This window comes from Mustela erminea, chromosome 1 (assembly GCF_009829155.1).
Source record: "Mustela erminea isolate mMusErm1 chromosome 1, mMusErm1.Pri, whole genome shotgun sequence".
Classification (NCBI taxonomy): Eukaryota; Metazoa; Chordata; class Mammalia; order Carnivora; family Mustelidae; genus Mustela; species Mustela erminea.
Genome location: NC_045614.1, coordinates 210,850,218 through 210,994,396, shown reverse-complemented (window position 1 = coordinate 210,994,396; position 144,179 = coordinate 210,850,218). Strand labels below are relative to the sequence as shown.

The following is a 144,179-nucleotide window of genomic DNA, read 5'->3' as shown; positions in this document are numbered from 1 at the left end:
CCCAGAAAATTCCCCAGACAAGTCTGTTGCCTTCCAGGAGTCTGGGTTGTAGATGGCTTACTGCATTTTGGGGTGGGTACCATCTCTACCTTCAGAAAGGCTGTCCCTTGCCGGGGCCCCTGCAACCCCAATGCAGGCAGAGGACGAGCTGAATCCAGGTAGGCTGTGAGCGTGTCTGTCTGTCAGGCTCTTGTCACTCAACGTTGGTGGTGTCTCTCCCCATTCCTGGCTGTGCAGGTCATAGCTAATTGCTCATGGGCCTGCTTCAGGGGTTCATCCAGCTCTGGTCCCGCCCTGCCATTCCTTTTCTTATTGTTTCTCTCTGAAATGAACTGGGATAGAATTCCTGTCCTAACAGGTACATGGAAGGTTTCTCACTTCTTTTGAAATGAAGCAATCACCAATCAGTTGCTGGCATTCTTTCCCCCCCTGCAAATGTGAGTTATCTTGGTTGCTTCTCATTGGAAACTTGGCTTAGAGGGGTTTAATTTCTAGAAATTGTGTCCTATATTTCTTAGAAATATAATTTATCCCAGAAATAATGAACATTTCCAAAAGTATTTTCCATAATCTTCTCCTCAATAAACAATTGCTTTTTCCCCTGGATTTACATAGTATTGAACTGAAGGATTCATGTCCTGGTGACCATAATTGTTTTATAAGTTCCATTTCATGAGGAAAATGAGGCAATCTCTTTGACGTGGGTCTAACTAATGAAGAATTGGGAAAGTTGTCAGTAAATTTTCACCCGGTGAAGTCGAAACACCATGCCTGCTGTATTTAGCTCCTGAAGAGCAATTAAAAGTTGCACGAAAATCCTGAAATGTTTGGAGTCACAATGTCTTTTTTCCCCTTACTTCGCTGTAACGTCTCTTTTTGTTTGCTTTAGTTATGGTTGTGCCCGAAATAGTGTTACTAGCAACCTTTAATTTAAAACCTGAATGCAAGTCCTTTCCCCCTAGTTATTATAGGGAAAGGTCAAGGTCAAGGTCAAACATGGGACATTTGTCTCCATTTCAAAGATGGAACACTGAGGTCACTTTTGACATAATATATCTCTCACAAAATTACGAAATACATTGCAATTATTTATTTATTAGATTAGGTAGGTCCTGAAACCATTAACAAAGTTCTTTTAAGACGTAAACAGTAGTGAGGTATTGATTAAATCAGCCGTGAATGCATGTTGACTCCACAAAAAGTCCCGAAGCTTCCTATAACTCGGATCAGCACAGTCCAATTCCTTTTCATCCTCACCTCGTTTTAAACTGTTTAAGCCATGTTACCACTTAATTGCTAACTCATCTGTAGCAGGAAACAATTATTCTGAATAAGCCCACGTACTGCTCTGGTTTTGCAGCAGATTATTTAAAAACAATATTTCCTCAAGATAACAATTTTGATAATGATGCAGGAAGGAAATATATTTGCAATTAAGCGAACATGCTTTAGCACAACAAGCAATAAAAAGCTTAACACTGAGCCTTTGTGAATTAAACGCCGGAACAACATTGGACAAAAGTCATGGTTCTGCTGACACATTTATTTCTCAGTAAATGAAGACTGTTTAGGTTTAATGCATTTGTGGTTAGCAATAGTTTAAGAGATCAATGTAAATTCATTCTGAACTAGTAAATAAGACTTTAATGAAACTTCTAACAGCATGCTTTCACACCTTAGATCTCTTTGTCATTCTGAGGTGACACAGCAGGATTCTCCTTGAGTCTGATGACACGCACATAACATTATGAAGTGTTTGACAGATTTCATTTGATGTTTATTTGATTTATGGGCTTGATATTGGGTTTCAGCATCTCTCTATCAGCCCTTTGTTCTGGCTTAGTGCAGAGTGCTTTTAAAGATAGTTTTCTTAAATGTACTTATTAATAGTATATATATATATATACTATTAATGAAATGCAGTTTAAGACTGATCATTAAACATTCCCACTCCACTAAATGAGGTAGTGTATGAGAAAGCACTTTGCAAACTGTAAAGCCATATACAGATGTTAGTTATCATAATTATTGTTGTTACAGGAAACCCGGGTTTTCTATATTATTATTCTGTTTTCCTTTAACACTTAATTCAAAGAGTAAATACAGACAACCAATTTCCTTAAAAACCTGCTGCAGCTCTTTAAACAGTTCTGAGCGTTTCATTAAGGTTCTATTGTAAATCATGCATGATGCTATTAATTTAGTTCAGCCTTAAAAAGAATCTACTGACATCATAAACATGACTTGTTACATTCAACTTTGCCAATGCCGAACTTCACATAGAGGATGTTGGAGAATTTCCACCTGGGTCCAGGGAACCGTTAAGGGGAGCACACCCAAAGGTTATTCTTCTGGATGTAAAGGTGCCTCCTGTTGCTGTTCCCAGCTGACTCGGCCCCTCGGGGATGATGAACTTCATGAATTACTTTTTGTCAGGAGGAGGCAAAGAAAGGGTTTTTTTTTTTTTCCCCTTTCCCTGTCTCTCCCTTTTTTGGTTTGGTTTAGGACAGAGTAGGGGCTGGAAGACATTCACATCCTATGATTCACAGCCAAGATAAAATTATTGAGGTAAAAACAAATGACTTTTGGAGTTAGAATTTGAACCTCATCCTACTGATGTGAGGAAAGTTTGGTGAATTTTATGAACAGGGAAGGAACTTACCATGAGGATAGATGATCAAAGTCTTTCTGCACAACCCACCTCGGTGACAAATTTGAAAGTGTAGGTTCCTCGTTACCATATAGGCTTTACAACGTGATCACACGTTTTTCCCTTTCTTTTTGGTTTAAATACCTAAGGAGCACAAAGGAATTGTTAATGGTTTATTGGGTATTTAAACAAATGAAGCAAAAATGAAGCAAATATTTAAAATAAATAAAGGAACTCATGACCCAGTCCTTGGGCTTGGGATATCCAATCTGTTTTTGCTTGATGTGTAGTTCAGAAGGAAGCATAAACGTTAAGAGGCAAATGAGCAGAAAGTACTTCTTCCATTAGTAAATGGTGCCCCAAAGTTTTCATCATGTAGAGCTTGTGAGTAGACCCTGTGGCGTAGTGTATCCATTTGGGAGGAGGGTATGCTAAACATAGTTACACATGCTTGAAAAGTAAGAAAGCACAAACAATTCAGATGGAAATAATACTACCAAAAACTAGAGAAAGCAGCTATAAAGTATCCAATGTGAGAATTCAAAGACAAAGTTCATTACGACCAGGTTATCTGCTCCCTGAGATTCACAGAGCTAGTCCATCCTGACTGCAGGCCCCCAAATTCTGGCAACTTGCCCCTTAATGCACCCCAGGTGCATTCCTACTAGAATATGAGTGGAAATGATACTCTGGTAGTCCACATTTATCCCAGACCAGTAACGGGCCGCCATTACTGGTCATGCAGGCCACAGTAGTATTTGCTTTTTCAGTACCCATGCCATCTTAGTATTAGGATGAAATGTTTAAAATGCGCACATAAATGAGTGAAAAAAATCAAACTCAGTTCCGTGTTCCATTTAGAAAAGGTTAAAGATTATTAATTATAATAATCAATAATAATTATTAATATTAATTATTAAGATAAGGGAACACAAATCAAAATTATTCAGATGCCGGGTCTTGGCACATTGTCCCATAGAGAATATATGAATGTTCTCTTTGGAATGGTTGAGTATCTAATTTTGTCCTGTTTGCTGGCTGATAATAACTTAAATGTCAATGAAATGTATTTGTAATAAAAAAAAGATGTTCTGCACTCTTGTTTCAGGTTATCAAAATGAGTTTTGATCTAGTCAGAGCCCCCGCATCTTAGAGTAGAATCTAAAATTTGATGTGTCTTTCTTCTAAAATTCTACTCAGTGGTGCTTGCTTTTCTGGATTTACAAATAACAGTATAACAATATAACATGGAACCCCATTACAGTGTTATGAGTTTTTTTGTTGTTACTCAAGTACTAGTGTCAGTGAATTAACTGAATATCTTATAATTCAATATCACATTTTGTTTGTCACCTAATGAATTATGTATATTGGAACTCCATTGTCTTGGGCTCAAAATAATAAGTTTGAACTAAGCTACCCCCTAGATTTGAATTTACTTAATTATTAGAACTATAATTGTATAAATATGATTTTCCTATTAAAAAATCAGAAGATAGAAAGTTTTCTGAAAGAAAAATGAGAAATCCTAATTAGGGTCCAATAATTTGGCCCTTACATTAGTGATGATCAATCCTGATATTGTGACACATGGAAGTGTGTGGAATTTTCTGATGTGAACTTTCAGCTCTGAAAATATGTTTCTGTTCTCTTCAGATACAGGAATATATATGTTAATAGTAGGGTTTTGAAACTAAAATTGTTAGGAATACTGGCAAGTGTGTATAACATACAATGGAAGACAGGGAAGGTAATCCTTAAAAAGTGTATTAAAGGAATACAGCTATTTTATTTTTATTAGGCATCAAAATAATCTTTTAATATTTGAAATATGTTGGGAGGTGAATTTACTTGTCAACTTAAAACATTGATTGTATAAAATCAATTAAAGTTAAAGCTAATAAGATTGTCATTTTGATCTTAATGCCTCATATGGGAGGATTGGGAATAACAGCCCTATTTTGCAAAACATTTTTGTGTCATAAGGTAAAGAAGAAGAAAGGTGAGGTAGATGCAAGCACCTATCATGAGTTCTCTATATCTATTTTTGATCAATAGCAAACATTTCTATACTCTACTGATTTTAAAAATATTCTCAAAAGGTCCACACTGTTTACAGTGTGCCAATTTGAATAATGATTTAAGGAGTTTACCTGTGTTTAGATTTATAATTGAAGCTAAATTATTACATTTCTCAAAGGAGTACTGATTTTTAGATGTTGGCTTTTGAAGTATATATGGTACTACAAAGAATTTCCAAAGTCATCATTTGTATGATTCCAAACTACTGACCTTCAGTCATTAAGTTGCACACTGAGAGTGTCAAGGAATCTAAGTGAAGGAAACAAACAATAAACTTTATTGATACATGTGGAAGTACAGACTTGCTGGCAAACATATCAAGTTAATAAACCCAGGGAAACAACTGGGTTTTCTTCGTGCCATTTTGCAAATCCTAGCCATGTTTTCCCATGGAAGCGCCAAAACTAAGATAAGGAAAGAGAAATGATCAGTTTGGTTCTAATAAGCTTTGAGCGAAGGCAAATAACAATCAGTCTCAAATAGCAGTTAACTGTAGCTGACGGAAAAGTGAGAAGGTAAAGATAAGCAATTGTGTCGAATGTGGGGTTTAATAAGGTGGCGGGTCTTGAAAATGTACTTTGATAACTAAGGTCAGTTATTAATGACATGTTTTTTCAACTCAGATGGCTTATCTGCCTGCCTCAAAGGTCACATATGTTTGCAATAAAAACTTAGAGCATCTTCCTGAATTAAAAAAAAAAAAAAGTCTTTTAGAAAGAAAAAATAAACTAACCTTTTTGGTGTTTTTTTCTGATGCGTACATTCTGGTCCTACCTTGCATGCTCTTTCCCCTTCCCAAGTAAAACCTGAATAATTGCCTTCCTCATGTCTTCCTCAATTCTGGACAGTGGAAAGAAAAAGTGGAACTTGTTGAGGAAGGTGTTCTTTGCTGCATTGCATAGACTCATTTATTCCCCATTGCAACATGCATCCAATGCCCGGAAAGCCATGATCTCTCCTTAAGGATTTATTGAAGCCTGGGAACTTCAACCAGTGTTAAGGGTACCTTATTAACTTGCTATTGCTTGCTGAGAAAACATTGTTTATATGGAATTGGCTTATTGCTAATGAGAGAATATATTAAGGCATAACACTGGCAAGGCATAATATGGACTTTTTTTTTTTTTTCTAAATATTTTCTTTCAGATCTCTCTCATTCCAGTTGATGGTATTAAAGGGTCAGGAATGTCATCACTCAATCCTTTACTTACTGGAAAAGGCAAACAGATTTTATTAGGATTGGAAAATTTCCCCCACCCCATTTGTCTCTTCCCCACTAGCATCTCAGCAATAACCCCTTCCAGCGCAAAGGCTAAGTAGTTCCAATGTTTCTCTCTTCCTGTAATAATCATGCATATATGCCCAGCTTGTGTGCCTTCTTGCCTCATGAATTTGCAGAGTGTCCCCAATGAGGCACCCTCTTGTCTTGGGGACAATTGCCAAGGCTGATCCACAGAGAAGCACATTGTGGAAGAGAAGCCTCACTTATTTAGCTGAGCTCTGACCCCTTTAGGGTCTCTGTGTTTCGGATAGGGTTATGCAACCCTCCACCCTTGCCCGCGTCCTCCAGTTTACCCCACACATCCCCGTCCATTGGCTGCTGGGGATTCTGAGGGAAGATCCTCATTGAGGACTGAAATGTACCTTGCCTTTTGCACAGCTGGGTAATAAGGGAATCTGATTCTCAGGTCTCTCTCCTCCATGTCCTTAGGAACCAAGTGAATTCTAGTGGGCAAAAAGAAGAGAAGAGGAATCAAGACATTGATATCTTAGTGCTACAAGCAGCAGGTTCTGGACCCCTGCCTATGATGTGTCAAATGTACTGTGAGCCCCTTGACCCTCTCCACTTCAGCCTGCGCACCAGGTGAGCTCTTCAGGATTCCTCCAGATGGCGGTCACCGGCCCAGAGTCATTTCTTCAGGAGGGGGACTCTCCCTGGGAAAGCTGATCTACATTTCTGCTGGGATCGATGCTGTGGAGACTGCATAAATTGGTGTGTAGTGTAGCCACTAGTTTTGTCTCAGCTGACAATAATTATGGATTAGAGTGCCCAGAGCAAGAATGAGCAAATAGTCTGGAGGAAAATCAGCAGCGGAAATCTACATTGGGGGTGGGGAAGATAACATCTAAATCAACAAGGAAAAGTGCTGCAGAACGAAGTCCCAGGGGTCTAGGAAAATATGGGGAGGGCTCCAGGCAGTTTAAGGAACAGCTATCCCCAAGTCCCTCTGCTCCACACCCGAACTTCTAGGAGAATTTGTTACTCTCTGTCCTTCTCTTCTCCCTGGCCCTCTTTCCTAGCTCTATTGATGTTTCCAGCCCCGTTTCTGCCTTCATTCCCTGCCCCTCAAGGTCCCTGTTCTGTATTCCAGTAGCTCCTTGTCAGGGCAAAGTCATGGTGGACAGAATCTGTTTTGGTGATTTGCTTGTTTTGCTTTGTTTCAAAATTCATGATCCGCAACTCATTTGTGAAGTTTGGTTTCTCCCATGGGCTAAGTAAAAACACAAAAATTAAGAGCCATGGAAAGTTATGGTAGCTCAAACACAATCTCCTGGAGATTCCACCTGCCTGCCCTTCCTCAGATGGGCTATTTGGCCATTCCCTTCTCTAATTTTGTTTCCGTACCCTCCTAAATGTTCTTCATGCACCAGTCACTACTAAATAAATGGAAACAGAAAACAAGCAAGAATACGGACAAATACTATCTCACCAAACTTGATCAATGCCTTGACTTATGAATGAGTAATAATTGCTTAATAACCCATTGCCATAGTGTGCTACACCGAGCGTTAGTAGCTTCCCAACAAACAGCATTTTCTTTGTGACAGAAAAAAAAAATGAGACGTTTTTCCTCAAATATTTTTCTCAAATATGTCACCTCAATATTTTGCTTCATTTCAGATTTATTTCAGTCGATTTTTGATAGAACACTGTGAAATCCTTCTATGAGTTGTTAAGGGTTTGAATTCAGAATCAGACATGGCTGGGAGAATGGGGTCTTTGATAATCCATGCTTTTTGGTTCTTGGGCAACTTTTTTTTTTTTTTTGGCCTTATCCAGTGAAACCACTCTCCGGGCTATACTTGTGTTACCCCAGGAGAGTAAGTCTGTTCACACAAAAGCCCTCTGTGACATGGCGCTTTCAATGTCCATCAGCTTCTACTTTGAACAAGGAGAGTGTTGTTGAGCTGTAGGGCATGAGTTATCTCAGGAGTGGTCCCATCTCTTTGCCAAATAGCACAATGATGGGCCATTCAAGGGCGCTGGAGTTAGATGAGGTTAGCAGTGTTCCTCCAGTTGGCGTGGCACACAGAAGAAGAGGTAAAATTGTGGGTTTGATGACTTTGGGGGCCGCGGGTTCTGTTTCGTTCACAGATTTGCCACCTGTGGGCATAGAGGCATGTGATGTGAATAGGGCTGGAGTGGAATCAGCACAAATGAATCCTTCTTACTTGAAAAACTGAAACAAAATATAAGACCGCGGGAATCTTTGGTGAACATGTAGGCGAAATCTCAGTCCGTCTCTCCCTGCTTCATTCTCCCTCCTCCTTCCCTGTTCTCTGCATAATCATTATTTTATGAACTGAATGACATTGCCTGCTTCCATCCTGTATGATTCAGGATGTGTGTACCGTGTGACAACTAATTGGAGTTGTAAAGGAAGGCCAGAATCTCCCTCTCTGTGCTCCCACCTAGGCTGACCCTCTGTCGGTGTCTCGAGGACCATGGTACTGACCCCTTGTTTATGTAGCTGAACTCCATGGTTAACAAGATGCTGTTTTCCATCTAATGAATTTGCCCTGCAGGCACAGGAAAGGGGCTCGTTCCACCATTTTCAGAAGCCAGGCAACCGATAAATTTAACAGGATTTTGTTGACATTAATTGGGTTCGTGTTGGTGTGAGGCATTCTCACTGTTGGCTCATTTGCTTCTGGATCATTTGAATCAGGTTCTGGCCAGCCAGTCATTCACCCATGTGATTCCAGGCTTAACAATATCTCCAAGTCACTGGCGACTCAGTCACACTTTAGTTTATTGCTCAATAAAATAATAATAACAATTCATTCAGACATTTGACCAGGCTACATTTCTCCAGGGGCAAAATAAAGCTTTCTAGCTTAAAGAAGTATATGCTTTCACTTCTTTCTCTTTCTCTCTTTCTTTTTCTCCTTCTTTCTTTCCTTCCTTCCTTCCTTCCCTTCCTTCCTTCCTTTCTTTCTTCCTTTCTTCCTTTCTCTCTTTCTTTTCTTTCCAAAGAAATAAGTCAAAATGAACAAAAGACTCTTTCCAAAGGTGTGGCTACTGACACCTGTAGCGGATTGTAACAACTGGATTTAGGATTGAAAAAATAAAAAAGAAAAGTGGAGAAGTTGGTGGCCCTCTGATTATTTCCATGGTGGAGGTATACACACACACACACACACACACACACACACACACACACACACTTTAGCTTATATGATAAATTACTTCATAATTATTATGTTATTATCAAACTGGCTTTGCACATTTGCCCACAGAGAAGTTGTACTGCTTTGTTAAGTGACAAAATATGTGAATGCTAAGTTTTTTGTTTAGTTTTTCTGGGGGATGCTAACTTATGCAGTCAGCCTCTGTTCTTGGGAAGCTTGCAGGTGGGCTGTGTAGGAGCGAAGGTACTCTTGAAGCTGAGGACTAGTTTGCAAACTGGGTCTTTATACCCACAAATTGCTAAGTAGAACCCCTTCCATCTGGGGGGAAAGGTGGTTTTTCTAGAGATTTCAAATCTGTTTAGAGCTGATGCTTCTGTGATTTGCAATAAAAATGGTCAGAAAGTGCATCATGCTTTTGGGTCTCACGGCGATCTCCTGTTACTATAAATGCCTTTAAGTACTTGACTCCTAAACTCCGTGCCTCTGTTAGCACAGACTGATTACAAATAATTACCCACCCACGCCTGCCACGGACCCCACTTCCAGCAGCTACATCTTGAATTTACTCTGGGTTCAAAGCAAATGAGATGTCATTAAATACATACACACGCACACACACACGCATGCGCGCACACACACACACACACACATGCCCACAATGGGGTAAAAAGCAATCAGTTCCAAATTCATAAGATTATTAAATTATCAAGTTAAAGGTCTTCTTAAAATCAGTTTCTTGTAAGAGCTCACCGTACTGGAATGTATGTAAAGTGCTTTTAAATATATTTTCTTGTTTATGCATCCCTAATCTAGCACCTTTTTAATCCTGTTGATGGTCAGCGTGCAAATGGTTGGAACATTGGCAAAGGGGCTGTTTTCTGTGAACTTGTTTCAACATTTAAAAGAAAATAAATTATCGAACTCCTTCAAAACCCCTGAAAAAAAAATCATATGTTCTTTCATGCTATTTTACTACTAAACATTATTTTTTAGCATACATATAATCATATATTATTTTTTTAAAGATTTTATTTATTTATTTGAGAGAGTGCAAAAAAGAGAGAGAGCACAAGCAGAGGAAGGAGCAGAGGGAGAGGGAGAAGCAGATTTCCTGCTGAGCAGAGAGCGCAATGCAGGACTTGATCCCAGGACCCTGAGATCATGACCTGAGCTGAAGGCAGATGCTTAACCAGCTAAGCCATCCAGGCACCCAATTGTATATTGTTTTTTATGACTAGGATATATCTTTGTGCAATGGCTGACAGAGCACAAGGGTGACATTAGTTTGTCCCCACAGGAGAGGAAGATGGTAAATTTCTGACTCTGTCTTTGCTCAACCAATTAGAATTTTGAAAGTTGGACTTTTATATATATATAATTTAAAATTTTATTTTTAAGTTGTATCTACATTCAACATGGGACTTGAACTCACAACCCCAAGATCAGCCAGGTGACCCAGAATTTTGATATATTTTTAGTAATTGTTTATGTACTCAGACATCCATATGTGTAGAGCTGATCGAATGACCAGTCTGGCTCTGAGTCCGTATGTTGATAAGGACATAGGTTTGTCGATTGTGATGAATCTCCTGGGCCAGACAGAAGTGCACAAGTTCAAACTGATACGGCATTTTGCTTAGTGATAGCAATGGGGCTCACACTCCTGTCTTGTGTCTCCATCTCCCTAGCAAGTTGGTCACGTCTGTGTGGTCCCAGGTAGTTCATGGCCCAGCTCCTCGGTAGCCAACTAACAGGAGCATGTGGAGGATTAAGGGAGAATATGCCCCTTTCCTTTCTTCCTCTCACACCCCGTGGGACAGTCTGTACCGAGAGGAGGACAGAAATCAGGGGTCAAGTGCTTAAGAGGTTTTACAGCGTGAAGTCCAGATGCACAGTTTGTTTCCTTGTCCTCAATTTCATTGTAATTTTACAAAAGCATCAGTTCTGGACACATTAAATTTTTCAGAAAAAAAAAAAAAGCCCTTTACCCCAGATAGCGATGGTCTCATTACCAATTTGCAGTGTAAAAGCTCATTTGCAAATTAACCACTTCGCTGCAGGGATGGAAATGTGGTCCAGAGATGATCCGTAGCCTCGGCTATCAGAGGCCCATGCAAATATGGTGATACTGTGGGGAGAGGACACACAGACACATTTCCAAGGCCCAGTATTGGTTGATTTGGGTTCCCAAATAGCGTTTCAGTTACTCACCTCATCATCATTCACTGAGGCACAAGGCTGCGATATGTGATGCAGATTTGCCAGGAGGTTTCACCCACCAGCCTCTGCTCCCTCTCAAAGTCAGCTTACCGCATGACGACAGCACCCAGCCATTTGATCTAAGTGTTGAAGGAAGATGTACTCGAGATCTAAAGCATGAGGATCGGTGATGAAACACAACAGAAAGTTGAAACGCCCTAAACCAAATGCTTCACGGTAGAATGAAGAAGACTTGTCTTTGTGTGACCTGTGGCTCATGGATAGGGATTGCCAAATAGACAGGACAGGGAGCATATGGCCAAATGCAAACGTTCACAGTTTTGTTTCATTGCAGTAAATTACCTAAAGGCTAAAGTATGGGTAAAGCTTCCTTTCCGGAAAGAATTCTATGGGTGCCCTGAATAATAAACTCAAAATCACATCTTCTCATTGAACTACTGATTCTTCACCAATGGAAACACCCAAGAATGGGGAACCAGGCCTTTGTGTGCTCTCTGCAGCCGCTGGGGCTCTGTAAGGGCCAGGAGCCCACCCCCTATCCCAAACCACATCTGACATGACCAATCCAAAACCCACTCTGAAAACCAGTCCTGTTTCTCCTGTCGTTTCTTTCTCTCCTCCTCTCCTTTGGTGGAGAAAGTCAGGGCCATGGTTGTTGGGGCCTAGACCTTCCACCAGAAGTACTGTGCTCCCTTGCTCTGGTGAGTTAGCTGCCAGTGACTGCCTGATAGATAGCATTTTCCTGGCTTTTTGGGGTGGAGGCCAGGCTGATGACAGGAGGGAGTCTGAATCAGTCTCTCTTTCTGGGTCTCACTGAAAGTTGATCTGAGGAACATAGCTAGGTAGAGGGGATGATGGATCAAGGGGGAGCAGGCAGTGAAAAGTACCTCTTGCTGCTTTCAGGTCGGTTGATAATATACAAAGGAAGATCCAAGGCCTTTCCAGAGGTGACCCGATAGAATTCATCACACGGCTTCTATAGAGGAGGTAGACATTGGGCTAATGCTATAAAGTCTTTGTTTATTTATTCATTTTATTTTTAAATTCTGACATCTGAATGTCTCTGGAAGAGATCTGTCTTTATTTATAAAGTCGCTCTGATATGCTGTGGGGGTTGAGAGATGGGATTAAAAGAGATTGGCTGCAGGCAAGAGCACCAACGAGCTACAAAAAAAGAAACTGAGGGATTTGGAGGGGAGGGGGGTGGGGGGGTTGGGTGAGCCTGGTGGTGGGTATTAAGGAGGGCACATATTGCATGGAGCACCGGGTGTGGTGCATAAACAATGAATCTTGGAACACAGAAAAAAATAAAATAAAATTAAACAAAACAAAACAAAATAAAACAAAACCTGAATTCCAGTGTTAGACACAGAGGAGGTGGGGAAGAGGGAAGACCAGTGGGAGACTGGAGCTCAAGCTCTCAGAACTAATGAAGGAAGTTAATAAGAAGCATGTCTTGGCGCTGTCAATCTATTAAAAATGATTCAGCCGTACTTCTAATAGGTGAATTTTATGGTATATAAATTATATCTCAGTAAAATTAAAAGAAAAAAAAAGCATAGGTGTGTCTAGTATTCAGTTTCGAGTTGCCCGTGATTATACAGCTGCAGTAGAATTTCCAAAGCCCTCCCCAGCATTTTGTAAAGCCTACTAGACACAAACAGGACTTGTGAGAAGTCTGTTTAGTTGTGTGGTTTTGGTGAAAATCAAGGAAAGGGGTGGCATTCCATATTTGGTTAACGTGCGGTGGAAGGAGACAGTGTAGACCAGAGCAGACATGATCCATCGATTGAGGCTCAGGGGAACCTGGAGCTCAGGGCCATAGCAGCCAGAATAGGAGGCCCTGATGATTTGCAGAGATCTTGGGAATGGCATTAGATTCTCCTCACAGTATAGGCTGGAGGTTTACCTGGAAATTGTGGAACCTCTAGTGACAATAAGTTTCTCTTAAGTACAATGGATATATATTTTTTAAATTTTATTGTTATGTTAGTCACTCTACAGTACATCATTAGTGTTTGATGTAGTGTTCCAGAGTCATTGTTTCCTTTTTTTGTTTTTTGTTTGTTTTTTTTTTTTTTTGCTTGTTTTTTTGTTTTTTTTTTTTTGCTTTAATCTCTACTTTTATGGAATGCTCACTCTTCTGGCTGCAATTATATTACTCTATTACTTCAGCTTTTTCAAAAGTGCATTCCTGGGATTAATAATTCTGAGGAATAGGCAGTGAGAAAAGACATTAGAAAGAGATTAGAAGGTCAAGTAGATTTTGGGAATCTCTGCAAACTCTTTCCTCCTCTTATAGAGTAAGACATAACATAACATAACAGACCTCTGAGGGGGTCTGTAGTCAGATCCATGTTTCTGTTTAGCCCACTTTTTCCACACTTAGCTGATCACGGAATTCTTTTCAAACAGCACACATCATCAGAGCTGTGGAAGATGTCACTTCACGTGAAGACTGTTTTGCGTTTGAGCAAAACCCTTCCACCCAGAGCCAAGATGGGACGTTGCATGAGTGTGCTTGGTGTTCCTCATTCTTCCACACAGAGCATTCTCCTAAAGTGGTTGAGGCCTTTTTGATTTCGTTTCAGTGATGTCTATGCAATCGGCCTTGTCAAAGCTGGGAAGCCTGCCTCGCTATGTATTTGTCAAAGGCAGCAAACTGTTGAACAATAATCATTCAGCAACCACAAAACGCATCCAGGGAATTGGTGTTGTCAGATTTGGATATTAGTCTTTGGTGGCCTGACTGTAGTAATTAATACACAATGATAATGCAAATGCTAATGAAATTAGCAACACAATTGCTGTTAATATGGTTGAGACATAATCATTACTGGGCTACTGTCCTCAATGAAGAAGTCTTCGCTAAAGCTAGCCTGTCTTCAGGCTACTAGGTAACACCGTGAGTTAACATTTTTTGTCGGATTCCCTGTCTTGCATTTAGTAATCTCTGATTGCCCCTAACTGTTGCATGCTGCTATAGAATTCTGTTTTCTAACTTCTGAGTAATAATCACAATATATCCTATAATCACAAACATAGCCAATGTTCCCAGTAGTTGAGAGGAATCCCAAATATCAGACAGGAGGAAATAAAATGGAAATTTTATTTAGCAGTTTAGAACTCAAATGTAGCAAATACTGTGGGGTAGGAACAGCGGAAAGCCCATGCAATGGTAATATGCTAGTCAGTGTAAGAGATAATTCACTTATATGTCTCCAAAGTATGGATGTGCAGACCTTCCTAACGATGCCCTCATAAATATCTGTCCATTTATTTAATTTCTGCCTTTCCCTAAGACCTGATAGAAATTCATAACACATTAGGAGAATATTGTTTGATGCTGGAACTTTCCTGATTCAGAAGTCAGGTGGAAGGCCAATTTGGGCTGCCCGCAGTGGCTACCGGCATCTCGTCTTGCCTGGTGATACGAAGAGGGCTCTTTGGGCTCACTCTTCATTTTCCGCTTTTGACTCATGCTTTCATTCCCCTGATTTCTCTTCTGGAACATTGTCGCTTCACTTCCCGATTTTCAGTTCTCTCCACTTTGCCTTTGTCTTGTGATCCAATCTACATATGTCTCCTTAAGTGAGAGTACATGCAATTTCAGCACAATTTTGGTTATCTGTTAGTAAATTCCAGCATGAGTAAAATCGTTTGTCAAAGAAGACTTTCTGTGAAAATCCTAGGTAACGTGACACAGCCAATGTTTAAGAATCCTGTCCTCACTGTGGAAGAGAAGAGAAAGCGCAGAGTGGGCTCATTAGGTTAGCAACATAGAGCAGCTAACCCATAATGGGTTATGTAATGGAGCCATTTAATAAAAAGAGGGACAAAATACTGTTGTAATTAGACAAGAAGGTCAGAGGTATCGTCAATTTAGACGGAGATGATGTGAGAAGTAGGACTTAAAATTTCCAGGAAGAATATCTCCTGGAGATTGTTAGAACCACGGAAAGAGGTCTGCATTTCCAGCTTAATAGCCAAAGGCACACTATGCCTTGTGCAGTGTGGCTGGGGGAGCACTCTGCGGGGCATTCCTGATTGGACGTGCTGGGGGCTTGTCCCACACCTTGTCTGATGCTAGGAAAATATCCCTGCCTCAATTCCCCCTCCATGGGAGGGACTCACCTGCTCCTTGACTCGTCTTAGTGAATTGCTTTCCAGGATAATTATGGTTATTTTCTCCAAAGGAAAATTTATGGTCAATTTCTCTAACTTATTTGCTTTTAAAGGGGAAAAATAATTTCATAGGATTTATCAGATTTTACCTCTAAGATGTATGGGTACTGCCTCAGGACTCTGTTTCTTAGCGTGTTTCCAACTGTGACATTCAAACCCCCTTTGTTTGCTCCTCTCTATTAAACCTGTCTGCATGTAAGTTGAACTAAAGCTGCTTCTATCTGAAGTGACCCCTGACCTCCACAGGCACCACCTTTGGGTCTGGTTCTTCCTCTTAGGGGTGTGGCTTGTCTCTGCCGAGAGACTACAGGCAACTGGGTGGTAGGCTCCTCTCTTGCCCATGGATGTAGTGTTTTCTTTATTCCTCCTCACTTCCTCAGTGCCTAGATGAGCACTTGGCTCCTGGTATATGCATGGTCAGTATTTCTGAATAAAATAAGACACAGGAGACAAAAGGGGTTGGCTTATAGAGGGATGGTAAGAACTGTGAGTATGATTGTTCCCTGTGGTGGCCAAAAGAGAACGTGTCTTAAAGAACAGATAGGCTGGGGCGCCTGGGTGGCTCAGTGGGTTAAAGCCTCTGCCTTGTCTTAGGTCATGATCTCAGGGTCCTGGGATGGAGCCCCGCATCAGGCTCTCTGCTCAACGGGGGGCCTGCTTCCTCCTCTCTCTCTGCCTGCCTCTCTGCCTACTTGTAATTTCTGTCTGTTGGGTAAATAAATAAAATCTTAAAGAAATAAAAAAAGAACAGATGGGCAGGGGCGCGTGGGTGGCTCAGTGGGTTGGGTCTCTGCCTTCGGCTCGGGTCATGATCTCAGGGTCCTGGGATCAAGACCCGCATCGGGCTCTCTGCTCAGCGGGGAGCCTGCTTCCCCCTCTCTCTCTGACTGCCTCTCTGCGTACTTGTGATCTCTCTCCTTCTCCCTCTCTCTCTGTGTAAATAAATAAATTAAAAAAAAAAGAAAGAACAGATGGGCACCTCTGTCTTCAGGGATCCAGTGTTTGACACAGGCAAAGGCTGTTAGAACATCCGCTCTAGTGATCAACCCCATTCAGATTCCAGGGAAACCCTCCTCCACATCTCATCTTCTGGGATGCTCCGAACATAAGATAACCAAACCCTATCACATGAAGGAGTATAGGTCTGTTGTGGGCAAATCAAAATACGGGACACAGATAAATTTGAATTTCAGATAAACAGTGGATACTTTCAGTATAAGGATGTCCCAAGTGCATTGTCATTTATTTGTTCACCCTATGTGGGTCTTGCTCGTGTTGCTGGAGATAGACTCAGCTGTGGGGACACCCCTGGGGAAAGAATACATTAATGAACTTGTCCATTTTTCTCTTAAATGTCCTGGTCACGATGTATTCTTGCATAATGAGTGATCACTTTCCAGTAGTTTCAAGCATTCCTATTCTTGCTTCTCTTTATATTCCAATGAGTAGCTTTAGACATGCTCATGAATCAGGGAATTAGCATGGTGTTCTCAACAATTGCTCATAGTAGCTGAGAAATAGTTCGCAACATTGAACACTTGCAATTATTCCCGATTTTTATACATCCAGGTTTGTTGTAACATGCATGAAGAATGACACCGATGCTTCGTATATGCTTAGATATTTACATAATACTTAGTAAAAAGATAGCACTATAAGTGATCTTAGGATGCAATTAAAATATGTTGTAGTATTTTCTATTTGAACACGCTATGCAAAATTCATGTATTGCTTCCAAATTTACGAACTGCTTTAGGGGTGCCTGGGTGGCTCAGTCATTTAAGTGTCTGCTTTCGGGTCAGGTCATGATCTCAGGGTCCTAGGATCAAGCCCAGCATCAGGCTCTCTGTTCAACGGGGCATCTTCTGCTCCTTCTCCCTCTGCCCCTTCCCCCTCCATGTCCTCTCTCTTTCTCTCTCTCTCTCTCTCTCTCAAATAAATTCAATATTAAAAAAAAAAGAAATTAAAAACTGCTTTAAAACTGTTATTGGTAATTTCACTCTGTACTACTTGAACAGAGAAAAGGTTTTCTTTGAAATGTAAATGTTTAAAAACTATATTGTCTCAGTTGGCTTACCATCAATAAAGTGCAAACTAAGTGATCGTTTTGAGTATAATGATATTTGAAATGAAAGTAAAAAAGAAATTTTAAGGAATAAATATTTAAGATTTAATCAATTTTATACATTTAAATTTTAGTACTGTGCTAAAGAGGCTGACCCACGAGAACACTAAAATATTAATTATTGCCTAACAATGTTAATTACTATATTTTGCTGACATTTAGTCATACAAAAACCATAGCTTCACATTCTCTTCTTTAACAGTTTGTTAATCTGGCTTATAACATGTGGATATTTATACATAGGCAAGGGAACTCTCCAGTCTTAGCCTGCTCACAAATTTGGGGACTCACTTGCACGGAAAGGCCAGCAATATTTCTCCTTCTCCCTCAGTATCTGGTAAATACTAGCTTGACCCAGCAGTGACCCCTCCTAGAAATAAGTAGTAGTTACTTTCCTGTTACTTTCTCTCAGCGAGATGTGAAGACACATTAGTTTTCTAGGGCTGGTGTAACTAAAAGTTGGAGGCTTAAACCACAGAAATTTATTGCCTCAGTTCTGGAGGCTAGAAGTTTGAGATCAAGATGGCAGCAGGTTGGTTCCTTCTGCGGGCAGTGAGGGAGAATATGCTCCACCCTCTCCTAGCTTCTAGGGGTCTGGAGGCCATCTTTGGTGTTCCTTGGCTCGCACACGCATCGCTCTGATCTCTGCCTTCACCTTCCCATGGAACTCTCCTTGTGTGTGCACACGTGTGTGTGTGTGTGTGTGTGTGTGTGTGTGTGTATGTGTTCAAGTTTCCCCCTTTTTAATAAGGACACTGGTCCTATTGGATTAAAGATCACCCTAATGGCCCTATCTTAACTAATTATATCTGCAGTGATCTTATTTCCAAATAAGGTCACATTCCAAGGTACTGGAGGTTAGGACTTTGATACATAAATTTGGGAGAAGGACACAGTTCAACACATAACAACATTCTGTCTTGCCTAGTGACAGAAACAGGACTTTAAATTCTCTTAGACTTGAGGTAGGGGTAAGGGATGGGGTTGGGGTGAGAACGTAGGTCAGTCATGGATGGGGGACTTCAATTGACACATACCTGGGAATTGAAAAAAAAAAAAAGCAAACATTTTTGTTGTTTGGTGGAGTGGAGTGATGGGGTGAGGGTCTGCCAATAAGCTCCCACATCCAAATATCCTTCGTATCCAACGGGTGCTCAGCCAGCAATGTCGAATGTTGAGCTTACACTCTATCTGCCATCCTTGGGTAGAATCTTAATTGTTTCTTTCAGAGGACTAGTGAGAGAAGAGGAAGATCTATTTATTTATTTATTTATTTATTTTCAGAAAAACAGTATTCATTATTTTTCACCACACCCAGTGCTCCATGCAATCCGTGCCCTCTCTAATACCCACCACCTGGTATCCCAACCTCCCACCGCCCCCCCGCCACTTCAAACCCCTCAGATTGTTTTTCAGAGTCCATAGTCTCTCATGGTTCACCTCCCCTTCCAATTTCCCCCAACTCCCTTCTCCTCTCTAACACCCCTTGTCCTCCATGATATTTGTTATGCTCCACAAATAAGTGAAGCCATATGATAATTGACTCTCTCTGCTTGACTTATTTCACTCAGCATAATCTCTTCCAGTCCCGTCCATGTTGCTACAGAAGTTGGGTATTCGTCCTTTCTGATAAAGGCATAATACTCCATAGTGTATATGGACCACATCTTCCTTATCTATTTGTCCGTTGAAGGGCATCTTTGTTCTTTCCACAGTTTGGCGACCATGGCCATTGCTGCTATAAACATTGGGGTACAGATGGCCCTTCTTTTCACAACATCTGTATCTTTGGGGTAAATACCCAGGAGTGCAATTGCAGGGTCATAGGGAAGTTCTATTTTTAATTTCTTGAGGAATCTCCACACTGTTCTCCAAAGAGGCTGCACCAACTTGAGAAGAGGAAGATTTAAATGGTTTTTATATACGAGGTTAATTTAAAACTTAATTGCATGTAGCTAAGGTCACATTAACACAAAATATAAAAATAGTACATTCATTAAATCAGCCATTGTTTCCCAGATTAGATGAGTGGGATAAAAATTTCCAGATTTTGGAAGATATCATCATCAGCGCTTTTAATTACTCTTTGTTAAATATCAAAAACATACAAAAGATTTTCTAAAAAGAAGGTGAAAGTTAAAACATTCAGTTATTGGGCATTTAGAAGTTCTGCAAAGAGAAAATGCCCAAGATACAGGCACGGGCAATGCCAACTTCACCCTTGGTGGATGGCAGATAAACATCTCTGGAGTGGAGAAATACAAGCTCAGCATTATAATTGCCTATGTTTGCAATCCATCAATTGGTAAATTTCAAATATTTTTCTACCCTGTCCGGTAAACATCCCAGTTACTCTGTGATCATCTTACCGCTGTGGCTTTAGGACTGTGACCTTCATGGTGGAAATTGGTTGTCCATGAGGCTTAGTTCTCGAAGCCAGTTTGAGATTTATTTAATGATTTCCATCATTACCTGTGGCTGAACATAACAGCTGCCTACACAGTCAGGACTTTCCAAAGCTATTTTTTGGTAGGTGATATTGGGGAAGTGAGTGGTAATCATCACTTTGTCTTGGGCAAAACACCTTGGACAATCAGTTGTCTCCACCCACAGGAAAATGGGCAAGCTCTTTGGGGATGGGGTTTGTTTTTCGTTGTGTTTGTGGTCGCTTATCATTAGCACTTAGGACAGTGTCCAGAGAGGGGTAAGAACTCGGAAGACTGATAGCCAAAACTATCCACTCATCACACTGTCACGACACGGTGGACTATCTTAACAGAAAACAACTTAGTTATTCATGTTGTGCGACAGTAACATCTTCCAGAGTATGCTGGGGCAGCAGTGGACGACAGACCAGCAGCGTATCTTACTGCCCCTTTCCCTCAGTGTTGTGCCTGACTTCCCGCTCTCTGGATCCCCACCCTGGATTTCTGCCTGCTGCCATTTTTCAGTCACGTGCAAGGCCTGAGATTTTCTTTTTCCACCTCTGGTGCTTTTCAACAGTGTTATGTCATCAAAAGGACACAGTGATGGAATCAGATCTGAATCCCGTATTTGGGTTACTTTTTAGTTTTATGTAGTTGAAGCTGAAGCATATGTACATTTTTTAATCTACAGGATGGGAAGGGTAATACCAACCAGTGGCTAAGACAAATGAGATCCTGCACTTAGGACAATCCCTGGAAGGACATCTATACTCTTGGGGACACAATTCACCACCAGTCTCTCATGTCCCTGCATGTCTTATAGTAAGAATATGAACTGTCCTTTTTTCTGGACTATCTTTTTAAGGATATTCCTAGAGCTCTTATCCTTGAATGATAGAGATGGTGTCTCCAAATGGAACAAAGGTTTAAGCAGGTTTTTCTAATGGCTCTCTGGGAAGATCTGGGTTTCCTAAGCTCGAGGGGTGACACCTCACTCTGTCTGTAGTGTCTTTCTGGACTCCTCATCATCATGTCTGTGGAGCTTGAGTGACAAAGTGAGCTTAAAGTCCTTTGTCTCTGACCCAGGGAGTCTTGTGTCATCTGTTGGCATCTGTGAAACTACAGCTGGCTCATTCATTAGCTCTTGCAAGGAAGATCAAATCTCAGACCCTTCACAGTTCTCAGCGATGCTCAGTATATAATCAAATTTATAACCACATTCTTGTTTTGTCTTCCTTGTTCTATGGCAAGTTTTGGAAGGCAGGGACCATGTTGCTGAATTTAGTCTCTTCAATCTTATTGTAGAATAGACTCACGGTCTATTTCCGATTTAACTGAACTCAGCTGCACTGGTTGATCTTCAGCTCCATTTTTGCTACCTCAGTTAACTCAAATTCAGCAACATCTGAGGGTCAGCCAGTAGAAAGGGAGGCTGTAGGAAGTAGACGGATGGGAAGTAAAAGAAAAAGCCCAAACACCTTAATTCTTTTGCCATGTTATACCTCTGTACCTTCTATAACCATTTCTTTTCATGAAAAAAAAAAAAAATCCCTAACCAATGTCCTCTTTGGAAACACATGGAAAAATGGTCAGCAGTCACTACACGTGACACAGAGTAATTGTAGTCCAGTGTGTGGGGGAACAGTGCAGCTCTAGCAAGAAGGGCCCAGTTGAGATCTGAGGAGAGGCATGGCAGGGAGAATTCCACCTTCCTTTCATGAGCAGAAGTGGGGAGGCTGGAGGCAGAATATGGGAGACTCCTCAGTATAAGAGGACAGTTGGTCAACGTGCTGCTTAAGACACTTTAATTTTGGAGAAAGGAGTTTCTGCAACTCTGGGTGCTACCCGTGCATCTTCCGCAATTGCCCAAAGCAGCAAGGGGATTGAGACCACCTGGTGTCTCTGGATAAGACATCAGGCTATGTGGACCAAACAGTGGCTGTGGCCATCTCCCTTGCCCCAGCTCCTGCACTGTGTAGCCTTGATGCTGTTATCTTAGCTACTGGTGCCTCGGCCCTAGAAGTACCCTTTCCCACATTCATCCCTCAAATGAACTTCTATGTACTCCTCAGAACCCAGGGCCCTGCACAAAAACCTGACTGAGTCTGTGGAGCCATGTTCCAGGGCAGGAGGCGGAATGTGCTGCATTTCCTTGATTCATGTGCCCGTCATTCACCAAGTATTGCTTGAGTGTGCTAGGCATTTGTGTTTGCTATGTTTGCTTACTTTCTGGATTTTTTATGTTTTGTTTTCTTCCTCTCCTCCTCCCCCTCCTCCCCTTCTCCCTCCCCCCCTCCCCCTTTCTTCCTCCTCCTCCCCCTCCTTCTCCTCCTCCCCCTCCCCCTTCCTCCCCCTTCCCCTCCCTCCTCCCTCTCCTCCTCCTCCCTGTCCTCCTTGTCCCCTTCCTCTTCCCCCTCCCTCCCTCCATCCCCCTCCTCCTCCTCCTCCTCCTCCCCTTCTTCTTCTTCTTCTTCTTCTTCTTCTTCTTCTTCTTCTTCTCTTTCTGTATTCTTGATGCTTTGCCATATGAGGACTCAGTGGCTGCTCGGGCACTGCCCTTCTTTCCTAGGGCTAAGTAATTCCTAGAGATGACAATCAATTCCCTGGGAGGACAATTTTTTTTTTAAATATTTGCTTATTTATTTTAGAGGGAGAGAGAGCATGAGTGAGACAAGGGCCAGAGGGACAGGGAAAAGCACCCCTTCCCCCCACTGCTGAGTGTGGAGCTGGAGGTGGGCATGAGAGGATCCCAGGAACCCAAGATCATGACCTGAGCTGAAACCAAGAGTTAGAGGCTTAACTAAATGGACCACCCATGGGCCCAGCAGGGCATTTTTCATATGCAAACCAACTGATCCCAAACCCATACCCCTCAGTCTACCTTGGTTTCTGGCCTTTCAAGAGCTCCTACACTGGGGGTTAATATTACTCTTCCCTAATCCCTCCAGGACTAGATACCAGACTACTCTGGACACTCCTACAACCCAGAGCCCACTGAACTTATTCCTAATAGCCAATCCTAAACTGACTTACCTTGCTTACCCTGCCCTGCTTGTTCCTTCCTGTGAAAACAATAAAGGCTCCTGCACAGGTTCCTCTCCCCCCTTCTGAAGGCTGACCAAAGCTGGTGCTTCCCTGTGTGGCCCTGGGGGAACAGCCTGCCCTCTCCTCTTGGGAACCGTGAGTGACAAACTGTCCCTTCAATAGCGGTGGCTTCCAGATCTGTCCCCTGGTGGTACCTGAATACTAACAAGACCTAGGCTTTGACAGAGTACTGCCCTCTGCATTGAATAGAAGACAAGCTTGCGTTGGTTTTCAAGGGGGAGGCTCTCTAGTTCTTTGTTAAAGGAACTATATTTAAGACCAGTAAGTATTCTTTTTTCTGATGTCCAGTGGAAAGTTATGGAAAAAGAGCAGGACTGTGTTTCAGGCAGCTTCGCCCATCCAGAGGGGAGTGGCTGGAAGACGCCGGAACCTCCCACATTCTGGAATAGCGGGTGCTGTCAGAGACAGAGTCAGAATTGCATGGGTTGCCTGGAGGAATTTTCCTAAGGTCTAAAGAGAGAGAGGAGCAAAATGCAGGGAAGAGTCTGTAATAGCATCTCATTGGTAGAAATCAGTGACAGAAGTGATCTGTCTACAGGCATAGATGTCTGTGTGTCTGTATACAGTTATATGAGTGTAAAGAAGACGGAAGGACACAAGCTGTATTATGAATATGAGTTAATGTGGCCAGGTGGGCTGATGTAAGAGAGCTAGAAGAGGGGGCAGAGGAAAGCCAAAGGAGTCGGGGAGATGATTGCTCTTGAAACCCCAAGTTTACATATTTACTTATGTTAAATTTAAATACTTATGTTAAATTTTATAAGTGTGTGCATATATATACAAGTATACTTTTTAAAGTCCTATAGTTTCATGACTCAGCTTTTTAGCAGAACTGTGTTTGTTTTGAAAGCCTTTTTCCATGACTTCAATCTGTGATTTATATTAAGGAGGGGTGTGAAGAGGCTTTTGCTTGCCATCCGCCTGTTGAGCTCAGGCAAGCGGATCCCCAGGTTTCAGTGTCCTACATTGTTGTGGGGGCAGAGGTGGGTGGAGAGGTGGATGGACTTGGACCATCGTGCCCTTATGCACATTTCTGATTTGCAGCACCAGCACCAGGGAGCTGATCTCTGCAGAGAGAACGAAGCGGTTCTGACCCTCTGCTCCCTGCACACTCACCAGCTCATTGCCCTGTGGTCAGCGGGGCCAGACAAAAGCAAGCTCTTTTCTCACAGTGCGGGGCCTCCCACCCTGCCAACGTAGCCCCTTCTGCTGGGTGTTACTCAGCTGTGAGTCTAAATATGGCACAAGGCAGTTTGATGGAAATCATTTCCAGTAAAAGAGGATGTTTCTTCAGCAGTTTTCAAGTTGGCGCTGACTCAAGCGTCCTCGAGGGAGCCCATTTAACTGGTCATTAGGGAGCCGGCAAAGAGGCATTGAGGAATTCTGTAACAAGATGCGCTTCCTGTGTGGGAAATCTCCTGGGACCCCCTGACCATTGGCTCCCTGTGCCTGCTGCTGAGGTTTTATTGATGCCCCTGAAACTACGTTTGTGGCTGCTAATCTGTTATTTGTGCACAGTGTTAAAGATTCAGTTTGTGAGAACAGCTCGGGGGGAGGTGAGACCCGGCACCCAAACAGTAATGAAATGTTCAGTGTTGTTTAACACCCCATCACTTCCTCCTTAGAGGCGGAGAGGTGAATCGAAGAGACCCCCAAAAGGAAAGATGAAAGTTTAGACTGAGTTTGTTCTAGGCAAAATGTTTATGCTACTCTAAAGGCAACAAACACCCTATTTACAAATGCAAAGTTTTGAGAATCAGAACCGAAACAAATGGAGAATTTCTTCACATGGTACCATACAGGGCAAAAAAATAGTTTACTTGAGGGTCTATCTGCTTTATTTTTGTTTGATTTCAGGTCTGTCTGTTACGGAAAAAATGTGATCCCTACAAGAGAAAGTATAAATGTCACAAAGCTTCAAGGATGATGCTTGCAGACTGACAGATGGAGCTGCCGAGCATGGTAAAGAGACCAGTGTTCCAAATTCTAGTGGAACCTTCGAGATCCAGATCTTGACCACCTGTGGTGGGTCTGGAAGAGAAGGGGTTAAATTTTTAAAATGAAGCTTAGGTTCATAGACTCTTGAGAGCCGGAACTCTATTCCATTAAGCTTCATTCCTGTTCCCAATCATTCATTTTTTTCAACACTATTGACGTAGATCTGGAGGGAAGCATTTTAAATGATTTGAATGGCGAGAATGAGAAAACATATTTAAAAAGTGGAAGATATGCTGAAAATGTATTGTTTTTAAAGGACCAGAACAAAACCACAGCTCCTTAACTAAGGGACAATGCCACTAACCACAGCGGCAAAGTTCTCAGTGAATTTATGAATGTGTGTTGTCAAGAAATGTGTCCTGGGCATGCACTGAGGGGTCAGATCCTTGTATTTATTTATTTTTTAAGTCTGGAAATCTCTTCCTAGGAAATACATATTTATAAAGTTTAGTAATGTGCTTTTTTTTTTCTCTCTCTCTAAGAGTCATTTGAAATATTTCTCTTTAAAACAGAACTATTTTTAGGTGCGAGCAATTTCTGTTGGCAGGGAAAGTGCTGCTCTGTTCATCTTTGGGCCAGTTGCTCCTTTCGCACTTTACTCTTTGGACTGTGTTTTGGTTTTAAATGGATGGAGTTTATCCTTAGGATAACTCTTGATGTTTCTCCCATGGGAGGTCAAAGTCAGGACTCCTTGTAATTAGTGCTTTCTGCACATGGTCCTGCAGCCCCTCAAGATGTGGGACCTGTGATAAGATTTTCGTGGAGGAAGGAAATTCTGATGATCCCACCCTATTCCAAGGCAATCTAGCTCTAGAGAGACCCAGGCCCCATGCTAAGATTGTGGCTTCAGTGAGGACCTCCCTTGGATTCCTGGGAATCTGCTCTCCGCGGCCTCGCCAGGGCCATTAGCTGGGTGTCATGGGTTGAGGGGTCTGGCTGCTTCTATGGCCGTGATGATGCTGGGTGTTGCATTCCACGGAAGGATCACTTTATATGGTGATTTCCATGGACAAGGTGGCAAGGTTGGCAGGAGACCGACTTCACCAAGTGAGGCTGGATTTGGCTTTCGTGGGCTAGAGATTTGTCGTAAACAGAGTAGGAATGAGCCAAATGCTTCTCCTGTATGTTGGCACTTCTGTGAAACTGGAATAAAACATTGGAAGCTTGTAAGCAGAAGCTGTCTGGTTAAAATATTTAGTTTCCGTAAGGTGTTAACTATGTGGTGTTAAAATATTGGGGTAGAAAATATGTAAGTTTCGTCTGTCATCTGAATGCATGATTTTCGAACTCTCCATTCAAATGTTGTGGAGTAATGTCAGCACAGGGCACGGTCCAGTGGCCCCTCGCTGTCATTCGCCGCCTCCTCCCCTCTTGTCCTTCCCCTTCTCCCTCTTCGTCTCTCACTCCCCCACTCCTCTTCCCCTCCTCCTCTCTTTCCTCTCTCTCTCTCTCTCTCTCTGGCTCGTTCACTCTCCTTTTAGGAAGACAGATTGGAAAATGGGTCTCTTGGATGACCCTTTAGCCCACTCCAGCAGTGGACCCATGTAATCTCTCGATGTATCTACAGTGGTTGCACACACTGGTCCGGGCACGGAGGGTCCAGCTATGGACACACTAGACGGGTTCTTGCTCTTGTGTGATTGACACTCCAGTGAGGGTCAGGCTTATGGGGTTCGACACATGGAGGATGCTTGGGATATTTGTGATATGAGGCAATGTCAAGGAAATATCACAGACTTTGATTTTTCAAAAAGCCTAAAGATAGTCCACCACTGGCCTTCCAAAAATGTCAAAATCATTGCTTAAGAATTTTATTTTTTGCTTTTGATACAATCAGACTCTGCCTAATTGCTTCTTTGTCCTGTTGCTTCATCACCGCAGGGTGATCTCTCCCTGACTTGGGCGGATATGGTACAGATTGCTGATTTCCTCAGAATTACATAACTACAATGAAGAGATCCAGAGGACAGATGTGTACAGTCCAGACTGTGCTCCTAATAAGACGTGTTAAGACCAAGTGTCCTGAATATTTGGCTTTGACATGAAGGACAAAGATCCCCTCTGGGTTGTGTTGTAAGCACCTCTATTTCTTTTCTTTTTTTTTTTTTTTAATTTAATTAAATTAGATTTTTTTCAGTGTTCCAAAATTCATTGTTTATGCACCACACCCAGCACCTCTATTCCTGTCTCAAAGCTAGAGATAGTTATTCTAGCACCTGATGTGGAAAAACACAAAACCATTGTTTGGAAATGCCAGTATAAATATGATATGATATATGATATGATATGATACGATATGATGTGACATAATATAATGTTACTATGCTCACTTTTAAACTACTACTATTAGCACATCACACAAACCACTGACCTCATACTCTTTGGCTCAGAATGCACCCAAGTCTTGACGGGCACTGGGATGGCACAGTCGGTTGAGCGTTTGACTCTTAGTTTCGGCTCAAGTCACGATCTCGGGTTATGGGATCAAGCCCCAAGTAGGGCTCTGCACTCGGCAGGAAATCTACTTGAGATTCTCTCCCCCTCTCTCAACACCTCCCCCTACTTGCATGTACTCTCTCTTTAAAATAAGATAAATAAATAAAATCTTAAAAAAAAAAGAATGCACTCAAGTCTTTAGTGTTTTTTGAGAAAATGCTCAAAAATCCAAGATCGTTCTTCCTGCTTGCCATTAACAACACTCATGCTTTATAGCTAACGTTGCTCTGTATGACTCAGCACCAGGGGTCTTAGGGATGAGACTGCTCAGTTCTTAGAGAGAGTAGTGGAAGCATCTAAAATAGAAGGACTTCCCAGTCCTATAAAAGCTAGGGTATGAGAGAGATATCAGCACGTTGGGCATGGGACTTGCATGGAAGTTGGAGGATTTGAAACCACCTTTGCTTGCTAGATAAGCATCCTCCTCAACTCTCTCTGCCTCACTTACTGACCTTGTGGGGCCCTAGTAAGCATAGGTAGTATGATACTGAAAACCACCCCATGCATGGAAATAATGCAAGAAATGGGGATGACCATCAGTAAAAGTAAAATTATACATAAAAATAGTATGACTCATTGGTTTGGGGCCATGGTGTTTAAGCTATCTGCATCCACTCACACCTCATGAATTCTCACTCAGACACAAGCAAAAGAGCCAGGACGCTGGAGCACTGATTTATTCCCAAAGCCAAATCTTTCCATAAAACCTATCTGCTGCAGAGATGTGATTTCTTATGATATTTGTCTAAAACACTGGGATTAGCCATAAAAGGAAAATTAGATCTTGAGTCTCACCATGGAAACAGACAAACTCCATGTGTCTCATAAAGGCCCCAGGGGACCCAGGGTGGCTCAGTCAGTTCGGTGTCTGACTCTTGACTTTGGCTCAGGTCATGATATTGGGGTCGTGAGACTGAGCCCTGTGTCAGACTCTGCACTGGGTATGGAGGCGGCTTAAGATTTTCCCTCTCTCCCTCTGCCCCTGCCCTCCATGCTCTCTCTCTTTAAAAAGAACCCCCCCCCCAAAAAAAACCCAATGCACCCAGGGGTCCTGTGATGAGCACAGTACTATTCAATACAAGGGACAGAGAAAAATGCCAAAGCACCATGCTAGTCTTACTGACTAGAAAAATAAATCTGGCCACATATGGTGCTTGAGGATTTCTGCAGTGAGCACCAAATATATTCTCCATATAGAAATTATAGACCCAATTGTATAAGCACACAATTCCTGCCTTCCTCTTCCTTCCCTCCTCCCCCGCTTCCTCCTGTCCATCCTTCCTTCCTTCCTTCCTTCCCTGTTGTTCTTTTTTCTATAGAGTTCTCTAAAAAGCCACTCACAAGCAGAGGAAGGAAAGCTGATGAGTAACTGCCAGTCGCTCGGAGGCATAGCCAGCCTGCCCTGAAAACCCCAGACTTCCAGTGCTCTTTGCACCTGGAGGCCAGCGTGAGGTGGAGACTAGGCTTAGCCCTTCCTACCAGGCAGGAGGAGCCACCAGAGTGGCCAGCATCGCCAGATGACCCAGAGAGAGACACCACCATCATCCGTTAGACCCTCCTGCCCAACTCTCCTTGGTACCCAACTGCGGGACTACCTGATGGTTAAGGGAGTGAGGTCCTGGCTTCTTCAGAAGAGAGTGGAACAGTGGCATGTTGCATACGCAGAGTTTAAACTCTCAGCTGTGTGTGCAGCTGGGTTCACAGGGCTTGCTTACACCCTATGGTAAGAAATCGAGGTGATGGAGACACCAGTACAGGAGTCACTACATAAGATCAGCCTGGTTCCCCTCTCACTGTTTTTATATTGTGCAGGCTCTACGTTTCTTCTAAGTATAAGATTTTATGCTTTCTGCTAAGTCTTTTAAAATCCCAGGAAATGTGCATTCACGGCAAGTTACTAACTCAGTGACTGAAGGGTTAAATGCTCACAGGATATGGCATAAATGAAAAAAAAAAAAAAAAGCTTAAAAGCCTGTATTTTCTCTCCATATCTACACCTGTGATGGGAAATACATTTATTTTGTGGTAAGAAAGGGCGATAGGTCCTTCAAATATTTTCTAATATTCGACTTCCTTTTTTGAACTGTAAGTTTTTTGGCAGTGTGCTAAATTTCCAAATATTTGGAGACTTTCTAGATGTCTGGGTGTGATTGCTTTCTAATTTCATCCCCTCATCAGTAGAGAAATATGGTCTCATAAGTTTTTTTTTAATTTTTTAAAATTAAATTTATTTATTTTCAGCACAACAGTATTCATTATTTTATTGATCTCTCTTGGTGACTATTTCATGTGCAGCTGAAAAAAAAAGTCTATTCTGAAGTTTCATCCTTATTACGGTGGACAGATGTCAGATTGTTTGATGATGTCTTTCAAAACTCCCTGATACTGGTCCTCCCTTTTTTTGGGGGGGGGGGTCTAGTTCTATCACTTACTGAGAGATGGTTATTAAATCTTTACCTAAGACTGGATTTCTCTCTCTTTCTCTCAAATTCTGTCAAATTTTGCTGATGAATCATAGTCTATGTTCACAAAACACTGATCACAAACCAGTGAGGAGAATGACCCTGACCTCAGTGGGTTCAAGGAAGGATGACAAAGGACCTGCTTATGAGTCAGATTAGGGGAGTTCAAAGTGCCAGCCAATGCCAGGTGTAGTCCGATAATAGAATGGGTGCAGTGGCTGAATTAAAAGGCAGAGAGAACCCGTGCGGGGCACACCCACAGAACAGCTGGCAGATGTATCCCCAGCTGGGAACTGGACTGGTAGCAAAGCTGGAGTCTGTGCGAAGATGAAGTTCAGTGTTCAGTCCCCTCCTTCCCATGGGCTCCTGAAAGTGCTGGAGCACGAGGGGCTCTGGAATGTTCCAGCTGCGGTGGAAAGCCAGACTGAGATAGGAGCCGTGTCTCTAAATTGATATTTCATCAGAAAGACCCCGAATCTCCAATCTCTAGTAGTTTGTTATGATTTTTCCCATTCATACCCAAGTTTGTATCTACAATTCTGTATAATTTTTCTGAGAAGTTAATATAAGCCCCTCCCCCACCCTCCACCATCACCCAACAGCTATGCAACCTTAGACAAGTTGTTGGGCTCTGCCTAAGTTCTCTCCACAGTACCAGGCTGGTAATGGTATACCCACTTCCTAGGCTTTGAGCGAGACTTAATTCAATGAGTTCATATGTACAAAGCCATGGACAACAGTGCTAGGTGCACAGTAACACTGAGTCAAGTGTTTGTTAAATAAAAATAAAAGAAACATGGGTTTAAGCTTCGAAGTAGTCATACTAGGGTTCTAGCTTTGACCACTGACCCGGTTCTTGGTGTTCTCATCTGGAAAACAGGGATATGATTTTCAAGCTCTTAAACTTCTGTGCATCTGGTAAATTTCCACAGTTTGATTCACCCCCCGCCCCCAGGCTACTTCTTGCAGATCTTGAGTTAGCGACTTCTCCATTGGCCCTGAGTGGAAAGTTTTGGTGCAAGTAAATACATTGCAAAATCATCACATTTTGCATTTCCAAGCAACATCTAAATTTAAAAAAAAAAAAAGGTATCTGTGTCTTTCTTAACACGAATTTTGGAAGGTTGGCTATATTTTCTTCTTTTTTACTATTAACTTGGTTTGGAGTTAATTTTTAAAAAGATTTGACTTGAGACCCGGGGTTACTCAGTCAGTGGGACATCTGCCTCCAGCCCGGGTCATGGTCTTGGGGTTGTGGGATTGAGCCCCACATCAGGCTCTCTGTTCAGCACAGAGTTTGCTTGTCCCTCTCCCCCTCCCTCTGTGTGCACTTTCTCAAATAAAAATATTTTTTTCTAAGAGTTTATTTATTTATTTGACGCACAGAGATCACAAGTAGGCAGAGAGGCAGGCAAAGAGAGAGGAGGAAGCAGGTTCCCTGCTGAGCAGAGAGCCCAATGTGGGGCTCGATCCCAGGACCCTGAGATCATGGACCTGAGTGGAAGGCAGAGGCTTAACCTACTGAGCCACCGAGGCACCCCAATAAAAATATTTAAAAAATATTTGCCTTGATGGTAGATGAAATATTAATATATATCTATACATAGGTATGTTTAATATACAAATACACCAATATTTCAATTATGAGCAAGCCAAATATATATACACATGATGATTCTCTCTGTGTATGCACACATGTGTATATTTATGGAGTTTTGAATAACTTAGACCTTTCAAAGTGTTGGGACTGGTTGGGTGTCATATTTTATTTTTCATGAGCATGCCATCCAATTTTAAAACAATTTCTAAAGCTGAGGATATTCTAGTTAATAAAGGCATTAATCCTCACGATCACTTGTTCTGTTCCATGTTCCAGTGCCATCTTTACGGTATTCCATTTTTTGAAAATATCCCCGCAGGCCTGAGGTGCCATGTGTATGTGGAGAGATTTCAGGCAGGCAATGACACAAGCCACTTGAATATCAAGTATGTTCTGCATCTCATGCCTGCGCACTTTGACCCTTCAAATGGCAAACGGTGCTTTAATATGTCAGCCAAAGGTGACACTAAACAGACTTGAAGATTGTTTCTGTGCTGTTATAAAGGTGAAGAGCATGAAGGATTTGGCAGGCAGGCTTTTAGGTTATTATTGATGACAAATTAGTTCAGTCACAAAATCTTTTAATAGAGCCCAAACCAAGAACACTATTTATTGAACAACAACAGCATATTTCATATAGGAAATATGTATAGTATAGAAGAACAAAATTCTTAGCTGAGTATTATAAGTGCAGCACTTAAAATGAAAGAATAGGAGTCTGTGAATTAACACACATGACTTGGATTCATGTGGCATTTACATGGGCCTCAGTGCTCTGCTCTGAAAAATCACCTCCTTTAAATAGCCTGGGTGGCTCGGTCGGTTAAGCTTCTGCCTTCAGCTCAGGTCATGATCCCAGGGTCCTGAAATCAAGTCCCACACTGGGCTCCCTGCTCACTGGGGAGCCTGCTTCTCCCTCTCCCACTGCTGATACCTCTGCTTCTGCTCGCTCTCTCTCTCTGACAAAAAAACAAACTAAAAACAACAACAACAACAACAAACTAAAAAAACAAACAAACCAGGGTTGCGGTTTTGGGGATGATGTTTTAGTTTGCACCCTCCAGAGGACAGTTACAGGTAAAAGTCAGGAGTACTCATGGCATTGGAGGTGCAGAAATTGAGAATCCTGGGAAATGATTTAAGTCTACCCCTTACAAGCTAGCAAAGACAGCCTCAGTAACTGAAATAGCTAACACTTCACAGAGTCAACAACCTGTTTGCCCTCTTTGATTCTTGTACAATGACACTAGGAGAGAGTCTTTCCAGTCCCATCTTACAGGTGACACACCTGAGGTTCCAGAACATACCAGTGTTGGAGCTAACACCCATGTCTAGACCTATAGACTCCAAATTTGGAACTCTTTGCACTAAGCTGCTGTGAGGGTCCTGAGATGCCAAAAGGAGTGATTTCCACATATGCCATATGGTTTATCTCTCATCACATCTCATCGGGGAATCCTAGACATTTGCTGCCTTTCAGAGCTTTAAGAACCCGAGTAACAAATGTGCTGCAGTCGCCAACTGATAAGTATCTTCTTGACCTCCAACACATGATGTTATAATCTTGATGTAATGAGATGCACACAGACTGCCTCCTCTATGTCAGAGAGAGAATGGAAAATGGTTATCAACAGACTTTTGACTGCTTGGATTTGTACCAGGAGCTTTCTAGTGATGTGTCTGCTGGGATGCTCAGATGAGTGAAATTCCCTAGGACTTTGCCAGCCATGATCCAAGTAGCCTACGGAGCCAACTAGAGGGGCCCATGGAGAGAAGAGTATGGCGAGACCCCCAAACAATGCCCAGGAGGAGAGAGAGTTTTCCAGAGACAGCATCCAGAGAGACTGGAAAAGTTCAGGGACATTTTGCTTCATGGAGCATTTACACCGACCTCACGGCTCTGACCTGAAAAATCACCTCCTTATACAGAGTTGTGGTATGAGGGATGATGTATTAGTTTGCACCTGCCAGAGGAAGTTTACTGGAGAAAACGTAAAGCATTTAAAGCATTAGCGTGCAAGACATCTGGCTGTGTGCATCAGTGATCTTGTTCTCTGTGCATGTGTGTTAAGGTCAGTGATTGGACATGAAGTGACACCTGTAAATAAGAACTGGACAGTCCAGTCCTATGTACACTTCTGGTGTTACAGAGCTTGCCCATTACACCACACACTAATATAGAGACTGAAGGGCTGCGGTGGAGCTAACATTTATTGAGCAGCTACTATATATAACAGGCACTTTATATACATTATCTCATTTAATCCTCATGACAACTCAGTGAGACAGTTACTTTTATAAACATTTCACAGGTAAGGGAATGGTTCAGAGAGGTTAAGAAATGTGCCAGGGGTTACACAGCCATTAAATGGTGAGGCTAGGGGTGCCTGGGTGACTAGCCATTAAGCATCCACTTTCGGCTCAGGTCGTGGTCCCAGGGTCCTGGAATTGAGCCCCATATCAGGCTCCCTTGCTCAGCAGGGAGCCTGCTTCTCCTTCTGCTTGTACTCTCTCTCTCTCTCTCTCTGTCAAATAAATAAATAAATAAATAAAATACTTCTAAACAATTAAAAAAAATAAATGGCAAGGTTAGTATACCAAAAGCTGACTTTAATGAAAGCCCATGCATCCGAGCTACGGCATGTCTCATTTCCTCCAGAAGATTTATAGGCTGCCTGTCTCTGAAAGGGAGGTTCCTTTCTTTGACAGGAGCTCATCCTGCATCAACAGTTTCAGAAAAAAAAAAAAATAGCGTTTTAGGGAAAGGCACAAGTTTGCACATGGATTTAGATACAGCTATATCTTTAAACAACATGGCTAAATGTGTAAGGTAGTGATTTCTGTACATCAGTGCAAAGTGCTTTTTAGAAAGGGCTTCTGTAGCCCTGAAAGATTCCACAAATAACCCTAACACAAAATAAGAAGCGACTTATTACTCCTCAGAGCAGAATGCTTTTCATGCATGCCTACTTTTAAAAGTAGCATCTTATGAGAAGAGGCACTGTTTTTAGTATAAAATATTAAAGTCAGTTCATTTTGAATTGGATTACATTTTAAGGTTTTCTGATAAAGAATCTGTGGTTTTCATACTAGGATTCTTTCTTAAAGTAGTCATCCTCAATTTTTCTCACTTTAAAAGCTTTTCATGGAAAGTGTTGATCAGGTTGTAGAAAACTGATAAGATTCCAGAGGAGAAGAGGAATCTTTGGGAAAATAAACTGGGTATATGTTATTGATTTTTTTCACTGTGAGAAAATTCTTGTTGGGGGGAAATAAAATAAAGCCCCGATTGATAATTGCATTTTTTTAACACTTTAAGTCTGGGTAGGAAATAAGAGCTTTGAGGGGGGGAGTACGTGAATTTTGTAGCCACACTGTAGCTTTATGAACATCAGTGTAGGCTCATCCCTGGTTTAAAAAAAAAAAAAAAAAAAAAAAAAAAAAGGTACATTTTAGTGAGGGATGTTGATCTTGAGGAAGGTTCTGTGTAGGGTTGGGGTAGATGGGAAATCACTGTATCTTCTTCTCAATTTTGTTGTAATCCTAAGCCTGCTCTAAAAAACAGTTCTTAAAAAGGAGTTTGTGAAATAGGTGTTTATTATTTGCTTCCCCCTAACTGAGGGCCACTCTAGAAAGATGAGTAGTTCCTCCCTGGCTGTCCCTGAACTCATCATGACTCTTTTTTGAGCTCGGGTGAGGGTGTCTACCTTGTGCGCAGGGTGAATGACATTCTCTATTTTCAGAGACATTTACTAAATTGCCATGTGGCTGCAAGGAAAGGGACTTATTTCTTTAAACAATTTTAAAATATGAATAACCATAACCATTAAGCGATAAGAAAACCATTGCCTTTAAACTAGAAAATGAGGAAAGAGTGTTTGGTTCCAGAGTTGTTCGCACAAAGCATAGAAAAAGCAGTGACTTATGGTATATGTTCTGATCAATTCTTTTTTTTTTTTTAATAATGTGTTTTAATTTTTTTTTAAAGATTTATTTATTTATTTGACAGAGACTACAGGTATGCAGAGAGGCAGGCAGAGAGAGAGGAGGAAGCAGGCTCGCTGCTGAGTAGAGAGCCTGATTTGGGGCTCAATCTCAGGACCCTGAGATCATGACCTGAGCTGAAGGCAGAGGCTTTAACCCACTGAGCCACCCAGGCGCCCCTGTTCTGATCAATTCTTCTGTGTTCGCTGGAGGAAATAAAGGTTCCTTCACATTCATAGACAGAGGTCCTTACAGCAGTTAATACACATTCATTTATTCTTCCCACATTGTTATCATATGCCTATCACATGCCTCGTCAAGCACTACTCTAGGCTTTGCGAATAGAGTAGAAAACCTGATGGATGGAAACCTGCCTCCTCAGGTGAGATTTTTGCAAACAACACACAGTTAAATTTGAAAGTCAGATAAACAACAAATAGGTATGTCCCATGAGCTATTTTATGCCATATTTTATCCGGCAATGCTAATCCTGAAGGAACCCATAGGAAACACTCCGTAAAGGTCAAGAGGAAGAACATTTATGCTGCAGGAAGACGGAGAAAGCTGTGCTAAGGCCCCATGGGGCGAGATGAGGACGGAAACTTCTTCTATGGGGCCCCATGGGGCGAGACGGGGACAGGAACTTCTTCTATGGGAAGGCAGTGTGGCTGGTGGTCAGGAACTGGGGGCGCTGGAGACAGATTGCTTAGAACGAAATTCTGTCCCCACTGCTTATTTGCCATGCCACCCCTGGGTCAAATCACACAATCTCTTTTCCACAGTTCACACATTTGAAAAATGGGAATAATAATGGTACGTGGAGGAGCCCCTGGGCGGCTTAGTTGGCTGAGCGTCTGCCTCCTGATTTCTGCTCAAGTCATGATCTCAGGGTCCTGTGAGGGCCAGCCCCATACTGGGCTCTGCTCTCAGCAGGGAATCTGCCAGAGATTGTCTCCCTCTTCCCCTACCCTGCCCCCATGCCTCCCAAAATAAACAAATAACTCTTAATAAGTAGTACCTGTATCATAGAGTCAGTGGGAAGATTAATATGGTTAATACACATAAACAGAATGTGCCATCTAAGTATTTGCTATTATTATATATATTTTTGATTGCTATAGAAAACTCACCATGAAATGTTCCCCTTGCACATCAGGGCCATATTCAGTATAAAATGATTCATGCCTATCAGACATCTTCTTTGCTTCCAAAAGAAATCTCTGACAATATTAAGCCCATTGTTCCCTTCATAAAACAAAACATGTGGATACCTGACTGGCAGCCATGTCCAGGGTGCCAAGCTGAGTATCTGCTTTACGAGAACTATCTGAAGTTTTTCGTAACTATTATTGTCAGAGCTCCTGGCTTCTCTTAGCAGTGCTAGGATGGATCATATCACTTAACGAAGGAAGCTGCTAAAGCTTCTTTCTCTGTAACTGGTCCTAATATTCTGTATTCTGTAGTCTGTAGTCCTTTCCAGTATAGAGGTATCATAATGTTTTTTAAAGTATGGTATGAAGCAACCCTTTGTTGACACACAAATAAAAATGTTACGTGAGGGGTGCCTGAGCGGCTCAGTGGGTTAAGCCTCTGCCTTCGGCTCAGGTCATGATCCCAGGGTTCTGGGATCAAGCCCCTCATTGGGCTCTCTGCTCAGTGGGGAGCCTGCTTCTCCCTCTCTCTCTGCCTGCCTCTCTGCCTACTTGTGATGTCTGCCTGTCAAAAAAATAAATAAATCCTTAAAAAAAAAAATGTTACGCGATGTGACAGTTAACGCAAGGGTTTTTTTTTGTTTTGTTTTGTTTGTTTTTTGTTTTTTGTTTTTTTTTAGATTTTATTTATTCATTTGAGAGAGAGCACAAGTCAGAGGGCAGGGGGAGAGGCAGAGAGACAAGCAGACTCACTGCTGAGTAGAGAGCATGGCATGGGACTAGATCCAGGACCTTGGGATCGTGACAGAGCCAAAGACAGACACCCAACTGACTGAGCCACACAGGAGCTCTGGAATGGTGTCAACCCAAATGTACCAGAATCTCTTTTTTATTGTAACTCAGCACTCCCTTCTGGACTTCAGTATGGCCAAGGCCAGGCAGGCTCCATTCACTATAGTGACATGACTGCCATGCTCAGACAGCTGCGGAGGGAGGACATGGAAGCTGGAGATATCATGTCTTATGGAAGTCATGGTGGGCATTGGCTTCCACCCTTCTGTGCCAAACACGCCAAGTCATAGTGCCGACAGCATCAAGACACAGGAGGATAAGGTGATGAAGAGAGAGTATGGGCTCTGGTAGCTCAGTAGCTAGTTGGACCCATCCTCTTCTCCATTACTCCATACCTCAGTTCCCTCAATGGCAACGTGGGGATAAGTCTCTCACAGAGTTCTTGTGAAGGTCACATGAGTTCATATATGTAAAACGGCTCTTACTACTATGCCAGACACATAGTAAATCCCACATAACATATACATATACCTTGAGCACTCATTGTAAACCATTATTATTTTTATTTCACTGGGGTTCCATTGACCTTGCAACCCAAAGTTCCCAGATGCTGCCCAGACACAATGGGACTTCTGCCCTGTGATGCACTGGGACATGCTTAGTGTCCATGGCTAAGTGAATTTTCATACATCTAAGTACTAGCGTTATTATTATATTTGTTGTTATTATTGTTTTACATAGAAGAGCTAATGACACAGGCTAATTTTTAATCAACAAATCTGATATTAGTTTTCAAGTATTGTAGGCCCCTTCAGAAGGGCTTTCTTTGCTCCATGCAGTTTTGGAAAGTGTTTACTTGCCTATGGACTCAGGGACCCATGTTACGGATTTGTGATTCTTTTGGTGCCAAGACTGGTGGATGAATTGAATGAGCCAACAGGGCATTATTACCCTGAGTCAAAAGCCAAGGTTAATTTCAGAATACTAGAACTAATTTTAGAGTTACAAAATTGTCTCTAAAGCCACTCTAAAAACCAATGTTAAAGACTATTTCTTTTGAGCAATGGTTATAATTTTGGAATACAGTTTCCTTGACCACTTTGAATGGAGAACAATTATTAACATCCTTGAACTCTTCATTAATATTTTTGGTACCAATGGACCAGCTGTATCCTAGCATATCGGCATACCCTGAGAACTTGCTAGAAATGAAGACTTGCAGGTCCCACTCCAGACCTGCTGCATCAGAATTTGCATTTTAACAAGATCCCCAAGTAATTTGCATATTAAGTTTTACAGTCTGTCTACATTAATGTCAGGCCACATTCAGTCCCCAATCGTTACCTGTAAAAGGTTTGAGGTCACTAAGCTCATTACAAGGTGATGTAGTTCTTAACTGCCCACACTGACGACAGTGGGATCCTTTGGCACATGTATCATTGACCCACATAGCTGGAATTTTAACTGGCTCCTCTGGTGTTTATCTTGTAGAACTTGTAACACCAAATAGAGCTGACCACAGAGGTTACCACTTCACCACTAGGAAAAGCCACTATCGGAATGTCCTAGTTAAGGCAAATTGTTGGTATTGATAACAGCCTTTGGGGTTTGGTGATGGCTGCAGGGATCATAAATGTCCTGCTGGCTTGTGCCAAACCTCAACTAAATGAGAACATTGCTGCTTACTATTACCATGTCTGTGGGTACTTTTCAGTTTAGCTCATCACACAAAACAATTCTACCAAGAAGAGGCCTCAGCTCATCCACCCAAAACTCGTTTCAGTGAAAGTATTTCTCCATGGAAGGAGGGTGGAGAATGTGTCATTGTTGGTATTAACTAATCGAGGTACAAACCATTCTTTGCTCAGTGGCACTGCCACAGAATATTTGGAGATCTGCCTCCACCCACAAACTACTTAATGGGAAAAAAGCCGTTTGCTGCCAACCCGCTGTCTGATTCTGAGTTTTTATGACTGCATTTCTCTGCATGGTAATCTGGGTCTAAATGTAGACCTTGTTCCCTGCTCTGCTGTTTTTACTCTTCCCAACCAAAACACCCATGGGGCTAGAGCCCTCAAGATCCTGAAACTGGTGTGTCTCTTTTGATTGAACAGTCTGCATTGTCCCCGCTGCACTCTGTAGATGTTTCTGTTTGGTTCTTAGAAGATGTCTGCGCCCAGTCTCTGAGCACTGGAATGGCTCTTTGCCACCCTGGGAGTGAATTTTTGCCTTTCTTGCTGACATTTTAAGTAGACCACTGGGTGTGGGCTGCTATTCTATTTCCCAACATGCTTGGTGCAATTACACTAAAATATTACAAAGCCTGTTTGTGGAAAGGGTGAGGGCTTTGGCCCCAGAGCCCAAACCTCTCCGGAGGACAGTGTGAGACAGAGCGTGAACAAAGGTGCCGGCCTCTTGGAGGGATTGTGGGAAGGTCCTTGGAGGTTTAATCAGCCCGATCAATTCCTGTCAGTGCCTGGAGAGCTCCCTGAATTTCCAGGACTCGGTCTTCCTGAGGAGATCCATGCCATGTGGACAGAGTTTCCCAGAAAGAGATGGCAGAAGAGGTGGATGTTTTATTTCACTGCAATGCTTTGGCAAAATTCTCATCCATGATGGCTTTTTCTTATTTTGCTACCATGATACTCAGTTGTGGCTGCATTTTACAGCGGCTTGTTGTTAGTATACATATGCTCCCCTCCTCACCTCCAGATCTGAGCCTATGGCTGAAAGCAGAATGTAACTGTGAGATGTCCTTGTGAACATACCTGACACAGACCGATGAGCCTCTTCTCACATCCTTCAAAGAGTGGCCTGGGGCCAAGGCAGAAGTGTTATATTGTTGATTAGGATAATGTGTTCTAGACACTAGTATCCATGCTAGGTGAGTCCATTCTAGAGGCATATTTTGAATGAGGAAGGGAAAATCAAAGATGCACTGTGAAAGTCGTGACATCCACAATGATCAAAAAACACATTTCTGGAAAGAGTTGCCAAGAGCTGTATCTGTGGCCCTTTACAGTTTCCCTCCCAGGGTGCTGTCATTCCAGGATAACAACCTTGGTTGCTGTAGAAGGGAGAGAGAACTTGAGTAGCATAGTGAAATTTCACCAGAGGGAGTGAAGAATTCTGGAGGGGGTGGAAATGACCACCATCAAAGGGAGGTCGGGGTTTCTAGGTAATCAGGAAACGACTGTAGATGTGGGTAGAGACATCAAGGGAAGAAAATGCTTTGGTTCCAAATTAAAAGGACAACTGGCTAAAAGGCAAATTCAAGCTATACCAAGATACCATTTTCCAACTGTGGGAGTGATCAACATCCAAAAGTTTGACAACAAAATCCTGCTGGGGAGGCAGTGAAGGAAAGTCCCACTTTGTACGAGGCTGGAGGGAATGCAACACAACACTCACAGAGGAGCATCTGGCAATATCTAGAAAGAGGACTTGTGGATGTGCCCTTTGAAGCAGCAACACTCTATCAAGAAAGCAACTGCAAACATACTGGCAAGATGGGAGGGGCTGTTTGCACTGGACTCATCACTAAAGCATGGTTTGTAAGCAGCAAAAGAAACAACCCAGATGCTCATCAGTGGGTTGGCTGGTTGTATACACTGTAGTGCATCTACACAACGAGGCAGCTATACAAGGAAACTAGGAAGATAGACTACTTCTGAATATAGTATTAGGATGAGGACGAGCTCAGCTAGTACTTTGTATAAGAAAGGAGGAGAAATGCCAACAGAGGTTCAAACATACTTAAATTTTTTGAAAGAACCAATAGAATAAGATAGAAAAAAGGGGCAAGGATGGACACTAGATCTTTCTGAATAGGTCTTGTTTGATAGATCTGACTTTGGAACCAAGTGAGCATTTTAGGTAACTAAATATTACACAGCACAAATAAAATGGAATTTAGGAACTTGAGGCACAGTGAAACAAAAAATTCTGATTCTATGTCAAGTGGATGAAAAAAGAAAATCACATAGGAAAAAACGGCTTCATATGACAGCACAGAAATTTGAACTGTAAATACTTTCCATGGAGGGGATACACTCTGAGGAGTGAGTATTTAAACAGTTTTTAAACGGCATTTTACAGTTTTATTTTTAGTAATAATATTGGTGTTGTTAATTAAATTATATAGATATACATGTAGATATATTTTAGGATAAAGAAATAATGTTGGTTATTACCAACATTATTGTTGGTAATTACCAACATTACAAATCTGAAATCAGATTTTTCAGAATAGAGATACAAAATAAAAGCAATAAGTCAAGTAAAAATTCTCGAATTTTCATTTGAATTAAAAGTAGGATAAACCCATTATCTATTTTTCCCTCTGTTTAGAAAATATGTATTTCTTAGTCCCTTCAAACTGGAAACATCCCAGTATCTACCCACAGCTGAATGGATAAACAATGTGGTATCTCCATACATTGAAATACTGCTCTGTAACAAAAAGAATGAACGGCCAGCCCACACAATGGCATGCGTGAATTTAAAGAACGTTATATTGAGTGCAGGAAGTCAGATACAAAAGGTTACATTCCATATGACTTCATTCATAGAATGTTCTAGAAGAAGCAAAACTCCATAGCAAAATGGATCAGTGTTTGCCTGGGTTGCAGGGTGGAAGGACTGAATGCAAAGAGGCAGCAGGGAAGTTTCTGGGACTGTAGAAATGTATATTTTAGTAAGAGTGTGGGTTTCATGAAGGTATGCATCAAACTTTATATTTAAAATGTGTATAATGGATGTAAATTCTACCTTAATACATCTAATTTAAACAAAGAGAAGACAAGAAAACCTGACGGATGGGGGGTTGGGCCAGGAGCTGTGTACAGCAATCCTGAGCTCTTGCTACATATCCGAAGGGAACTTGCCCAGTACACAAGTAGGCAAGTAAGCAGGAATGGGGCCAAGAGTAACATGCACACCCTGTCTGCCATCAAAGGTCAGGTCTGGAGAGTTCTCCAATTGCTTAAGAATGAGCAATCAGGAAAAAAGCCACACAAAGCAACAAAAGTCCCATTTAAAACACGCATGAATAAGAGAAATGGCACATCATGTTATAACACATCTCTGCAAACGGTTTCCTGCTGGAATTAAAAGAAGATGTGAGAAAGGCATCTGCTCACTGCACAGGTGATGGGGAGACAGAGCCTCCTAAGATAGGATTGGGGGGATTGGGGTGCCTTGTGGAGAGAATGTGCTTCCATGTCATTTGGCAGGATTTAGACACCTCAGACCTTGTCTGGGTAGGATTGTAAAGAGTTCGATGATGCATTAAGGAGTGTGCATTTTTATTTTGCAGGTTTCGGATTTTTTTTTTCTTTCTTAAAGCTCAGGGGAGTAATGCAATCAGGCTGTTTTAGCTTTGTTTTAATTGATGAAGATTATCCTAGCTGTAGAGGGAAGAATGCCTTGGTTATGGGAAAGACAGAGGCAAGCAGGATTGTTGGGCATCCTCTGGATGAAAGATGATCTCATTCCAAACTGAGGCAGTGGTGGTGGGGATAGAAAAGACCAGATGGAGAGGAACCTGGGTGTCTCAGTCTAATAAACATCTGTCTCTTGGTTTCAGTTCAGGTCATGCTCTCAAGGTCTTGAGATTGAATCCCTGTGTCGGGCTCTATACTCAGCATGGAATCTGCTTCAGATTCTTTCTCCCCCTCCTTCTGACTCACTCTCCCTTTGTCTCAAATAAATAAATAAATAAATAAATAAGTAAATTAAAAAAAAAAAAAAAAAAAGACCAGATGGACTTGAAGGGAGTTCTTGATATGGACATGGAAGCAACTACTGATCAATGTGTTCATTTGTGGGGCCAGATGGAATGGAAGACAAGGGGAAGTAGGAAGCATGAGGAAGGCAACGGGTGAAGAAATGATAGGAATTAAGGTTTCTAGTGTTGGGACTCGGGGTAAATGATGACTCAATCAACAGAGACCAGAGTACAGAGGAGACACAGGCTCGAAAGGAAAATAATGGGAGCTGTTAGAGAAACCGGAGTATGATTTGCCCATGGGATATCCAGGAGTTATAACCCAGTTGTATTATATTAGGCTTTTACAAGTAATTCTGTTTAGGGAGATATTATTAGACTCGTGTAAGTCTAAGTCTTCATGATCATAAGCTATTTCATAACAACACTTCTGCATGTGTGCCAAAAAGTTCATTTTACTTTTTGGCACTTCAAGGATCATCTTGGTGTTAACGCCGCTCCAGAAAGGGCCTTAAATCTTACATTTCTTAAATCTGCAGGTTTAAGCTCTCAGATTCAGCTTCATGATTTAATTACTCCTAAAATGTATCGAATGCTTCCCATATGCAAGACACTGTGCTAAGTGCTATAAATACAGGGACGTGTCCAAACTCTGTTTATGTGTAGAAATTAGTCAAAGGAACCCATGGAGTACCCAGCTTGAAGAGAACAATTTAAGATGTGTGTCGAGCCTCAAGGCTGGTGAGCAGTCCAGGAGCTGAGTTTATGCTTGGCACGGAATCAGAAAGTGCCAGGTGAAGGATGCCTCAGGACTAAATGTTATCTACCGCAAAGAGGATTTGGAACAGTGGGAACGACCCTGTGGTCGTTCCTGTTGAAGGTTGCCTGTTGAAGAGTTTACTTCCTAGACCCATAACCCTGTCTCTGCCTGTTTGCTGAATTCATTCCATTGCATTGCAAACACTTTGTGCTCCGTCTGGTGGAGACTTTGCAGCTATGGTAATGAAGTGACTATTGAGGGAGTATCATGCAGGCTTTATGATACAGGAGTCCTCTCTTAATTGGGAGGTGCTTATTTGGGAAATCTACTCCTTCAGGATGTGATCAGAGAACCGATTTAGCCCTAATGATATTTAATGGCAGTGGCTGGAATTTAATGGGGAAGATAATTTCATGTAATTGGGGGGCCTTCAGGTGAGTTAATGCTCTTGAGGGCACAGCATCTGGGGCGGTGTCTGAGTCAAATGTGTTCTTCCTGTCTGCATTTCTCCTCCTGCAGCTATGATGAACATGAGCAACCCTAGAGAGCTGTGGAGGGTTGGCTGCTGTGTTCTGATCTCCGGGTGGATCTCTTCCTAAGAGAATGGCCCAGGGCAGGTGTTATTTCCTAAGGGAGACACCAGTCTGTTTCAGTGTCAGCCCAAGGTTCAGTGTAAATTTCTCTTTTAGTTCCTTTCCTTTTTTAAAAGCCATAAGTCAGTTTACCTGAGTCATTCTTTAAATGGACCTGGCAGAGACCCTGACACGTAGGTGGGGAATGAACCGATTGTAATTGGGGCTGCTACCTCTAGATTAGAATGTTGTTGGCCCATGGTGCTGCTCTGTAAATATGGAAACATCACAGTGACAACATGGTGTGATGAATCAAAGCTCCTTCTGGGGGCTTAAACACAACCAAACTGTCATTTCAGGATTCACTGGGGGGATCTAACTATCCCTCTGAGTCAAGTAAGCTCAGAAATCATGCCTGTTGACAGGTCGATATTTTTCACTGATGAAACACCCAAGGCTAGGCCATGAAAGCAGTGGCCAACTGGCCGGTATTAATGTCCTTTCATAGGTTAAAGACCTAGATAGGACACTGAATAATGTTAATGTCCCTACAAATAATGAAAAGAATTATTACTCGTCATCAAGTGGTTTTGGAGTTTCTTACTTCATGACATCATAACACCAGAAATAAGCAAGATTAACTTGACAAATTAGGCTTTCTGGGGCACTGTGAAGGCTACAGTACGTTTTCCTGTGTTCCACACAGAAAACATGCTGTGTTTCAACTTAAATGCTTTGAATTTCCATGGGAATCATCTGGCTGTGATAAATGTGGGCACCTTTTGTCTCTGAATGTCATAAGCTGAAAGTTTGTATGTCCCCCCCAAATTCATACACACTGAATCTGCCAGCACCTTGATCTTGAACTTGCCAGCCCCCAGAATTGTGAGAAACAAATGTCGTTTATGTCACCGGACACATGACACTTTTGTTATAGCAGCCCGAACAGAACAAAACACTGAGGTGATGATGATGATGATGACGACGACAATGACAACGACAGTGGTGAATTATTGTATCATCTGCATAAAAGTGACAACATTTGGTTTAGCCAGGCTACCTGCCCTTAAATTTAAAGTCATTTTAGGGAGGCAAGTCAAATGCACTGGTGTCATCAGCACAGATCCTCACAGACACTGGTGACTCACAGGTGGACTTTTACCCCCAAAGAGGCATGGCTTGTGAAGTGCTGCAGAGTACCCGCACTGTCCCTCATCCCTCACCCTGTGTAGTGGGAATGGCTCAGCTATAGTGACAGCAGAGGTGCTCACATGAACCTAATCTGATGGCACCTCAGATCATGATGCTCTCTTCACATTAACAAGTTAACTATACTGTAGGTTCCCCAAGAATGGATCACAAACCAGGCATATTTTAATGGTAAGAGAAGTTTCTGGAAAAGGTTTCTGAGTAAAAGTCAGTATAAATGAATAGTGTGCAAGAGAATGTTCTGGAGCCTGGAAATAGGGGAAAGGGTGAGGAAAGGCAGGGATTCAGGACTTACCTGTGGATGATACCCAATTCTACCTCAGTGATTTCTGCTCACCAGGAGCTGCACTGAGCATTTCATGCAGATTTTGTCATTTAGTTCCCACAACAACCTAATGAGATAAGAACTGATCTTACCCTCATGTTACAGATGAAGTAGTGGAGGCATAGTGATTTACTCAAGGTTATACTGTTATTAAATTATAGAATCAATAACCACTGCACTACCCTGACTCTCCAATGTGAAAATGAGGAGTGTTTGAAAGGAACTCAGGAGAAGGAGTGAAAAGACACAGCAGGGTGACCATGCGAAAGGTGACCTTTACTGAGATGACACTCATCAAGAAGAGAAGTAGAGAAACACCCACTAGAGAGAAGATGTAGGGTTGGAGACATGACATAGTGAGAATGAGATCTGCAGAGTAACGGGCAGGGACCATGCTGGAACACAGCTGGACAAGATGGAAGTGGGATAGAGAAAGGCACACCTGGGCAGGTGCAGCATGGGTGGAGAGAAATGGCCAGGAAAACCTTAATTCTGATGGAATGAAAGATATATGATTCTATTCAAAGTGAGGGAAGAGTGTGTGAAAATGTCCCCAGCAAAGGATTCATGTGGCAAGACTTTTTGCTCATGCAGCTCTGCGCCCCAGGGAAAATTCTGAGATGCGCCTTGACCAGGCTGGAACGTCCCAGGCCATCTCTCCTTTGGTGCTCACCTGGACAGGTGGGAGTGGAGCCACTGGACTCAGATCCTTTCTCTTGTCACCTTCTATTCCTGCTTTCAATTTTGATTCTTTTTATACTTTTTCTGTCATTTACACTTACATTTCTGTCACTTACTTACATTTCCTTCTGAATCCTGTTGACCTCATGAAAACGGAACTAAATACAATGTCATGATAAATTCTCTGTAGAGTTTTGAGTATCTAACATTTCAACTTTTAACACTTGATACATTAGATTATAAGTATTTTTTTAAAAAAGATTTTATTTATTCATTTGAGAGAGAGCACTCTCCTGAGAGAGTGACTGGGGAGGGGGAGGGGAGGAAGGAGAGGGAAAGGCAGATTCCCCGCTGAGCAGGGAGCCCCACATGGGTCTCAATTCTAGGAACTGGGGATCACGCCCTAAGCTGAAAGCAGACGCTTAATTGACTGAGCCACCAAGGCACCCCAGATTAGAAACATTTTTAGAAGATAATGTTAAGTGACACTGAAATAAAATGGTCCTTCCTTCCCATGGACATCCAGGGGCACAGTTCAGTGGTGTCCACCAAGTTTGCTAGGTGGTGAGGTCTCCCACTGGGCTGCTGTAAACTGGAATGACCATGAATGCCTTAAGTTAAGTTAAGTTATGTCTTTGACTCTAGGGTGGGATTTGAGATTTTCCATCTCTGATGTCCAGATGAGAAAGCAGTAAATCTGACTTAGTTAAGAGAACTTGAGATTAGTTAAGCATTGAGCATTGAAGACTGAAGCATTCTGCTGGAATTAATGCCTGGATGGAAATGCAGTGGTGGCTTACAGAACAGCAGAGGGCCATGCAATCCCCATTGGCCACTAACCTTGGGAGAGCAAAAGTTTTGGTTCTCATAAATAGCACACAAATGCATGATAGCATAAAGCAAAGAGGGTATAACTTGGGATCTACATCATACTCAACACACAAAAACAGATAATCTTGTCAAAAAATGGGCAGAAGACATGAACAGACACTTCTCCAAAGAAGACATACAAATGGCTAACAGGCACATGAAAAAAATGTTCATAATCACTAGCCATCAGGGAGATTCAAGTCAAAACCACATTGAGATACCACCTTACATCAGTTACAATGGCCAAAATCAACAAGACAGTAAGCAACATGTGTTGGAGAGGATGTGGAGAAAGAGGAACCCTCTTCCACTGCTGGTGGGAATGCAAGTTGGTGCACCCACTTTGGAAAACAGTGTGGAGATTCCTTAAGAAATTAAAAATAGAGCTACCCTATGACCCTGCAATCACACTACTGGGCATTTACCCCAAAGATACTGATGTAGTGAAAGGAAGGGCCATCTGTACCCCAAGGTTCATAGCAGCAATGGCCACAGTTGCCAAACTGTGGAAAGAAACAAGACACCCTTCAATGGATGAATGGATGAAGAAGATATGATCTATTAAAAAAAAAAAAGAAGAAGAAGAAGAAGAAGAAGATATGATCCATATATACAGGAGTATTATACCTGCATCAGCAAGGATGAATACCCAACTTTTGTATCAACATGGATAGGACTGGAGGAGATTATGCTAAGTGAAATAAGTCAAGCAGAGAGAGTCCATTATCATATGGTTTCATTTACTTGTGGAGCATAAGGAATAACATGGAGGACATGGGGAGATGGAGAGGAGAAAGGAGTTGGGGGAAATTGGAGAGGGGAGACAAACCATGAGAGACTTTGGGCTCTGAGAAACAAACTGAGGGTTTTGGAGGGAAGAGGGGAGGGGGATTGGGTGAGCCTGGTGGTGGGTATTATGGAGGGCATGTATTGCGTGGAGCACTGAGTGTGGTGCATAAACAATGAATTATGGAACACTGAAGAGGAATTAAAAAAATTTTAAAAACTAAAAAATAAAAGAAGAAATATAATTGAGGCTATTTAAAAAAATAAAAATAAACCTCTTTTAGTACTATATTCAGGTAATTATCTGTAGAGGAAGGTAGTTTGATGAAGTCTTCTATAAAAGCAACAATATGCTGTGTGGATTCCTGATGTAGTCATTCTGTATATCGCCAGAGAATCTTGAGCCCTGGGACACCCACCTTTCTAGCCTCTGCTTCCAGGTAGCTCTGGGACAGTGGCTTGTTGGTGGATGCTGGATTGGTTTCGCTTGGAAAGCCCCCCAGTGTGGGTGCTCATTCATGAGCTGGCTGAGAATTGGAACTGACATGGGAGTGCTTCCGAGGTTCCCAAACTGACCTTGAGCCTGTCAACCTGCCACAGAAGGATTGGAAAGGATCTAAACTTTCAGTCTAAATCCAGAATGGTTTGGGTCTTTGGAAGATCTTTCAAACAAGAAGCAATCCCCTACTCTTAGAATTCCTATTACTGTCTCAGAAACCAACATCTCCTTGTCTATCTCAGATAGCAGGTAAAAGGAAGAGTACCCTTCAGACAACACTCCCTGGTTCCTGATATGACTATGTATTATAAGATCAACCTTAGGCAACACAAACATAAAAATGATGACATCAACTCTCGCAAGCCTTTCTTCAGCACATTCACAAATCCTCTTGCCCTTTGAAAACCCTGTTTGGGTGATTAACCATGACCAAGAGATATATGAGGTACTCTGAAAGACACAAAGTGCATCTATAACCCAGAAATTCAACAATGACTGTAAGCAGCCTCATAAATAGTCTCCTCAAGTCATAGAACACCGAGGAATTTCGTCGAGGGAAATAGCAAAATTCTACATGTCCACCTGTGTTTATTGCAATGTTATAATTAGTGTAAAATTGGAAAAGACAAAAGCATTGAGCAATAAGAAGATGAGGATGGTGAAATGATTCCCAGGTAAGCTCCTCGAAATGGGAGTGAAGGGGCTTGGTAAACATTCTCTCTCCAGCCCTGCCTCAGGCCTTGTACTATCTATGTCCCAAATGGGTATGTGCTGTTTGCAAGACTATGTGTTTTCAAAAGTACTGAGCATCCTTATTTCAAACATGGAGGGATTATTAATTATTATGTAATTATAACCAAGTGTGATGCGTTTAGTAAGACAGGATTGACGTTCATGTGGAACAGACCCACAGAAGGTCGAAAGGGTTTGCTGGGCAAAACTCAATTAAACGAAAAACAAAAAGAAATACAAGTGAAGAGTCAGAAGGTTTATAAATTGTACAACCTGATCCTGAGAGCTGGTCCCTCACATCTCGTGTCAGAAATTATAGGAGAGAAGGCCTCATGGCCAGGCCACATGGGGGGAGACTCCTGGGGCCGCTGTCCCCACCCCAGAGTCCCCCAGGCCAGGAGGCCTGGCCTTGCTCTTCTGTGCCCCTTGTGGGGGGCTGGTGATGGTCAGCAGCCAGAGACGGTCCAAGAAGGGCTCAGGCCTTTGCACCGACTGACTGTCTGTTTACCCTTGTAAAAGATCTACAAACACACACATCTGAGAATCTTGCTGTCTTCAGAGTCCTCTCTGCTGTACTTGGAATTTGCTTGACCTCAGGTAGATTCAGGGGAGAAAGCAGAATTACTCCTTGCCTGGATGGAGGGTTCTTATGCAGGAATTCTGGAGACTGTGTTATGACATGAGAATGCTGAGAAGAGAAAGATAAACAAACACATCAGAAAGTAAAAAGATGGGCGCCTGGGTGGCTCAGTGGGTTAAGCCTCTGCCTTCAGCTCAGGTCATGATTCCAGGGTCCTGGGATCAAGCCCCGCATTTGGCTCTCTGCTCAGTGGGCAGTCTGCTCCCCACACCCCGCTACCTTCTGCATGCCTCTCTTCTTAATTCTGATCTCTGTCTGTCAAATAAATAAAAAGTCTTAAAAAAAAAAAGAAAGTAAAAAGACAGGCAGATTGTGCATTCAGTGCTCATAACCATGTAAAATGTGTGCAGATTCTTAAGAATGGAAAGCGATTCTAGAGTGGTTATGTTGAGGGGTGCCCTCTTTTCCTTTCTTTTCAAATTTCAGTTTGTGAAATTACCTCATATATATATTTTTTTAATATGAAAGAAAAGGCAAGCTTCTCTTTCTCAATGAGCTTTTAGTCCAGGCTTATGTCTCACACTTTTTTTTTTTTTTAATTGTACCTCTGAGGAAGCTTTTTACACATTTTCGTTGAACTATCTCAGCCCCAGTCTTAGTCCATCTGGTTGCTGTAACAAACGACCACAGAATGGGTGGTTTATAGACAGCAGACATTTATTTCTTGTAGTTCTGGAGGGGGAAGTCCAAGATCAAGATGCCAGCACGGCCGGTGAGGGACTTATTCCTAGTTCATAGATGGCTGTCTTCTGTTTCTGTTCTCACATGGTGGGAGGGCCAGGGAGCCCTCTGGGGTCTGTTTTATAAGGCACTAATCCCATTCATGAAGCCTCCACCCTCATGACCTCATCACCACCCAAAGTCCCCCCTCCTCATACTACCACCTTTGAGGGGCAGGATTTCAACATATGACTTTTGGGAGGACACAAACATTCAAGACATAGCATGTCTCCATGAGATGTTAATACCACAGATAAATTGTGTATGGGTTTATGTACTATATGTATAACTGTGCTTTAGCCGTAAAAAGAAAACAATGTTCTTGTTCCCACCTCCAACCACTGAAGAACCACTTCTTGCCCTGCTAAGAGTCTGGGAAGCAGAGTCCAGATAGAGGCTGAGATGCAGGCACACCTGATAGAGGTACGGTGATGCCTAGAGGCTAACATCCTGGGCGGGGAAGAACAGCCATAGGAGATCACCAGAGAAGGGCAAGGAACAAACTCACTGGGTCAAGTTCAAAGTTTCAGTCTTCAGTTCAGAATTCAAATTTAGAACTCACCAAGAAGTATCAGTGGCTTCGATCCACATCTTGTGCCAGAAGCAATCCCTCCACTAAAAACGAAAAGAAGTTCATTTGCCATGACGCATTAAAGGATACCAGCAGGAAACAACCAGCTAAGGTACTGATGCATCCTCTCCCCTGCACCCTGAGCCCGTGGAAGTGATGACCAAACCCCAGGCCATGCATGTAGCCTCCATGCTTTGATATCTAACAAGGGACTCTCCTCCGACAATAATTATTGACCTTTAATGTCTTGCTGTAGTGTATCCAGACTAATTGCGCTGCACATTTGTGAGCTCTTTCATCCTTTCCTTTTTAGCCAGTTTGAAAATGAGGCCCCAAGGGTGTGAGCTGATCCACAAAAGAGAAGGAACTATTAATCTTTCTGACTCTTCAAACACCTACTTCTTTTTCTAAGGAGGAGGGTTTTTGTCTTCTCCTTTCCGCCGACGTCCTCTTTTCTGCTTGAGAACGGACGAGGTGTAATGGGAGTTCTCAGCGAGATTTTGCAAGTCTTGTCTTGTGAGTGTTGACAGAATTTAACAAATTCATTACATAGAACCAACTGCTGTCAGGAGGGAAATCTAATTGGATGGCGTTGGAATAGAATAGATGTGGATCTGAATAATGAAGCCACTGTTATCTACATTTTTTAAACAAGAAGAATCCTAAGATAGTTCTGTGGCATGGTTTTTGGTTTGGTTTTCCTTATACATTCTAGTGTTATCAGAGAGTTTTAGAGAGTTTTAGAGACACTGTCTTCCACTCCTAAACCATTTGCCAAACATAATCTCCCTCTTGCCAATCTAATGGCACAACCTCGAATTTTATCGAGGAAGACCATGTATTGAAAACTGGAACAAATTTTTAATGCTTTAAATAAACTGATTAAAGAATTTCCTATTCTGATTCTATTTCTGGTATCAGTTTTTCTCAATGTTGCATTTACCTGTTTTATCCAAATTGTGGCACACAGGAAAGGAAATTAGCCATGTCCAAGCCCGTGAGGAATTTCTTTTAACAGGAAAAGAACGTGAACAAAATTCCTTCACCCTGGAGCCTGATCAGGATGAAATATGCAAGATCCTTCATAAAGGGGCTTCATTTTATTATTTATTTATTTATTTATTTTGTGGGGAAGTGGGTTCCCCAAATTGAAGCCACAGTGACTTTCATGACATCATTCAAAGCACACCTTTGGAAACTCCTCCTGTCCACTCTAGACGATATTCATTAAATCAAACAAAGATGGCATTTTTAGGCAGGTGTTATATTATTGCTTATATTAGAGATTAAAGGTCCATAATGTGTTTTGAAGTTTGTCATTTTTTGGTTTTATATTTTCATAAATCAAGATGACAGTTGGTTACAATTATTGGTGGCTGACAGTGATATGGACGAAGATGTGTCTAAATGGGTAATTGGCATCAATTTTGGAGAAGTCTGCCAGGAAGTGAGTAGATGACATGTTAGTGACTGTCTAGTGGGAGGGCTGGCCAGGCCCTTTAGGGTAGGTAAAGACTCCCAAGACTTGTACAGGTAGTTGTGGGAGGAAAATGTGTTCACTAAGGTGTTTGTTAGATGCTTTGAATGCATATATATGGTGCTATTCTTTGTGAAGTCATCATCTACAGAGAAAAAAGCCCAGATAATCTTCTGAATCTTCTGGTATGATATAGTCTTTCAACAAATCATATTTAAAAGTTCCTAAAAAACCCATAACCATGAAAAATATTTTGGTCCATGGCAAGAACTGAGTTGGAAGTCATCATGGTTGTCTGAAATCTGGTAGCTTCATCATCATCAGGTCCTATCCTGGGAAGAGGCACTGATGAAGAGATCTTGTTGCTTCACATTGGATGTGACCCATGAGGTCATGCCTGTGTTTGATACTTCTAGCTGTGAAATCTTTTAATTTGGAGACCCTGCTGACTCACCTTTGGGACTTCAGAACTGGATAAGCCACGTGGCCAGTGACAGGTTGAAATCCAGTAAAAGACCTTTCTTCTGTCCTTCCAGCCTGCTGTGAACTTCGACAGTCTTGATTCTTCTATGCAGTTGTCCCTCCCACTGGTTTTTTTTTTTTTAACCTGAAAATGTCTTTGGCATTGTCTTCTGCATTTTCATTTCCGTTGATAGTCAATATTTAAATAAATATGCAGCGTTACTTATTTATAAAATTCTAATCAATACGAAAATCTTGTCCTCAATAGGCTACAAAATGCAAATAGTGAAACAGAACTTACTAGAAAGCAACCCTTCATGTATTTATACACCAAACAGATACTTATCAAGGACTTCATATATGCCAGGTACTGTGAGTAAGCACAGATGTGACCCTGTCCTCATGGAATGTGAGAAGGGAGACAATGTGATCCAGAAGACAGACCATATGAGTCATGTAGAATTAGAAGTGGGTGCTGCCAGGGTGTGGGCCTGGTATAGCAGGGGACGTGGACTGGGTCAGGAGTTTAGGAGGTCAGGAAGGACTCCTCCAGGAAGTGATAATTAAACCAATTCTAAGGGAAAGGAAGGTTTCATAAGCTTCAGAGAACTTCCTGTGTGTTGAGGTCATCGCTCTGTTTCTCCTGGGTTGTTATTTCTTTTCCCATGGTCGTTCAAACATGGCAAGCAACACCCTGCAACATCAGACTCTCAAAAAAGTTATTACCACCACACTCATGGTTTTGCAGTTTCCAAACTTCAAGCCCCAACAGGGTTTATTAAAGAGAAATAGAATGTCTCTTGAAAGTATTTGGGGGAACTCACCAAGAGGGAGTACCAAGCAGGCCCTGGGCAGCCCAGTGATTCTCATCAGTGGCTGCACGTGGAATTGCCTCAGGTCATCTCACCTGTATGAGTACCTGGGTCCCATCCCCAGGGAGGCTAACCTCATTGGTCTGGGGTATGGCCCGAGCATCAGGAGTTTTGACAGCTCCCAGGTGATGTTCATAGGCAAACAGGACTGGGAATGACAACTCTAGCCAGTCTTCTCCCTACTTCCCCCAGGGCTGTGCTGAAACCACTTGCTTCAGGGTAAGGTGAACCCCCCAGACCCACCCGAGAACACTGTGGCACATCTCTGCACAGCTTGGTCCAGTAACATCCCTTTGGTAGCCAGAATGGCTAAGGTGGGGAGTATTACACCACAGAACTCCACAGAACCTACCAGTCAGTTCCACTACCTGAGAACTGGTTGTTACGCATTTATGAACACCTCCTTGGCTGCCTGACTGCTCCTTACTTTAACCTGATTTGGTGTGTATTAAGGGAGAAAAAGTGAACTTCATTTCTCCTTGGCAAAGGTCAAGGGGTCCATATAAAGATAACAGGTGCACTGAGCCTGTGTCTCAGGAGCTCCCCATCACGGACCTATGGAAGCAAGTCACCAAGCAGGGGAAGTTCACAAAATGTATTTTTAGATAGAATTAGAAATTGGGCAATGGGTTTCCCTGCCACAGAGATCTTAAAATAGGTCTTTTTATAGGCCTCTCATTCCTTCTCTTCTCTCCTGTCTTTCTTTTAATTTTTCTGCTTTTGTCTGAGAGATGTCAAAGAGGTGAATGGAAAAGTGTTTGTAGCATGTGCAGTCTGCTTTCCTGATGGAAAGGAATCATGGTCTTTGGCAGGGAGGATCAAAGGACATTCAGAGGTCACACTGTCTATAATGAGGTTGTATATGTGTTCTGTACGAGCTGGGTTCTACAGAGCTCCCCCCATCCTGCCCCTCAGAGGGGAGCGCAGAGGCCCAGCAGGACAGATGCTTACAGAACAGAGTCTGTCCACTTCAGGTAGTCTCCGGGAAAATCCTGAACAAACCTGGGCAAGGTGGTTGGCCCATGGTCAGATCTCAAGTTGGACAGTTATTTAGAGTAGGGAGGAGGTTGCCTCCATTCATACCTATCATGACCAGATGGTCATTGCTAAATTCTCTATCTGACTTGTCTTGTAGCAAATATCTGTCTGAAACTCCATGCATTGAGTTGCTGTCTTGGCCAATGGGTTTTAGAACTTGGAATGACATCCATGTGATAGAATATATAATTGCTTTGGAAAAAAAAACACAAAAAACAAAACAGAATGTTGGGAACAAGGCAAAGGAAAAATTAGCAAACCATTAAGAACAGTGATGAAGCATAGTCTTAGCCCAAAGGCCTAGAAAGGGTGACATGATCTCTATGTTCTTCCGAGGCTGTGCTTAATAGTGATGGATCACCATGATGTGGGCAGTGTTCATTAACGTGAAGGAGACCAAATAAGTCACACACCACGAATAGTCCATTTATGAATGATTAAACTATTTCACAGTCATCTATCACTTTAAGCTCAAATACTCAAGTGTAGTTAAAAAATCAATTCTAAGTAAGACTGAAAGGGGAGGTGGCCAGGAGAGGAAAATGCTGTCTCCTGCCTCTGGGGTTAGTTTCTGGGTGTTTCGTGTACAAGGCTGGTTTGGTTCTTCAGTCAAGCTGCCTGGTTTAGCTGGGATTCAAAGGCAGCTCTGCAGTAGAAACCCTGACAGCCTTTAATAAAGAGATATACAACGTCTCAGATGTATTGGAGGGAACTCTGATGCTTGTGGTTTTGTATATGGTTATGGTAAATAACTAACCCACTGATTGTTGTGGTCTGGCCTTTGCTGGAAGCACAGGACCCCTGGAGACCCATCTAACCTACACCCCCTGCACCTAAGGGACAGCCTTGCTCTGCAGTGCAGGCCTGCAGCCCACCTCCCCGCTGAGTGGCACTTACTTTTAACCCACAGGAAAAAGAGGCTTTTTTCCCTTTGTTTGTGACATTGACAAGTCAGAGGCAGCCGAGAACTTTCTGCATGTTGGGGTTGTCATTCTGCATTTCCCCTTTCCCCATGACTGATTTTTCGAGATGCTCTCGGTAAATGAGCCCAAGTGGGAGGATGAGATGACTGCTGAGTCCTAAGCAGAGCTCGCTGCCCTCCAGGGGGAGGGCAGCCTTCACATCCTGACAGGAGGCGCTCAACCCGAACCAGAGAGCCAGAGCGGCAGGCGCCATCTCTGCCCCTGCCTCAAATTAGAGCGTGAACACAGGCTCCAGACGGCTCTCTGCTTCCCTCCTTCTCTCTCTCTTCTCTCAATCTCTCTCTCTCTCTCGATATATATATCTATATATATATCGATATATATATATATATATCGATATATATATATATATATATATATACACACACACATATTTCTTTTCTCCTCTTTTAATGGGGTAGTCTCCTATCCTCTTAATCGCTCCTCTGTGTCGAAGTGCTCAAAAGAAAGTGCCATTTTGGACATCAGCATTCACAGAGAGGGAAGTTGCAAAGCTGTAAGGAATGAACATTTTGGAGCAAATGTGAAAGCTCATGCTTTTGGTCCAGTGTTAGCATAAAAAAAAAAAAAAAGATTTGGGGGCTTGCAGCAAGTAGGGATGGGGACTCCCGTGACTCCCGTGACTCCCGCCTGCCATGCCTGCCTGAAGGTTTGTGGCTCAAAAGAGAGAAAACTGGGTTTTTCTTTCATCACACCAAACCTGTTATCAAGTGAAATGTGGAGAAGGTGCTGGGATTGTAATCTCCCCAACCCGCAGAAATGAGTAGTTGTTAAATTGTAAAAGGTAAGAGAGCTGTTTTCCTTGGAGCCCTTGGCAGCATTTGTATGATCCTTTTAAAAAAACAAGGGTAGGATGTTTTGACTTTAGGAAAGAATATTATGTTCCCAAAGTCCGCTTCCCATGAGCACCACCTCCCCTGTCCTCTGCGCAGTGTCCACTGAAAAAGATGCCTTTCCCATCACAGTAGGTTAGTGACACTTTCCTTGCTGAACAAATGCTGCTTTGAAGAACCATCGTGGCATGCTGTTTTCTGCTACTAGATACCAGGTGGGAGAGGTAGGACTGGGGAAGGTTCTATAGAAACACCAGGGCTTCTCCTCCTCTAGTGCATGTAATACTCACTAGATCCGTGTTCTTGGAGGCTTTTTGGTCTCCCATGTTTCCACACATCCCAGAGTGCTATGAGTGGGCTTTTGGGTGATGATGTCACCATACCAATGCTGCTGGAAGACCTAGTTCTCTGCCACCTCTGCCCAAGTACAAGAAAGGAGAAGCTGTCTCTGAAGACCAGGACACCCCCTACCTCTATTTCTTAGAATTATTTTCCCAGTTCCAGCAATGTCATTTTATTTTTAGCTTTATTTTAAAAATTCAATTAATTAGTATATAGTGTATTATTATTTTCTGAGGTTTAATTCATCAGTTGTATATAACACCCAGCACTCATTACATTGTGTGCCCTCCTTAATGCCCATCACTCAGGTATCCCATCCCCCCACCTCCTTCCCCTCCAGCAACCCTCAGATTGTTTCCTACAGTTAAGAGTCTCTTATGGTTAGCAATGACATTTTAAAAGAAACTTTTGAAAAATATCCTCTGGATGTACACTATGGAGTATTATGCCTCCATCAGAAAGGATGAATACCCAACTTTTGTAGCAACATGGACGGGACTGGAAGAGATTATGCTGAGTGAAATAAGTCAAGCAGAGAGATTCAATTACCATATGGTTTCACTTATTTGTGGAGCAGAACAAATATCATGGAGGACAAGGGGTGTTAGAGAAGAGAAGGGAGTTGGGGTAAATTGGAAGGGGAGGTGAATCACGAGAGACTATGGACTCTGAAAAACAATCTGAGGGGTTTGAAGTGGCAGGGGGGTGGGAGGTTGGGGTACCAGGTGGTGGGTATTATAGAGGGCACGGATTGCATGGAGCACTGGGTGTGGTGAAAAAATAATGAATACTGTTTTTCTGAAAATAAATTAATAATAAATAAATTTTAAAAATGATAAAAAAGAAAAACATTAGGAAATATACAGTCATAAATCAATAGTCAAAATGTTAACCCTTATTTATATTTTAGTTAATCACAAAATATCTAGGATAGAGCAATGAAACAAGGACCAAATAAAGTTGGATAAGAAAACTTGAATAAACAATCTGGGGGGTTTGAAGTGGCGGGAGTGTGGGAGGTTGTGGTATCAGGTGGTGGGTATTATAGAGGGCACGGATTGCATGGAGCACTGGGTGCGGTGAAAAAATAATGAATACTGTTTTTCTGAAAATAAATAAATTGAAGGAAAAAAAAAGAAAACATGAAAAAAAAATATCCTCTGGACTCTCTCTCTCACACACACACACACACACACACACACTCTCTCTCTCTCTCTCTCTATCTATATATAGATATATATATTTCAGGGCACACAGTTTATCGACAAGTCTAAGAGGAACAACACAGACCCCACCAAGGAGATCATGGAGAATCTTGTCTCCATTCCAGTTCCAAGCACTTAAAATTTCATTGCACCTCTTAGCTTGTCACAGACAGCTTCATTTCTTTTGTTTTCAGGACTGATGACTATTTGGTAGTTTTGGTTTGTGGGGTGGAAAGGCCCTTTGTTTGATGTTTGGTGACACCTGGACAAACCTGCTATCCCTCAGCCTCCTGACTCAGCAACCCAGGCTCTGCTCTCAAAGGTCCCATTTTCTCTATCACATCTCGTACACCCGGAGTCCCAGCCTTAGAATTCAGAATCTGTGTCTTGGGACTCTATGTCCGGGATGGGATGCATTGAGCAAATTGTACCCTTGGACCTAGACTCTTTGTTCTTTACTGCCTTCTTGAGAACCTTTCCCTTGTCTGCCTTCAGCTTTTAGAACACAGGACCCTTCTCCTTAATGTAAGCATTAGTGCAATTGCCCAGAAATGAAGGTCATGTCCCTTCCTTGCACCAATATTATAGACACCCTTCTTTGGATCCAAACTTCTGGGTTTGTGATATTTTTTTCTCTTTAGACTGAAAGTCTTTGAACTGGGGATCTCCCAGTATTTCTTTTTGAAACACTACTTGTATTTGTTCACTGCCATAGCAAAGTACCACAGACTGGGGAACTCAAACAACAGAAATTAATTGTCCCACGATGTTGGAAGCTAGACATCCAAGATCAAGGTGTTATCAGGGCTGATTCCTTCTGATATGTAGTATGTATGTACGTACTCCTCCAACCCTGGTATGTAGATGGCTGCCTTCTGACTATGTCTTCACGGGGTCATCCCTCTGTGGGTGCCTGTGTCCTCATCTTTTCTTTGAACATCAGCTATACTGAATCAGAGTCCACCCTATGACCTTATTTCTCTTAACCCCATCTTCTTTAAAATCCCTATCTCCAAAAAAAGATTAAAAAAAAAAAGCTCCATCTCCAAATATAGTGATTTTCTGAGTTATTGGGAGGTCAGACTCCAACAATTGTGGGGGGACACAGTTCAAACCATAACACCACTGAAGATCAAATATCTATATTTTCATAGAAAAAGGCTTATCTTCTTCTAAGGACTGGCTCCCAATTTAGATTTTCCTTAAAGTAAGGGAAGGATTGGAAAAATATTTAAGAAGCTCTTTTTCTCTAATATTCTTTCTCTAAAAGGTACTTATGCATTGAGGAAACAATTACATTAATATCCAGGACCTGGTTTCCTGCAATTCCCAGACCCCTTGCGTGATTCTTTTGCAACCCTTCACTTTATAACAAAGAATATTGACTGAATGAAACATGTTGAACTTTAAATCTGTCAAAATTGCTACTGTGTATAGTAAGGTACTAACTGCTGTGATACTCTGCGGAGTGAGGGAGACAGACTTTGTACAAAAGAAGGAGATGAAAAATTTGGGGTAGTTCTGTGTTTTCTTTCCTTTTGAATTTAGATTTGTAGCCAGTTCATCTTCACTTCTGCTTCAGCTCTGAAGCCCCCTTCCCCCAAAACATACACATCTGTGTGGGGTGTCCTTGCTTTTTATTTCATAATGACCAATTACACATTGATTATTGGTTATCTGCTTATGTAGTGTGCTCAATCTCTCAGCAATGACAGCCTCAAAGATAAGAGTTATGTCTGGAGATTTTTGACCCACCAACCCTGAGCACTTAAAATCATGTTAACAGGATGCTCAATCAATCTGCCAGTGATGATAATTCAGGTGTCATTGCTAAACCAGGATCCCCATGACTTTGATTCCCTTATCTTACAGATATGTTTTTTATAGGTTAAAAAAACAAAACCGACAGAGATTAACACAGAGATCAAAATTGACTACTCTGATTGGGCTCTTCTTAACTGTTGACCCCTCTCCCTTCCAGGGAAGATGGCCTAAAGGATAACATAATCAATATGTAATGATCAATGCAATCATATGCCTGCCAACAATCACATGTAGCACTGGCTGATTCTTTACCTGTATGGTGCTTCTGGTTTCTTGGGGGGAGAGGCTGAGGTGTTCTGGGGGTGCCCAATATTGATACAGAGACCTGGATACAAACACCTGTGAAGTTTTCTGCCACTTCTGAAGCCAGTGAATAAGCTCACTGAAGAGTTATTTCTCCTTCTATGTGACCCATACACCAGGAAAACAAATATATGCCCTGACAAATCACAGCTTTTCAGAGGATGTGGTTGCAAATGGTAAGACAGACAATCATGTTATCAATTATACCCAATAAGATTTAAAATCTAAAATTATTTTGGCTCGTGCTGCCACGGTCACTGGTGATATCCAGGTATATTTAATAGACAGCTAACTATATTTTACTGTGGCACACAATTAACACAAAAACAGAAGAACAATTTAACACAGCGTATTATGACCATCATCCAGAAATGGTCAGAGAGTCTTTGTGATCAGTTGGAAAACTGTGGCCACCTAGTTGTAGTATTGCTAAAACTCATATTTGAATGGAATGTGAGGAATATCTAGAAATTAAAGTGGCAATTGTACTTTCCCTAATTTTCAAAACAAACAGGCTGGGGTACAGTATCCTGGGAGTTTGGTTTGACTTGGTTCCTCTTGGGGCAAACCTTCAAGAGCTGTTTGCCTGAACAAAGTGGCAAGGCATGCAGGATAGAAGGGGCAGGCTCCAGGCAGAGACTCCCTGTTGGAAAGCCAGTATCAGTTTATAGGTTTGGGGGAGGGATTGAACGTGGATACATACAAACAATAAGCAACCTGGAGCATCTCAGGGTACAAAAGACTCCAAGAGGAAGAAATTCACTGAACTGATTAAAAAACGCCAGGAACAGTATTTTATGTGGTCCCTCCAGTGACTAGGATGGGCACACCCTATCGGAATCCTGGTACACGCAGGAAACTGGAGCTAATACAAGACATAAAGAGACCCTATAGAAGGATGGGGCTCCTCTGGGAGGTGCCTTTGTTTGGTGAGAGGGAAGGTTACTATGTGCAAGTTCTTGAAGTAGCATGTAGGAACACATTGCTGTAAGCTAAATAACAAAATCTATGTTGCAAAAAAAAAATCTGTTATTTGCATCATTTAATCTACAGAGATATTTTACACTTGAGAAATGATTGTTTATCAGTGTGCTGGTGTGTTTTGACAAAAAGGCAAAAGTCCTAACATTTCATAATATGAAGGCATCCCCCAAAATTTGAACATTAGCTGCATATGTACTCTGTAGTGTTTTCTTTTTTTGTGTTTTTGATTTTAGCCATTCTGACAGGTGTGAGGTGATACCTCCCTGATGATGAGTGATGTTGAGCATCTTTTCATGTGTCTGTTGGTCATCTGTATGTCTTCTTTGGAGAAATGTCTGTTCATGTCTTCTGCCCATTTTTAATTGGTTTGTTTTTTGGTGTTGAGTTGTATAAGTTCTTTATATATTTTGGATACTACTCCTTTATCAGATAGGTCCTTTGAAAATATCTTCTCCCATTCAGTAGGTTCTTTTAGTTTTGTCAATTGTTTTCTTCAGTGTGTAGTAGCTTTTTATTTTCAGGTAGTCCCAATAGTTTATTTTTGCTTTTGTTTCCCTTGCCTCAGGAAACATATCTAGCAAAATGTTGCTACAGCTCACGTCAGAGAAATTACTGTCTGTGTTCTCTTCTAGGATTTTTAAGGTTTCTTGTCTCACATTTGGGTCTTTAATCCATCTTGAGTTCTACAGCATTTGCTAACAGAGATACACTAAAAGTAGCCTCAAGAGTTTAAAAAAAAAGTTTCAATAAATTTGATAGCCTATATACTTACAATGGAATATTACATGTTTGGAAAAAGATGTCATAAAAAGTTATGAAACCATATGAAAATTTGTTTTCAGTATAATTTACAATAGCAAGTTTAGAATGTATGTTGTATAAATCAAATTTATAAATAAATGCATTCATAGTAAAGGCCAGAAAAGTGCATGCAAATACTAAGTGATTAATCAGAAGATTATTTTAGTTTTCTTCAGCAGATTATTCTAATTTTCTTCCTAATCCAAAGAACCATAAAAATATAAACTTACAAAAAATAACTGAAGCAACATTTTCAAGCTGTTAAATGTCTTTCTCATTGTGGATACTATTAGTGACAAACAAATCAGATGTGGAAATTTAGTGTAGCCCACACATTCTCAATGTGACTGATAATGAGAATAGGAAAAAAAGATAGAGAACCACCAGCCTCGTATGGCCAAGCATTTTTAGGAATATTGTTGGTAATTTGAAATATAGCTATGTTTCCCAACCACACTTAAATAGACCAAGTCATTAAAAGACCAAGTAAATTTTTTTTTTTAATAAAATCTCCCTTGGGCCAAGTGTCCCAGTCTGAGCAAATGGTAGCATGTCAACCTCTGGTGCCCTGCAGGGTCTCCAAGGACCTGCTCAGGACAGCAAGGTGGGGCCCATCTGTGGTCTGCCGCTGACATCTCATCAACCCTCCCAGGACACACAGAAGTTTATTAAGAAGAATGTTCCATGCCCTGTTGGAAGCATCAAGTTGAAGACTCTCCCTGATAGGTATCTCTGAGCAGAATGCTGTCCTGGGGCCATGTCAGTGGCGCCTGACTGTCTCATTTCCAAGGCGGCAATTGAGTGATAATTGCAGGATCCTATTTGGAACAACACTGCAGCAGGGCCTGATAAACTTTGTAACTCTTGAGATAGAAATCTGAGAACTCTAAACAATTTATTTACAAAGAAGGATACAGATAGGCTTTAACTGCCTCATAAATCGGCTCTCCTTGACCGCAAAGACAGCAGATATGAGCTTCTTGGGGGAATCAATTAGCCCTGGACAGGGATTATTCTGTTGGATGGGTCTTCTTTGGTGGAACGGCTCTTGTAATTAACAGACTGGGCCAAGCAGTTACCAGCACTAAACTGAATAAGGAAAAGCCCTGGGGCTTCACTTTGAGGTTGGGGGTAGGAGTTCCCTGGGAATGCTCATAATGAACTAGTGAAACATGCTGCCTAGACACACTGTAAAAACAGGACCAGCATGGAATCTTTAGACCCAGAACTCTCAACCGTGGCACTCTTGACCTTTGGGGCTGGATCTTCATTGTCGTGGAGACAGTCTTGCACACTGTGGGATAGTTGGCAACATCTCTGGTACCCTTTAACCCTTTACACAGCAGCAGCACCCATCCTGCTCCCTGCTGTGACAACCCAAAATGTCTCCATTGTCAAATTGTTCCTTGGGATGGAGTCAAAACCACCCCCTCCTTTGAGAATCTTAGAATAATTTCCTGGCTTTTTCAATGTCATTTTACAGGGGTTAATTTTTTTTTTTCCCTTAAGTGCAGATTGATATTTGGATATCATTGCCTTCTCTCCTCTCCAGCCTTTCTGAGTGCCCCACTATACGATTACATGTTGGCTGATTCTTCCATCTTTAACCTGAAGCTTTGAAAGGAAACAGCTTTTATCTTCTCTGTTACATGGAGGGGGGTGGCGTGGGTTTGAATATCTATTGCTTTGCATGCAAATTTCCATCCTTTGATCACCTTCCCACAGCTTTCGGGGAGATGCTGAGAATCTACCAGCCCTTCCAGTCTTGACCTTAGGTCTGTAAACAGACTGGAGGAAGCCTGGAAAGGTCATTTCCTTCCCCACTGGCCAGAAGATGCAGGTTTTCATGCAAGATAATTTCAGGGTTTTCCTAGTCTTTTAGTTCAGAGGAAGTAAGAGAATGCTCCCTAATATGCTTCTGTCCAGCCTGCCCAGGGCCATAATGCAGAAATCCATGTTCTTTTTCACTCATTAACCTATTTGCATATTGTTCTTCATGCTCAAATTTCTTCTTTGTCCTGAAAAAAAAATCGCAGGAAGACTTCATTTGGCCAATTTTTCTTATTTTTTAGCCAGAGTAAAATAAAAAAGCTCAGGATTTTGGCAAATTCTACCACAGAATAAAGCAAAAGTGTTCTTTCATTTTGCACAGCAGTCATTAAAGAGAACTCAGACATTTGTTTTTCTTCCAAAAGCTCTTAATTGTCTAATGACAAAGGAGAATGTGTCTCCATCTCTGTGCTGTTATGTCTATGCTTTGTGCAAGGTCCGTCTCCAAAGCAACTTCTTATCGGACAGAGAGATGGCTTTGCGTGTTGACTGCACTCACTGTTAACACAAGCCATAAATTACATGGCTCCGTTTTTTTTTTTTTTTTTTTTCTCTCATAGTCTAATCATTTCTCTGGGAAAAACAGTGTCCTGCTTGGTCTTGCCTTTCATAGAATTGTACAAACTCGTGCCAGACTCCAGCATGTGGGGAGGACATCGGGCTTGTCTACTCACCCCAGACCAAGCGTCCTGCATCATACAATGTTGTTTTCCAGTGTCTGAGCTCTAGCAAAAATATTTCCCTACCTGTCGGAAAGTAAAAGTGTAGTTGGCAAGTCAAGGCTGTCGGGTGAAGCTTCAATCCTAGAAAATAAAACCCTGCTGAGGGAAAAATGACAATGACAGCATTCCTCCACCTTTAGAATTATAGGGTGTACGAGCTGGCCAGGACCTGAAAGAATTACTTATCCACCCCCATGGTTCTTTAGATTAAGAAACTGATACTGAAAGATGAGAAGGGAATTGTTCCACTTGAAGCAGCTGGTTAATGGCAGGGTTGGGGCAAGAACTCACCACGATGCTGACTCTTAAGCTCTTTCCATTGCAATTTACTACCTGTCCCCAGTACCAGCAAGGAGATGGCCGGAGACAGGATGCTTCTGCCTCAGGGCCTTTGCATGGCTGCTCTCTGGCTTTAGGGATCTTCCCCCAGATATTGCCCTCTCTCTTTCATCTCCTTTATTTAGATTTCTGCTCAGATGTTGTCTCTCCAGAGACCATCTTTTCTACAATAGTGGTCCTTGCCTGTCCTCTTCCTTTCTGCTTATCTTGCTTTTCATCATAGCCTTTGCTGATGCCTGGCATTATATTTATTTGTCCAATGGGACACCAAAAGCATCTGCCACAATTAGGTCATAGATATGTGGGTCAGAAAAGAAAGGTCCTGCCACAATCCTGCAAAGCTGGAGCTCTAAAGAACTTAGAAATGGTTAATAATTATGAAGAACCAGGATTTTCACAAGTAATCAAATAAACCCCCCCAAAAAACAATAATATACCATGTTTTTTTATATCATGACTTAGATCAGAGTTGCCAATAAGTTACCTTTGCCAAGTTAATTTTTTACTGCTTCCAACCTTTCTTTTCTTTGTTCCTGGGACACCCCATACAACTGGTGTCTTGGAGAAAAAAAGAACAATAAAACATCTAACTATCTATCCATCTCTCTATCCATCCATCTACAGATTAGGGGTGAGGAGAGAGGGAGGAGAGAGAGGAATGAGAAGAGTTACTTTAAGGAATTGGCTCATGAGATTATGGAAGGGGCCAGTGCAGAATCTGTAAGGTGGGCCAACAGGCTGGATGGAGGGCTAGAGAAGAGCTAAAGCTGCAATTCGAGTCCACAAAGATCCTCTACTGAAGAATTCCTTCTTGGTGGGTGGAAGTCAGTCTTGTTTCCACTCGGGGCTTTACCTAATGAGGACCACTCGCATTATAGAGAACAGTTTGCTTTACTCAGAGTCTGTCAATTTCAACATTAATCTCATCCAAAACCACCCTAGAATAATATTTGACCAATATCTGGATACTGTAGCCCAACCAGCTGACACAACATTAAGCAACACACCTGATTTTCTTCCTGTAACACCAAATGATCTCAGTCATCGTCATCATCATCTTCTTCTTCTTCTTTTTAAGGTTTTTTAAAAAATTTATTTGAGAGAGAGACAGTGAAAGAGAGCATAAGAGGGAAGAAGTTCAGAGGGATAAGCAGACTCTCCTTGGAGATGGAAGCCTGATGCGGGACTCGATCCAGGACTCTGGGATCATGACCTGAGCCAAAGGCTGTTGCCTAACCAACTGAGCCACCGAAGTGTCCTGTCTCAGTCTTCTTAATGGAATCTTCCTCCATCAAAATTATTGAAATGTCTCATGTTGGGGACTCAGATACAGCAAGTAAAAATACAGGACACCCAGTTAAATTTTGATTTCAGGTAAACAATGAAGATGTTAAGCATAAGTATGCCCCAAATACTGCATGGGAAATACTTCTACTAAGCAATCATTTATTGTTGATTTTTATTTCAAATGTGGTGGATTTTCTCACCACCTTAATTGCTTTTTATTACTTTCTGAGCCATGTAATAACCCCCAACAGAGCTCTGTGTCTCCATTCTTGCCCCTCATGGTCTGTTTACTCCTTAACCAGTAGAGTTTTTTTTGTAAATATAATCTCCCTTAGTCTATACCAGATGCCAGAAAAAAAAAATGCATGAAAATCCACTAGACCATGCTTACTGTGCTTAACAAAATTCTTTAAAAGTGTCTAATCATAATTAACATCTAAATTCTCCACAAGTCTCTGCAACTCTGCCTCTGCCCTTGGGTCTCATGGGCACACTTTATTTCAAGCTTTCCGTTTCTCAAGTTTTCAACTTGTGCTGGCCTCAGGGTGGGTGGCACACCATCTTTCTTCTGCCTAAGAAGCTCTTCCTTTGGTTAAGACTGTTCCCTCTGCCAGCCTTAGCTCAGATTCTGCTATTCCAATGAGGACTGCCTTGTAGCTTCAGGACTGATGCTTTTAATTTCTTCTTCTCCAAGCCACCTGTAGCACCAAGGTTCTCCCACTGGAGTGTAAGATTCTTGAGGGCATACACTCCACCAAATTTACGCTTTTGCTTATTCCATACCTTTGTCTCCTTATTTATTTTTTTTTAAAGATTTTATTTATTTATTTTCTTGAGGAAGAGAGTGAGCATGCAGGGAAGTGAGGGGAGGAGCAAAGGGAGAGGGACAAGCAGACTCCGAGCTGAGTTCAGAGCCCCATGTGAGTCTCAATCCCATGACCCTGAGATCCTCACCTGAGCTGAATTCAAGAGTCAGATGCTCAACAGCTGAGCCAGCCAGACTCCCCTTGTCCCTTTAAATGTGCTGGTTGGCGCTTGGTTTTCAGCTCTATATTATTAGAAAAAACAACAACAGCAATATTATCAGGAATTAAGTGCAATAAGTACTCTGAAAAAACTGTTGGTAAGCCCTTTAATTGCAAAGAACTTCTCAAAAGTGTTTGCCAATATATTTTAAGAATCTTAAAATGTTTATTTCTTTGTCTCACTGATTAGGAATTTGAAATCTGAAAAAAAAAATTAGAAATCTGTTCTTGGGACATAATCTATAATGTGGCCAAGGATTTATTCATAAGGATGTCCTTTGTAGAGAAAATATATAAAGAAACCAAAAGTCTAGCAATACGGAAATGGATAAAAATCACAGGGTACGTCTATATGATGGAACATCCAGCCTTCACAAATGACATTTTCCTTCTAGGACTGATAGCAGTGCCCTATAAATCTTTCTCCAGGCACATTCAAATATTTATTAACACATGAAAAGAAACATAAAAAAAGAATTCAACAAGGCTTGGAACCAGGACACATTGTAAGGGTGAGAGCCCCTTCCACTGTCATGGTCAACAGCTCCCGCATGGTCTCAGAACCTTCATGAGACAGAAACAGAGAAGCCAGCTCATCCTAATGAAGAGCTGCTTTTGGAGATATCCTGGGCATGTATATTCCTTACAGAGATGCACTCTTCTCATCATCTCTAAATTTTAAACGTTCTGAGACTACAGTTCCTGGTAACGTAACCAGGCTTGGAGCAGGTGTGGAAAGTGGTATGTGTGTGGCATCTGATGTGCTTAGCAATAGAAAGAGAATGGGACAAATACCATTTCAGAAACTGCCTATTCCAAAGCTATGGTTTTCGTGTCTGGTGTTTTCAGAAAGGGAATAACAGCAAATTGAACCAAAATATTCAGGAATATCAGCATTTCAGATATGTCCCTGAGTAGGTAAAGAACACTCTCAATAAGTTATAGTCAGAAGAGACAAAGGGACTGCTGGACTCAGGTCTGCGGGGTAAGGCAACGACATCAACTCATACTTTGTGTTTAGGTCCTGGAAGAGGAGCAGGATTCAGGGTTGAGATGCCAGCAGACCTGAAATAAAATAAGTAAGATTTGCAAGAAATCTGAAAAAGGCAAAAGGTCAATTAAAACCCATGTTATAGATAGTAAAATATGGAATCAACACTATGCAAACTTGAATTGATAATATAAAATTCCAGGCACATCTTATAGACTGCTGGACAGATGTAAAGAGATGAAATAATGAATCAATCTAGATGAATAGATACATAGATACAGAAGATAGATTTGTAGATATTAGAGAGACAGATATCAATGGAAGATGATGAGACATAGAAAGATCCATTGACTGGAAGACTGACAGGAAAGTTGGACATGAGTAGATACAGGAGACAGAACATATAGTGTGAACATAAAAGAAAGAAGAATAGTAATAGAAAAGAGAGGGAAGCAAATGTGGAAGGGAGGAGATGGGTAGATATTGAGAATAAAATTTTTCTATATTCCAAATTCCAAAGAGGAGAGGACTGGCAATTCTTTGACTGCAGGATGGTGCAGTCAGCAGAATCAGTTTTAAGCCACTGATGACACTGTGTGAGCTCACCTTCTGAAGGTGGCAGTTCTATGCTTCTAAATTCATTCAGCAACAGCCACAGTTTGCCAACACAGCTTCTGTGGCCAATGGTCAACTGACTTTCCAAATTTTGGTTTCTGAACTTCTGACAATTCCTGAACTCTGTATTTCTCTCAGCCTCTTATAAAACCATTTCAAAAATGGCCTAAGAAAATGGACATGACTATCTGACCAACAGATGAGAAAAGACTTTTGTAAGCATAAACTATTTTTTTAAATTCCCTCAAAATAGACAGATAACAGTAAAAAAAAAAATCAAAGATATTTAGGTGTCACAAATACCACGAACAATATTGTTAGGCAGACAAGCTATGAACAGTATATGCATCAAATGTAGTAAACAAATCAACTTGTTGTTAACAATCAACCTATTTAAGAAACTTATACCACTCAGTAAGAAAGACATGAAAACACTGATGGCCAGAGAGGGAAAAGATATGAAGACAATTCACAGAAGAAATAAAAATTAAAAGTGAAAACAAAGTGTTTCACAGGCACTTGTAAGTCAAAATCAAGGAAATAAAAACAAATGAAAACCATGGCATTTCACACATCATGTTAGCAAAGATCAAGCATGGTTAAGCCAGTTTTAGCCAGGAGTGTGATAATGTGGATGCACTCAGCCATTGACAGGGAGTTGTAAGTAGAAGGATCTTCCTGAAACTTCCATTGTGTTCATAGCAAAAGCCTTCAAACAAAACTCACACACCATTTCCTCAGAACTCCCCAGGAGCTTTCTCTTTGTTGGAAGTAAAGAGAAGCTGAAAGCAAGCTTTCAGCACAGATATTCGTTACTGAGATATTTATAATTGTGCAATATTTGGAAAGCCACCCAACAACCATGAACACAATGACGTAAATTCTGGTACAAACACATGATGGAATAATTTGTTGTCATGATAATGGAGTTTGCAAGAAAGTTTTAATCACACATGAAAATGCTTGTTATACAGTGAAATAAAAAGCAGGATATATATTTGTATAAGCTTTGTATACTAAAATGTGTGTTTATGATTCAAATTTTATGAAAATTATAGAAAAATACAATGAAAAAGGCATCCATTTTCCCCAGTAGTTATTTTTAAATAATTTGATTATAATTAATCATTTGATTATTATTTCCCAAATTCTGAGCATACTTTCCCACTCACTGTTTATAAAGTCTCTATTCAAGGACACTAACTCCTATCAAATCGTGTTCTTTACTTTGTTTCTTTCTTTCTTTTTTTTCTTCAACACAACTATACCTTTCAATAAATGGGTCACAGAACTATGTCTGTGGTGGGTACAGTAGGAACACTACATTTCAACTACCTCCGGCACTCAAGCTTCCTGGCCAGCTGCATGGATCTTTCAGAATTACCCTTCATGTTGTAGCAGTGGCTCAGTGACTCCCGAATCCAGAATCACATATCATCCCAAGCACAGGCAGGAAAGAGATTCAGATCCTGGGCTTCTAGTTGCCCTTTATGCAACCCTTAATACGCTTGCTGTATGGCTTCATTAAGAGAGGTTTGATTATTGTTCCCACTCTGGGGACTGGCCCTTCCCGTCGGCCATGGGCTGGTTTGGATATTATAAGTGTTCTTTTTCCTCTCATAAAGCAAGAAGGAATTAATTGGCCAGATTCAAGGCAGTGTGTATTATTTTTATAATCACATGTACACACAAACCACAAATATTACAAATTTTTAAAAACCAGTGATGGGAAAAAATTGTCATAATAATATGCAAAAAAATTAACATGAAAGTAATAGAAATAATATGAGCCTAAATGTAAAAAAAAAAAAAAAAGGTTAAAGAAGGCCTGAAAGAAGATTTTACCGATGTATCCTTTGGATTACAGGAAGGTAGATTTTGTTTTCTTCTTTATACGTTTCCTGTATGCTCAAGTTTCTATCATGAGGTAGAACAAGGAAGCTATTATTTGCAGAAGGTGGTTGCGGGGTAGCGGTAACAACAGCAAAGAGAATTATAAAATTGGTCTTGGGGGAAAAAAAAACTCTAAATGAAGATTGGCTTATACATAACATCCTGGGGAGGCCAAGCCCACCCACCTCAGTGGGCAGCAGCTGTGCCCCTGAAGCAGACTTTATCACCCCATTTTGCACATGTGAAAAGCAAGACTTAGGTCGATGCTACAGGGTTCCCGTCGCGACACATCTGGTACACGCGACCCAGCAGAAACATTGCTCTTCTCTCGCCTCCTGGGGGAGGGGAACAGACCAAACCTAGGGACCAGCATTTCTCCTACCCTGCAAAATGAGTGGAGCCTCTACCATGCACATCAAAACGTTCTCAAGGGGCTCAATTTTGTTTTTGCCACGTATGATCATAAAAGCAGTTGGGGTGTGGGTTTTCTCCTTCTCACCTTCCCTATTGTCAGACACCCTCGATCCCACCTCCCCACTCCCCCACCAACCGACTCTTCTGCTCTCCACTTGCTGGGATGCAGAGAGAGGGTCAGCATAGTCTGGGAGGGAGGAGGTCACATGGTCTGGTTGATATTTACAGCATTACGACATCACTCCCTAAAGCTGTGTTTCCTGGAAGGATGCGGAATTCGCCTGGCAGCCCCATTATGGGCAGCGTCCCAGTGCCCCTTGGGCAGGACCACTGGACACCACATTCTGCACACCCTACTAGCATCCTTTGTTCTGGAGAATGTAGCTCATTTGGTACTTAAAAGAGTATTATAAGAAATCTTGTGTCATGGAGAGTTTAGGAATGCTGCTCCGTTTGACTTTTGAGTTCAGTGTTGGGTTGACAAGGAAATACTTCTTTGGGGTTATGCTTTTTTGCCTCTTTTGCATTTCTGGCTTTACTCAGATGCCATAGGATGCCACAAGCCGCTGTACACAGGCAGGGTGAAGCAAGAGTTATGCTTGATGTGACTCATGCTAAAGTGTATCTTCTGCCTGGAATTATCAGATAACTGGGAACACAGGTATTTTGAGGTTTCCATTCTGTTTGTGCTTGAATTATTTAGGAAATGGTTCATTTCCTAAGTTTGCATATGGAAAGTGTCTCAGATGAATCCCACAGCTCGATGCTGGCAAGAAAGTACAAGTATCTTAATTATCGATAGAGCTAAGTCGATGGCTTTGTCCAAAACATGGAAAAGCCTGAACGAGGCCAGTTCAAGGATAAATTCTGTCAATGTTAGCAGTCATCTGGAAGTCTGTGAGTGGCCACTGGCAGGTAACAGAGCTTGTCAAAGAAGCGTATACCCCTCTTGTCAAGTACATGACATTTGTCCGTTCTTACTCTGACATCCAGGGCATGGTTTGGGTAACTGTTTTGAAACAAGCCACCTGAGTCAGTGTCTTTCCAGGGGGTCCGACGTGGAGCTTTCTTATGGGTCAACTTGGCAAGGTGGCGGACCTGGCTTTAAACTCAGGAACGATGAAGTCCAAAAATCATGATCTTTTGAAGTTATTACACTGTCTTTTGACTCCCGTCACTGAGATAAAACATCTTTGGGTTCAGTATCTGGTGAAATAGTACTTCCGGCTCAAGTTTTTCCAGTTCTTTACTTCCCTCAGAAGCGAGAGGGTAGATGGGGACCTTCATGCGACAGCTGTGGCAGATGCAACCTCCCCTTGCCTGCCTGCCCCGGCATTGCTCCTCTGGGAGGTCTGGGCCACATCTTCACAGACTGTAGCTCTGGACTGATATGTGTGGACATTAGGAGAACTTTTTGATTTTGCGAAAATAGACGCCTTTTTGCCCATCTGTGCATGCACACACACACACACACACACACACACACACACTTCACAGGCCACTCCCTCCTCCTTTAGGTCTTGGCCAGGACCTCTCGAACTGCTCTTGGAAGGGAGGAAGTGACTTAGTCGCCGATGATTTCTGAAATAATGGCATGAAGAGGAAGTTGGGTATGATGCAAGTATGGGGGAAAATGGGGGGAAATTGCATGTATGACAAGGATTTATTTTTTGTAGCAGCTGAGAGAGGAATCACCAACTTTATTCTCCCTGTATCTAAGTAAGAGCACTCTCAAAATAGCTGTTTTGATTTCCATTTTTGTACAGGGTCCCCCCCCCAACCCCATGCCTTGATCCCAAGTTCAGAAGCCTGAAGACTTGTTTTGGAATGATGGGCTCCTGAGTCTCGGGGTTGGGAAAGACGTTAATAGAGAGGCGTGCCGTGGAGGAGGCTGGCTTCAAACCTTCTCTGGAAGCCCATGCCAGGTGGTAGAGCAGCCTCTGCTTGAACACCCTTTGGAATGAGCCCTCAGTGCCTCCTGAGCACGAGTCCCACCTCTGATAGCTGACACTTTCAGAAACGTTTTCCTTAGATTGCCTTGAAACCTGTCTCCCTGCTTAACTTGTAAAATGAGTCAACTGGCCTCGGGACTGACCCACCCAGCTGCACAGTCTATACAAGGCACAGTTTCAGGGGGTACCCTCCATCTAGACTCTCAGGGCAGGGACCGGCAGGTGTCTGGCGTGCAATGCCATGGCCTTGGTTCTCCACGATGAGCTTCATGTTTCATTCTGACTCCCAACTTCCGTGAGTGCCTCATATACTCTGCAGAAGAGACTGGTTGGCATCAAGAATCATTCAAAGTCCCTTCCTGAAGCTGGTTGCCTGTGCCGTGAGAGCCGGCCATCCCTTATTATTTACACATTGAGGAACTTACAGTCCTTTAAGCTCAAACATGGAAGTTAGGCTTTTTACCCTGCAGGCAACCCATCATCTGTTGTTTGACTATTATTGAATGGGGAGGAGAAGGGAGTGTGTTTTTCTTTTTTGAATTTTTTTCTTGGAGAATCCACTCTGGTTGAAAATATGACTGTGTTCTTTTAAATGTCTTTACATATTGATTTTACAGAATCATTAGTAATGAAAGACGTCATTTTATGTATTTTTAAGAAATGGGGAGGTGATGGGTTATGAAGGAGGGTGCATATGGCAATGAGCACTGGGGGTTATACACGAACAGTGAATCACAGGACACGACATCAAAAACTAATGCAGGACTGGGTGATGACTAACATAACCTAATTAAGAAAAAAAAAAAAAAAGAATTAGGGGGGGTACCGAAAAAGGAAAAAAGAGAACTTAATGAGAAATGCTGTTTTCTGATCCATTTTTCACTTTGCAATAAAACTGCTGATCTTTCCTCAGCTGCTGACACATAGTTTGTATCACCTGAGCAAGGATGAAAGCTTGGAAAACAAAATCAAGCACACTTCCAGGAAATGGTAAGCTTCCTTAATCTCCCCACCTCTTAAAAGAATCTGTTGATATCATACCACCGCTGTAAGTGCCCCTCATCCTTTCTGTGCAAGGAAATTTGTCGGGGACTGAGTTGGTACACATGTGGTTAACATTTCTCCAAATAAAGAATGCACTTATGTAACAATAATAATGTGGCCTTTATGTAAAATGCTATATAATTACCTCCTAATTTAATATTGACTTTCCCCCGGGAAATCTAAATTATTGAAGATTTACCATAAGCTGAAAATTATGGATTCCCGAGGAAGGCGATTGTTGCTAGAAAGACGGTAATTTAGTCTTTTGGCGGTTGGAGTGAGCGGGACTCTCTCTGCGTGGTTGAGTTTTCATGGAGTGGCAGGTTAAACCAAGCCCTTGGGCTCTTTGATGCTGGGTGGAGAGGCCTGAGGGAAAAGATAGCTCTGGCTTTGTTCTCAAGGCTTCACATTTGCTACAAGATGCGCTCTTATTAACAAAGGGTTGTGCGCACTTCAGTTTTATTATTTAAAGTTTATAAAAGCCTTCCCCCCAAAAAAATAATAATGAGGGCAGAATTTGTACTGGGAGGGCTTCACCATCTCATAAAACTGACACTAACCCTTTTTCCCCAACCATGCGGGGGCAGGAGTGGGGGTGTTCAAAGAGCAAGAGGAAACTCCCATTCCCCCAGCTAGATGTATCTTACTTAAAAGTAGGTTCCACTTGCCATGATTTAGGGGCTCAGAGAGCAGGCTGAATTCCTAGCCTCTGGACACAGACAGGCGCAGTGAGCGGGCAAGTGTGTGTGCATGCGTGCATGTGTGTTTGCCTAAAATACATTGAAAACACACTTACCCTCCCTTATTTCCAAATACTGAAAAGCATGCTTTCCTTGGCTGGCAAGAGAGATAGAGAGAATGAAGGCTCAGCAGTTTTTATGAATAGCAGTGCTGAAATATTAAGACAAAAGAATTCAGGTGTTTCCCCACTCTAGCCTCTCTTCCCAAGGGATTCCGTGGGTTAATAAATTAATCAAAACCAAGTGTGGACTGAAGTTGAAACCATGGATGGCCTGTATCTCCTTGGATCCAGCTGTTCATACCAACGTCAAAACAGTAAAAGCATCCCAAAGTGATCTTGGGCTGAAATGGAACTTGGGTCCATTATTTTTAAACAAGTGAAGGAACTGAATTGCAACGTTGGGACAGGCTAGGACAATAGTTATTAAGTCCCGATGTGGGCAAATGTTGCTGGCCACAAGAGATAATAATGAATGGGACAGTGGCTCAGATTCCTGTCTTCCAGATCCCTTCTCTCTCTGCCATTTCCATGTACCTACACGTGTTACCCTCATCCCTCCACCCCACATGTTGCTCCTCCACCCCCAGACCCAGTGACAAGCCACAGGACATCTATTAGCAGGCATTAAAATAAAAAGCATCCCTTGGAATTTCTCCTTGAGTTGGGGCCAGTCCAGCATCCTCGGGAAGCCAGAATCTGCCAAGTGTATCTCTCTCTCCTGGAATTCAGACATTTAATCAATGACACTTGCTTTGCCAAGGTTGTAAAAATAAAACAACTCTCAAAGTGCTAAGCCTTTGTTTTGGTCTGCAAAGAAACTCAAGTGCTTGGGTTAGTGATCAAAATATAAAGAACCAGAGTCGGGTAGGTTGAAAACAATTGCATGCGTGTGTTTGCGTGTGCACCAAGCATTTCCTGCTACCAAACATGAAAAATTGGCACCACAAAAAAGACATGATATGCCCCAAAGTCCAGCTACATTTACATTCCTGATTATTTTCAAAATCTTACCTTACTGAAAGCTTCTGGTTCCGTCTTCACTTCTGGTTCCATGTTTATTTACTAAGAATAATTGGATTTTCTACACTTGTACTAACCAAGTAATGGAGCACTTGGTTAAACTGACAAATTATTCATGTATATACATGTATGAAAATTTCTTTACTTGGCAATTTTACTCTCATTTCCCAACATTTACACCTTGTTTAACATAAAATTCCTAGCATAGATATGCAAGCTATTCCCCCAGAAATGAAAACATATTGCAGTGTTTTATACTTAATAGCTTTCCATTATCATGATTTACCTTTGGTGAACGGTGATGACAATTTGCCTTTATGTCATCCTCAGTGTGCCTAAGTTCTACAGGACTTTGCCTGTGAGACATGAAATCCATTCATTTTTATAGACTAGGTGGATGCTTATTATAATCTCTTATTTTGTGGGATAGGTCATGCATTTTATTAGAATATGTGTGGCTTTATAAAGACAGAGAAAGGAGGCTAGAACTCTTGGGTTCATGTGCTGTGCCAGCTCCAAATTGGGTTTTGCAGCCTTACTAGATGGAGGAGAGTCCACAGTGAGTTGCATCTCACGGTCCAGAGCCTTGAGCAGGGCTGCTGAGCTGAAAGGCTCAGCCATGCAAACTGCCTGTAGGTCTCCTGGGTCCCTCAGTCCCAGGTTCCCAGCCTCCAGGGCCTGGAGGACAGCTGGACACAGTACTGCACTTCTTTCTCCCACCAATTGAAATTAAATTAAAGCTGGAGGAGCTGATGCATTATTCATGATTTTCTTTGTAATGGAATCCAGAGTACTTCTGAAGGCTCTATACTTCAATACTTGCTGGGGGGGAGTGGACAGGGGCAGGGGCAGGAGGGAGTGTGGATGATGTGTGTGCCTGCTGGGCTTGCTGCAAAGGTTCTGTCTGAGAGCAGGAGACAGTGGCTTGCCACCAAAGAAGCCCTGTTGTGACTTATAAAAACAAGTGGAGGGGAACTCCTTCAGGTTAAAAATGGGAGAAGGACCATATTTTAACTCCAGTAGTATGAAGGATAGGCTTCTTTTGACATCTATTGACTTAAAATACAAAACTAATTTTTTAGTTTATCATAAGCTTAAGGGAAACCCTTAGGGCAATTCCTTTGCAAAAGAATAGAAAAATGAAGGCAGGGTGCTGGCGTTTGGTCTCAGAATTGACCTGAATTTGCTGTGGCTGGAGCCAGCTGTCGATCCCTGGTCCAGGTCCCCAGCTTTCTGGCATAAACAGAACCTACACAGAGGTGCCACCTGCAAACTGGTCTTTAGTGGATACCTTACCTGTGCAATGTCACCCAATCCTTTTGGGAGGACCCTTCCCAAAACACTATTGCTTTGTACCAAAGCTCCCATAAAGACATGCAATTGGCTGAATCCTCTTGCTGCAGAGGTTTTGCAATGTCCCCATGGAAGGACTTTGTGGCTTCGTGGGAGTGAAATAAAAGGAATGGAGGATGTGTGGGAACTTTGTGTTGGAAGACGCTTGTCTAGCCCGGTAGTGATTAAGAGATTATAAATTGTGTTTTGTCTGAGTGGCTCACATGGTTTTCGATGTTATTCCTGTTTAAGGTTGGCTGCCGATGGTGGAGGTGGGAGGCAATGGGAGACAGAGAAGCCAGCAAAGTTTCTAAGATTACGTGGCAAGTGGCCCCAAATCCCGGCGCAGCTCAGCCCTCTTCACTCAAGAACACATGCTCTGCGTGGGGTTAGCCAGAGTCTGTGGAGGGAGGGAGTTTTCAAAAACTGCTGCTTTGGTTGGATTTCAGGGTTTTGGCATAGACAATGATGCCTGGCTCCCTGTGCTGTGATGATTATAGACGAGATGATTTCAGACTTGCCTGTTACATGTATGTCAACCGAGACATAGAGGAAGGATTCTTCTTGTCGTCATTCATGTTGTGTTCAGACCGCTGCATAGTACACATACCCCTCTGGCTGGCCCTGGAGGAGTCAATTTTACCTAATGTCTTACTGTAACTCAGAAGCCCCAGCCTCTGCTCAGGACTGCCCAGCCCTGCTGCCGACTGTGACGTGAGAGCAACATTGTGTGGTCTGTAAATCAGGGTAGAAAACAGGAAGCTCTCCCTTGAAAGTGGCTAGGCAAGAAGCTCACACTTTTATATGCACTTCTTTCTGGTTCCGGTGCTCCTCCTTTTTCCATAACCCTTTGTTTTTGTGGCTATAGTAAGACTGATGTAGGTCGGATTAACTCTAAAGCATCATTGCTCTAAAAAAAAGGAGAGGTAAAATGATAATGGCAATCAGAAAAATGTATTGTTGCAGTTTGGCATTTCTTAGGAAGCTAAATATAGTTTTACCATGTGATCCAGCTGTTGCTGCTCCTCAGCATTTACCAAATGAGCTGGAAAACTATGTCCACAGAAAAACCTGCACACAAGAATTTAAGGAAGCTTTATGCTTAGTTACTAAAACTGGAAAACATGTCTTTCAATAGGTGAATAGATAAACCAGTTTTGTTATATCCATACAATAGAATAGTATTCAACAATTAAAAAAATAAACTCCTGAGCTATAAAAAGACAGGGTGGGACCTTGATTGGATATTGCCCCAGAAACACGGAAGCCAATCTAAAAGGCTAAATATACAGTATGTTTCCAACTCTATGAAATCCTGAAAAAGGCAAAACTATGGGGATAGCAAAAAGAGCAGTTATTGAGAAGGACTGGTTGTTGGGGAAAGGAGTAACAGGATATTGTCATGTTGGGACTGTGATTTCATGCATTTGTCAAAGCTATAAGAATGTACAACACAAGTGGTCAACCCTAATATAAACTATGGACTATGGTTAATAAAACTTTATCAATATTGTTTAATTGTAACAAATGTAACTCAAGAATCCAAGATGCTATAGGGAAAATTTGAAGTGGGGAAGTGAGTCTATTGGAATTATTTGTACATTATGTTCATTTTTTTCATAAACCTAAAAATGCTTTAGAAAATAAAGTTCCCTGTGCTGTGAAGTCTGTAAACCTGGCCATTCACAGACCTGTACCCCTGGGGATAAAAATAGATGTTTATAAAAAATAAAAAATTAAAAAAAAATAAAGTTCACTAATTTAAAAAATAAAAAAAAAACAACTGGTAAGAGGGAGATCATCAGTATGCTGGTCTTTTGGTGAGTGTGCAGGGACAAAGTATTCTGGGGCTTCAGAATGTGAGTAGAAGGCATTGCATAAACCTCACATAATATCTTCAGTTACCTTCGATAGGTTTTGATTTTGTTTAAAGTGTCTCTTGAATGTATTGAAGAAATTCAAATCAAGAATCAAGTGGCCACCATTTCACTTGTGAGTCCTAGCACTTCCCTCCCTTTTCTTTTTCACTTATATCTAGTTGTGGTATCAAAATGGCAGAGGATCCTAGGTGGCTTAGTTGGGTAAGCATCAGATTCTTGATTTCCATTCAGGGATCTTGGGATCAAGCTTTGCATGGGGTTCCATGCTGGGCATGGAACCTGCTTAATATCCATCCCCCATCTGCACCACCCCTCCTCTTTCTCTCTCTCTCAAAAATAAAGAAAAGATGGGTGAGAAAATAGAAAAATCACCAAAATCAACACCTTCATAATTTTTGCTTATTTATAGTCCATTGAGTATTGTGGGAGAGGAAGAAAGCCTTCTTTTTTCCCCTCTACCCATTTTAGGCTCATTGGCTGTGGCCCTGTATATTACACTAACAAAAGACAGACCACCAGGAGAAAAAGAAACAGAAGTTTATTAGCATGTGCTGTGCAACACACATGCACAGGATGCCCAGTGAGGAGTAACTCAAAGGGGTGGTTAAAACTCGGGCTTATAAAGCATCTTAAACAAAAGAATATTAAATCTTCAGAGGTAACAGGACAAATGAAAAAGATTTTGAGTTTTTAGGGGTGACAAATTGTGGGGAGGTAAATATTTGGGGACAGTAATGGCAGATGAGGGCTAGTTTTACAAGGTTTGTTGTGTAGATCCCTCTGCTGACATCTCTGAGCTGATATGGGTCCAAAGTTATCTCCAGTGATTAATTTCTGTTTTTTTCTGGTGGACGGGGAAGACATCTTTATAAATATAAATTTAACTAATTTGCTTTTAAGCATTTAGGGGGAGGGCAGAGAACTTTTCTTTTAACTGCTTTTTCTCAATTGCCTTCAGCTCAAAATAATTCTTATGCCAAAGTGGCTATTTTGGGTGGCATTATGCTACTCTTCAGCATCTGCTAATGAATATTGAATTCTTTTAGGTGCTGGGAAAAAAAAAAAGAACTTTAACCTGATACCTTCTCTCCTGGATTTTTAAACTCTAGTGGAGAGATGAGAAACTGAAACACGAAGAGAACTACCACATGATTAGCAATCCCACTTCTGGGTATCTATCAGAAGGAAATAAAGTCACTATTTCAGGGAAATATCTGCATTCTCATGCAGGGTTGCTCACAATAACTGAAATAGGGAAACAACCTAAGTGTCTGCTAATAAATGAGTGGACAAAGAAAATATGGAGTAAGGTATATATTCAGAATATTATTTGGCCTTAAAAAGATGGAATTCCTGCCATTTGCAAAAATATGGATAGACCTGGAGAACACTATGCTGAGTAAAATAAGACAGACACAGAAAGAAAAATACTGCATGATCTCACCTATATGTGGAATCTAAAAAAGTTGAACTCCTAGAAACAGAGGGTAGAAGGATATTTGTCAGGTACTGACAAGTGGAAGAAATAGATTTTGGTCGAAGGGTACAAATTTTCAGCTGTAAAATGAAAAAAAAATCTGGTCACTTAATGTACAACATGGTGACTACAGTTAATAAAACTATTGTGTATACTTCAGTTTTCTAAAACAATAGATCTTACACCAAGAAATATGTATCAGGGCAGCCTTTGGTGAAATCATCCCACTTGGTCCTTGCCCTTAAAGATCTTAAACTTTCTAGAAAAGATAAGTATTAAATTATAGGTAATGACACACAAGTGCTTGATCACTATCTCCATTCCATTCCCAGCTTGTGCTTTTACTGGGCTGTCTGGTATGATGCAGAACTGGAAGAAACAGAGACGCCAGGCTGAGTGTGTTTGGAGGGGAAGTGCAGGGTTGAGCAAGGAAGGGAGGAAAAGTTCCCAAAGACTGACATGACTGAGTTTGGCAGCAGAGTTCTTTAGAGAATTCTGGCAGAGAGTTATGAGTCAGTTTCCCCACCTTGGAGTGAAAGAGGACTTCAACAACCTCCATTTGGACCTCAAACTTTCTAATTGATTAAGGTCTGCTTTCCAGGTTTTCTCTTAATTCAGGCAAAAAACCCTGTGGGCAAAGCATCCTCTCATGAGAACCAAGACCAGCCCACCACTCCAGGCAGTGAGGACTGCCTTGAGCCAGCAAGACTCCACCCATGACAGTGATTTTGACAATGATCACCTTGACCTTCACTGACCACCTGCACATACTCACCAAGCTTTGTCCCACATTTTCCTTTTGTAAACTTGTAAGTATTTTTGCCACTTTGGCAACAGTCTTTGAGACATTAGTCTTCTCTCTTCCTGGTGTTGGCCTAACTGAAATAAATTCCTCTCTTCTTTCACCACTACTCATCTCTCTGCTTTTAGGATTTTGCCAGCAGTGAGTGGCCAAACCTGGTCTGTTTGGGAACCCCAAATCCAAGTGCTATTGTACTTTTGTGCCCCAGCTATAGGAGGAAACACTGGGAATGAACAGTGGAGAAATAAAATGTAAAGTAGTCTTATTTTATACCCTATCTTGCAACTTCTTTTTTCAAGCCTATTTGGGGGATGGGTTTATTTTTTTTTTTAGATGTGACCTCATCCTGGGAGGGCTATGGAAAGGGAAAAGAAGGCTCAGTTTGGTCCTGTTGACATAAGAAGTAGATTGAGAAGTTCAAAGGGGAAAGGGAAGCAAATGTGGGGAGGCCTAGTGGGAGAAACTAGTCCAGTGTGGAGGGGACCAAGAAGGCTTCCTGGAGGAAGCACCATTTAAGCTGAGACTCAGAGTTCTGGGAGTGGCTTGGGTGAGATAGAAGCAGGATGTCATGAGAATGAAAGATTTTTTTTCTTTCTATCTTTCTTTCTTCTTTTTTTTTTTTTTTTTTATTTCCAGCATAACAGTATTCATTATTTTTGCACCACACCCCGTGCTCCATGCAATCCATGCCCTCTATAATACCCACCACCTGGTACCCCAACCTCCCACCCCCTGTCCCTTCAAAACCCTCAGATTGTTTTTCAGAGTCCATAGTCTCTCATGGTTCACCTCCCCTTCCAATTTCTCCCAACTCCCTTCTCCACTCTAAGTCCCCATGTCCTCCATGCTATTTGTTATGCTCCACAAATAAGTGAAACCATATGATAATTGACTCTCTCTGCTTGACTTATTTCACTCAGCATAATCTCTTCCAGTCCCGTCCACGTTGCTACAAAAGTTGGGTATTCATCCTTTCTGATAGAGGCATAATACTCTATCCCCAGGGGTACAGGTCTGTGAATCACCAGGTTTACACACTTCACAGCACTCACTAAAGCACATACCCTCCCCAATGTCCATAATCCCACGCCCTTCTCCCAAACCCCCTCCCCCCAGCAACCCTCAGTTTGTTTTGTGAGATTAAAAGTCACTTATGGTTTGTCTCCCTCCCAATCCCATCTTGTTTCCTTTATTCTTCTCCTACCCACTTAAGCCCCCATGTTGCATCACCACTTCCTCATATCAGGGAGATCATATGATAGTTGTCTTTCTCTGCTTGACTTATTTCGCTAAGCATGATACGCTCTAGTTCCATCCATGTTGTCGCAAATGGCAAGATTTCATTTCTTTTGATGGCTGCATAGTATTCCATTGTGTATATATACCACATCTTCTTGATCCATTCATCTGTTGATGGACATCTAGGTTCTTTCCATAGTTTGGCTATTGTGGACATTGCTGCTATAAACATTCGGGTGCATGTGCCCCTTTGGATCACTACATTTGTATCCTTAGGGTAAATACCCAATAGTGCAATTGCTGGGTCATAGGGCAGTTCTATTTTCAACATTTTGAGGAACCTCCATGCTGTTTTCCAGAGTGGCTGCACCAGCTTGCATTCCCACCAACAGTGTAGGAGGGTTCCCCTTTCTCCGCATCCTCGCCAGCATCTGTCATTTCCTGACTTGTTGATTTTAGCCATTCTGACTGGTGTGAGGTGATATCTCATTGTGGTTTTGATTTGTATTTCCCTGATGCCGAGTGATATGGAGCACTTTTTCATGTGTCTGTTGGCCATCTGGATGTCTTCTTTGCAGAAATGTCTGTTCATGTCCTCTGCCCATTTCTTGATTGGATTATTTGTCCTTTGGGTGTTGAGTTTGCTAAGTTCTTTATAGATTCTGGACACTAGTCCTTTATCTGATATGTCATTTGCAAATATCTTCTCCCATTCTGTCAGTTGTCTTTTGATTTTGTTAACTGTTTCCTTTGCTGTGCAAAAGCTTTTGATCTTGATGAAATCCCAATAGTTCATTTTTGCCCTTGCTTCCCTTGCCTTTTGCGTTGTTCCTAGGAAGATGTTGCTGCGGTTGAGGTCAAAGAGGTTGCTGCCTGTGTTCTCCTCAAGGATTTTGATGGATTCCTTTCGCACATTGAGGTCCTTCATCCATTTTGAGTCTATTTTTGTGTGTGGTGTAAGGAAATGGTCCAATTTCATTTTTGTGCATGTGGCTGTCCAATTTTCCCAGCACCATTTATTGAAGAGGCTGTCTTTTTGCCATTGGACATTCTTTCCTGCTTTGTCGAAGATTAGTTGACCATAGAGTTGAGGGTCTATTTCTGGGCTCTCTATTCTGTTCCATTGATCTATGTGTCTGTTTTTGTGCCAGTACCATGCTGTCTTGATGACGACAGCTTTGTAATAGAGCTTGAAGTCCGGAATTGTGATGCCACCAACGTTGGCTTTCTTTTTCAATATCCCTTTGGCTATTCGAGGTCTTTTCTGGTTCCATATAAATTTTAGCATTATTTGTTCCATTTCTTTGAAAAAGATGGATGGTACTTTGATAGGAATTGCATTAAATGTGTAGATTGCTTTAGGTAGCATAGACATTTTCACAATATTTATTCTTCCAATCCAGGAGCATGGAACATTTTTCCATTTCTTTGTGTCTTCCTCAATTTCTTTCATGAGTACTTTATAGTTTTCTGAGTATAGATTCTGTGTCTCTTTGGTTAGGTTTATTCCTAGGTATCTTATGGTTTTGGGTGCAATTGTAAATGGGATGGACTCCTTAATTTCTCTTTCTTCTGTCTTGCTGTTGGTGTAGAGAAATGCAACTGATTTCTGTGCATTGATTTTATATCCTGACACTTTACTGAATTCCTGTATAAGTTCTAGCAGTTTTGGAGTGGAGTCTTTTGGGTTTTCCACATATAGTATCATATCATCTGCGAAGAGTGATAATTTGATTTCTTCTTTGCTGATTTGGATGCCTTTAATTTCCTTTTGTTGTCTGATTGCTGAGGCTAGGACCTCTAGTACTATGTTGAATAGCAGTGGTGATAATGGACATCCCTGCCGTGTTCCTGACCTTAGCGGAAAAGCTTTCAGTTTTTCTCCATTGAGAATGATATTTGCGGTGGGTTTTTCATAGATGGCTTTGATGATATTGAGGTATGTGCCCTCTATCCCTACACTTTGAAGAGTTTTGATCAGGAAGGGATGCTGTACTTTGTCAAATGCTTTTTCAGCATCTATTGAGAGTATCATATGGTTCTTGTTCTTTCTTTTATTGATGTGTTGTATCACACTGACTGATTTGCGGATGTTGAACCAACCTTGCAGCCCTGGAATAAATCCCACTTGGTCGTGGTGAATAATCTTTTTAATGTACTGTTGAATCCTATTGGCTAGTATTTTGTTGAGTATTTTCGCATCTGTGTTCATCAAGGATATCGGTCTATAGCTCTCTTTTTTGGTGGGATCCTTGTCTGGTTTTAGGATCAAGGTGATGCTGGCCTCATAAAATGAGTTTGGAAGTTTTCCTTCCATTTCTATTTTTTGGAACAGTTTCAGGAGAATAGGAATTAGTTCTTCTTTAAATGTTTGGTAGAATTCCCCCGGGAAGCCGTCTGGCCCTGGGCTTTTGTTTGTTTGGAGATTTTTAATGACTGTTTCAATCTCCTTACTGGTTATGGGTCTGTTCAGGCTTTCTATTTCTTCCTGGTTCAGTTGTGGTAGTTTATATGTTTCTAGGAATGCATCCATTTCTTCCAGATTGTCAAATTTATTGGCGTAGAGTTGCTCATAGTATGTTCTTATAACAGTTTGTATTTCTTTGATGTTAGTTGTGATCTCTCCTCTTTCATTCATGATTTTATTTATTTGGGTCCTTTCTCTTTTCTTTTTGATAAGTCGGGCCAGGGGTTTATCAATTTTATTAATTCTTTCAAAGAACCAGCTCCTAGTTTCGTTGATTTGTTCTATTGTTATTTTGGTTTCTATTTCATTGATTTCTGCTCTGATCTTTATGATTTCTCTTCTCCTGCTGGGCTTAGGGTTTCTTTCTTGTTCTTTCTCCAGCTCCTTTAGGTGTAGGGTTAGGTTGTGTACCTGAGACCTTTCTTGTTTCTTGAGAAAGGCTTGTACCGCTATATATTTTCCTCTCAGGACTGCCTTTGTTGTGTCCCACAGATTTTGAACCGTTGTATTTTCATTATCATTTGTTTCCATGATTTTTTTCAATTCTTCTTTAATTTCCCGGTTGACCCATTCATTCTTTAGAAGGATGCTGTTTAGTCTCCATGTATTTGGGTTCTTTCCAAACTTCCTTTTGTGGTTGAGTTCTAGCTTTAGAGCATTGTGGTCTGAAAATATGCAGGGAATGATCCCAATCTTTTGATACCGGTTGAGTCCTGATTTAGGACCGAGGATGTGATCTATTCTGGAGAATGTTCCATGTGCACTAGAGAAGAATGTGTATTCTGTTGCTTTGGGATGAAATGTTCTGAATATATCTGTGATGTCCATCTGGTCCAGTGTGTCGTTTAAGGCCTTTATTTCCTTGCTGATCTTTTGCTTGGATGATCTGTCCATTTCAGTGAGGGGAGTGTTAAAGTCCCCTACTATTATTGTATTATTGTTGATGTGTTTCTTTGATTTTGTTATTAATTGGTTTATATAGTTGGCTGCTCCCACGTTGGGGGCATAGATATTTAAAATTGTTAAATCTTCTTGTTGGACAGACCCTTTGAGTATGATATAGTGTCCTTCCTCATCTCTTATTATAGTCTTTGGCTTAAAATCTAATTGATCTGATATAAGGATTGCCACTCCTGCTTTCTTCTGATGTCCATTAGCATGGTAAATTCTTTTCCACCCCCTCACTTTAAATCTGGAGGTGTCTTTGGGCTTAAAATGAGTTTCTTGGAGGCAACATATAGATGGGTTTTGTTTTTTTATCCATTCTGATACCCTGTGTCTTTTGACAGGGGCATTTAGCCCATTAACATTCAGGGTAACTATTGAGAGATATGAATTTAGTGCCATTGTATTGCCTGTAAGTTGACTGTTACTGTATATGGTCTCTGTTCCTTTCTGATCTACCACTTGTAGGCTCTCTCTTTGCTTAGAGGACTCCTTTCAATATTTCCTGTAGAGCTGGTTTGGTATTTGCAAATTCTTTCAGTTTTTGTTTGTCCTAGAAGCTTTTAATCTCTCCTTCTATTTTCAATGATAGCCTAGCTGGATATAGTATTCTTGGCTGCATGTTTTTCTCGTTTAGTGCTCTGAAAATATCATGCCAGCTCTTTCTGGCCTGCCAGGTCTCTGTGGATAAGTCAGCTGCCAATCTAATATTTTTACCATTGTATGTTACAGACTTCTTTTCCCGGGCTGCTTTCAGGATTTTCTCTTTGTCACTAAGACTTGTAAATTTTACTATTAGGTGACGGGGTGTGGGCCTATTCCTATTGATTTTGACGGGCGTTCTCTGAACCTCCTGAATTTTGATGCTCGTTCCCTTTGCCATATTGGGGAAATTCTCCCCAATAATTCTCTCCAGTATACCTTCTGCTCCCCTCTCTCTTTCTTCTTCTTCTGGAATCCCAATTATTCTAATGTTGTTTCGTCTTATGGTGTCACTTATCTCTCGAATTCTCCCCTCATGGTCCAGTAGCTGTTTGTCCCTCTTTTGCTCAGCTTCTTTATTCTCTGTCATTTGGTCTTCTATATCACTAATTCTTTCTTCTGCCTCATTTATCCTAGCAGTGAGAGCCTCCATTTTTGATTGCACTTCATTAATAGCTTTTTTAATTTCAACTTGGTTAGATTTTAGTTCTTTTATTTCTCCAGAAAGGGCTTTTATATCTCTCGAGAGGGTTTCTCTAATATCTTCCATGCCTTTTTCGAGCCCGGCTAGAACCTTGAGAATTGTCATTCTGAACTCTAGATCTGACATATTACCAATGTCTGTATTGATTAGGTCCCTAGCCTTCGGTACTGCCTCTTGTTCTTTTTTTTGAGTTGAATTTTTCCGTCTTGTCATTTTGTCCAGATAAGAGTATATGAAGGGGCAAGTAAAATACTAAATGGGTGGCAACAACCCAGGAAAAAATGCTTTAACCAAATTAGAAGAGATCCAAAATCGTGAGGGGGGAGAAAGGGGATAAAAAGAGGTTCAAAAAGGAAGAAAGAAAAAAAAAAGAAAAAAGAAAAAAGAAAAAAAAAAGAAAAAGGAAATAAGAAAAGAAAAGAATTAAAAAAAAAAAGGAAAACACCTAAGAAAAATGTAAAAAAGAAAAAATATATATATTAGATAAACTAGTAAAAAATCATTAAAAAAGAAAAAGGTAACAGTTAAAAAAAAAAAAAATTTTACCCGAAGGCGAGAAAAAAAAAAAAAAAATGAAAAAGAAAAAAATTAAATTAACTGCAAGACTTAAAAAAAAATCACAGGGAAAAAGCCATGAGTTCCGTGCTTGGGTTTCTCCTCCTCTGGAATTCTGCTGCTCTCCTTGGTATTGAAACCGCTCTCCTTGGTAGGTGAACTTGGTCTCGGCTGGATTTCTTGTTGATCTTCTGGGGGAGGGGCCTGTTGTAGTGATTCTCAAGTGTCTTTGCCCCAGGCGGAATTACACCGCCCTTACCTGGGGCCGGGGTGAGTAATCCGCTCGGGTTTGCTTTCAGGAGCTTTTGTTCCCTGAGCGCTTTCCGTAGAGTTCCGGAGGACGGGAATACAAATGGCGGCCTCCTGGTCTCCGGCCCGGAGGAGCCGAGAGCCCTTGGCCGCACTCCTCAGTGCGCCCTCAGAGAACAGCGCCCAGTTACTCCCGTCTGCCTGACCTCCGGCCGCGCTCGGAGCTCACCGAGCCTGCGACCAGTTCAAGGTAACACCGAGCTGTGAGCTTACTGTCGGCTCTGTCTCTGTAGCCGGCTTTCCCGTTCCAATACCCACAAGGTCTGCGACACTCAGACACCCCTGATCCTTCTGTGACCCTGCGGGACCCGAGGCCACGCTGAACCCGCGTGGGCTTCGCCCCGGTTTAGCCTCTGGAGCGATGTCCCTCAGCGGAACAGACTTTTAAAAGTCCTGATTTTGTGCACTGTTGCTCCGCCGCTTGCCGGGAGCCGGCTCCTCCCCCCGGGGTCTATCTTCCCGTCGCTTTGGATTCACTTCTCCGCCAGTCCTACCTTTCAGAAAGTGGTTGTTTTTCTGTTTCCAGAATTGCTGTTCTTTTTCTCTTCGATCTGCCGATGGATTTTCAGGTGTTTGCAATCTTTAGATAAGCTATCTAGCTGATCTCCGGCTAGCTGAAGCAGTCTCAGCCTGCTACTTCTCCGCCATCTTGACTCCTCTTTCTTTCTTTCTTTCTTTCTCTTTCTTTCTTTTAAGAGGGAAAGACTCTTGACTCTAGAGCAACAGGACAAATCCTGAAGGGCATAGGAGGGTCTTCAGCTGAGAGTTGAGCAGGGCAGTGACACACCAGAATGTATGCTCTGAGGGGCAGGTTGGGGGTGATGGGCATGACGGAGGACAGAGGACACTGGATCTGAGCTGGGAGTGGATGGATTAAATAGCAAAGAGAAGAAAACATTATTCCAGTTTGGGAAGAACAGCAGGAATCCAGGGCATGGGACAGTATGGATTCTTGAGTTATTCATGTCAGGAAGTTTTGACAGAACAACTTCTGTTAGTCTTGTACTCAAGTTGAACACATTCTTTAAGATGCAAAATTTGGTGGATCAGATGCAAAATTTGGTGGATCATTTGTTTTCCCAGCTTTCCTAATTTCCTTCCAACTTCCATATTTGTATAGAAGTTCTCTTCAGTAACTGTTCCTGCCCTCAGCTGGCTGAAGTCTAGAAAAACAAAAACAAAGAAACAAAACAAAAAAAAACAAAACAAAACTCTAAAACATGGTGTCTACTTAAAGGCAAAAATTATTTTTAAAATTTATTGCCAAAAATAGGTGCAAAGGGGACAATTAGTGGTGGATCATTTTGCGGTTTCTTTCTGTGCTAGTTGTGTGGACACAGCAACTATGGGACACTTGAGATGGGACAAGTCCAAATTGATATATGCTGTAAGGATTTCAATGACTTTGTGCCCCCCAAAAAAGAATGTAAAATATCTTATTGATAACTTTTATATTGATGACATGTTAAAATGGTACTAATTTTGGATAGAGGGGATCAAGAATATATTGTTAAAATTAATTTCAACTATTTCTTTTTCCTTTTTTTATTGAGGTGTATTCATTTTGGTAGGACTGCCTTAACAAAAAACTACAAATGAACAAAATACATTTATTTTCTCAAACTTCTGGAGGCTGAACGCCTGGGATTAAAAAGTATGGGATTAAGGTGTTTGCAGTCCCACCCGTAAGGTCCCTGCCATCCCTGGTGGCAGAGCGGCAGGGTGGCTCTCTGAACCTGAGAACAGACTCACTTCTGGGGTCCTGGAACATTGGGGTCTGTGATGAGAGAAACAACCTGCCAATCTCTGTCTGGATCACCTTCAGTATCATTCCCCCCTTTTCTTGAAGGATAACATGTGTTTGCAGCTGAATAGCTCTATTTTTCCATCCCTAGAACCACAGAAGTCTACCTAACTTCCTTCGTTTTGTCCCATATCCATCCCTTTTTGGCCAAGTGGGCAATGTTTCTTCAGTATAATCCCATCCCTGATCCCACTTCTGCTGAGATGGCTGATTGCATGCATGAGTCATACCTGTAATCTCTTTATCAAATGCTTGACTGGCCACATCCTCCATGTTCTCTCAAGAACACACAACTCATGTTTTTTTGCGATATGGATGGGTTGAGAATTTTCCAGTCCTTAGAGTCCTGGTTCTTTTTTGCTTAATAATTCCTTCTTCAGTATATCCCTCTCTTGTATTTTACTATATACAGTGAAAAGAAATCAGGACACACCTTCAACATTGTGCTTAGAAATCTCAGCTAAATATCTAAGTTCCTCATTTGCAAAATCTACCTTCCACAAAACACTAGAACACAATCCAGCCAAGTTCTTTGCCACTTTTTAGCAAAATTGATCTATCCTCCAGCATCTAATAACATCTTCCACAGTTACATCCAAGTCTCACCAGTAGCACTTTAACATCTGTATTTCTACAAATCGTTTCTTCTAGGCAACCTAAACTTTTCCTGGCTGCACTTCAAAACTCTTGCAACTTCTACCCATTAATCAGGTCCAAAGCCACCTGCTACTGTTCATTGTAGGATCTCCCTACCTGCTACCAAAATCTATATTAACATGCCAGGGGCCACCATAACTAAATGCCACACACTGGGCAGCATACATAACAGAGATTTATTTTCTCTCAATATCAAGCTGTCAGAATGTCTGGCTTCTCCTAAGGCCTCTCTCCTGGGTTTGTAGATGGTTGCCTTCTCCCTGTACATGGCTTTTCCTCTGTACTCAAACATCCCTGTGTCTCAGTGCACCCAGAGTCTCTCTTTTTATAAGAACACCAGTCAGATTGGATGAAAGCTCAACCTCAGAGCCTCACTTTTACAAAATTACCTCTTCAAAGGCCCTATCTCCAAATACAGACATATTGTGAGGTAGGGTGTTTAGGACTTATGAATTTTAGGAAGATGAAATTCATCCCATAACACATGTCTATTAAAAGATTTAAAATTGCAAATATGGCTTGCATTCACAGTTTGCATTCTGTTTCTTCTTTTTTTCTTTCAAAGAATTTTTTAAAATAATTTTTTATTTTTTATAAACATATAATATATTTTTATCCCCAGGAGTACAGGTCTGTGAATCACCAGGTTTACACACTTCACAGCACTCACCATAGCACATACCCTCTCCAATGTCCATAACCCTGCCCCCTCCCCCGCCAGCAATCCTCAGTTTGTTTTGTGAGATTAAGAGTCACTTATGGTTTGTCTCCCTCCCAATCCCATCTTGTTTCATTTATTCTTCTCCTACCCCCTTAACCTCCCATGTTGCATCTCTACTTCCTCATATCAGGGAGATCATATGACAGTTGTCTTTCTCTGACTGACTTATTTCGCTAAGCATGATACCCTCTAGTTCCACCCACATCATCGCAAATGGCAAGATTTCATTTCTTTTGATGGCTGCATAGTATTCCATTGTGTATATATACCACATCTTCTTTATCCACTCATCTGTTGATGGACATCTAGGTTCTTTCCATAGTTTGGCTATTGTAGACATTGCTGCTATAAACATTCGGGTGCACGTGCCCCTTCAGATCACTATGTTTGTATCTTTAGGGTAAATACCCAGTAGTGCAATTGCTGGGTCATAGGGTAGTTCTATTTTCAACATTTTGAGGAAACTCCATGCTGTTTTCCAGAGTGGCTGCACCAGCTTGCATTCCCACCAACAGTGTAGGAGGGTTTCTCTTTCTCCACATCCTCGCCAGCATCTGTCATTTCCTGACTTGTTAATTTTAGCCATTCTGACTGGTGTGAGGTGATATTTCATTGTGGTTTTGATTTGTATTTCCCTGATCCGAGTGATATGGAGCACTTTTTCATGTGTCTGTTGGCCATCTGGATGTCTTCTTTGCAGAAATGTCTGTTTATGTCTTCTGCCCATTTCTTGATTGGATTATTTGTTCTTTGGGTGTTGAGTTTGCTAAGTTCTTTATAGATTTTGGACACTAGCTCTTTATCTGAGATGTCGTTTGCAAATATCTTCTCCCATTCTGTCAGTTGTCTTTTGGTTTTGTTAACTGTTTCCTCTGCTGTTCAAAAGATTTTGATCTTGATAAAATCCCAATAGTTCATTTTTGCCCTTGCTTCCTTTGCCTTTGGCAATGTTCCTAGAAAGATGTTGCTGCAGCTGAGGTCGAAGAGGTTGCTGCCTGTGTTCTCCTCAAATATTTTGATGGATTCCTTTTTCACATTGAGGTCCTTCATCCATTTTGAGTCTATTTTCATGTGTGGTGTAAGGAAATGGTCCAATTTCATTTTTCTGCATGTGGCTGTCCAATTTTCCCAACACCATTTATTGAAGAGGCTGTCTATTAGAGAAACCCTCTCGGGAGATACAAAAGCCATTTCTGGAGAAATAAAAAACTAAAATCTAACCAAGTTGAAATCAAAAAAGCTATTAATGAGGTGCAATAAAAAATGGAGGCTCTCACTGCTAGGATAAATGAGGCAGAAGAAAGAATTAGTGATATAGAAGACCAAATGACAGAGAATAAAGAAGCTGAGCAAAAGAGGGACAAACAGCTACTGGGCCATGAGGGGAGAATTCGAGAGATAAGTGCCACCATAAGACGAAACACCATTAGAATAATTGGGATTCCAGAAGAAGAAGAAAGAGAGAGGGGAGCAAAAGGTATACTGGAGAGAATTGTTAGAGAGAATTTCCCTAATACGGCAAAGGGAACAAGCATCAAAATCCAGGAGGTGCAGAGAACCCCCCTCAAAATCAACAAGAATAGGTCCACACCCCGTCACCTAATAGTAAAATTTACAGGTCTTAGTGACAAAGAGAAAATCCTGAAAGCAGCCCGGAAAAAGAAGTCTGTAACATACAATGGTAAAAATATTAGATTGGCAGCAGACTTATCCACAGAGACCTGGCAGACCACAAAGAGCTGGCATGATATATTCAGAGCACTAAATGAGAAAAACATGCAGCCAAGAATACTATATCCAGCTAGGCTATCATTGAAAATAGAAGGAGAGATTAAAAGCTTCTAGGACAAACAAAAACTGAAAGAATTTGCAAACACCAAACCAGAGATACAGGAAATATTTAAAGGGGTCCTCTAAGCAAAGAGAGAGCCTAAAAGTAGTAGATCAGAAAGGAACAGAGACAATATACAGTAACAGTCACCTTACAGACAATACAATGGCACTAAATTCATATCTCTCAATAGTTACCCTGAATGTTAATGAGCTAAATGCCCCAATCAAAAAACACAGGGTATCAGAATGGATAAAAAAACAAAACCCATCTATATGTTGCCTACAAGAAACTCATTTAAACCCAAAGACACCTCCAGATTTAAAGTGAGGGGGTGGAAAAGAATTTACCATGGACATCAGAAGAAAGCAGGAGTGGCAATCCTTATATCAGATCAATTAGATTTTAAGCCAAAGACTATAATAAGAGATGAGGAAGTACACTATATCATACTCAAAGGATCTGTCCAAGAAGAAGATCTAACAATTTTAAATATCTATGCCCCCAATGTGGGAGCAGCCAACTATATAAACCAATTAATAACAAAATCAAAGAAACATATCAACAATAATACAATAATAGAAGGGGACTTTAACCCTCCCCTCAGTGAAATGGACAGATCATCCAAGCAAAAGATCAACAAGGAAATAAAGGCCTTAAATGACACACTGGACCAGATGGGCATCACAGATATATTCAGAACATTTCATCCCAATGCATTCTGTTTCTACTGGGTGGCACTGTATTAGGAATTACCTGCAAGGGAAGGGCTGTCCCAGTAAACTCCCTCTTCAGCCAGATTTCAACAATCTAGATTCCTGTTGGTGCCAGTACAAATGCATTGCCCACTAGTGCCTAGTGGTGGGTGGGTTTTGGATTTTTGAGTGCCTCTCTCTCTCTCTCTCTCTCTCTCTCATTTTGTTATCTTTTTCACATATGACCCCAGTTTGTTACTGAACAGGATGAGGGCTTGCAGATGCTTGGCCACAGGGAGACTGAGATATTCTATTGGCTGAGCAGCAATACCTCAGTCTGAGGTAACCATTCTGCTCTCCTTGGAGACCATGTCTTTGTTGATCACTCAGATCAGTCATCACCTTGCTTTCACTGTGCCTTGTGATCCCAGCTCACACTTGCTAGGTCTCAGTTTTCTTCTCTGGGAAAGGGGCCTCTTCTCACACATGCCTATTCTCACTTCAAATACAGGGGAGGCCACATGAAACAAGGCTGGTCACATGCTTGTGACAAGTGCAGCTTAAGGAAATCAGTGCAGTAGAAACCCATGGTTACACAGACAACCTGGCCAAAGCCAAACCATTCCCTCAGAATGGTAAATGCTCAAGGAATCTGCCATTCCATGCTTTGGTCTTGTCTTCAAGTAGCAGTAATTCCGGACCTTCTACTCTCACCATTCAAAATCTCCTCCAGAGACAGGGAAGAGCTGAGAGGTCTAGGATTCATTTCAATAACAGCACCACGTGGGAAAGTTCAATTTCTTGTAGGTCACCGGAGAAGAGGCTAGGAACTCATGGGTAGCCCATGAGTTGTGTGGCACCTTGCTAGGAATTTCTCTGCAAGGCTTCAAAGACACAGGCAGAGGTAGGGAGTGGACATGTGTTTAGAGAATGTGCCTAGAGAGCATAGTGTGTGCATGTGTATAGTTCCCTAGGGGGTGCCCTAACAAATTCCTATAAACTGAGTGGCTCAGAACAACAGAAATTCTCTCAAAGTTCTGGAGGTTAGACATCTGTATACAAGGTGCTTGCAGAGACCTGTTCCCTCTGAAGGCTCTAGGATAGGGGCCTTCCCTGCCTCTTCTTTGGCTTGTAGCTACATCACTTCAATCTCTGCCTCCATCAGCACATGACATTCTTCCTGGGTGTCCTCTGTTTCTCTATATCCAAATCTTGTCTTTCTCTTCAGAAGACAGAGTCATTGGATTTAAGTCCAGTCTTATCAAATATAACTTCATCTTAACTTGATTATAGATGCAAAGACCTTATTTCCAAATAAGGTCACATTTTAAGTCCTGAAGGTAGGACTTAAACATATCTTTTTAGGGATCACAACTCAACCCACTATGGTGTATAAGGCAAGGATGGAAGATTAGGTAAAAAAATAAAGGGGAGATTCTAATGTAAGACAAATGATCTTGGCTATTACTTGGTATGAGGGCAAGGGAGCCAAGGAAAAGCTTGAGATGACACCCTTGTAGGATCCTACTCCTGGCAGCAGAATGTAGGTTGGGGGAATTGAGAAAGGTGACAGTCTGGTGAGTGTTGGGAGGTTACTGCATGAGTCTGGCAGATACAGCAAGGCCTGCCAATGGGAATGAAAATGGTAAAGCCACAGGAGAGGTTTTATGTAAATGGAATCAACAACTTGGCCATTGATAGAATACTGGATGAAAGATGGAGATGAAGAAAAAGGGAAGAGATAGAGAGAGGGAAAGAGAGAAAAAAGGGAGATATATAGAGAGAGATAGAGAGAGAGAGAGAAGCTGGTTTTTGCCATCCAAATAACAGAAATAGGAAAAGAAAAAAAAAGTCAGTTTTCAAAATTTGCACTCTCAGGTACAAGAAGTTATTCCACAAAGACAGATAAGACAGATTCAACAAAGAGTTGGGGATGTGCATATAGAACTTAAGTAGGACACATTGATTCTAAGACAGTTTGTAATAAAAGTAACATCATAGCTTATTATTACTGTTTTCTGGTTTTCATTTTGGAGGGAGAAGTGAAGGGTAGGTTGTAGGGTTAAGCACATAATGTCACCTGAAACAAATCTAGGATATAGAAACTGATGGGAGAAATTGGGGTCAGAAAACCTCAGAAGCTTAATAAGATGATTGAAATATTTCCTTAAGAATCACTGCAGTCACAAAAAATGGAGGGTCCAGTTCCATCTTGAATTTATTCACTACTGCTTTCATTTGAGGTTAAGGAGAATTAACAATCATGGTGAGACTCAGTTTCCAGTTTAGCTCAATGTGAGGAAATCAAATAGTGTGCATAAGAGAGAGAAAGACAGAAAGGCAGAGAGAGAGAGAGAGAGATGTAGAGACAGAGACAGAGAGATAAAGAGGGAGATAAAGAGAGAGACAGAGACAGAGAATTTTCCCTCATATGTTTTTTAAAATAGGAAGTTTCAGTGGAGTGCAATTCATTGGTATTGACCAACATTTGAGACTGATGGATTCCACATATTTTGGGGGTAGCTGTGTAATAGTGTAGGAACCATTTCTGGAAATGTTGAAAGCCTAAGGGTAAAAAATGACATGTGGAGATCAGCTATACTTAAATTTATTGTGAAATTAATTCTAAAGGAGACCATTCTGGATTTTCTACAGTAAGTGCAATACAAGTAGGGAGTAGTGATGGTGAACTTTGAGGAAAAAATACATTTGAGCTTAAAAAAGTGACTAAAATTATACTTGAACTCAAAAAAATATTTGAACTAAAATAGTCACTTTTGCTTTTTGTTCTATCTGTATTCATGATTAAGCCCATTATTTATTCTTCATTATTCCAAAGGTTGGCCTCTGTTCTGAATTTCTTAGCTTTTATAAAAATATTAATGGAGGCTTCATGTTCATCTTTCAAACATTTTTGCATTCATGTGGAAGGTGACTTTTCTCTTTAGTTATTTGTTCTAAATATTTAAACAAATTTTGTTCCTTTCAGTGCATTGCTTTTGGGCCATAAACAGTGCTCAACTTACTAAATAATTGAAATTAATGATTACAAATGAAAATTTATAAACATAAATGAGGCAGTCTCCATTCTCAGGAGCTTAAAATGTAAAATAAATAAATAAATAGGCTTATGTCTTCATAAATAATTATAATTAAGATTGGTATCTTAGTCCATTCAGGTGGGTGTAACAAAATATCATAGATCAACTAGCTTATAAACAAATGAAATTTATTTCTCACAGTCAAATGACTGGAAGTCCAAGATCAAGTGTCAGCATGGTTCAGTAAGCATACCCTTTGTGCTGAAAACTTCCTGTATCCTCATATGGTGGAGGCATCTAGGGAGCTCTTCAGGGTCTCTTTTATAAGATTTCTAGTTCTTCAGGAGGTCTCCACCCTCCTGACCTAAGTACCTCCCAAAGCCCCACCTCTTACTACCATCACATTGGGCATTAACATTTCAACAAATGAAATTTGGGGAGACACAAACATTTAAACCATATCAACTGGGTACATAATTTGGCTCCAGGCTCCAGGACAAACTGAAAATGCAGGGCTCCTTGATCAGAAGTTAAGTATTTCAGGATGGTGACCAGATAGCATTCATCTAAGTGGGGACTATTCTGAATACAGGGCCCTATGCATAGGCTGTACATCCATGAAGCTGGCCTTAATCATAATATGAGCCAGATATTGATATAGAAGATGTCACTGCAGGGGAGGGATGCCTGGGTGGTTCAGTCAGGTAAACATTTGCCTTCTGTTAGGGTCATGATCTCAGGGTCCTGGGATGGAGCCCCAAGTCATGCTCCCTACTGAGCAGGGAGTCTTGTTTCTCTCTCTCCTTCTGCTCCCCCCATGCTCTCTCTTTCCCTAAAATCTTAAAAATAAATAAATAAATAGATAGATAAATAAGTTCCAGGAATGATCCATTTCTTCTAAATAACTTATTTGCATATAGCTGTTAATAACAATTTTTGATGATTATTTCTATTTCCTCTGTGTTAGTCATGATCTTACCCTTTTTATTCAAAATGTTATTAATTTGCATCCTTTCTCTTTTCTTTTGGATTAGTTTGGCCAGTTGTTTATTGATCTTATTAATTTTTCAAAGAATCAGATTCTAGTTTTGTTGATGTGTTCGACTGTATCTCTAGTTTCTAACTCATTGATCTCTGCTTTAATCTTAATTATTTCCCTTCCTGTGTAGGGGGCTGGCTTAATTTGTTGCTGATTCTTCAGTTCTTTGAGGTGTAAAGAGAGTTTGTGTATTTGCGATATTTTAGTTGTTTGTTTGTTTGTTTGTTGTTGTTGTTGTTGTTTTTGAGTGAGGCTTGGATGGCTTGGACCGGTGTGTCTTCATTCTCATTGGTTTCCATGAATTGTTTAAGTTCTTTGATTTTCTCGTTGATCCAAACATTCTTGAGCAGGATAGTTTTTAGCTTCCAAGTGTTTGAATTCCAGTTTCAAAGCAGTGTGTTATGAGAATATGCAGGGAATAATCTCATCTTTTGGTATTGGTTGACACGTGATCTGTGACCTAGTATGTGGTCTATTCTGGAGAAAGTTCTATATGTGCTTGAGAAGAATGAGTTTTCTGTTGTTTTAGGGCGGAATGTTATGCATATATCTATGAGGTCCAATGTGTCATTCAAAGTTCTTATTTCCTTGTTGATTTTCTGCTTAAATGATCCATCTATTGCTGAGAGTGGTGTGTTAAGATCCCCTACTGTTAACATATTCCTTTTTTAAAATTAATTTATTTATTTTCAGAATAAGAGTATTCATTGTTTTTTCACCACACCCAGTTCTCCATGCAATCCGTGCCCTCTATAATACCCACCACCTGGTACCCCAACCTCCCACCCCCCTGCCACTTCAAACACCTCAGATTGTTTTTCAGAGTCCATAGTCTCTCATGATTCACCTCCCCTTCCAATTTCCCCCAACTCCCTTCTCCTCTCTAACTCCCCATGTCCTCCATGCTATTTGTTAGGCTCCACAAATAAGTGAAACCATATGATAACTGATTCTCTCTGCTTGATTTATTTCACTCAGCATAATCTCTTCCAGTCCCATCCATGTTGCTACAAAAGTTGGGTATTCATCCTTTCTGATGGAGGCATAATACTCCATGTACTCCATATATGGACCACATCTTCCTTATCCATTCATCCATTGAAGGCCATCTTGGTTCTTTCCACAGTTTGGCGACTGTGGCCATTGCTGCTATAAACATTGGGGTACAGATGGCCCTTCTTTTCACGACATCTGTATCTTTGGGGTAAATACCCAGTAGTGCAATTGCAGGGTCATAGGGAAGTTCTATTTTTAATTTCTTGAGGAATCTCCACACTGTTCTCCAAAGTGGCTGCACCAACTTGCATTCCCACCAAAGTGTAAGAGGGTTCCCCTTTCTCCACATCCCCTCCAACACATGTTGTTTCCTGTCTTGTTAATTTTGGCCATTCTAACTGGTGTAAGGTGATATCTCAATGTGGTTTTAAATTGAATCTCCCTGAGGGCTAGTGATGACGAACACCAAGACAGCATGGTACTGGCATAAAAACAGACACATAGACCAGTGGAACAGAGTAGAGAGCCCAGATATGGACCCTCAACTCTATGGTCAATTAATCTTTGACAAAACAGGAAAAAATATACAGTGGAAAAAAGACAGTCTCTTCAATAAATGGTGCTGGGAAAACTGGACAGCTATAAGTAGAAGAATGAAACTCGACCATTCTCTTACACCGTACACAAAGAGAAACTCAAAATGGATAAAAGACCTCAACATAAGACCAGAATCCATCAGAATCCTAGAGGAGAACATAGGCAGTAATCTCTTCGATATCAGTCACAGCAACTTCTTTCAAGATATGTCTCCAAAGGCAAAGGAAACAGAAGCGAAAATAAACTTTTGGGACTTCATCAAAATCAAAAGCTTCTGCACAGCAAAACAAACAGTAAAAAAACAAAACAAAACAAAAAATACCAAAAAACAAAGAGGCAACCCACGGAATGGGAGAAGATATTTGCAAATAACAGTACAGACAAAAGATTGATATCCAGGATCTATAATGAACTCCTCAAACTCAACACCCACAAAACAGACAATCATATCAAAAAATGGGCAGAAGATATGAACAGACACTTCTCTAATCAAGACATACAAATGGCTATCAGACACATGAAAAAATGTTCATCAATTAACATATTCTTATCTGTATGACTCTTTATTTTGATTAACAGTTTTCTTATGTAGTTGGCTGCTCCCATGTTGGAGGCATAAATATTTACAATTGTTAGATCTTCTTGGTAGTTAGACCCTTTAAGAATGTCCTTCTGTATCTATGACTTCAGTCTTTAACTTAAAATTTAATATATTTGATATGAGAATTGCTACCCCAGCTTTCTTTTGGGACCCATTGGTATGAAAGATGGTTCTCTATCCCTTCACTTTCAGTCTGGGTGTATCTTTAGGTTCAAAATACATCTCTTGTAGACAGCATACGTATGGGTCCTGTGAAAAGAGTTGAGGTGACCTTCAACAGATGAATGGATAAAGAAGATGTGCTCCATATATACAATAGAATATTACTCAGCCATTAGAAAGGATGAATACCCAACTTTTGTAGCAACATGGATGGGACTGGAAGACATTCTGCTGAGTGAAATCAGTCAAGCAGAAAGAGTCAATTATCATATGGTTTCACTTATTTGTGGAGCATAACAAATAGCGTGGAGGACATGGGGAGTTAGAGAGAAGGGAGTTGGGGGAAATTGGAAGGGGAGATGAACCATGAGAGACTATGGACTCTGAAAAACAATCTGAGGGGTTTGAAGTGGCGGGGGGTTGGGAGGTTGGGGGAACCAGGTGGTGGGTATTATAGAGGGCACTCATTGCATGGAGCACTGGGTGTGGTGCAAAAATAATGAATATGTTAAATGAAAAAAACAATGATTTATTTTATGGTGACTACATAACACAATACAAATAAATAAATAAATAAATAAATAGATAGATAGATAGATAAATAAATAAATAAATGCGGCACTTAGGAAGTGTGTTTATCAATTGGACCCTGGCTGTCTCTATAATTTCATTTCCAGCCATTCCTTCTCTTCACCACTGACTTTCTTTCTACATGTTTCACGTACAAAGCATGGCAACCTAGGCTTTTCACTCTAGCTGTTTCCTCTGCCTGGCATACATTCCCACGGGTCAGTCATTTGGCTAACGCTCTTGGACCATCAATCTTTTCTTAACTTTCACTTCTTCAGAAAGTTTTTCGTGACAACCCTATATAAGTAGCTACTTTCTTTCTGTCTTCTTACCTTGTTTTACTTGTCTTAATTATGCAATCCCTGGTTGACCAGATGTCTATGTGATTAGGATTTCCTGATGGTCTTCCCCAGACAGAATGGAAACTGTGTGTGAACAGGGGCTTTGTTTTATTCATGGCTATAACCTTAGCACATGCAACAAGGGTTGACACAAATAAGGAACTCCAGAAAGGATTAAGTAAATGAGTAAAGGAATGAATGAGGAATGAATGAAGACCTGTTGTTGCAGGATCCACTGTTTTTGCCTAGGGAAACAGCACTGTTTCCAGCTGGTTCTAGTCTTTGATGAAAGAATTGACTAGGACGGCAGGTGATGTGTAAAAGACATCCCACAGTTACAAAAGGTCAGGAATGGTAGATAGCATGGCATGTTTACAAATGTTCCTACACCTTCTGCTCTCCCAGGACCAGCATTTTGTATATAAAAGCAACAGTATTGTCTAATTGTATCTCTTGTATGCATATTGTGAGTTTTATTCTGTTCACATATTTTATTCAATGTGCTGACAAATTCATCTTTATTTGTATCTGGAGGCATACCTCAGTGTCTGCTCTACTCACAGACTTGTTTTCTAAGGACTTCTTTTCATCATCCCCTGCTGAAGGGGTAGGTCCAAAAGGCCATGTTTAGTTCTATTACACCACCATGTTTGCCATAAAAGATTGGAGCAGAACTGAACACCTGACCCAGTGTCAACCAATGAGCTTGCTGGTCCATCAGCAAGCTTTGAGTAAATCAGCTTTGGACAGAGGCATAGAGACTCTTTCCAACTGGTGATGGGTGTTGCACCTAACAGACTCAGAGCTGGAGGCTACATCAAGTCCAGTGAAGAGACAACACAGAGAGAAAAAGAGGTAAGAAACACAGAAGTAGAGAAAGAAGGAAGACCATGGAGCTGCTGAGAAATGGAGAGAATCTTTTTCTGAGAGTTTTCCATTTGCATGGACCAGCTGTAATTTTGGTTCCTCTCTCTGAATGAGATCACTTTCCTATCCTTATATTAACCCACTTTGGGCAACTGACACCTTTGCTCTCCAAAACAGAGCCAGAAATTAACCAGAAAAACACACCTAACGGGAAATGGACCTTTCTGGTTATTCTAATATTCATTTCAACAACATTTAATGCACAATCATAGCTACTATAGAGGTTAAAAATGTAGTAAGTGACAAAATTCATTCTCTGGAGAGGATATGAACTTTATTGGGAAAAATACACATGTGACAAACCATGGTTAAGATCTCAAGGAGTGGGGGTGGCTGGGTGGCTCAGGGGGTTAAGCCTCTGCCTTCAGCTCAGGTTATGATCCCAGGGTCCTGGGATTAAGCCCTACATTGGGCTCTTGGCTCAGTGGGGAGTCTGCTTCTCCCCTCTCTCTCTGCCTGCCTCTCTGCTTACTTGTGATCTCTCTCCATCAGATAAATAAATAAATAAATAAATAAATAAATAAATATTTAAATATTTTTAAAAAATAAAAGATCTCATGGAGTTAAGAGATCTGTGTAGACAATGTTGGGTGAAGGCTTGGTGCCAGTTCTGGAAGGTTAGGTAAGATGCCGGAGGTTTATTTTTTGTCGTTGTCTTTTTTGTTGTTTTGTTTTCCCAGATAAGATGAATTGGGAGGAAGGTATGAAGCATCTTCAGGGCCATAAAACAATCCCATTAGCAGAGTTCACATGTCTGAATAAGAAAGCGAAGGCTGTTTGGGTACAAATTCTTCTGGAATGTTAAGGTATTCTGGCTGAGGTATTTGGGCTTTACTCAGGAGACACTGGAGCGGCTGAGGGGTTTTGAGGAAGGCAGTAACAGTGAACACTGTTGCACTGACAGGATTAACCTGGAACATCAATAGATCAGAGGATGTAACAAGTGCTCCTTGTGTCCTGTGACATGCATCATTTCTCCAGGTCTGACTTCGGCTGCAACTGGGATGGACAGATCCTGGGCACACTGACAGGGTGCCACCTCAATGGCAGCAACCTTTCATATTTCTGGGCTTTCCTCCTTTAGAGCATCCTCTAAAGCCAGCAGTGCCATGATGCTTCACAGAATTTCCCAGAAATGCAGGGAAGATATATGTTCTGGGCTCATTTCAACTGCTGGGGATTGGGAATCAGGTGAAAAATGCCTCGGTCTCCTGTTCTTTAGAAGGACAAGTCATGAACATTCTGGGATGTCTTCAGAAGGTCTCCGACAGAATTGAGTCTTATATCTACATATGTAGCTACAAAATCACTCAACTATTGCTTCTTAAGTTCCAAATAGTCTTTCCATCTCCATCCAGTGCTCCTTTCCTCCCAGGTTATAGATGGGACAACAACGACAATGGCTCTATCTGTTGGGCCTCCGTGATTTTATAGGCACAGTTTTAAGCACTTTACATGAATCAGTTCATTTCTTCTTCACATCAATCCTGGAAAATAGGTATAATGATTAATTCCATTTTGAAGACAAAGAGCATCAAAGTAAAGGGAGATGGATTGTCTAGACTAGAGTCACAGTTTTCCAGTGGTGGGGTCTGGATCTGAACTCAGTCCAGTCTGACTCACACCCCAGAAGCCACATTCTTCTCTAGGTGATCCCATTTCCAAGGAACCTAAAGTTGGAATTAATTTTTCCATGGAGGAGTTCATGAGAGAAAAATGGGCTCATGTACATGGAGGTGCATATTCCAGCTCAGCATTTAACTCCAAATATGAGAAGAACAGAGGAAGAAAGTTGACCCCTCACTCAGGCAAAGATGTTCCCCATGAAAACTGATGCTGACCTCTATTTTGAGGTCCAGGGCAGGCTGACTGGGATGCACAGGCTGCGGTGCAGCCTGCCATGCTCAGATGGAGTGGCGGTGGGGTAGCCTCGTTAGCCTGACAGCTCCTTGGGCGAGAGTTCTTGGGCTCCGAGGAGCGAAGGGTGCTTCGCCTCCCCCTGAGAGCCTGCAGGGCTCTGGAGCCAGCCTACTCACAGACACGTGAGACTTCCCTCTGGCACGTGTTCTGGTGCCCAGCACTAGTGGAAGGTGTGCGAGGATCTAAAAGCACTCTGGTGATTTTTTGGAAACCCTGGAATGGAAGGTTTGCTTGGCTAAAATCCCGATAAAAGATAAAGACATTTGTGTGGCTCCCAGGCCAGTGCCAATACTTGGACTTGCCGGTGGCGGATTACTTCAAGTAGTGGATTAATCTGAAAAAGGCTTACAGCTTTGCCATGGGCTGTTGGCCCAAGAATGGACTTCTGGACATGAACAAGGGCCTCAGCCTTCAACACATAGGCCGGCCCTACAGCGGCATTGATGACTGCAAGAACATTGCCAACATCATGAAGACACTTGGGTATCAAGGCTTCATCTTCAAGCAGACATCAAAGCCATTCTGATTGGTCGAGGATGGGTTGGGGCAGGACAGGGTAGCTGCTTGGCCCAGCCCAGAACCTTCCTTTCCCTCACCAGAGGGGAAAAGGGAGAGTGGCACAGCTCTACATCCAGAGTGTCCCCCAGCCTGCCCCCTGCCAGGGGCCCAAGCAGGTCATTCCAGAGAGATAGGGTTGTTTACAATCCACTGTGATAAAACCTACAGTCACATTCAGAAGCTCTTGCAGCAGAGGGGATACACTGACATCTTCCATCTCTTACTGCTGCTGGGTTCTAACTCCAGCCTCTGCCTGATCCTCCTTCCTCCTCGCACCTGGGTCTCCTAGAGAGTAAATGAAGTGAAATGACCTATAATGTACTCACCCAGGGCTCTTATTTGGAGTGAGCATGTGTATTTCAAGGCCATAGGGATCCCTTCTCCCGGGCTTCTCCACTTGCTAAGTAACTCACAGAGCAGTACATCCATGGGCTTCTAATGCACTGTATGACGCACATCCCTGGCAACATGTTTGTGGGATGTGGGGCATGGGATGTGGTAGTGGCTCAACTGGAAGTGTGTTGGGAGAATAATCCATTAAAGAGGGGGAAAAAATCAATATCACAATTAGGGACCATTTCATCCTATAATGACGCCAGCTGCTAGGAGGGCCACTGCTACCAGGTGCTGCCTTTAATGGCGTGTGCTGTCTGCTGCTCTCATCAGCCCCTCTGCCTTCCCAGGATGTGATGTCCTCCTCGGACACCAAGGATGTTGAAAATAAGCAGATGCAAGGCCTAAATATCCTGTATTCATCAACAGTACAAGAGAACAATTTATTATGAGGCTAAAAACATCCTTCCCCAATCAGCTAAACTTCATGGACAATGCAGTTTCACTTCCTGGAATATTTTCTCTTTGGTTTTCTTCTTTTCCTCTTCTCCTTTCCCATGGAAAGCATTTAAAGCACCAGGACAGCTGATTTTACCATGTCAAAGAAACACAACATTCCCTGGGAAATTGTGCGTGAGGAATGACTTACATGTAGAAGCCAACCTTTTCATGTCTGCAAAAGAGTTCAAATTATTACCTTGGTCCTTGATAATCATCATCTTTCATGATCATTCATTGATTCATTCTAGAAAATGCATTCAGTTACTATGTATGTTAGTTACATTGTGTTAGGTCACTGAAAAGTTCATTCAAAACATAGATAATTGGCATTTCCCCAAGTAAAAGGCCAACCTCACGATCAATCATGAGCACATCTTTTTAAAGTCACTTAAAACTGAAGTTATTTTAGTTGTATTTGGAACTAAAAGCAATTAAAACAAAAAAAATTTAAGCTTTCAGCAATAGAAATGTTCCCTATTATTCTTAGTATAATTAAAAAATATATATTTTAAAGTTGGGGAAAAAAATAACAGGATAAGTGGAAGTGGAGATGTAATTTGAGAATTCTGGTTTGATTCTTTGTGTCCCTGACACCTTCCTCTGACATCTGGGACATTCCCACATGTAAATCTGGTGTGGGGCTCTGTGTTCTGTTGGCCGTTTGGCCTTCTTGTTTCCCTAACACCACTCAGATCCCAGGGATGAGCAATCTTTTAAATGTCTCCTGGAGGCTAACCAGCCCAGCCCCTGCCCCCAACATAAGAACACGTTTCTCTTCCTCTCTATCTTACGTCCTCCAGGGAAAAAAAGCACTTAAAAGTCAATCTTTCAGGGGTTCAATCCACATGCCCCTTTCTCATTTTCCAATGCTCAAGAGGAACAAGAAATGCATGCACGGAACATGATGTCAGTGTTCCCTGTTCACAGCCTTTCTTCCTTTTGCCTTTGAGGCTCGTGGGCAGTAGTGCCTGCGCGTCAACTCCCTGACTAGGACCACAGGTGCCCACCTATCCACGATGGTCCCAAGCACCTCTTTTCCCTGCCCTCCCCTGAGGAAGACAGTCAGTGGGGTGCGTTATGAAAACAAGGCTACGCTATCACGTATTACCATGGCAATATCAGGGCATCTGCCATGGATGAGGGTGCCAAACTGGAGACATCCCCAATTGTGGATCTGAGTTGCTTTTTCCTGAAACCTGGTCATCTGCTTGCTATTGCTGTGTGCTGAAAAGGGGCCATCAAGGCCAGGAAGGCTGGATCCATAAATAAATAAGGGTAATTAAATCTAATGCTTGACAAAAGACATACACTCATCACTGAGGTCAGGAAAGCATATCAGTTCTCACATCAGAATTACATTATTGCAAGTGGTATGGTTTGGGTTTTCCCCCTCATAGTTCTCATGCATTAACCATCGCTAGAGACAGGATACAGGATGCAGTGATTATCCATTATGGGGCAGGTCTCTGAATCACATTTAGCCTAATAGTTGTTCTTGTGTTTTTGTAGCTGCTTATTCAACTTGTTGCTTTGGGTTCAGTTGTCCTTCCTGCAGAGATCCTGCAAGTAGAGGCACACTTCGATCTTCTGTGTGACAGTGGAGAGTGAGCACGGGTCACCATATGCCAGGCCACTTGTTGGCTAACTTATCTGCACATCTAAGATGGTAACTGTGCCCAAATACAGATGGTCTCACATGTCAGGGTTTTAAAATAGCTCTTATTTCAAAGTAGTGTGATCCGTACATATATAGCAGGTTATTCTAGTTCTTTACTTTACTTTCAGATCTTCTTATCTTTTTTATTTTTTTAATATTTTTAAAAGATTCATTTATTGGACAGAGAGAGACCACAAGTAGGCAGAGAGAGGGGGAAGCAGGCTCCCCACTGAGCAGAGAGCCCGATGCGGCGCTCAATCCCAGGACCCTGAGATCATGACCTGAGCCGAAGGCAGAGGCTTAACCCACTGAGTCACCCAGGCACACCAGATCTTCTTATTTTTTAAATGAAGTTCTAGTTAATTTGACTTGATAACCAATAATAACAATTTTTTATAAAATACCAATAATGACATTTTTTTATAAAAATGTCAACTTGCTGTCCTCCTTCCTCATTCTCCTCCTACCCTGCCTTCTTGAAATCACTGAAAGCTCAAAGAACTCTTCTTTTCTAGACATGACTTTAACTGCTCTTGGTGTGGTTGAGTCCAGATCTCTCTCCATTGCGATGCCGGGGGTGCTTTTTATCAATAGTGTTGCTTTTTTTTTTTTTTTTTTTTTTAAACCACCTAGGACAACCAGTAACCAACAGGAACAACCAACAGGAAGTGCTTGCCTTCAACAGACTCCAAAATTCTGGCTTGTATACAAAATGTCCTAACTTACTAAACTTCAGCTTTAAAAAGTGCTCTGAAGTGCTTCATCCCATGATGTTTGCCTGGGCATCCCTTGGTTTGGCTTAATCATCCTGAATTTGTTTTGCCCTCAATCCAAATGAAGCACAATTAACCTCAAGGGAGGAAGGAAGTATTCTCTTTTTTCTCCTCCTCCTCCTCCTCCTCCTCCTCCTCCCCTCTCCTTCCCCCTTCCTCCCCTTCCTCCTCTTCCTCCTCCTTCTTCTTTTAAGATTTTTTTTTAAAATTTGACAGAATGAGAGCACAAGCAGGAGGAGCAGCAGGCAGAGGAAGAGGGAGAAGCAAATGCCCTGTTGATTAAGAAGCTGAGGGCACCTGGGTGGCTCAGTGGGTTAAAATTCTGCTTTTGGCTGGGGTCGTGGTCTCAGGGTCCTGGGATCGATCCCCACATTGGGCTCTCTGTTTGGTGGAGAGCCTGCTTCTGCATCTCTGCTTACCTGTGATCTCTCTCTCTCTCTCTCTCTGTCAAATAAATAAATAAAATCTTAAAAAAAAAAAAAAAAAAGAAGCTCAATGTGGGGTTCAATCCCAGGACCCTGAGGTCATGACCTGAGCCAAAGGCAGATGCTTAACCAACTGAGACATCCAGCTACCCCAGGGAGGTACTCTTCTTGCAAGGTGCAGGGACATGAGTTGTTCAAAGGAGTGTTTAGTATTTATTCCCAAGCAGTGCTTGAAGAGCAAGGGGATATGAGTAATTAATAATATTTTTATCTGGCTGCCAAAAATATATGTGTTTAAAGTATAAAACAGAAGATTTGAGAAGGGAAAAAAATAAAATATAGGAAAAAAAAATCACCTGACATGAGAGAGCTCCTCTGTCAAAACTTTTGTTTGTGTCCTTCTACATCCCAGACATATTTCCACACTCATACACAAATCCTAGTTACATGTGTTCTTTTTTTATCAAAGAAGAGGATTTTATGATACAAAGGTTTTTGCCCCATGCTTTCCTCTTTACAATATATTTTGAATACTTTCTCCTGAGGACAGTGTAACAGCTCCCTTGTATTTTGTCTTATGAATGGGCCATAATTTGCTTTACTGATGTCCTATTAGAAATGAAGCTCTTTTAGGAATTATGCACATTTCTATCTCATGATTATCTTTGCATTAAATGTCATTATTTCTTTAAAATAAATTCCCAGAAATGGAACTGCAAGGTCAAATGTTATGTACATTCTTCAAAGCTGTTAATACCTGCAACTTAGTTGTCTAGAAAAAGCAGTACCATTTTGTACTCAAATAAGTGGAGTATCTATTTCTACAGTCTTTTATAGATAAACATGAATAGAATGACATACCATGTGCCAAGTGCTGTTTAAGGGTTTTATATGCATCTTTTCCCACTTAATTCTCATATCACCCTCTAAGGCAGTACAGCTATCATTTGCATTTTACAGATATGTAGGATGAAGCTTATAGAGCATGAGTGAATTTGACCAGAATCCCATGACTCTGGTTTTGACTTGGAAGCCTGACTTTTAGGCACCACTGTATAGCCTGATATATATATGTGCACATTTATTGAGTACCTACTAAGTGCAAGGCACAGTGCTGAGGCACTGCAAGAAGCCTGTATAGGTAAATCTAGCATGATCTTTGCTTCCAGTAACTTCTAATCCAGTCCAGAGAAAAAAATAGATGCATTCAAGAATATAAAATGTAGTTGGGCCAAGTAATAGCAGTAAAAGAATGATATGGGATGTGAAGGAAGGGGAAGTTACAACCAGCTGAGAGAACTAGGAAACACTTTGAAGGGACAGGAATTATTCGAGCTGACCTTTAAAGACATGAAGAATTTATATATGTGGGAATGGAGCATGAGCCTTTCCAGTAGAAGGACTGTGTTTGTCATGGAGATGGAGGAACATCCATGGCCACAAAGAAGAAGAGTTTGATGGTAACAAAGGGGGTTGTGGGAAGTGCGATGGGAAGATGTAGTTGGAAGGGAAGTCATGAAAGTCTTTGCTGAATTGAGGAGAATGGATTTGGTCCTGTAAATAGTTGGGAGTGTCACTGAACATTTTTAGGGAAGAGACATGTTATGTGTGCTGAAGGTTACTCTGAGAGTCATTTGAAATGTGATTAGAGCTGAACGACTAGAGATGGCAACCTAAGTGTCAAAAAGAAAATGCATAATCTTTAAATAGAATCAAGATTGGACATTTGATTGAATATAGGGGCCAAAAGAGAAAGAATGTAAGATTTCCCTAAGGTTTTAGCTCTGGGTGACTGGGAGGCCGAGATGTTAATACCAAAAGAAGGACAGACATTAAGAGCAGGGGCTGGCTAGGGAAAAGACAGAATCAAGTTTGGAACTGGTTAAACCTGAAGTAAATAGTGAAGACACCAGCTGAAAATCTGCCCTTGACCTTGGGAGAGGGTTCAAGACTTTGAAAACAGATGTAAGCATTATCTACAGGAAAGCCATAGCCGAAGCCAAAAACTTGTATTTTACTTTTGAAGGAAAAGAAGAGAGAAAAGAGGAGGCCATTTGAGGCTCTTGCAAATTTTGAAAATGGAAACAAGAAGAGAAATATGCCAAAAAAAAAAAAAATGAGGATCAGTAACCACAGATGAGAGAGGATGGGTTAGAGTGTTCTGAGCTTAGGAAACCAAAGAAGAAAAGACCTGCCAGAGCAGGAGCTGGTGAGGAGCAGGAAGCAATGGCTTTGCAAGTTTGGGGAGAAAGTGTCTCAGACGTTTCCAGGTAAACGATGACAGAAAATAGATCTTGAGACTTGGCAAGAGTCATGTTGTAGGTGGTTCCTTAGAATGTCACCTCAGTAGAATGCTAGGGAAGGGGCCCAAGACAGGAAGAGATTTGGATGTCATTGAAAAATGTGGAAACAGTAAGAACAAAAGAAGGTAACTTGAGGGTGTGACTATATACCAATGTGTACACACACATACAAATATCATACATGTAAAATACATACAGAATGTGGAGAAGAGAGACCATGCTCCTAAGCTGAAGGTAAGGATCCAGAAGCAGCATCAGGAACAGAATGGAAATACAGGCAAGAAGGAGTAACTGCTGGGAAAAGGCCCACAGGACGTGACAGACATAAGCAAAAAGACCCGGATGGAAAGGTTATCAACTAACATGGTAGTCTTTTGGAGGAGGAGCAGTCATTAAGAGCAGTGTAGAGGTGGAGAGAAAAGCAAATGAAGGAATTGCCCTAATGCCCTCTGGGCTTGGTAGAGAGGGAGATGTGTTCCTCTGGGGAGCATGGGGACCAGGGAGACAGAGGGTGGAGGAAGGACTGGGGTGGGTGATGTAGGGCAGACATAGTAAGGAATACATCATACTCTGCCTTTTATTTATTCTTAGCAAAACTAGTAATGGGAAATACCCTTCCCCTAAGAATTCTAGTTTAACATTTTTCTATACAGAATATTCTGCTGTGAAGGGTTAAAGAAGTCAGAGGAGAAAGGGCAGAGTAACAGATGGGGCACAGGTGTTTTAACACATGGAGTTTGTTCAAGTGTTTAGAATGGATTGAAGGTCTTTCCTCACCTCAATTTCCTTGCAATAAGAGAGTGGTAGGATATCATTTTTCTTTGTAAAATGGTATGTGGAGATATGTAAAAGCTTTGAGGTATTTTACATTTTAAATCTCCTACGTAAGGCTAAATATGCATATTGGCGGAAACTGGAAGGAAACAAGCACGATGCAAAATGATCATATGGGAATAATAATTATTTAAGTATTTTCTTTTCTATATTACAAACTATGTATGCTATTTCTGGCTCTATAGTTGTTTTAACTATAGAGAATGCTTTTAAATTGTTCTTTTAATTATAATGTGTGCTGTCTTTTTCTGGACATTTGAGGTTTAATTGACATATGCTCTCAGATACTTGTGAGTCTCATGGTAGCATAGTGAACCTTTTGTATCAGAACTGAGCTAATTCTGTAGAAGCTTTTGACTCAACTACTCATGACCTATTCCAGGAAATGCATTACGAAGGAGCCAGCAGATAACAAATCTCCAGCTTAGGAAGAATTGCTTCTGGAAACTGCAAAGCATGAGATAAGGTTTATTCCATGGGAGCTGACTTTATCCAACCCCACACTCGAGTGATGTAGTGGGCTCTGAGTAAGCTGTGTACACAGAACTGATAAACTCTGCACTAAATTAATTAAGAATTCTATTGCTTTAATAGCTTGTCTTCAAAGACCGATGACTAATACTAGGATTTATTATGCAAACAACAAAAAATGGGCTATGTAAATTTTATAATGGGAGATCTAGGGTCATATTAAATCATCTCCAGATTTGTTGATCTTTCTGATACATAAGCTACACTATACAGAATTTCTAGATCATAGAGATCCAAGGATTATTTAGTAAGTAGAATAGTAAATTTTGCCCCTGAGCTTAGGGTTTGTAAGGTAACAACAATCATGTCATTTGAGTTTCATGACATCCCTTCAAAGGAGATATGATGAATCCCAACTTATAGACTTAGATGCTGGTTCATTAAGATTCCACTTCTTGGAATTCTGTCCAAGGAAGCTCAACTACTTAAGTGGTATGACTGGAATTTTGTCTCCAGACTTTATATTTCATGTTCAATTCTTTTTCTGCTACACCCAATGCATTAAGATCTTGTTTGATTTTACCCCTTTCTTTTCCTTTCCTTTACCTTTTTACAATGGAAACTGAGACTCAGAGAGGCTAAGTAATGGCATTGCTAGTTACTAATGAAAACAGAACTAAATCTGGACCCATCACCCTGGCTAGGGCTCCTTTGCTTTGTGCTTTGGAGTAGAGGATAGGTATAAAGTTGGAGCTTCTAAGTGCTAGTCTATGATGATTCACATGTATGGTGTTATCTGTCTTTCTGTAAAAATGTATGTAAACTGTTCATTTGTACATGTATGTATGTCCAAGGCTAGGGCAGGTTGGATGCATAAGCACTCTAGGATCGGGGCAACTGTCCTATCACCATCAACCTTGTGTTAGACCACTCTGACAGCTCTGTTTGCCATACTGGGTCTTGAGGGATCTGTTACCATTATATCCCATACTCCTTCTTCTGACAATAGGTGACATTTCTGGTAGAATGCTGAATCATACATGTTTCATTCTGCTCCATCCAAATCCTCTTATGGATCAGACTTAATCTTTTGCTCCAGTAATGGAATGTTATCTCAAAGTTAGAGGTCCCATGGCTTAGATGCTAGGCCAGTGCCTGTTACTATACTTTTCTGAATCACTCTGAGCACTCCCAGGTGGTGTCCACTTCTTGCAATTAGAAAATGAGGAAATTATAAAAATATGTACATCTGTCTTCTAATGTATACACACTGGCACTTCTGTATATTATATACCTACAAGAGGAATACACCAGTTGAATAATATTGACATCTGCAGGGTAACAAGAGAGCTAATAAAAGGCTCTCTAAATCTTGGCTCTACTGATTTAACTGGAGCTGCATAAGACTTCTGGTTTCCCATCATTGCCATCATCATGAACATTGATTCACTGCTTCCCCCAGCAGGCACTTTTCTTCAAAGTACATGTATCAACTCATCCAAGTTTCACAACAATCCTAAGCAAAAACCCATTTTCAGGGGATGAGATTGAGGCACACAAATTTTCTATTATTTTTCCCAGGGTCATGAAATTTATATATGGAGCTGGAATTGGATACTTAGCAGTTTGGCCCCCGAAACCATCACTGTGGGTTTTTCTCTCCACATTTGGTACTGAAAGATTTTTACATTTTTGACAAAAAGATGGGTGTAAAATATTTTTACATCATTGTTTATAATTTGTATACAGCTGATTTCTGGGACATATATATAATATACAATATATATTTTATACACACACACACACACACACACACACACGTGTATATATATATATAATCTTTCTGTGTGTTTTTTGTCTATCCAGACTCCTCTTGCATCCAGTGCTTGTTCATAATCTTTGCCCATTTTCCTTTTGGGTTCTCTGTTTCTTTTTGAATTTGGATTACATGTCAGTTATGTGTTGCCACATAATAAACCGCCCCAAACTTAGTAACTTCAAACACCATCAGTAACTTTATTATTATGTCTTATAGCTTTGTGGATTGGCTAGGCTCAATCAGGTCATTCTCACCTGGCATCTTTCATGCAGTTGCAGCTCAGATGGTGGCTGGGGTTGGAGTCAACTAAAGCTCATTCACTCAATACAGTGGATACTGCTGGTTATTGATTGGGATCTCAGCTGGAAGTTCAGCTGGAAAGGGTATGTCTAACTACAGCCTCCCCATGTGGCCTGGGCTTCCTTAAGACACAACAGTGAGGTTCTAAGCACAAACTTCAGAATACATCAAAGCAGAAGTGTGTGATTTTTTTTTTTTTTTTCACCTTGCCCCAGAGTTGACATAGCCTCGCTTCCAGTGTACTCTTCTGATTAAGGCAGGCACAAAGTCTCACCCAGGTTCAAACTGCTACTCTGGGAGAATAGTCAACATCATTGTAAATAGGACATTTGGGATGGGATATTTCATGGCAGCTGTCTTTGGTAAAGTCCTTCAGGCACAGAGAGCAATAATACATCCTCTAACTGACTCTTGGCCTATTGTTTCCAATTTTTGATACACAGAAGTTTTAATTATGATAGAGTCAATTTTATCAACCTTTTCCCTTTTGGCTCGTGTTCTCTTGTTGCTTTTCTAAGACATCGTTATTCTATCCCACAATTTTAGTCATGTGCTGTATACGACATAGCATTCTTCTTATATTTAAAACTTTAATTTATAGAGGACATATTTCTATACACAGTGTAAGATAAGGGTCTAATTTGCTCTCTTTCCATGTGGGCAGTTGAAATTTGTGATATATATTGTACTTTTCCTTTTTTTAAAAAAATTATGCTGTCTCTACTTCTAGCTGATTGACTTTTTCTTAAATTTCCTGACACCCCTCTTCTATCCTCCCCCCAACCATTTCCTGCTCTGGAAAGCAAGTGTTTTATTTCCATGTTTTGTAGTCACACTTTTTTTTTTTTTTAACAAATAAGCTCGATATAATGAAGTCTAAATTTTATTTGCATCTCTACCCTTCTTTATCCAAATATAAGGACCTTAAAAAGTTTTAAGATTTTATTTATTTGAGAGAGAGAGAGTGTGAGAGAGAACATGAGAAGGGAGAAAGTCAAAGGGAGAAGCAGACCCCCCATGCAGCTGGGACCCTGATGCAGGACTTGATCCTGGTATCATGACCTGAGTCGAAGTCAGTTGCTCAACCAACTGAGCCACCCAGGTGCCCTGGCCTTGAAAAGTTTTAACTGTAATGACCTCCATTAGTCTATGATGTTGTGGTGTAATATTCTATTTTTTCTTGCTTCTATATAAATAAAAACTAGTCAGTATTGTTTTACTTACAGCCCATGTTTATTAGAGATATCTGTATGTTTGCAAATGTCTTCATTCACTATTGCTTTATTATCTCCTCACATCCTTCTGTGTTTATTTTCCTTCTCTATACAGAGCATGTTTTAATAGTTCTTTCAGTGCAGATTTAGAAGTATAAACTCTTTTTTTTGGTCTGAAAATATATCTCAGCCCTTTATGGACATTATTCCATTCTCTTCTTGCCTCAATTGTTGGCTGATCAGAGTTCTTCACAATCTAACTGCTCTTTATAGGTGTATTATGAGTTTGCTTAATTATATTGTCTTTGTCCTTGATGTTTTCCAGTTTCCCTCTGTTTAGTTAAATGTGGATAACTTTTTCATTTGAATTGAGTTTATTTAATCTAAAGACTCATATTTCTCATCAATTCTGAAAAATTCTTCACCATTGTCTCCTCAAATATTTTATCACTCTTATTCTATTTGATCCTTCTGCAATTCCTACTAGATTCATTCTGTTCTTATCTATCTACCCACATCTCTAGATTACCATTTTTCTATCCCTTTATCTATCTGTGATTCATGTTATATGATTTCCTCAGCCTTGACTTTTAGTTCATTAATTATTTATCAGCTTTGTATAATTCATTGATTAACTCATCCATTGAGTTTTGATTTTAATGTCTTATTTTATTATTTCTAGAAATTCCCTTTGGTTATTATTCTTATTTATTAATTTTTTTAGAAAGTAGAAAGCACAAGTTCGAGAGAGGGGTAGGGAGAGGGGGACAGAATCTCAAGCACACTCCTCGTTCAGCAGAGGGCCTGATGTAGGGCTTGATCTCACAACTGTGTGATCATGACCTGAGCTGAAATCAAGAGTTGGATGCTTAACCAACTGAGCCACCCAGGCACCCCCCATTTGGTTATTATTAAAATTTAAAATTTTTCTTCGGTTCATAGAATCTCAATTTTACCTATTGGATTTTATTCTATCTTTCATCCTTTTGTTTGAACATCATTCATTTATACTTCTTTTCAGATTTTTTTTTTCTGATGTCTTTAAGTATCAAACATCCCTGTCGTGTTTTCTGCTTTGTTTAGAATGGAGCATTTGTTGGTATATTTTAAAATTTCTTCCTGTGCACTCATTTTCAGTGAGAATTATATCCCTTATGGCCTGGGTTAAGGATGGTCCCTCTGAAGTTATTTTGCATTTGATTTTGCTGGGCATCTCAACCACCCACAAGGCTAAGGCAAACTTTATGTTAAATTCTTATTCTGAAGATAGGTGTATCACAGATGCAGCACAATGCGGTCTCTCAATCGTGCTGCTTTAGACTTTCAGTTTTTTGTGGGGATTTTTCTTTTCCCTCCCACTCCCCCCGGAAAAACAATTCTCTGACTATAGAAAATCTCCCTTGCAGTCTTAACTAACTAGGTAGGGGAGCCTGGGGAGGGGTTATTTGAAAATTCTGACCATATGCAAATGTTTCCTTGTCAACATCCCACCTTGAGTGGGCCACAAACCTGCCTTCTAAGTCCTGGTAGAGGCAAGGTCGAAGTCATGAGAATCTCCCTCTTCCAAAAGCTTTTTCTCTTCTGCCACCAGGCCAGCTATGGTTTCAGTTCCAGTGCTTACAGACACTGCTTTCAGTTCCCTCTTCATTTCTGGAAACTGATTTTTTTTTCTTTCTTGCATATTCAGTTATCTATTTAACTTATTGTTCTGGTTTTATCCAGCATTACTGCATTATAGCATTAGGATTTCTAGTATAGCTTTGTCTGCTCTGTGGCCAGAACCAGACATGTGCAGAAGGATTGAGTAAACCCTGGGTGAAGCTTGGTATTAGAGCTTTCCCACGGTCTTGGGGCTCACCCAGCCAGCTAAAAGGTTATTCTCTGAGTTCAACTCACAGGTGATAAAACTTCCTCTAATGGTGTCAACTTTGTGTGGTGTCCAAGAGGGTCCTGACTTTCACTGCATTCTGTGCTCTTGGAGACTATTTCCTGGAATGTGTTTGCAGGATATTAATATACACCCAGAGACAGATTTTATGTGTATGGGAGTTTGGAAAATTATGGGTTAAACCAATTTAAACGTGTTCCTGTACTGCGGTATTTCTCAGAAAAGAAGAAAGGAGCAGCTGCCTTTAGCATCACTCCTGAATATAAAAGGAAGTAGAAAGGAATATGTTTAAGCATGAGCAATGGTTGGTGACATGGGATGAAAACCAGGTCAGAGCACCTCTGAATCCAACCCCAGAAAGCAGCAGAGGCTACAGTTTGGGGGGCTGCTTCACTGTTTCTTTTTTCCCCAAGCATATGACTGTCCATTTAGCAGGGATTCTTAATTTTAATTTAATCTAATTATTTTATAATTTAGAGAAAACACGCCCATAATTTACATGACATTGACTTATTGTCATAATCAACCTTTTTTTTTTTAAAAGATTTTATTTATTTATTTGAGTGAGAGAGAGCATGAGTGTGGGGTATGGGGGAAGGGCAGAGGAAGAGGAAGAAGCAGACATCCTGCCCAGCAGGGAGCCCAATGTGGGACTCAATCCCAAGACTCCAGGATCATTACTTGAGCTGAAGGGAGATGCTCAACGAACTGAGCTACCCAGGCACTTCATCAGTGCACCTTTTTCATTTTGGATTCTTCTCAGGCTAGATATCCCATGTAGAGAGAGAAACAAAAGAAATGTTTCCTATTGCACTTGTGGGGGGGTCACATCATTTGTAATGACAGCTGACATCTACTGAGCTCTGACTGCCTTCCAGGTGCAGCGACCAGCATTCTGCAGGTATGGAAACCTCGTAAGTCTGTTTAGTTGGGTTCTATAGTTAGACCCATTTTACAGAGGGTAAGACTGAGTTGTAGAGACTCCAAGAACCACCTCCCTGTCTACGGTTTTGTTTCACCTGGATCTTCACTTTCTAAATAAATTGTGAGACTCCTGACTCTGGGGAACAAACAGAGGGTTAGGGAAGGGGAGGTACGTGGGCGGGTTGGGTCACTGGGTTATGGGCAGTAAGAAGGGCATGTGAGCTGATGAACACCGGATATTATACGCAGTTGATGAATCATTGAACAGTACATCAGAAACTAATGATGTACTATATGTTGGCTAATTGAATTAAAAAAAAAATAAAGTAAATAAATAGTGAGAAAGATAAATGCTGACTTTCCAGACTGAATCTAAGGCATTTTGGCACCTGTCTTGAGTAAAGAGCAAGATGGAAGCCGTTATCTAACCAGCTCTTCTAGGGTTCAAATGTCCCAGCTTCTAGACTTTTGGCTGCCACATGCCATTGGGCAGAAGCTTCACCTCCGATTTAGACTCTTCATCTACTAATCAAGGTTAATAATATTAGGCACAGCTACCTCATAGGATTTTTAGGTTACCGAGTGAAATAAAATATATATGGAGGGGTTTTTTTACACTATAAAGCACTTTGCAATATGTAAACCACTATTTTTGTTAATGGGGCATAGTTTTATTTTCTTTGTACTTATGATGGGAATCCGAGGGAAGGCCATGATCCTGGCAGAGCACAATGGGCCAGCAGTCTGAGTTAAAGGTGTGGAGTAGCTGCTGATTCTCAAGTGCTCCAGGTGGTTTGGGGTGTCAATCATGGAGACAGAACATTCCATCCCTGTTCAGTCCAAGGCCCAGAACCATGAGCTTCCTTCCTAAATCCCGCTCTAGCCTGGTTTTGGTGGTTATAATTTTTTTTTTTTTAAAGATTGTATTTATTCATTTGACACACAAAGAGAGATCACAAGTAGGCAGAGAGGCAGGCAGAGAGAGAGGAGGAAGCAGGCTCCCTGCTGAGCAGAGAGCCGGATGCGGGGCTCCATCCTAGGACCCTGAGATCATGACCTGAGCCAAAGGCAGAGGATTAACCCACTGAGCCACCCAGGCGCCCCGCAGTTGTGGTTATACTTTTAAAGTAAATACTAATATTTTATTCCAGACTGTTTTGATGTGAATGTGTGAGCCTTTTGTCAATGCAAAGGTTAACTTTCTGGGAACGTAACATATTTTTATTATTTCCTCCCCACCAGACGATCTCAAGACTCTTTACGATAAAAAAAAAAATATTTTTAAAGAAACGTATTGTACTTAACTCTATTTATAAAAGGGGGCCCAAACAAGTCTGCTTCTCCTAAATCTGCCTAACAACTCGGGCAATAAATATTTCTGTATTTGTTTTTGGAGTCCATGTGAGCAGTCAGACATGTTTGATTTAGACTTAGTTCCCTTGAGCAGATGCATTTCCTTTTCCTCTTACCACTATCATGTTTTTCCAAGAACACGGACTCCCTCCCTCAAGGCTCCCTAGTCCTCAGGACTAAATGCCTACTTTGCCGGGAAGTGTCATGTTCCATGTTAACAAAATAAATGGGAAAGTCTGGGGTTGTGAAGAAGGACAGATTCTTGCCTTGCGTAGTGCTTTTCCATTCATTCATTCAATTCATTCATTCACTCAGTGATCCTGCCTTTTAAGAAATGCACATTCAGCTTTTAGCCACAGGTCATCTGTGAATGAGACAGGCAGGTCCTCTGCTAACAGGGGGCTTGTGTTCTCGTGGAGAGGAGAGGTGAAGCAGACCATCGCTTTCTCATGTGTTCTTTTATTAGGGGACACTTGCCCTTTTGGTGAACACAGCCCCACAGGAAGAAATGGAGAACCCAGGGAGATGTTTGTTGGAGGGCTTATCATATCCTGGGAGGAACCTATCCTATTTGGAGGGTTATGTTATGGGTAGAGTTCAAAAGAGCTCTAGTTATTTCATGAGGAGAGGAGTGAGTAAGCCAAACTACCTTTGAGTCTGGAGAAGGGGGGTGAATGTGCCAAGAACCTACATTTTTCTGTTCAGAATCAGTAAGAAAGAACTGAACTTCTGTTGTAGAATATCGAGAAACTGTGAAAATCTTAGACGGCGTCCAGGGGCTATTGGGTATCCTGTTGCAGAGACACGTCCTAGATCTGGGGGAGAGCACTGTGAGGTTGAGGAGTGAAGTCCTGGGCTCTGGGGTTCTCCCACTGGGTGAGGCCACTCCTGCTGGTCCCCCCAGCTCTGCCATCAGAATATATCTAACCAGGCAACTTGAGTTTCAGCGGGTTGCAACGCTCATTTCCTTTAAAATTCATTGCAGCTGGATCTTGCACTGTGTCTTTCTTAGAAGTATTTGATTTTTTTCACAACATTTTCCATTTTTATCTGTTATGATCTATCTCTTCCTGTCATAGCCGGAAACGTGATACCAGGATTAGGCAACTCTCCCGTCTCTTTCTCTTGGGTAAAGAATAACCCCACCCCATCTGTTATCTGTTCAATATTTTCTTGCTCTGTTCTACCATCTCTTTCTCATGTTGTGGGGTGAAAAAACAATCCATTTACTCTTAAAATTAATGTATTTCTCTAAAATCTCCTTTGCAGAGCACCCAATTCCTGCTGGTTTTCATGGGGTGGGGGGGTGGTAGACCATACGCACATCACAAGGCATTCTTGGCTTTCATTTCTGGCTAATTAGGTTGGGTATTTTGTAATTTTGTTCTGAAGGAGGGTACAGTTACCAGTACTGTTTATGCAAAAGTTCTGCTTATTCTAGTAGCATTGATTTCCTGTTTAAAATAGTAAATAAAAGAAAACAAAAAAAGTAATGAATTTAGATTTTATTTTTAGGAGCCTGGAAAATATAAGGGATTGTTTCAGGAGGATGAGAAATCAGGCCAAAGGGGTGGGTGTTTACTGAAACTACGTGGGGCAGGACAACAAGGGCACCACAGCCCGTGTCTTAGCAAAGAAAGACCTGCATGGGGTGCTTCCCTTTCAGAAAGCAACAAACAAGGCCAGTGCTTTGGGAAGTATGCCTTTAGGACAGTCCAACTATTGTCCCATCTGTGATACTCATGTAGTGACTAAGATCGAGAGCATAGCTGTTCATCACATGTCACTGAAATCACTCAGCCACCCGCTTCCTCAAAGAGCTTGGGAAACGCTCTTTGTTTCAGAAATAAAAACTACTGAAAACAAGCCCTGCCTGGATATGAAAAGCCAATCCTTGGAGTTCACATCGACATCCCCCCACCCCCCCAGCATCTATAGCTGGTTCTAGGGCTTTACAGTATGTAGAGGAGGTTTCTGAGTGACAAATACACTAGAAGCTTTTTGATCACCAGCTACTCAGAGCAACAAAGCGGAGATTTCATTCCACTTTAGCATTTTCGGTGCCGTGAATCCTGCAGTAGAAGCTAATAAACGATTAAACTAATCCATTCATTAATAAAGCTATTATATTTCTGGAAGTTTCCAAAAGAAATTGTATTTGGGCAAAATGTAGAAATAAATCTATCCTTATGTTGGATTTTATTCATTTAGGTCATGTTCTTCATTTTTAACTCAGATACTTGCTAGAATTAATACATTGTGTTGAGCTTCCGTCCACATACCACACTGTTCTTTACAATCAACACCTCAGGAAAAATAATCCTAATTTGCATTGGATGACAGACTTGAATTTATAGAAATGAGTGTCAATTTACTAGGCAAACTGTTATATTTGGGTTGTTTTTTTTTTTTTTTTGAAAGCTTCAAGGTAGAAAAATTAAAAAAAAAATTAAATCGGCTGGAATTCTTGTATCAGAGTTGTGAAAGAGAACATCAGAAAGTAGAAATTACTGGGGTTAATTTCTTTTGCATGAACTTAAAAATTTCAGAGTTTTTTTCCCCCTCTGTAATTTTAAGAATTATCATGGTAAAACAACAGTGCTTAAGGAGAGTTTGGTAAAACCGAGATTATCCTGCATCTGAGATCTTTTACATTTCCAGAAAGCCTGGCCATCCTATAGTTCTTATGGGAAACAGAGCCATGAACTTTTGGAGAGAGAGCTTTCCTGACCCAGGGAAGAGGACAAGGTCCTCTTGCAAATCTAAAGGCCAACTAGATTTTTTGAAGAAGTGAGAAGTCTGGGGGAGCCTGGGTGGCTCAGTCACTTAAGCGTCTGCCTCTTGATTTTGGCTCAGGTCATGATCTCAGGGTCCTGAGATCGAGCCCCGAGTTGGGCTCCATGCTCAATGGGGAGTCTGCTGGAGATTCTTTCTCTCTGCACCACCCGTCTGCTTACTCGCTCTCACTCTCTCTAAAATAAATAAATGAATCTTAAAAAAAAATAATAAAAAAGAAGTAAAAAGTCCGTTTTAACCACCTGCACATCTTCAGAAGTTGTGAAATGCAAGAGTCTGTGAACACGGACTTCCCATCCTGGTTTCTAGGAAATGTTTTTGACTCATCAGAAGAAGACTTCATGATCTCAGCCTAAGTCTCTTCTACTTTCTCTTTCCCAACCACCTTCTCCCCCTAAAATATTCCACAGGGGGCTCTTGGTATCTTTAAACAAGTTTTGAATGACATCTTTGAAAGCTGTGTGGAGAGTGGATCGCATGTGTTACCACCACACAGCAAAAACTGTAATTGTGTGAGAACCTGATTTTGGTTTCTCAATAGATACATGCATCAAATCATCCCATGTGTTCTATGTCAATAACATCTCACTAAAACTTGGAAAAAAATACATTATTTCTCTCATAGTATTTCCTTTTTCTCCCATTATATGGGCCTTTGAAGTTCTGTCTAGGTGTGTAAAGCTTCCAGGCACATCCCCAGTGAAAGGATTTGGGGCTTTCTGACTTTCCTCCTTCTGTGCGTGAGGGCAAAAGACCAGTGATAATTGGTGATTACCGGCTTGTCTTACAGCATATTGGCCCTGAAGTATTTAACAACGATTAGGATGCAGAGAAAACATTGCTTTTGTGTGGGTAAATCTATCTGCTCATTCATTTTCTGGGACATTCAGCCTATGTATGTCTGCTACATAGTTAAGTGGGGAGAGGGGGAAGGAAAGAATGAGAGCATTTCAAGGGTGGGCTGAGACAAGCATGTTTCAAGTCATTCACTTTATCAGGGTTGTGTAGTTTCTAAATTCTGTTCACATGGTGGGTGGAGGACCTGTAGGAAAGAGAATGTTTATGTTAGAAAATTAGCCAATTGGGTAGTTTTTCCTCGATGCTCTACTTCTGTCTTAAGATGGTGTGCATGCTGGGGCGCCTAGGTGGCTCAGTGGGTTAAGCCTCTGCCTTCGGCTCGGGTCATGATCCCAGGGTCCTGGGATCGAGCCTCACTTCGGGCTCTCTGCTCAGCGGAGAGCCTGCTTCCCTTCCTCTCTCTCTGTCTGCCTCTCTGTCTACCTGTGATCTCTGCCTGTTGAATGAATAAGTAAAATCTTAAAAAAAAAAAAAAACAGATGGTGCGCATGCATGTATGTGTGTCTGCATGTGGGTGTGTGAGAGAGGCACACAGACAGAGCGAAGGAGTGGAGGAGAGAGTGGGTAGGAGACGCAGAGAGGAGGACAGTCAAAGAGAGGCAGAAGAAGGAACCGTTTTATTTTAGGGAAAGCAATTGCTCTCAAATTTGTAGCGAATACTATGGTTAATTAATTGATTCAGGTCTAAAAAGTGCCAGGGGGACAGAGTCTCAGTTCAGAGACACTGCATGTGTGCCCACACTCTAGGGAAGAGAGGGAGATGGACGTCACTTAGTGTGGCCAGTAGACAGATGGAACTAACAATTAGTGAGAGCCATTTCTTGCTTAATGTTGTGCAAAAAGACTATTATGATTGTCCATGGAACTGAGGGGGCATCAACGCTCTGTGAATATTCTCTTATTCCGGTGATGGTGGTTAATATTCATGGAACATGTGTTATACACCGGATACTAGGCTCTTGATATCAGGTCATTCATTTAAACCTCATAGCATCCCCCAGAAGATTCCAGTTCCTTCCTCCCCAGTTCCTGTACTGGAATTTTCTTTGATTTAAAGATGAAGAAACAGAAGCCTGACAGTAGTCATCTGGGGGGGGGTTGGAGGGAGGTGAACCAGGACCCCAAGCAGTCAGGCTCCCAGGCTGATCTCCTGTCACCAAGTTATGCAGCCATTAGCAATAAGATCTTATCTCAATTTTGCTAATTGCAGGAAGAGGGGGCTTTTATTGTCCTTAGTGACCTTTTTTTTTTCCCCCCAATTTGCATTATAACATGACTTGTGTCCTAGAAGTCATACTGAGAGGACTCCAGGTAACCGTGTCAAGAATTTGTGGCCATTTAAAGATAGAGGCAGCTCATGTGTGCAGTAAGGAACAAGTGGAAAATTTCATTTGCTATTTTAGGTCACTTCTCTAAGTCACAAGAGAGGAGTGGCACAAAACCTGTTCTCATGGGTGCTGTCTGAGATAGAAAGATGGCATCCAAAAGCAAAGGGGAGTTTTGTGGCATTAATGATGCAACCCCCCCGCCCCTCCACCCAAATCTAGCACCAGCACTGCTGCTGCAGGGCTGGGTTGGGAGCTGGCCAGGCCACGCATAGGTCCTGCCTCTACACATCCCTCCTGGCCCTTGGCAGAGGCAGCCCTTCTGAAGCTTGACTTTTCAGACTTGGCTTTATTTTGTTTTTGCTTTTTTAAAGTTTGTTTGTTTGTTTATTTATTTATTTATTTAGAGAGTGCACATGTGAGTGAGGGGAGGGGCATAGGGAGAGGGAATCTCAAGCCCGTTCTGCGCTCAGCCCAGAGCTTAAGGCAGGGCTTCATATCATGACCTTGAGATCATGATCTGAGCTGAAATTAAGAGTCAGACTCTTAACCCACTCTTGCCAGGCAGGTACCCTTCCAGCTCAGCTTTTCTGAATTCACTACCACACCCAGGACCTGGAGAGGGAGGAAGAGGAAGTTGGTAGCTCTCTGTACTCTGGGCATCCTGAGGTCTGCTTTTTTTTTTTTCTCTTAGCTCTGCCCTGAATGAGAGTCCTGTTGAGAACAGAAATCTGTAAGCCAATTCTGATGTTGTCCCTACAGCCTGGCCCATATCTATATGGATCTGAGTGGCTTTGAGAACACAGGACACAGTTCTTCAGGATGTTCTAAGCTGGCATGCAGATCGACGGGGTCAGGTGGCTGAAAGTCAGAACCCCAGGCCTTTCTCTGCCTGCTGAATTAGCAAAGGAGAGAAATAGGCTCTTGGGGTATTGGCTCTAAATCAAGCACCTCAGAGGATCCTTTGCACAAGACACCTTGCAAACCATCCTTTGACAAGTGTGCTGGTTCATAGGCACAAACTTCTAAGATAACAATTATTAAATGCATTTCTGCTCAAGGACCCTTGTGGCGGGGTCAGTACCTGGGCCGTGCATGTTGGCAACTGTCTGCTCCTGTCCCGAGGAGAGTGCAAGCCTGTCCAATGAAAGTCATGCACATGTAAAATAGAGTGACACAAGATTCAAGAACAGGGAAGATTCTCTCATTGCCCTTTACCAGTTGTACCTAAAAACTCCTGGAGGTGGGATTTTTTTAAACAGTCTCTTCCTATTCAGATAAGTTGTCCTTGTGCTCTTTTTTTTTTTTTTTATTAACAGAAGCTTTATTTCTAATTGCCAAAAAGTGGAAATAACTGTGATATATTTCAATAAGTGAATAGACAAAAAAAAAAAAGCAAAAACAAAAACAAAACCCAAAACTTTGGTACATCTATACAATAGAATATTAACATCAATAAAAAGACACAAGCTCTTGAGCCACAAAAAGACATGAAGAACCTTAAATGTGTATTGCTAAGTGAAAGAAGCCAATACAAAAAGGCTATAAACTATATGATTCCAACTACATGGCATTTTATGAGAATTGGACTCATGCACACTTATTTAAAACGTTCGAAACAGTCTTTAAGGCACAGTCTTTAAGGCATATTTAAGGCTTCTAAACTTTTAAAGAAATCGCAATGTTTATAAAACTTAAATATTTGTAAATCCTCGTAGACCACGTGGCAAATTTTGATAGCATGAAATAAAGCAGCACTGACTCTGAGGAGAACTTCCACTAGGATTGGTAATAGTTATCTCCCATCGGGATGGAGTGGTTAAAAACATAAATGGAAGTGGTGTTGTTTATTTCATTAATTTGAAAGAAAGAATCCTAGCTTTCCTGAATGGCTGGTATTTTCATGAAAAGAATCGGTATTCAGAGACTTAAAAGAAAATTAGAAACACGTATTTTGGAGACATTCACAGAATGAGAGATTTGTATTGACATTGCAGGGTAAGTGAAGAATAGTAATAGCAATGATGTTTTGGTTTCCCAGTAGGAATCCTTTTAGGTGAGTCTGTTTCCCCAGGGTCAAGTCCCCACTCAGGGTTCCTGCCTCTCTTCACCAGAAGAGCTTTTACACACAGAGACCCATGGCAGACACCAGGGCTGTATCCATCCTCAGACACACCGGCGGACGCACACACTCACATCCCGTCATCCAGGTTCACGGATAAAGTATTTATTTACCAAATCACTTATGGGACATAAAGCTAATAATCTTCCCCTATATTGTCTCATTTAATCCTATATCAGTCTTATGAGGACAATGTCATTTTCTATTTTTTGAATGAGATCGTTAAGGCTTAGCATGCGTGAGTAGTAGTAAGGTGTGCAAAGTTGGTACAGAGTGCAAGCTCCTACCTCTTCACCATCCTCTGTTCTCCCCACATGCCCTCCCCATTGTGTATCTCATGGCAATCACAAAGGGATCATAAGGATTTTCTATGAGATGAAGGCATGTACTGGATTTGGGGGTCATGCTCTTTGGGGAGCTGTATTATCAGGGGCAAGTTACTGAATCTTCCTGACACTCGCTTTTCTGATCTTTTAAAATCAGGAGACCCACACGGACTGCATAGGTTTGTTGGGATGTAGAAAGGAAGAAAGAACCAAAAGACGAAACAAACAAACAAACAAATGTAGAAGAAGGGCAGAGGTTAATTGTTCCAGGGTCTTGAGGTGAGGTGTTAAACCTGGGCCTGCCTTTTCTACTAGACTTTCTTTGGAAGCCCAGGCAATGAAGCTGGGCCCCAGGCGCTCTGACGGCTCCCAGGGGAAAATGCATGGCTTCTGTGGAAGTTGTGTGTGCAACGTCCCCTGTGGCTTTTAATTCACGGGAAGAGGAAGATTAAGGCTCATATTTCTGAGAATTCCTTGAAACGTTGGTTGATGACAAAGCAATATTTATGTTCTTTGTAGGATATACTGCTGCTTTTTTGGGCTTCCCTTGGGGAAAGACAGTCTCTATCAGTTACTTAATTTTTTTTTTTTTTTGAAAAATGAAACAAAACAAAACCATGTGAAGAAATACGTAAAGGCAGAGATTTCTGGACTCAAGTAAAATGTCCAGTAATTTTGAGTAACCTTGGACGGACCGTGCCGTCTCTCTGGGCTTTTCCCATCTATACAGAAAATGGATTAACTAAGGACTTCCATGAACCTACACTGAGCGTCTGCCTATGCCTTGTTCTGTGCTGGGCACCAGACCAGTCCATGGGACAGCTGAGCCTGTCCCATTATAGGGTGATAGGGATCACATAACCCAGTCCACATTAATAGTGTTTATCAGACGTAGAGTTCCGTGCACGATGAAAAAAACAATGCCAGACAGTGGAAGAGAGTATGATGGGGGCTGGGCATGCTGTAAACAGGGCCAGACGTATTACAGGAAGCTTCTAGGAGGAAATGACGTTTAGGGGGACGTTTGCATCAAGTGAAGGAACCATTCAGGAGAGTGGGCAGGAATCAGGTCACCAGTAGCCCTTTAGAGAGTCATCTGAGCAGGATGCTAGGGAAGGAAGTCAAGGCAGGGAGGAATTTGAATTTTTTTTAAAGATTTTATTTATTTATTTGGCAGACAGAGATCACAAGTAGGCAGAGAGGCAGGCAGAGAGAGAGGTGGAAGCAGGCTCCCTGCTGAGCAGAAAGCCTGATGCGGGGCTTGATCCCAGGACCCTGAGATCATGACCTGAGCCGAAGGCAGAGGCTTAACCCACTGAGTCACCCAGGCGCCCCAGGAATTTGAATTTTGATAGGCAATGTGGAAGCAACAAGAAGGTGCCTCTATGAGGTCCTTGTCTTCAGCTCACAAGCACCTTTGGACTTCTCTGCGTTCTGTGTGCATTACAGACGCAGTGTGTGTGTGTGTGCGCGTGTGTGTGTGTGTGTGTGTGTGTGTGAGTGTGTGGGCGGGTACTTTTTAAAGAGGTGTCAGTCAGGGGTGCCCTCAAGGGGATACCGGGGAGAGGATCAGGAGGACACAACTCAGGACCAAACAAACTACAACAAGAGGCTAACTTTGTTATAGTCACGGGTCTTCGGGACGGGAGGCACTGCACACCATGCGTGGCCATGCAGGGAAGACACTGGGGGATCTGGAAGAGGAGACAAGAGGGTGGGGGGCAGGGCTTAGGCCGCCTAGGGTCTCCTCAGGAGAGGCAAGGCAGGGCAGGGATAGCAGTTCAGCACGGGACAGTTTGAGTAATTTCCTCAGGCTTTGGGGGCCAGGGGTGGTGCCCAGTGATTAAGGCAGAGGGCCTTAATTGTCTCCTAGAGTGGGATGAACAGAGAGAGGCCCTGTGGGTCTGGACCGGTTAGTCTCCTTATCAGAGACCTGCTCCTTCCTGCCTCCTTGCTATCCCGAAGATTTTGGTATTTCTTTTTAAGATTTTATTTATTTATTTGACAGCAAGAGAGAGAGAGCACAATCAGGGGGAGCCGCAGAGAAAGAGGGAGAAACAGACTCCCCACAGAGCAAGGACTGAGGTGAGACTCAATCCCAGGACCCCGAGATCATGACTTGAGCTGAAGGCAGATGCTTAGCCGACTGAGCCACTCAGGTGCCTGAAAGTTTTGGTATTTTTTTTCTTAGAATATCAGAAACACAGAATATACAGAAAATTCAAAAAAATTTTACAGTGCAATGTATATACACAGGCTTAACTCCACTTCAGGTGCATGGAATAGGCACCTAGGACCTAGGGTTTCCTGCATCATGCAAGAGCCTTTATGACTAGGGTTGGGGGGTAAACAGAAGCTGGCTATGTCTGTGTCTGCTGCCAACCCTGCCAGACCATCGATGGCGGGCTCATTAGGGAGCTAGAACCTGCTGGCTCCCGTGGTCCAGGGCTCCAGGCTTTGGGAGGTAGGCCAGCAAGGGGAAATTCACCTTGCCCCACAAAATAGGGTAGGCATCAAAGGATTTGGGTGTCATCTAATCAGAGGGGTGACCACTTTCAGGGGACATTAGAGAATAAATAGTGCATATCAGTGGGGCTGGATGTGAGAGAGAAGGCAGGACGGGTGTGGAGGGTGGGAAGAGCAGCTCAGGGAGCCCAGAGAAGGGGCAGGGCTGACTGGGCCGGGCTACACAAACATGAAGGGCAGAGCACTCTGAAACAGAGTCAAGCCTCGAGAGTCTGGGAAGAGCTGGAAACAGGAGCACAAAAGATGCTTTGTCAGTTGAACACTGCCGCCCCCTCTCCCGTGGCTTGGCTTTCCCTGGTTTCAGTTACTCATGGTCAACCTGTCTGGAAGCAGGTGACCCGCCTTCTGACGTATCTCAGAAGGTCAGTAGTAGCAGGAGCTAGGTCACTGTGCCTACGTCATCCACCCCCTTCATCTCGTCACATGGGCATTGCCTCCTGTCCAAGCAGTGCAGGAAGGGTAAGGATGGTGCCGTGAGATGTTTTGCGAGTGACAATGCTCACATCACTTTTATTACAGAACATTGTTGTATTGTAATTGCCCGATGTCATTATTAGTGATTGTCGTTCGTTTTTCTTGTACCTCAATTGTAAATTAAACTAACACAGATGGGTGCGTAGAGGAGAAAAAATGTACTATGGGTGTGGGTGGGGTACTATCTTGAAATTTCAAGGGACACCTGTGTGGCTTAGTTGGTTAAGTGTCTGCCTTCGGCTCAGGTCATGATCCCAGGGTCTTGGGATCGAGTCCCACGTTGGGCTCCCTGCTCTGTGGGGAGCCTGGTTCTCCCTTTCCTTCTGCTGCTCCCCCTGCTTGTACTCTTTCTTCGCTCTCTCTCTTTCTCTTTCTCTCTGACAAATAAAAAAATCTTAAAAAAAATGCTGAAGTTTCAGGCACCCACTGGGGGTCTTGGTAAAATGCCTGGAAGAGAAAGGGGACTCCTGTAGCAAGAGTCAATCCCCCTCCCCCCACATGGCCCACTCACCTTCCTGGTCCTTTCTGTGTGTGCAGTGACCAGGCACGTGACCTGTGCAGAAATGGGTACTTTTCTCGGTTTTTTGCTGTATCTGCTGCAGCAGCCTCGACTTCATGGTGTGCTCTGGGCCCTTCCATGCTGCTCAATGGCATGAGACATGGGGGTCAGGGGGAGCAGACTGCACAAAGGCTCTCATGAGACAAGGGCTTACCCAAAGAACACCCTGACTTTATGCATTTGTGATCATCTGCATAGAATACTTGAAAATTAAGAGTTCAGGACAAATGACAAGAAATACTCTTTCTTAATTCAGAAAGGTATTGACTTTGTGGGTCACCTGTGGCATTGTACAGAATACCCCTTTTGAGGTGTATTCACTAGCAGGAGAGAAGTTAAAATGCTCACCAAAAAACAACCAAGCTCACATCGAGACAAAAGGAATGAGTCACTTGTCACAGTTGTGGTGTTCTTGCTCTATTTTACATTGAATTCCCCATCATGTGAGAAAAATACCAAACTATTGATATGAAAAGGATATGGTTAATTCAAATTAGTTGGGACTGACGAGATTATTCATGGGTATCTAAGTAATATGGCACCGTGATTTGTCACAGGCCATGCTGACGAATGTATCATTTCCCTAGTCTCAGTGACCTTTATGTTGGGATTTTCTTCAAAGTGGGGTTTGTTTTTCTTTCATCTGTGAAGAGTGTGGTTTCAGTGTAGTTCTGAAGTTACGGCTTTATTTATTTAGTTGCCTCTAAGGAACAGTGACCGACATGGCAGAGATGACTACTTATAGGGGGCACCTTTCCTTTGTTTGATAGAAGCATACGAAAATAGAAACTCTTGTGATCTTGGTCTTATCAAGAGCACTTGCAGTCATTAGCATCCCCTTCCCTCATTAGCACCACACCTGGTCCCTGCTCCCAGCTCTCCTGAAATGAGCTTCCCTGACCACCTCATGGGTGCATTTGCTTATGTTTTCTGTACTTACATAATGCAAATCTGAAATGATAGGGTCTGCCTGTAGAGGAGGGTACGCCTTTGCTGTGGGGCTATCTTGTGCCTCACAGGATGCTGCGGAGCCTTCCTGACTTCCTCCCACTAGATGCCAGTAGCATCTTTTCCCCCTATCTCAGGACATCACCATATGCCCCACAGGAGGCGGAAATCACTCCTGCTTGGAAACCACGGATATAGAAGCTAAGTTTTGCAACTTACTATTTTTTTTCCCCACACACAAGGAATCATTTTGTACACTTTTCTACCTCATGCTTTTCCTAATCAAAAGTCACTGAGATATTTCTTCCAATAATGTTATTGAATTATTTTCAATGAGCACTTAACATCCTGGGGGGCAAATACAGCACTGTCCCATAGCCCAGCTCCATTGGTCTTTTATCAATGGGTATGAACTGTTTCCCAGTTCTCGGCTCCTAAAAACGACACTGAAGAGAGTACCACGGCACTTTTATAGATTCCCAGAAATGGAATTGTGGTATATGCATTTTTAATTGTAATAGATACTGCCAGATTGCCTAATGATGACATTTGGAGAAAACTTTAAGAACTATAAATGGTAGGAGACTGATATTATTCTAAAATGGGATGAATGCATCCACATGAAAGTGATTATTTAAGTGTTTTTTCATAACATGAAAAGAAATATGAGTAAATTGGAAAATTGGTCTTTTTCTTGTTTTAAAAGTTACAATTTTTTTTTTTTTTTAGGAAGACGCTTATTTTTTTTTTTTTTTTTGCTTCAATTATTGGATCTTTCCTTCTTTGTCAAGGTTTTTGTGTGAAGACATCAATTAATGTGAACAACCATGAAAGACATTTGTATGCTTGGAGTGTTACATTTTCTGCAAACGATGTAACCCAAGTTAAGTATTTCAAGGTCAGAAATGAAAATGGCAGAGGGTCTATGTAAAATTGTCTTAAGAAATAGAATAATAAAATATACCTAGAAGTTTCTTTAGCATTCATTGTTACTTGAAACTCTGCAACTGGCTTTATTAATCAATCAGCCACCTCTGGGTAATAGGTCAATATTCAGTGATTGATGAAAAGAATTCTCTGTTTGATTCTTTGGATGTTTTAATATACTCCTTTATTCCTTAGTCAAAAGTTCAGGAGAGCCTTTAATAAAACAACATTGGTTTTCATTTGTTTCACTCCCCCACCCCAACCCCTTTACAGAGTTAACTGGTAAAAGAAAAAAATCTAAACCCGGCTTCTAAACTCCAAGATCTCATTGTTCAATGGTAAGGAAATTAAGATTTTTTTTTTAAATACATGATGGGTTCACCAAGTCTGATGTCAGCAGATGTTCTTTCTAATGGGTAGTGGCTCTGTAGGCAGATACTGTCTTCCAGAAGTGGATGCTGCTGGGTCCTTCTGAATATTTGCAGTGTATGGAGAAGGTGGAATCGTATCCATTTAAAACTATTCAAAGCATATCTCTCTTACTTAAAAAATAGACAACAAATGCATATATGTAGAAAAACTTTAAGTTTCATGTTGTTCTTTTCAGTTACAATGTATCAGGAGTGTTAGATCTGGGGTTTGGAGTCTATGCTGACTCTTGGGCTTTCCTTGAAGTCAGTTTTGCTCCTGTGGTGTCCTTGGACTTCCCTAATTCCTGTTTTCTTTTAGATTGTTTCTCCTAATGTGTAAGATTCTATTTATGTAACTCCCATTTTGTTGCTGTTGTTGTTGTTCTGTGCAAACTTACAATGGAAAAATTGCATTTGTGGTATGTTTGTGTGAGTCTGAGCATGACATTTGCAAATAGTTCCAGTTCAAAAAGATAAGTTATGTCACAAAATGATGGAATATTTAGAGAAAAAAGACATTTAAAAAACTATCCTCCAATTATTTATAAATAACAACTGTTGCTGACTTGCTATCAATTTCATCTGTGTTCTTTTCATATTACACATCTAATTTGAGATTCTAAATTTAAATAACTTATCCTTTAATAGTGTAATACATGTAAAATTGAAAAAAACACTTAAAGCGATTAAATGAAATGTATGTATCCCTTCCTCTGTCCATTGGCCCATGACAACTATTTCCTTTCCAAGGAGACATCTAGTGTTTCTGGTTTTCTAATTTATTGGCCTTTTAAATTATTTGCATTGTTTATGTTTCTATATTAAGCAGTGATTTGTTGATTCTCCTTATCGGTGTGAAGTTTCTCATGTGGGTGAGTATTTGGATTGATAGAAAAAGGTTACTATTGAATATCTAAAGCAAGACCTGACTTTATCGCTTGTTACACAGGACAAAAGAGTGGATGTAGGACTTGTTCTTTCAAAAGAAAGCCTAGCTGATCTAATATAGGGTGGGGAAACACAGAGTCCGAGGATTGACAGACTTTCTGCAGTGGGAGTGCTGAGGGATTAGGTAACCCTTAGCTGTAGAATGTTGGCAGTTTGGGTAAGCTTGTTGCTTATGGCTGTCTTTAAGAAGTGCAGTAATGAAATCTGATTTTCACTGATCAATTGGGATGGCTTTGAAAAAGGCTGGAGTGGTGACTTGTTTGTGCATTGGGACTATGTCCAAGGAATAGTCATTATTTTTCTTTCTTGACTTTGGAGTCTAAGAACTTAAATTCTCTCTCCATGAGAAATGCATGGGGACTGAATTGCTGGGTCAAACAATATGTATGTCCTATATTTTGATTGGCTTTCATAGAGGCTTACCAATTTACACTCTAGTTAGCAATGGATGGCTGTGTTCATTTTCCCACAACATAGCATGTCATCAAGTTTTTTATATTTGCTAGCCTGACAGGTGAAATACAGTATTTTCTTGAAGTTTTGACTTGTCTGTTTCTTAGTATGAGGGAAGTTGAGAAACTTTACACATTATTAAAAGTCATCCTATTTTATTTTCTCTAAATTTTGCCAGCATCTACCCATTTTCAATGAAGATTTTTTATACCGATATTTAAAGACTCTTTATATATTAATTAGTTCTTTATATTAAGAGTTGCAAATATTTTACTTTATGTGTTCTTTGTATTTTGATTTTGTTGATGATGTTTCTTTATGGGAGAAGGACATATAAAAACATGCTATGTAAAAACATGTTTTTACATAGCTAGATTGACCATTTTTTTTTTTTAATGTCTTTTAGGTGTTGCATCATAGTTGGAAAGACTTTCCATTTTGGGACTATAATATTTTTCTGTGCTTTCTCCGAATGCTTTTAAGGTTTAATTTTCACTCATTCTTCTGGACTTTATATTGGTATAAGTATGAGAAAGGAATGTACTTTTTCAGGGAGCTTCTTGATTGCCCCAACACTATTTGTTGGATAATACATCATTTCCCCACTAATTTGAATGATCATCTTTGTTAAAAACTAACTTTTCATAAATATATTGATTTATTTCTGACTTTTATCCTTTGACCCATTGATTTTTGTGTTGACTTTTCCATTTAACATGATACCACCTGAATTTTTCTGTTAATTGGGCTTCTTGCTTATCATGGTACTATTTATATTAAGTGAACATTCTATAATTACTCAATGGCTTTCCTTCTTATTTCCCTCCATTTAACTTGTGGGAATTTAGGTTACAAATCAACAAACTGATCTCCAAAACTTTACCTCTGTTTATTCCATAAACAACCACTTCTGTGGGCTCTTCTCTCATTCTGCCCTTGCCTGGTTGCCATTTTATATCTGTAATGTATGTTTCAAGCACCCAGCATCCTATCATCTACATCACAGGAGGACATTTTCTCATGACCATGTTCCCAAATGACTTTCAGATCTTTGAGTTAGTTGGTAAGGAAAGGCTGACAAAAATTTGTCAATGCCCGGTAGCTGTCATGAAACGGGAAAGAAAAACCTGTTGGATCTTTTTCTTTTTCCATTTAACTAGGGCATCTAAAATTTAAAGAGAAATATTATACTCAGTTCCAAGTGCTTCTTGAAAATAGCTGGCTATATGATTTCATTTTCTTAAGAACGTGTTTGCTCTGAAATTGATTACTTTTTTGTGGGTGACTCAGAAACACCGAGACATCATGACATCCAATTTATAAGTGTGTGTGTAGGAGTGTGTGTGTGTGTGTGTTTGTGGGTGTGTGTGTGTGCCCTAGGGAATAATACTAACATATATATGCTTCCCCAGGGCTGTTCTAACTTTTATTCATCACATAAGAGAGCCTATTAATTTATATTGAAAAAGAGAAGAGTGTTATCAGCTATTCCTTTCCAGGGCCACGGAAATAAGTTCCAGCAGAGAAACAAATTCCTTTTTACTGGACCTCAGTTTGTTTCACTGCTTAGGAATGGACACATCTGCATATTCCTCTATAGGCATTAAATAGTTTTTAAAGTTTATTTTAAAACACAATGGTGAACACAGTTATTGGGGATTATTTGTTACTTAAGCAAAATTAGGATTCTTCTTATGATGCCCATGATACAGTTATGGCTATAACTCATTATTCTTATACCAGGATGGATAGGGGCTATTGACCACAGATAGTTGAAGTTACTCACCCAAGGTCATATGGCAAGTCACCGATGAAAAAAGAAGAGATGGATAAGATAAATGTCACCATCCTAATAAAAAGTCTATGCTGTATGAGGAGTTTTTATGAATCATAGCATAGACTCAGTGCACTCCAGGAAACACAACTGCATATGGCTGTTTAAATTACTTTTCATTATAGAATTTTAAAAAAGGAGAATAAAGAATAAAGAATGACTGGTCAGATGACTGGTCACAGATTGAAGAATGACTAGTCTCCCACTTTGTTTCGGCCTTAGGTGAGTATCATCATTCTTGATAAACTCAGAAAGAAATCATTGCCTTCCTTAGATATTATAATCTCCTTCCGAAGAGTTGATAAGTGGGGGAGAGCAATTGAGTGTGTACATCCAGAAGATACTCATAGACTCTGCATGGGAACTTCCTGGTCTCCACAGCCAATCTTTCTGTGATACCAGACCGTCATTTCTATGATGGTCAACAATATCTCACACTGGAGAATCTCCTTAAATTTCATAAGAAATGATGTTGGCAAAATGTCTCTCAGTGAAATAAAATGCAGTACTGCTGAACATGGGAATCCCTCCTTGTTTTTTGTTTGTTTGTTTGTTTTTGTGGGGCCAGAGAGGAAGGCACAAAGTAGATCCTAACAGCTGTCTTAAAATCCCCACTGTGATCCCTCACAGAGAAGACTTCAGTTGGCCTGGTCCTTTAAGATACCATTTCTGAGGCTGGGATATGAAGTAGAGAGTGTCCAGACCTGCCATCCAGAACTAGCTTAAAGAGGACTAGGTGAGAGTTTGTCCTCTTTAGGGACTCTCTGGAATCATTAGTTTCTTGATAAAAGGTCAAAAATAGAGGTGAAATTCAGGAGCCAGGCTGAACTAGCTCTCCATGAAAATGCTTTCTCAGTTTTCTAAAAATGCTTAATTCTGAGCTTCATCTCCAGGATCTGAGTCAGTAGTTTGGTGGTACATTTTGGTAATTTCTATTTTAACGTGTCCAAGATGATTGCACTGAAGGCTGGTGTTTGGTTCCACACCGCTCTTTGGGACAGAATCTAATCACACCACTGTACTAGGATAATATGACCCAATGAATAATGATAATTGATTCATTTTCAGGTGACTGTTTAAATTCGGTCAAGTTCATTATAGATTTATACGTCAATTCACTGCTGTATGTATATAAAAATACACAAGCAAATACGATGCATAATGCTGTGTGTGTGGGAGGGAGTTTTAACTTTTTAAGGAAAAAAATCAAGTTCTTGAGATTTGGTGGGAGCCCTTTTGTAATTCTTAGTTTTCCTAGAGAAATTGGAGGGGGCTACTGAATGGTCTACCTTAAGACCAAAAGGGCAAAAGTACAGAATGAAGGCCAAACAATGATTTCATTATACAAACGAAATGGGAAAATGCAGTGAAATTCTATCCATCCCTGAGGACTGACTCCACTTAGAGGTTAGAAGAGCAGCCTGGAGTGATCTCACTCCATGGGTTCTATAACCATCACTCTGGAGAAGTCATAGCAGGGTTATGACTAAGGATGAAAGAATCATCCCATAAAGTTTTGAGCTTTAACTACACTTCTGTTGGGTACATAAGAAATAAAATAGATAATCAATCCAGATGGCCCATCCCCTGGTGAATAATGAAAAGGGGTAACTCAATAGGTAAAAAATCAGCAGTGAAAACCAAATAGAAGTGTCAATAAAGGGTTCAGTTTTAGGCACAGACTGTTAGTATATTAGGTGATATCACAGAGTATCTGTGATAAAGGTGTCAGAAGAAACTGGCTTAGAAAGTTTCAAACTCAATAAAGGATGATTCCACGTGTTTTCCCAGTCCAGTATAGTTTTCAGGGATTCCCCACTTATAACAGGATTCCTGACATCCAGATTAGGAAACTGAGTCTGGTAGAGGTAAAGGGATGCCCAGATGTTTGCCATCAGAGCCTCTGAGACAGAGTCTCCTTCCCATACTTCACGCAGTCACGTTTACAGAGGACTGTCCCTATGGAAGGCACAGGTCAGGAGTGTCCAGACAAGTGAAGGGCATCTGGCCATCAGTTGGGGTGTGGCAGCCTCTTTTTTTTTTTTTTAATGTTATGTTAGTCACCACACCATACGTCATTAGTTTTTGATGTAGTATTCCAAGATTCATTGTATACGTATAACACCCAGTGCTCCATGCAATATGTGCCCTCCTTAATACCCATCACTGAGTCAAAACATCCCCTCACTCCTCTCCTTTCTAAAACCCTCAGTTTGTTTCTCAGAGTCCACAGTCTATCATGGTTCATCTCCTGCTCCTATTTCCCCCTCCCTTCATTTTCCCCTTCTTTCTCTTAATGTCCTCTATGCTATTTCTTATGTTCCACGAGCAAGTGAAATCATATGATAATTGACTTTCTCTGCTTGACCTAATTTACTCAGCATAATCTTCTCCAGTTCCATCCATGTTGATGCAAAAGTTGGGTATTTGTCATTTCTGATGTCTGAGTAATATTCCATAAAGTCAAGGGGCGCCTGGGTGGCTCAGTGGGTTAAAGCCTCTGCCTTCAGCTCAGGTCATGATCCCAGGGTCCTGGGATCGAGCCCTGCATCGGGCTCTCTGCTCAGCAGGGAGCCTGCTTTCCTCCTCTCTCTGCCTGCCTTTCTGCCTACTTGTGATCTCTGTCTGTCAAATAAATAAATAAATTCTTTAAAAAAATTCCATAAAGTCAAAAAATGGGCAGAAGACATGAACAGACAATTCTCCAATGAAGACATACAAATGGCTAACAGATACATGAAAAAATGTTAATCATTGTTAGCCATCAGGGAAATTCAAATCAAAACTACATTGAGATACCACCTCATGCCAGATAGAATGGCAAAAATTAACAAAGCAAGAAACAACAATTGTTGGAGAGGATGTGGAGAAAGGAGAACACTCTCACACTGTTCTTGGGAATGCAAGTTGGTGCAGCCACTTCGTAAAACAACGTGGAGCTTCCTCAAAAAATTAAAAATCGAGCTACCCTATGACCTGGCAATTGCACTACTGGGTATTTACCTCAAAGATACAGATGCAGTGAAAAGAAGGGCCATATGCATTCCAATGTTCATAGCAACAATGTCCACAGTAGCCAAACTGTGGAAAGAGCTGAGATGCCCTTCAACAATGAATGGATAAAGATGTGTTCCATATGTACAACAGTCTCTTGACCCCTTCCTGTGTCTCAGTTGTTTTTTGCTCTTCAGCGTGTCTGGAATGAATGCAGTGGAAAGAGTTTGAAATTAACCTGAAGTTTTTACCATTAAAATTAATTCACAACAATAGCTTGGACAGGTACGTGGGGAAACAAACTAGCTCTGGATTAGGTTGCTTCATTTCACAGAATAGCTGCACAGAACTGACTTAATAGAACTTGGCCAACAAACCATTGTTGAATGTACAATATATTACTAATTACTCGGGGAGACATACTTTTTGAACAAGAATGGTTCATTTTAATTGCCTTTTAGTGAAATGCTTTGCCTTTTTTATCTCTCCTACCTAGATCCCATCAGCACTTACCTCAGGGTTCATCTGAGTTTTAATAGATTCATAACAGAAACATTTATGTATTAATAATAATAAAGGTAAATTATGTTTGCAAGTGCTAGTGCTTCCTCTACACTTTCTCTTCCTAACAACTTTGGGGGATATGCAAAGCAAGTATTGTTATCTTTGCTTTATTGATGAGGAAACCAGAGCATGGTGAAATCAGGACATTTTCCAAACTTTCCAAACTTTCCAAATAAAGACTCAAGCCCTGGTTTTGTTTATTTGACATCCTGTTGTGCATTTACTAAGTGAAGCTTTCCATAACAAAATGTTCAGTGTTAAGACAAACAGATAGGGCTATTCATCTGGTCACTTCTGTCTCTACTAGCTACGTACTCTTAAACTCCAGACACTCGGTTTACTCATCTTTAAAATGATAAAAGTAATAACTCTTTTGTTATAAAATTTTGGTAAGGGTCCACTGAGATAATGCACGAGGAATTGCTTTGAGATTTGGAGAGTTCACTCTTTGCCTAGGGTCCCTGAATGGGCCTCTGTGGGTCTATAAGACCTTTAAACATCATGCTCACTGCTTCTTTGCATATAATGCAGTTTTCTGGGGGAGAGTTCTAAAGTTCTGTAAGGTTGTCAGAGATTTCTGCATTTAAAAAAGAATGCGGAGGAGGAGTCAAAATGGCGGAGAAGTAGCAGGCTGAGACTGCTTCAGCTAGCCGGAGATCAGCTAGATAGCTTATCTAAAGATTGCAAACACCTGAAAATCCATCGGCAGATCGAAGAGAAGAAGAACAGCAATTCTGGAAACAGAAAAACAACCACTTTCTGAAAGGTAGGACCGGCGGAGAAGTGAATCCAAAGCGACGGGAAGATAGACCCCGGGGGGAGGGGCCGGCTCCCGGCAAGCGGCGGAGCAACAGCGCACAAAATCGGGACTTTTAAAAGTCTGTTCCGCTGAGGGACATCGCTCTAGAGGCTAAACCGGGGTGAAGCCCACGCAGGGTCAGCGTGGCCTCAGGTCCCGCAGGGTCACAGAAGGATCGGGGGTGTCTGAGTGTCGCAGAGCTTGCGGGTATTGGAACGGGAAAGCCGGCTACAGAGACAGAGCCGACAGTAAGCTCACAGCTCGGTGTTACCTTGAACCGGTCGCAGGCTCGGTGAGCTCGGAGCGCGGCCGGAGGTCAGGCAGACGGGAGTAACTGGCGCTGTTCTCTGAGGGCGCGCTGAGGAGTGGGGCCCCGGGCTCTAGGCTCCTCCGGGCCGGAGATCTGGAGGCCGCCATTTGTATTCCCGTCCTCCGGAACTCTACGGAAAGCGCTCAGGGAACAAAAGCTCCTGAAAGCAAACCCAAGCGGATTACTCACCCCGGCCCCTGGTAAGGGCGGTGCAATTCCGCCTGGGGCAAAGACACTTGAGAATCACTACAACAGGCCCCTCCCCCAGAAGATCAACAAGAAATCCAGCCGAGACCAAGTTCACCTACCAAGGAGTGCGGTTTCAATACCAAGGAGAGCAGCAGAATTCCACAGGAGGAGAAAGCAAAGCACGGAACTCATGGCTTTTTCCCTGTGATTGTTTTTAGTCTTGCAGTTAATTTAATTTTTTTCTTTTTCATTTTTTGTTTTTTTTCTCGCCTTCTGGTAAATTTTTTTTTTAACTTTTACCTTTTTCTTTTTTAACATTTTTTAACTAGTGTATCCAATATATATATATTTTTTCTTTTTTATATTTTTCTTATTTGTTTTCTTTTTTTTAATTCTTTTCTTTTCTTTTTTCTTTTTTTTTTCTTTCTTCCTTTTTGAACCTCTTTTTATCCCCTTTCTCCCCCCTCACGATTTGGGATCTCTTCTAATTTGGTTAAAGCATATTTTCCTGGGGTTGTTGCCACTCTTTTAGTATTTTACTTGCCCCTTCATATACTCTTATCTGGACAAAATGACAAGACGGAAAAATTCAACACACAAAAAAAGAACAAGAGGCAGTACCGAAGGCTAGGGACCTAATCAATACAGACATTGGTAATATGTCAGATCTAGAGTTCAGAATGACAACTCTCAAGGTTCTAGCCAGGCTCGAAAAAGGCATGGAAGATATTAGAGAAACCCTCTCGAGAGATATAAAAGCCCTTTCTGGAGAAATAAAAGAACTAAAATCTAACCAAGTTGAAATCAAAAAAGCTATTAATGAGGTGCAATAAAAAATGGAGGCTCTCACTGCTAGGATAAATGAGGCAGAAGAAAGAATTAGTGATATAGAAGACCAAATGACAGAGAATAAAGAAGCTGAGCAAAAGAGGGACAAACAGCTACTGGACCATGAGGGGAGAATTTGAGAGATAAGTGACACCATAAGACGAAACAACATTAGAATAATTGGGATTCCAGAAGAAGAAGAAAGAGAGAGGGGAGCAGAAGGTATACTGGAGAGAATTATTGGGGAGAATTTCCCCAATATGGCAAAGGGAATGAGCATCAAAATTCAGGAGGTTCAGAGAACGCCCCTCAAAAATCAATAAGAATAGGCCCACACCCCATCACCTAATAGTAAAATTTACAAGTCTCAGTGACAAAGAGAAAATCCTGAAAGCAGCCCGGGAAAAGAAGTCTGTAACATACAATGGTAAAAATATTAGATTGGCAGCTGACTTATCCACAGAGACCTGGCAGGCCAGAAAGAGCTGGCATGATATTTTCAGAGCACTAAACGAGAAAAACATGCAGCCAAGAATACTCTATCCAGCTAGGCTATCATTGAAAATAGAAGGAGAGATTAAAAGCTTCCAGGACAAACAAAAACTGAAAGAATTTGCAAACACCAAACCAGCTCTACAGGAAATCTTGAAAGGGGTCCTCTAAGCAAAGAGAGAGCCTACAAGTGGTAGATCAGAAAGGAACAGAGACCATATACAGTAACAGTCACCTTACAGGCAATACAATGGTACTAAATTCATACATCTCAATAGTTACCCTAAATGTTAATGGGCTAAATGCCCCTGTCAAAAGACACAGGGTATCAGAATGGATAAAAAAACAAAACCCATCTATATGTTGCCTCCAAGAAACTCATTTTAAGCCTGAAGACACCTCCAGATTTAAAGTGAGGGGGTGAAAAAGAATTTACCATGCTAATGGACATCAGAAGAAAGCAGGAGTGGCAATCCTTATATCAGTTCAATTAGATTTTAAGCCAAAGACTATAATAAGAGATGAGGAAGTACACTATATCATACTCAAAGAGTCTGTCCAACAAGAAGATTTAACAATTTTAAATATCTATGCCCCCAACGTGGGAGCAGCCAACTATATAAACCAATTAATAACAAAATCAAAGAAACACATAAACAATAATACAATAATAGTAGGGGACTTCAACACTCCCCTCACTGAAATGGACAGATCATCCAAGCAAAAGATCAGCAAGGCAATAAAGGCCTTAAACGACACACTGGACCAGATGGACATCACAGATATATTCAAAACATTTCATCCCAAAGCAACAGAATACACATTCTTCTCTAGTGCACATGGAACATTCTCCAGAATAGATCACATCCTCGGTCCTAAATCAGGACTCAACCGGTATCAAAAGATTGGGATCATTCCCTGCATATTTTCAGACCACAATGCTCTAAAGCTAGAACTCAACCACAAAAGGAAATTTGAAAAGAACCCAAATACATGGAGACTAAACAGCATCCTTCTAAAGAATGAATGGGTCAACCGGGAAATTAAAGAAGAATTGAAAAAAATCATGGAAACAAATGATAATGAAAATACGACAGTTCAAAATCTGTGGGACACAAAAAGGCAGTCCAGAGAGGAAAATATATAGCAGTACAAGCCTTTCTCAAGAAACAAGAAAGGTCTCAGGTACACAACCTAACCCTACACCTAAAGGAGCTGGAGAAAGAACAAGAAAGAAACCGTAAGCCCAGCAGGAGAAGAGAAATCATAA

The 144,179-nt window shown here is 41.4% G+C and overlaps 2 long non-coding RNA genes across 2 annotated transcripts; both read left to right on the top strand.

The window, feature by feature from the left end:
* Positions 1-42,723: 42,723 nt before the first annotated feature.
* LOC116597162 lies at positions 42,724-103,683 on the top strand. The gene is made up of 4 exons (XR_004288474.1): positions 42,724-42,837; positions 82,071-82,278; positions 82,400-82,522; positions 103,635-103,683. It is a non-coding gene; the product is annotated as an uncharacterized LOC116597162 (long non-coding RNA).
* On the top strand, positions 71,547-76,464 carry LOC116597164. Its single transcript, XR_004288475.1, has 3 exons — positions 71,547-72,414; positions 73,540-73,632; positions 74,888-76,464. It is a non-coding gene; the product is annotated as an uncharacterized LOC116597164 (long non-coding RNA).
* Positions 103,684-144,179: the final 40,496 nt, after the last annotated feature.